This window comes from Pipistrellus kuhlii, unplaced genomic scaffold (genome assembly GCF_014108245.1).
Source record: "Pipistrellus kuhlii isolate mPipKuh1 unplaced genomic scaffold, mPipKuh1.p scaffold_m20_p_1, whole genome shotgun sequence".
In the NCBI taxonomy this organism is placed as follows: domain Eukaryota; kingdom Metazoa; phylum Chordata; class Mammalia; order Chiroptera; family Vespertilionidae; genus Pipistrellus; species Pipistrellus kuhlii.
Window position 1 is genome coordinate 30,331,114 of NW_023425404.1, and position 144,179 is coordinate 30,475,292.

Below are 144,179 nucleotides of genomic sequence, written 5' to 3' on the forward strand. Positions count from 1 at the left end.
TCGTGACTATAAAGGAGGTGCATATTCAAGTAGTCCAGTTCATAGAGACTATTTTCTGGCCATTGTAGATGAAGGCAGAATCTCAACTGAAGAGTGATTTGCACAAATGAGCAAATCTGGTACTTTTGGTTGTCTTGATTATAGCTCAGTGTTGAAAAATCGGAAAGAAGTTAAGAAATGCCACATGAATTCTTCATGCTGATTGAGGAATGTTAATCAACACGCTGCTTTCTTCATCAAGAACGCCTTGTTTTGAAAAAAGCCACCTGAATGGAAGGGTGTGCCAAGGGACACGTTCTTTCACAGCCTCTTATCTCCTCACAGGGCCGCCACAGCTATCCCACAGACAGGTATTCCGAGTGGCACCAAGCTAGACACGGCTTCAAAGAGAGGCTGGAATCCGTCAGCGATAGGGCTTTGTGTGGGGAAATTAGAATATTATGTAATGCTTCCTGTAATAATAATTTATCATATAAAAGCCCATTACAGTGTTTGAACATGATATGCAAAATTTATGGTACACTTCGGAATCTAAGTACTGCTTTAAGGAATATATAAATAATTCCAGTTCCTATTGTTTCAGAAAACGGAAGTTTCTCCACATAGAATTTAAAACAAAACTGTCTAAGATCCCCCTCAAAATAAAAGGTCTGATTTGGCATTTCTGCCAATAGAACATTTTTGTAAAAATCTTTATTATAACAATATGATTTGTAATTTTGTTAAAATAAAGACAAATTTTATGAAATAAAGAAATATCGTATAATTTGTGTATTTTTATTTTATTATTCTTTCAAACATCGCTAGCTCATTAACAGAACACTCATACATACCTAGTAATGATTAATGCTGTCATTTGTTTCTTTTTTCTTTTCAGAGCAAGGAAGGGAGAGAAAGAGAAGGATAGAAACATCAATGATGAGAGAGAATAATTGATCGACTGCTTCCTGTATGCTCCCTTCTGGGGATAGAGCTCCCAGTCTCAGCATGTGCCGTGAATGGGAGTCAAACCTTGATCTCGTGGTTCATAGGTCGATGCTCAACCACTGAGCTGGGCAAATGCTGTCATCTTTGATGTTTTAGTAATTTTCAGCCATATAAACACCCTTTTCAGCCTTAGCCAGTTTGGCTCAGTGGATAGAGCATCGGCCTGTGGCCTGAAGGGTCCCAGGTATGATTATGGTCGGGGGCACATGCCCAGGTTGCAGGCTCGATCCCCACTAGGGGGCGTGCAGGAGGCAGCTAATCATGAATCTCTCTCATCAATGTTTCTATCTCTCTCTCAGTTTCACTTTCTCTCTGAAATCAGTAAAAAAATATTTAAAACAAACTCCACTTTCCAGTCATATGAAAAACACCGTTTTCCAGTTTTGCTATTATTTAGGTATTATTTGTCAAGGTAAAAGGAGAAAATATTTTCGTTTAAGGGCATGTGAGCCTGAGTAATAACTATGAAATATTTAGATACATAGCAGGGGGTCATTTGTATCCTTCAGGCCCCAGGAGTGTGCCGGCCCAAGGCCTCTGCCACCTGTGACTGAGATGCAGACGCTGCTCTTGCCTCCTGTTCCCAGGCCTGAGACACGATGGGGATCCTGGGTTGGAAACGAGAGGACCCACCTTACTTGCCTTATTTTCCCTTATCATCCACAAATCAAAGGTGATACTGTCTGCCTCACGCGCTGTTTAAAAGTCACGTGAAATAATACACGTGGAAGTGCTCCATGACATGGAGAGAGAACTGTCCCAATGGAAACTATCCCGCCCATAGCCCAAGACCCTGGTTTCAAGCCTTACCTCCCTCCAAAGGAACAATGGCTTGCCCCAGCTGTCGGCTCAGTGGCAGGTCTAGGCCATCGTGTGTGTGTGTGTGTGTGTGTGTGTGTGTGTGTGTGTGTGTTTGTGTGTGTGTATCTATATTTTTAAAAATTGACTTGAGAGAGAGGAAGAGAGAGAGAGAGAGAAACATCTATTGGCTGCTTCTCACTCATGCCCAACCGGATATAAAACTCACAACCTGGATATATGCCCCTGACTGGGAATCAAACCCTTTTGGTGCATAGACTGAAGCTCCAACCAACTGAGCCACACCGGCCAGCACTAGACCATCATATTTTATACCACGTGATTCCTCCACTCCACAGTTGACCCTCGGGGGTCAAGTGACATATGACATAAGATAAAAGTAGAAAAAGACCAACTGGAAGGGGGAACAACATTTTCATCCTCCCACTGATTCCCTCTCCTTCCCAGGACACCCTGATCCCGGCACCGGGGAATGCTGCTGAACTTCTCTCTTCTCCACTTGCCATCACCCTTTCCCTCCATCTCATAAACGTGGCCCCGGTGTTCTTGTGGTGCAAGCTAAGAAATAGTTACAAACTCCGAAGTCTTTTATCCAATGCATAAAAAATTTAGATGGCTCCATTGGCTACTTTCTAGAATTCATGAAAGAATCAAATGTTCTTGCCAACATTCAGAATGAAATGTGACCCCAGACAATGGACTTGGTCGCGGTAAAGGTTACAAGAGGAAAGCTGCCCTGACAGAAGCTATCATCGGTGAAATCTGACATCGACAAAAATCTGAGCGATGAACCACATTCCTGATATAAAATGTGAGTGAAAAAAGACTTGGTCCCAATGAAAATAGTTTCAGTCAACTCAAAATGAAAAAGCGAAAACATTGGAAATAGCTTAAGTGAGCTTTATAGAAAATTGATCAAGGGATTAAATTGACTTAATGGAGTCCATTCCGGAAAACCTTTTCCCAAGAAAAATTCATCAAAGTCAACGAATTTCTTAGTTACGTGTTTGTATTCAAATGTCTCCAGTGGATTCTCTGTGGGATTTTCATTAAGACACAAGGGCAGTGGCTGTGGTGGGCATTGCACCTGAGAGTCGCCATGTAGAGGGATAGGGGGGGCATGATGGGCAGTGCCTTTGGGAGTGGGCCCTTTTTTATATATAAAAATATATTATTAAATCTAATGTGACTGCATTGGTATAAAGATGACTATAATAGTCTAGGTTATTATTTTACATTTGTTATTATATCGTTCTGATTTTATTTTATTTAAAAATATATTTTTTATTGACTTCAGAGAGGAAGGGAGAGGGAGAGAGAGCTAGAAACATCAGTGATGTCTGTGAATCACTGATCGGCTGCTCCCTGCATCCCGGGCGTGTGCCCTCACCGGGAATTGAACCTCGACCTCCTGGTTCATAGATTGACGCTCAACCACTGAGCCACGTGGTCTGGGCTTGTTCTTCTGATTTCAAAAGAAATTAGATTAAGACAGCTTTGAGGGCCTTTGGCTAACAGGTAAGCTGGCCCTGGTAGGAACCCAGGCCCAGGGTAAGCAGGACTGCTTGATAGAGCTGGGGGTGGGGGAGGCGGCGCAGAGAGAGGTGGCTTTATCTCCGTCTTCTTAATGGCCGGTGCCAGAGTGGAGGGGCCCAGCCCCGCCGTTCTGCAGCCACTCAGCTTTCCCCAAGGCCTGGGTTTCCATCACTCTTCACAGTGAATGTTCCCCCTTGCCAGCAGCCCTGGGTGTGCTGTGCCTGCAGCCTACAGAGCCCAGCGGAACACAGAATCCCAGCGCTCCCTCCCCACACTCAGGAAGCCCCTCTCAGCAGACTCACCTCGTGTCTGGGCGTGTGGCCGAGCGGTCTGTGTGGAGGGCCACCGTGCATGGTCGCCCTCGGACTCAGCTGTGTGCCATGGGGGCTGAGATGGGATCCTTCTCTTCAGGACCACCCCCTAGGCATCCCGCCTCATCAACAGGCTGGAGTGAGGTCCTACTGTGTGCCAGACCCTGTGTCACAGGCGCTGGGTGGGAGCTTGGCATTCCCCAGGACATCGCCCTGCCCACAAGGAGCCCATTCAGGGCGCTGGCGCAGGGTCTCTCGGTCTCGGCACTCCTGGCATTCGGCCACACCGTTCTCTGTCGTGGGCTGCCCTGGGCACTGGAGGGTGTCTAGCCACCTCTCTCGCCTCTCTTCCCCCAAATGGTGACCATCGGCAATAGCTGCAGGCGTTACCCTGTGTCCCCCAGGGGGCAAAATTCTCCTGGAGGGAGCCCCTGGCTTAGGGAGGGGGTGTTGACAGGGCTCACTGCAGGCTGGTGAGTTTATATTTTTAAATATAAAGCAACACAGTGATTTTTTTCATTTGGGTTTCTTGGACCTTCTCCAGATCTTGGTATAAAATTCAGGGCACCAGGAAGCTCCACCACCGTGGGCAGGAACCAGGAGGCCTGAAACGTATGTAAGATTCTCTGAGCATTTTCCTGGTGCAGGAGTCCCCAGCTGTCCCTCCAAGGTCTCCCCCTCTTTCCTGAAAGAGACCCCGCTGGAGAGGGAGGGGGTCAGGTCGCTGAGAAATTCTGTGCCATCAGCAAAGGAGGGACCCGGGGCTGCGTTCTGCTCACCTTTTCCTCTCAGTCTATTTTAATCCCGTTGGTAATTAGAAATATTAATGCAGTGTGAGATCTGCTTATAGCACAGGCCGGCTCCGGGGCGTCGCCAGGCCGGGCGCATTGATTTAAGGCGGCTGGGCAGAGGGAGCGGCTTTGTGAACCAGAGAGAAAGCCTTCAGTTAATGACTTCCTCCGCCACTAAGAGGCCGCTGTGAAGGACGGAGCCTGGGAGGGAGATAGCGCTGCCGCTTGCAGGCCGCCTCGGCCAGGACCACACTGAGCAGGGGGGAGGGTTTGGGGGGTAGGGGCCCCCAGGTCTCTCCACCCTGGCCCCAAGGCCCCTCCTTTTCTGTCTTCCAGCAAACCACTCTCACAAGGGGCCTGGTGATTCTGTTTACACCCAGGTGTAGCTGTTGGAAACAGTTTACTCTCATCATCTTTTTTTTTTTTTTTTTTTTTTAACAGATTTTATTTTTCTGACACCATTTCTTTTAATTTTATTATTATTTTTTTAAATCTTCCCCTGAGGATCCTTTTTCACTGATTTTTAGAGAGAGTGGGAGACAGAGGGAAAGGCAGAGAGAAATATCAATGTGAGAGTCACACGTGGATTGGTTGCCTCCTGCATGCGCCCTAACCAGGGCTCAGGCCGGAGAGGAGCCTGCATCCAAGGTACATGCCCTTGACTGGAATCCATCGAACCTGCAGGCAGATGCTCGATCCACTGAGCCAAAGGGCTGGAGCTGCGTCTTGCTTGAGGTAAGGGTGGAGAACCACCTTGGGGTGGGCCTGTGAGGTGGGCTTGGGGAGCCGGGTGGGGAGAGAGCCAGCTCCGGGCCCAGTTCCCTTTTCTTCATCTGAGCTTTGGGATTGTTCTCGGAGACCCAAGCACAGCCCTCTCTGTTTTTTTCCGGAAGGTTCTGGCGTGGGCACCGACTCTCCTTGAAATGACAGCAGCTGGCTGGATCTTCCCGACTTCTCCTGGTTTTCTGTGAGCCCAGCCTCTTTGAAACTTTTGACTGGAGGACCTGTGGGCAGAGCTTTGGATTCCTGAGGGGATTGGCAGGGTGCCCACTGTGTGTGTGAGCGCACCCACGCACGTGTATTCACACGCGGTCTGGGCTCACCCTGTCCCTGACCCTTCAGAGAACTGGGTGCTGCGAACTCTGGGGAACTGGCTTATTTGTGTGTGGGGAGCGGGGGCAGGAACGGGGGGCAGGGAGAAGAGGGGGAGTGGAGAAAATGAGAAGCCTTAACGAGGTCCCTGTCTGCTGGGTTCAGCTCCCTCCGGGGTGAGGCCCTGGTCTGACGCGGAGCCACAGGCCTCCGTTCAGAGAGGAGGAGAGCGGGCCGAGCACCTTAGGGAGCCAGAGAAGGGCGGGCACACAGAACCACTCAGGCCCACAGGGGCCTGCGGAGACTGAGCCGGAGGCAGGGAGGCAGCGCCCCTTTCCCTCTTCCTTCCACCCGGCGATCCCAGCCTTACCCCGTCTGTTCCTGGAGTTTTGCTCTGTTTCCCAACAGGAAGGAACAGCAGACACGAGCGATTTCTCCGCCTTGGCTGCACCTTACAACCAGCTGCACCTCCCCTCACACCAGGACAGAGAATCACCGAGGGCGGGCCCAGCATCCATGCGGCGACCCCCAGGCGATGCCGATGTGCGGCAAGTGTGCGGATCAGTGAACGAGGAAGCGCTGCTTAGAGGCCAGGAGCACACCAGGACCTGGGGGCTGGGATAGCGCCGACCCTGACTCCGTAGGTTTGGGAAAGAGCCCGGGTTCTTCATTTCCAGGAAGCTCGGGGCTGAGGCCCAGGCGGAGGGTGTAAGCACTGCCAGCGCTGTGGGGAGAGCCAGCTCCAGGCCCCGCTTTCTTTGCAAGCTCTCAGTAATCAATTAATGAAACCCCCACCCAACCACCCTCCATCGAGCTCACTCTATGGGCGGGGCTCTGTGCTGGTGCCGGAATGAGGCAGAGACCAGAGCCAAGCTCTTACTCTCAAGGAGGCTGCAGTCTGGGGGTGGAGGGGAGCGGGGGTGAGGGGAGGTGGGGGGAGAGCAGGGCTGTGCCCAGGGAGCAAGCCCGCTTCTGTCCGGAGAAAGGCTGAGCAAACATGGAAAGCGAGGCACCGCGATCTCAGCTCCCCGGAGCTGCCATGGCCGGGGGTCAGGGCCTCCCCGAGCTGACAGTGGAGCCGATGGCCCAGTGAGGAGAAGCCAGCCTCGTGAAGTCAGCAGACAGGGTCCGGGCTGGGGTGGAGGGAACGGCAGACAGAGTCCCAAGGCCGTGAGCGACTAGGAGAGGCTAAGGCCGAGGCCAGCCCAGGGTGAGGCAGGGCCAGCTGGCTGGAGAGGAGCTCGGATTCTGTTTCTGAGCCATGGGAAGCCGTTGGAGAGTCTGAAGCATCTGATTTTTATTCTAAAACAGTGTCTCTGCTGGCTAGTGGGCACAGGGTCACTGAGAGGCAGAAGTGAAATCCCGTTGGTGAATGAAGAGGTGACACACTCTACATTCTCTTTTCTCCTCATATCTTCAAACACCCTTGGAAAAGGCTCCGCTCTCGGGCCTGGGCAGGGCCCAGCCTTTAGAAGACCCTCGGTGAGACCATCCAGCCTTCCTTCCCATCTCAGCCCTCTGCCACCCGTGCTGGGAGCCGCCCTGGATTCCTTGCTATTCCTCCCCCGGCACAGCCAGCCCATTAGCTCTGCCATCTGCCCTCACTCTGACCACATCTCACACCTCACCTCAGTCCTGGCCACTGCCCCTCTCACCGGGCTCCTGCCATGACCACCCCACTTCCCCTCCTGCCCCTGCACCCCCAAGCCCACACAGCTGGAGCCGCTGAGGTGTGACTGGCTGGCTCCACCTGGCACAGCTGGTGGACAGTGGGCGGGTCCCTCCGACATCACAGGGCCCCTCTACGGCCGCAGGAAATGAGGCCGAAGAGCCGCCAGCGGAGTAAGACTCAGCTTGGGATTTCCTTGGGAACAAAATAAAACTACCGTCCTGAACGTTTATGAAGTAATGGGCATCTTAAGATAGAGTATTCCTCCCCTTTCCTTCCTTCCTTCCTTCCTTCCTTCCTTCCTTCCTTCCTTCCTTCCTTCCTTCCTTCCTTCCTTTCTTTTTTCTTTTTAAACATTTTATTGATTTTTTTACAGAGAGGAATTGAGAGAGATAGAGAGTTAGAAACATCAATGAGAGGGAAACATCGATCAGCTGCCTCCTGCACACCCCCTACTGGGGATGTGCCCGCAACTAAGGTACATGACCCTGACTGGAATCGAACCTGGGACCTTTCAGTCTGCAGACCAACGCTCTACCACTGAGCCACACGGGTTTCAGCTCCATGCATTTTCTTTAGATAAAATCCCAGCTTTAATCATGGTGACAGGGCAACATGTAGGCAGGCCTTTGTGGCTTTTCCGGTCACTCTCTGCACTGTCAGGCGAGCTTCGATGGGATGGATGGAGCTGCACTGGTAACCAGAGAGAAACAGAAACCAAGGGAGACGTGCTCCCAGCCCCTCTTTTCGTGCTAAGCTCGGGGCGAAGGAGACAAGGCCGGCTCGGGTCCCTCTCTGGGGCTTCTTTCCACACGGCCACACAGGATGTGAAGGCCACACTTCAAGTCCAGAGAGCAGGGCCTCAGTTCAGCAAGGCCACCAGCACCCGGACCCTGCGATCACCACACACTCACGCCTCTGCTCCTCCCTGGACAGGAGGTGCCCTCTCCGCTGGCCCCCTAAGACCACGCTGAGGACAAACTGGAATAATGAAAGGACTCTAGACTCTCATGCATTCAAACTCTAATCTGGAATTGGTTAATATTTCAACCATGTTTTGTTTCCACTGCCAAAAATAAAAACATGTGCCTCCTGACCCGTTACTTTGCAGACTTTTGGAGGGTAGGGGCAGTCTTCTCAGCATTGTAGCCCCTCAGAGGGCAGAGTGCCTGGTAGTTAACTGTTTGCTATGACTCCTTCCAGATGTTTTCTGTGCATTGACATAGGGGTGTGTGTGTGTGTGTGTGTGTGTGTGTGTGTGTGTGTGTGTGTATACATTTGCATGTGCATAAGCACACGCAACTTTTATTTTATCCTGCAAATGTATAGTTTTTGTAAGTCTTTTGGGAAGACAGTCAACAGCTGGACGGTGCAGGAGGGGCTGTGATGCAGCATGGTCAGGGATGCTAAAGCGATGGGGCACATGCCAAGGAGACCTGATGATGGAAGAACCTCCTGTCTGTTTTGGGGCTCTTCTTTTTCTTTAAAAAAATATTTTTATTCATTTCAGAGAGGAAGGGAGGGGGGCGAGAGATAGAAACATCAATGATAAGAGAGAATAATTGATTGGCTACCTCTTGCACGCCTCCCACTGGGCATCGAGCCCACAACCTGGGCATGTGCTCTGACCATGAATCGAACCATCACCACTTGGTTCATAGGCTCTTGGCTCTCCTAATGGTTCAGGGGAGCAGGTACCCATTGAGCAGGTCTGATGTGGCGCTCACGGATGAAATGGGCTCATTTCCTCACCTGGCAGGTGTGGAGAGCGCTGGGGTTAAGATCTGCCTCCCTGGTTGAGACCACTGTGTGGGACCCCCCGGTGGAGTCAGGAGACGGTGGATCATGGCGATGGTTTGGGATGAGGGTCAAGAACATGGGATCTAGGGTCAGATGTACCTGATTTCCAGACCTTGCCTTGTCAAATAGCTGAATGACCACTGGCATGTTGTTTAACTTCCCCAAGTTTGTACGTCCATCAGTAAAGTTCACATCACATTTCCAAAGTCAGAAAGAATTCAAGGGGAGTCCTTTTGCAAGAGCTTGCCTGTGGGCACTCGCCATGTTAGCTGTGAGTAATAACACTGGTGCGTGGTCTTTGATTTTGGAAAGGGAAGGCTACCCAAAGCCTCCCAGAGGAAGCGCACTCCAGGCTGTGACTGGAGCAAGAAAGGGGTCTTCTCACCTTTTCTGATAAGTACAATACTTAGTGAAAAGAATTGCATGACCTGGAGCAAGCTACTTAAACGGTATTTCCTTTTCTACCTCCAGAGTCTGGATTCGAGTCTTGTGAGTTGTAAATGAGATTTAGTTCGGGGAGCACCTACGAAGTCGACTGTTCCCTCTCCTTATTACTAAACAGAAGCCCCATCCAGAACCATAGTTTGCTCTCCCCAGACACTAAGAATTCTGAATATCTATTCAAGCTCATAGGAAGCTGCTGGGTGATATCTTGTGGTGGCTATCTCCAGATGAGTGCCTCCCTGGGTTACCTGCAGGAGTTGAGAAGATACACTCGTCTTGATTACCTTGCCACACCATTGATGGGACTTGAGAATTAGTTTGGGGCTTCATGCGCCATATTCAATTGAACTGCACAGATTTGATTTCACTGGTATTGAAAAGGAAAGAGAGTAACAGGCATCAACATAAAATCATGCACTTTTGCCGAGACTCCCCACACATCTCACCCCAGGTTCACTTCCTTCTCTAGTCTCCAGGATTAACACCCTTTACTAGGTTTTCTAAACTGAAAGGGACAGCATTCTCATCCCGGTGATTTCACCAGGTGCTGAGGAGCATGGCGTGCAGTCCAGGTGGTAACCTGAGCTGCAGTGAGCTTGGGGTTGCTTAATAATATCTAATCTACACTACGTTTACCGTTGTTCATGGGCTGCTCTATTTCTGATCCTCCACGAGGCCTTTTCCTGCCCCTTTCGCTGTCACTTTGCTACCGCTCCTCAATGGTTTGCTTTGCAGTCCTGTCGTTTCACAAAATCCTTCTATTCCTGGAAAAGGATGAGCAGAATTACACGGCGTTGCTGCTGCTTACCATTCAGGAAGGGCAGGGTGCGCGCGCACACACACACACACACGTTACCAATCATGCTTTCCAGATGGCAAATGTATCTCATTTCATCAGAACGTGAGCAGCAAACATTCAATTTCACCACCAATGCAACGTCTAAATTCACATCCACTTTCAATTTGACACCCTTAATGAGTTGGCATGATGAATATCAATATTTTATCCCTTTATTATTAACTGTCTGTAAGTTACAATAATGCAGGCTTGAGACTTTAAAAATTGTCATCAAACAAATCTCACAACTTGCTATTTTTATATGCTTTGTATCTCTCTGTATTTTTAACACCTCAAGAATGGACTCACGGAAATGACACATGGTAGGAAGAATAAAAATCTAGAGGGTGTTGGTGCTTCTATATATAATTTTAACACCACCGCTTCAGCTTAGAGGTTACCTTTTGTTAGTTTATAAAGAAAAGTTTAAGATCCATGAGTTCTCTCCTACTGGACTGTGTGATGAGGCAAGGGAGACCCACGGAGTGGAGAAAGTTCCTGATGCTGCAATGGCAGAGCCAGGGAGCCCTGGCTCCTGAGTCCCAAGTCTCTGCCTACCGAATGGTCCCCAAGGATCTTGGCCTTTTGGCCTTACCTGGTTATCAACAAATTGAATGGCAACCATGCCTAGTTGTTTCTGTGCACTTGAGAGTAAAGATGGTTTATGGGCTGAATTGTATCCCCCCAAATCCATGTTGAACCCAATTCCTAAGATCTCAGACTGTGACTATATTTAGAGACAGGATCTTTATGAGGTAATTAAGGTAAAATGAGGCCCTACTTCAGTATGACTGATGTCCCTCTAAGAAGAGGTTAGGACAAAGACAACATAGAGAGGACACAGGAAGGTGACCATCTGCAACCCAAGGAAAGAGGCCTTGAAGAAACCAAACCTGCTGACACCTTGATTTTGGACTTTCAGCCTCCGGAATGGTGAGAAAATAAATTTCCGTGGCTCATGCCGCCCAGTCTGTGGTATGTTGTTATGGCAGCCCTAGCAAATACAGTGTGTCCAGACTGGAGGAATATACAGAACTTACATTATATTTTTCTCTATAATGGAGACAGTTACTAGTTAGGGTTCATTAGTTATAAACAACAGAAATCAAATCCAGCCAACTTAGCACACAGAGGAATGTGTCCTAAAGAGAGTGTATCTCACGGAACCAGAGGAAATGCGGCTGGCCTCTGAAATGCACTGGACCCAGGGCTTAGAGCACTGCCAAGATTCTCTTCTTTTTCACTGTGTATCTTCGTCAGTTATCCATTCCCACTCTGGGTTCCTGGGGAAGACTCACCCCTGTCTAACAGTCATGCCCAGAAGAGGCAGGGTCACATAGCACACAGTGGCCTACACACAGAATACGAAGAAGGCATTCTCAGGAAAGGAGAGCTCAACAGACTGGAGTACGTCCTCCAAGGCATGGAGGGTCTGTCCCCAAGGGCGATGGGGAGACAGATATGTGTTCAGTGTGCCACAGAAGGATGGCTAATACACTCCCAGTTTAGCTACAAATAGCAAAATCAAAGCAAGAACAGCTGGAGACCTCAAACAGACCAAGAACTACTTGCCCCCTTATGACTGTTTCCCAACTGAGGATGACAGAGAAGGAAGAGAGGCCAAGGATGTGGATTGGAAGCCTGTCAAAATCTGTGCGCCCACCAGCTGGAAAAAGCTGATTGGTGATCAATTGGAATTCCATTATATAAATGCAGTCTTCATAACAAAAAAACTAATGTGCACTGAATCATAACATGAAGCCACACTAGTCTATGATTTTGTATGTATTTGGGAGCCTGGATTACTTATTACTCTCTGAGAAGGGAGGGATTAAATAATGCTTATTGTTCTGGAGGAGACACAACTACAGAAAACTGAGGAAAGGCCAACTTTCCCATACATCTAATTCAGAGAGAAAGTTATCAGCTGACTTGGCTTGGGAAAGCATCCTCACAGCTAGCATGGCACCCTGGTTTTGATCATGTCACCTGACCCCCTTCTTCCACCTGATACCTGGGCCTGATGGCCCTGCTTAGGCTCTATCCCCTCATAACGCCTTTTTTGACTGACAACACAGTTCAGCTTTTTTTTTTTTTTCTTCCCCTTCAAACTAATTTGTGGACATTGTGTACTCCCTATAGACTAACCCTCCTGGTTAAGGGCCATGTGATATTCTCCTCCCCATATTGTCTTAAAGGGTCTGATACACATTATAATGAGCATTTGTTGCCTGACAGAGAATGATGGTTAGAAATCTGCTTGCTGGGATAAAATAATCTTAGAGTAATTAGAGATGAAAGAGAAATATCCAGGTACATTCCTTTTAGGATAAAAACTTTATTTTACAATTTTATAAAGCAGCTTTACATTCAGCACAATCCATTTACTTTGTATAGAAACAAAATACCTTTCCATCTGCAAAAAATCAAGTTTTGCTGTATATAAAACTAACATGTGCACATTGTGCTTAAACTGCAAAGTCTGTACAGCTTTACAAAGGACTACCCTTCAGAAGGGCATCCAGTAAACACTTTATTGCATATTTAACACATGGTATATAACCCACATGTACAATGGAGAAAAAACAAGAAAACAATTACAAGGAGGATGCGAATAGCAGCTTTCAGTGGAAGTTTGTACACCGACAAAGAAGAGGACTGCCACATCTCGAGAGTTGTGCTTGTGTGTCATTTTTTGTATTTGCTCACATACACTGGATGGTTTTTGGATGAAGCCCGAATGTACAGTAACTGCTAAAGGGTCAAACTTGACCTTTATCGGAAACTTTTGGCTGGTTTCAAAACTGAAGCGGCAATAGATTTAACTTAACATCTAAGCCAACTCAGGATAAGTGTAAACTAATACCCAAAATCTTGAAACAAAGACAAATTTAAAGAAACAAAATAAAACATCTTCCCCATTCTCTCTAAGCACAGAGCAAGCAAAGTAAACATTTTACATGATTAAAAACCCTAGCAAACGCCATAGGTGTTTAGGAACAAAAGTGCAATGGATGTTCTTGGGCAGTGTTCCTCCATGTATGCCCCCACATCACCTGCACCAGAATCGCCTGAATGCTTGTTAAAAATGCAGGTTACCATGGTTCACAGGCAGATTTACTGAATATCTGGAATCTGTATTTCAGTGGGTTCCCAGGTGGTTCTGAGACATTGTGAAGTTTGAGAACCAATAGTTTGTACTGATGTTACCGCTATCGGTTCAACTCACTCTCTTAGAAAATTCTGGGATCACAAGAAAAATCAAGTTGCTGTTGCAATGTGGAAGGCAGTGTGAAACCAACAGCAATGAAATAGCAATGCCATTTCTAGGTCAAAATGCCTTTCCTTTTTCAGTGGAAAAGGACAGACACATTGTTAAGGCACTGATATTTGTCACAGAAGCAGTACCGTACTGTTTTTGTTGATTCCCTTAGTCTGAAGTACCAGTAGGCAAACACAAGGCAGTCTGGGCTGTTCTAATATAATAACAAATACAATGAAGTTTTAAAAAGGGTTCCCAGATTGGAGAATGTTTATTTTTGAGCACTGAAATTAAAAATGAAGGCATCCAGATGTTCTTGTTGAGACATCTAATATAGAAGAACTACAAAGGTCAAAAGCTATGGGGAAACCTAATAACCCACAGCTGTTTTGCTGTGGGTAAAACAGAGTTGTGATGTGCATTTAAAATAGGTCACAGATAAACTGCACTGTTTGTGGTGACCCCTGAAAGTGTGGGGTCTCATATTCTCATATTCCCAACCTAAGTTATAGTACTGATTTAGTGTACTGCCAGACATTAAAACAAAAGATAGAAAAATCAACCTCCTTTGGTTCTGACCTAATGCTTGAAGCCCTATAGCAGACACTGCCCAGGGTATGTGGGCTAAGAAACCTATAGGCATATAAGGGTATAGTGAGATATAAAAGCCAAATAAAGTCCGATTATATGTACAATAAATGCAGTAACATCACTTCTATCCAACAGCTAAAATAATTTAAAATTACAACTGCCAAGGAAAAACAATGATGTGCAGAGTCAATGGTTTCAAAAGTTAATGACCAAGAATGATCTAAGTAGGAAAAAAACCTTCTGTGATTCTTGTATATAATATCTGATCTAGCATTTTTCCTTAAGGGGGGAAAAAATCCTAAAGGTGTAATGGTGGTGGACTCAGCAGAATTACTAGTTCCTTTCCAAATTTAGGTTTGTTTATAATAAAATTTCCCCAATAATGACCCTTAAATGTCCCCCCAAAAAAACAAACAAACAAAAAATAAACTCTTGCATGTAGTCTGAATTGAAATAGAAAATTCTAGATAACAACAAAAGAAACCAATCACAATGGAGATAGGGGAGGGATAGACTTGATTATCAAACTTTTACTGATTGTAGATCAAGTTTCATAAAACATATTTTTTAAATTTCTTGTGCAGTCAACACGTTTCATTTTAGTTGTGCTTACATTACATAACTGTGAAGCCTGAACACGACTGTGTTTTAATTTACACATCAAGAAAACAAGAAATTCAAAATATTCTCCATATATAACAAATTGAACAAAAGCAACAAATGCTCAGTTGTCCCCAAGAAGTTAATCTATAGAAAAAAACACACACATCATTTTAAAAAGTTGCACACAGTCCACTATTCAGGCTACAGGTAAATATTCACTGTATTACAGCACATTATTGTTTTTTTGTTTTTTTAAAAAAAATCTGCTTACAACATAAACATAAATAATCACATTTTAAAAGCACCCCATACTAAGTTTTCAGGTAAGAGATAGCCAGTTGGCGAGTAATAGCTACTTACCAGTCATTTTCCCAAACCAAGAGGGCGTGGGCTACGTGTGGAACTGTACAGAGTGATAAGCAAGGCAGGGTTAGACATCTCCGCTCAGCCCTCTGACTAAACACTTTCCTGCTCTGAATGCCACCTACCTATGATTTTACACACCCATCCCATGGAATGCCGTCACCTCAGGAGACTGGTTCTGAGGATCATGTGTCACTTTGATGTCATCCACAGAAACCTGGTCTCCGACCTTTCCCCGCCTGCCTCTGCGCTGCTGGCAGGGCACAGCAGAGACTGAAATGGGCTTTTGGTTGTGAGCTCTAGTTGTGCTTTGCCCTGCTGCCTTTCAGGTAGCTTTTCCACCTCTTGAGGAATTCTTTGAAGATGGGGGACTCATCGATGGTGCTGAGAAGCTGCAGCTGATTGATGTGGGTGGTGTGATAGTCCCAGCGAGCCAGGTTGGGGGCGATGCCAAGCATGAAGTGCCGGAGGTCGTAGATGGTTCCTGAGCCGGTGTCGTACAAGGGGAGCATGGCTTTCAGGGATTCCATGCCACGCTCGTACAGGGACCTCGCTTCTTTCCCGAGTTTTTCTCCTGCAGTTTCTTTTAAGTCATACAGCCCAATTAAAGAATACATAAAGCCATTTAAGACAAAAGAGCTAGGTGTGGTTGGATACTCTTCATACCAGTCATGTTTATTCATAAACACAGCTTTAACTCCATGCTGCTCTGATAGAAACTTATAAGGGGCTGTTGCCCTTAAAGCTGAATTGAGGAATATATGGTCTTTTGTTAATAGGTAGGCCCTGACTAATGTAGAAATGGCTTGCCCTTGGGCCATGGCAGAGTACCACCCTGGCTCTAAAGACTTGAACCCTTCCCCTAACTTCCGGGTTACCATGATTGGCCAGCCACCTTTCTCGTCTTGGTTCCTTACCAGCCAGTCACTGGCAGCGAAGAATGCAGCCATGTGGGCTGTGGTAGAGATAGTAATGTTATCAAGGAATCCTTTCCCTTTTGCAATTAACCTAACCACCTTCTTGGGCATTATTTTGGTTGGCTTGACAGCTTTTGTGTTGGAGAGACCCACTCCTTTCCTGAGGTCAGTGACCAGGTCCCTGGTAACCGTGCTCCATGAAGTCCTGGGCCCAATGCCGTAGTAGATGTCTCTTTCTTTAAAAGCAATCAGCTGGGTGTTGGAGACATAATGCACAGTGAAGAGCTGGTTCTTTTCTGTAGTCTCTAGAACCACGGACACACTTCCATTTGTTAAGAACTTGAGGTCAAATGAAATAATAAAATCTTTTGTGTTCCCCAATTGCAAAGATACACCATCACTGGTTTCTGTAGGAAATAAAATATACCAACAAAGACTGATTAGAATACAACCTCTTTGTATTTAAAAGTTAATTGTAATTCAACCACTGACCATACAAAATTAATGCTTCAATATTTTGTGTCAGATCATCATTATTATTGTTACTGTTATTTTTACTGAATTATCCACAAATGATAGAATTAGTGAGTCCATGATGGCTATGAGCACCTGGCTAAAGCTCTTATCTTTTGGGCTGTGTGGTTAACAATAGATGGTTACATAACATAAGAGCAATGGCTAAGATATTTTTGATCAAACTGCCTTTCAAACACCAGCTGATCAATAATTAGTGACTATTGATTTACTCGTTCCGAAAAAGAAAAAAACAGTCAAAAGCTAGCTGAACCCAGGTTGTCTAGTCTGGCTCTCAATTACTGATATCTCATTTGATATTAAAAATGATAGGTTGTTTTCAGATATTTGCTGGAATTGTGAATAAAATTTCTGATAATTAAGGAATAATAGGCTGATTTGTCAACAAAAAGTGAGGGATACTGAGGGAGATAGAAGGAGAAGCACAGGTTTTGGAGTTAAAACAAACAAACAAAAACCAGCCTTTTATAAACTCTTATTCTATCACTTACTAGCTTTGAGATATTCAATACATACACCTCTTAAGAGTCTCAAGTTTCTTAACATGTTAAATAGAGATAATATTACTCTGCAAAGTAATTGTGCGGATTTAAAAAAGATAGTGGTGTGGCCCGCTGGGTGCTGCTAAGTGATTGAGCGTCAACCAATGTGCCTGGAAGTCACAGTTCGATTCTAGGTCAAGACACATGCCTGGATTGTGGGTTTGATCCCGTGTGGGGTATGCAGGAGGCAGTCATTTGATGATTCTCTCTCATTGCTATTGTTTGTTTCTCTCTCACCCTCTCTCTGAAATTAACATATATGTATATATATGTATATGTATGTATATATATTTTAAAAAAGATATTGGCTTGGACTATAATAAAAAGACAGTGATTATTATTATTATTATTCTGAAGCCACTGGCTTCAGAAACTGATAAATTGTAAAATTATTTAATTTGGCATATTATCAAAGAGGAAATTTCTCCTGCATATTTAGTGCAATGATGGCTGACTTCCAGAAAGATGACTTTCTGTGTACTGCTGGGCTAGATCTACCAAGCAAAGAAACTGAGCACATTAAATCAGTCTGTAGCAGCAGCAAAAACAAGAAAAACAACAACAGAAAATATCATACAAATTTTATAATATTAAAGATAAATGTAAATATCTTGATCTTTATAGGGCTTAAATATTCAAAACACATTCACAGGTATTATCTCTTTTGATCCTTACAATAATCTACTGAGGCTGTCATTACCATCTCCTGAGCAGGAATTACCATTTTAGAGATAAAGAGATAAAGGCTTTGCAAGGTTAAAAGGTTTGCCTAAAACCAAATGCTAAGTAGTGGAGTAGGAACTAAAAACCAGGATTCTTAGACCCAAGTTTAAAGACTGTGAGAAAGAAATGATATTGGAAGTGGCATTCTCATGAGAATAATCAGTGAGTTATTTCTCTTAAATATAGCCACAGAATCAGATCTGCTTTGAGGAGTCCTTGAGGAAATCTTTCACTGGGAACAAAAATTAGAAATGTGAGCTGATGACAGTGCATAATGTATGCCCTTTGAGTAGTTTGGTGAGTATTAGCATGTTGAGTTGATTGTTAACTCTCCCAACAGTGGACTTTACCAATGTACATATAATTTATCCAAGGCTCTTAATTACTTCATTTGATAGACAATTATGGAAACTGAATTAAGAATGGGGACAACTTGATAGACTTCGAGTGATTTAAAAAAAAAGTGATTTCAAAAGTATACTTCTAATACAGTAAAAATCAATTTAACCTGGAAAATGTCAACATGCAATCTCTCTCTTAACTAGCATTTTTCTGCATCATAGTAAAATGGACTCTGATGCTCAGTATATCCCTGGACCACTACAGGATTCTGTTGACTTATGAATCACTCAAGATTAAATTATATTTAGCAAAGCAGACTATCTTGAGTGCTACTTATTTTTTTCATTCTTAGGGTAATGTCTCATTAATCAGACAAGAGTATTAACTATGACATCCATTTTCACCAAAGTGGGTAACAATGGCCCATTTATAGAAGTCCAAATGGGAGGAAGCTAACGAAGTACCCATTTTTCCTCCCATAATCATATTCTGATTTTTACTTTATATATAAAATTCCAGTGAAATTATATGGTATAGTCAATCACCTTATGACTCAATATAACAAATTAGTTCAAAGAACTCAGTAATGAATAATGTTATGGGATGGATGTAACCTTTAAAAAAAAAAAACACTATTAACTTTCCTAAAACCTAACACCACCACATAACTTTCCTAAAATCTACAACCACCACATAGAGAAGTCACAATCTCCAATTTAAATCAATCTACCAACAATCATAATCTTTACAACAATTTTATGAGATAATTTTTAATTCCATTTCACGGATGTACTGAGAAGGATCTGAATGATAGAAAATGGAACTGACTATGGTGTGGCAACTATAGCGCTTTAAATCTAATAGAAAATTTTCCTAATTGCTTGAAATCCACAATCTCTCCTCTTTGAGCAGTTATTCCAAGGAGTCTCTACAAGTGTCTATTGTTAGTTTGTGTTTACATGTACATTAGGCAACAAAGAATAACAAACATTTAAGAGTAGTCTTTAAATCAATATTTTCACCTAGCACACAAACTGTTAGGACTCATTCATTTAATCAACAGTTTTACTATGTGGAGTGAGAAGAGGCCCTACTCACAATCTCCAGGACCACTGAGAGATAAGGGTCAGGGAGAAGAAGAGAAGCTCACAAGAAGCCTGAGAAAGAATGCTACACAGAGAGGGAAAGTGATACCATGGAAATGAAATAAAGAGAGTGCTTTGGGAAAGAAAAACTAATTTAACTTAATAGAGCAGGACAGGTATAATGTTTTTAGTTCGTTCCATCTTAAAATCTGGAAGAGGAACAAAATATTATCCAGCATGTAAGACAAGAAAGAAATATGCTACAAATGCATGTTATAATTCTTTCTGCTAGATGATTTTGTCCCCCTTCAGGGCAAAAAAATTCAAGGCCAAAACATAAAAAATAAAAGGCCAACAGTATCCAGGCGCTGGTCCTAGAGCCTCATCTCACTTAGACTTATGCTTTTATGCACAAGTCCCAATTTCTTCTCTGAATTTATCTCCCACGAGGTCTATATCCTCTAAAAAGCCTCATCTCCTATACTACTGCCTTAATAAACAGATTCACCTCCGGGATTTCTTTCTCCTGCTCTGAGCAACAACCCCCATGTAGCTCCACTCACTCTCCCTTCCCTCCAACATTTATATTGAGTGCATCATCAGGCACATCAAGGATATCAAAACAAGCTCTCCATCACCAGCTAGCACACTTCCACCAACAGGGAGTTCCAACTGTGAGTAGCTTCTGTCCTACTTGCAGAGGAATATCACTGAGTTCTCTTCTCCACATGCTTAAAACCACCTTAGGAAGTAGTTTTATCCCCAGCTACTGGCTGAAGAAAGAAGGACTAAAGTGAAGGTTCCTCATTTCGCATGGGGGGACCTATCTTTGTATTATCCAGGGCATCCAAAAGTGGGCCATGAAATCTATAGCTCTAAATGGGTTAGAGTTCAAAAGACTGTTCTAGAAACCAACCAGCACTTAAAGAGATCAAGAAGAGGGCTGCTGTTTGCCACCCTAATCTAGACAACATTTTGCAATTAGAGCAAAAATAAGCCCCTTTGGTGCACCCAAACCAAATATCCTTTTGCTTTGTCCAAGCATTTCCTGCTGCAACAAATTACTTCTTAGGTACCACAAGCTAAATATCCTTAAACATTTCCACCTACTCTCTCATCCAGCAAGCCTGCTGTTTTACAATAAGCAAAGATGTTCTATGTCCTGGAATATCACAGAATACCACAGGAGAAAAGAAGTCCTAGTCACAGAATAAAAATGAAAGGTCACTCATTATTTGTACTGCATTAAGCACTCATAAATCCATTACTTAAGGCCATCCAGAATGAGTAGATTTGTATTGTGGCTTTCAAGGTCTGTGAATTACACAGTCATCAATAAAGGACAAGGAGAGAATACAGAAGAGGGCTTATAACCTTTTCTCTTTCTATTTACTGACTGCAAGGTTGGTGGGAAGGAGGAATGAGTTCTATTTTTGACAACATTTCCCCATAGAGAAGAAAAGCCTGAGGTGCTAACTAAAATTATTTCATTGTCTTTTTAAGTAATGGACTCATTAATTATCATTGATATTGATTAGTGGAGGAAAATGCATTACATTCTAATTAATGAGACTGTCTTAGTAAAAGGGAAAATGTTGCATAAAGTTAATTTGATTTTATAAATGATTTTATTAATAAAATGGTTTTATATGAAATTTGAGACAATTTAGTACATTAACAAAATTCAATATGGGAAGCAGGCCTCGTTGGTAATGCTGTCTTATCTTGAAAAAACTTAATAGCTACTGGTAAAAATATGCAAAGGAAAGATGGTTCTTTCTATAAGGGAAAACTTCTACCTTAATGCAAAATAGTTTAAAAATTAAAGAATATTGTACTGAAATACTGAAATATACAAAAAAATCTTCATCTTGTGGGACAGGAGATGCATACCATGCAGTAACCTGGATCTTAATATTCAATCTAGGGCTTGGCTCTTCACCCTGAAAATATGCCTTTTATAACCTTGAGTTTTTTAGGGATTTTACTTTAGTGACACCATTTGTTTCTTTATATGTATAACATGAAGGGTTGGTTAATGTGTGGCTTTTTCAAAACAATTTAAAGAGTACCAGATGCGCCAAAACCGGTTTGGCTCAGTGGATAGAGTGTTGGCCTGCGGACTGAAAGGCCCCAGGTTCAATTCCGGTCAAAGGCATGTACCTTGGTTGCGGGCACATCCTTGGTATGGGGTGTGCAAGAGGCAGCTGATCAATGATTCTCTCTCATCGATGTTTCTAACTCTCTATCCCTCTCTCTTCCTCTCTGTAAAAATCAATTTTATATATATATATATGTATATATATATATGTATGTATATATATTTATATGTATATATATATAAAATAAAAAAAATAAAGAGTATCAAATGCTATAAATCAACATGAAATTAGCAGTCACACAATACATCTCTTACCTGGAGCAATGAACTGTTTAACATTGGTGAATCTAGACTTATCAGCCACACTAGCCATAAAACAGCCCTTTGGTACAGTCCAGTCATTGGGCTTGTTGGCTTTGTCTCTATCTTCTGCTGTTTCATATACTTCTATATGAGGAGGTTTCTCAGTTAGATTCTTGCTATAATGACTTAACCCATACTGTGCAATCTGGATCGGGTAGAAATAGCCTTGAGGTCCCCATTGTGTAGATAAAGGTACACCTATAAAGTAGAGAAACAAAATATCCATGTCCATACATTTATAAGTTTGTTTGAACACTACTCTTCATTGTTTTACTTCTGGGGATATACAGTTATCAGCAAAATTTGAGCTTCCTCATATAGTTTTCATATTTAGTAAAAAATAGTACCCAAATTAACCAGATAGGAAAAACAAAATTAAGCATTCATTTACTCGCATTTATTATTTGTTGACAGGCAGCAATGTAATGTTTAGATTATCTTTTAAACTGACTTTTTATGAGTGGAACTTCTGCTCATAGCTATAGATGCTATGTTTTATAATCCTGCTTCAAACATTCAAGTTTTGTGCAATTTAAGTACATGTAGATAATGTTATCATAGTTTTATTCTAGAGTGTCACTCTTGAAATTTTCTTAAACATTTATACTTAACAATCAAGTTTATTACATACTCATCTCTCCTCCAATATCAAGATGTGGTCTCATAAGTATATAATCTGATGGTTAAAGCATTTGCGTAAGAACCTAGTTAAGATTAGGCAACTTAAAAGTATAAACAAGCTTGCGAAGCTTTTTCATGTCAACAGGTAATTCTTGAAACAAGGAGTATTTTTAAAAATGAATTAAAGTTGTATGTTTAAACAGATTCTCGAAGTAAGTTATTAATAGATTATTCTCTTATAAAGTTCTAAGGAACAGTTATACATGCTTGGTGTCTATACTTTATTTTAGTAATTCCCTACATGGGAAATACAATCACACCACATTGCACAGACTCTTGTATTGTTGCATTATGGGGTATGTGTTGAGACATAAAGTCCTTATCTGTATGTAGTTTTAGTCCCAGCAGAAACTGGAAACCTATGAAACTATATGTGCTCTGATATAGTTTCAACACAGTTTAAGAAACTATGGGCCTCAGAGGTAAAGAAACCTAAACTACAAGTAAGCTTTTTAACTTCTGAATTCCTTCTCCAAGGGGAGATATTTTTTTCTAAAATTCAAACAGAATTATTTTCATTTCATTAAAGGAAAGCTTATACACAGTCTCATTAAAGATGGTTGATAACTATAATATACGACTGGCATGAGAACTGATAAACTGATCAATGGAATAGTAGGCCAGAAACATACTCTGGTACTCAAAATACTTTAGTATAATGATAAAGCTAACACCATGAAACGGTGGAGAAAGAGGAGATTATTTAATAGATGTTAAGAAAAAAGTCTAAAGATAGACCTTACCCTTTTACCATTTACCAAAGCATTAACCAATTTAGCTGAATTAAAAAAGTTAAATGTAAAAAAACAAAAACCATAAAACTATTAGAGAAAATACAGAGGAACAGTTGATTATGGTATGGCAAATGACTTTCTAAGCATAAAAGGAAAAGATTAAAAAAAAATTCCTAAGCTTCGTATATAGAACTGAAAACTTCTATAGTTAATCATAAGTAAATGAAAAGTCAAATTCAATTTTGCCTTCTGATCAATCATAGGTTTGAAAAAATTAGATACTAATATAATCATAAGAAACCCCCACTGCTCCAAATTTGAAAGACAATATATAATAGACCATAGGAGTTCAGAATAAGTTCAGAGAAAATGGTATCTATGGATTGTCTAGGTCTGAGGACTTTAAACCTCCACCCAGAGGATGATGCCTGGCTAATCTGGTAACAAGACTGTATTTGGGACATTGATGGCTCCACTGAATGGTCTGTTTCTTCACAATCTCCTCTTGTAGGAAAATAAATGTATATTTTAACACAAAATTTCTGAAGATCCCGTGCCTTGGCCTTACTGGTGAGAATTTTTTATTCGGAGGCAGATTAATGGAATAATCCTATTTGATCAGGTATGATCTTATTATAGCTCGTAAGTCACACCATCTAGGAAGTTGCCCTGGGTTGAGAATAAATTGTTCTTCTCTGCTAAGTCAGCGATGAAAGGTCTCTTGATGGTAAATTATGTATGTACTTGCTTTATAATTAATACCTAGAGTATCTTATTCCCCAACACAATCAGGATAGAAAAGTGTGGTGGAGCAGAGATACCAACCTTCCACCCCACTTATGCACTTGACTCTGTCTCGGACTTCCACATTGTAGCCTTCAAAGGACATAAACACACCATCAGGGTGATAAGGAGCTCTTTGTGCATAGACTTTGGAATAGCTATGCGAGAATTCAAACCGATCATAGCCATCATACTGAACTACCTTTCCATAGACATCAAAATATTTCTCTATCCAACTGAATGGAAGAAAGACTTCATTCCCCTCTCGTCTCCCTTTAATTGTGTGGTCATCATTTATGAGACAGTCAATTTCTTCGTATTTGAGTCCTAACACCTTGCTCCCCACATTGCTATTGAAGCCCCCGGCGACAGGGGGTGCTTTCTGCTGTTCCTGGAGAAATGCCTCCTCGGACTGCTTGGCCAGATGGTTCACATAGTTGTTACTCTCAGATGCTGCTGCTTTTTTTTCTAATCCATCCCCTCTGAAGCTACTACTCAGGTGCCGTGGAAACTGGATCGCTTTGTCGCTGGAACACTTATTCCACAAAAGTACTGTGACCAAAGTGAAGAGTGCGCAGATGATGATCAAAGTCTTATAGTTGACCCGAGCTGCCAAGCAACGCATATTCAGACCATACCTATGGAATCAAGAAGAAAAATTCATGCAAAGATGTATTACTGCTGCTATTTCACAAGATAAGGCTTTTTTTTTAATGTTGAATTACCACATTAAGGAAATTTTATTAATTGCATGTAATCTAATCAGATTTACAAATATGAACTCAACGTTTTTGGCATGACAAAGTAAAGGCAAGAGGTGTTTTCCCCTTTTAAAATGCTCACTTGGCACAAGCCTCTAAAGCAGAGATTCTCAAACTTTCTGTTCGTAGCACCATTTGTATCACAGTAATTTCTTTCACAAAGCCTATAGGCCCAAAGAAATATCTAATAGTTCCATTTATTAAGTAGTTGGGCCCAAACAACTTAACACATATTTTTGTCTTAACATCTTAGTAGCTATTTAAAACACATAACAGGTCTTATAAAGTAAACTCCAACATCCATGTGGCCAAATCCAACAGCGAATTTTTAGTGCTCATCCTACTTGACCCTTTCCCAGTATAAAACAGTCAATGATTCCTTGGCTTCTAGGGTATCATTCTGTCTTGGTTCTCCTTATACCCCAGTGGCTGCTCCTCCTCAGTCATCTTCAATCATCCCTTCTCATCTCCCTGAAACTGAAATGTTGGGAGTGACAGAGGGTCCCAGTCCTCAGACCTCTTCTTTCTACTCACTTCTAAGAGATCTCACCCAGTTCCATAGCTTTAAATACAATTCATATATTCCCAAAATTCTCTCTCCAGTCCAGTCCTTTCTTCAGAACTGCAGACATATATATCTAAGTTTCAACCTAACAACTGATATCTTTACTTGGAGGTCAAAAAGACTTCTGAAATATAACTTAACTCCTAATCTTTTCCCTCAATCTGTTATCATTTCTTACTGTTCAGATCAGAAATCTTGACTCCTTTGTTGCTCACCCCATATCCAATCAGGCAGGAAATACTATTGGCTCTACCTTCAAATTATGCCCAGAATCTGACCTCTTTCTGTTACTACTATTACCACCAAATCAGAGCCACTGTAATGAGGACATACAGCAATGATGTCCAACCTGGTCTCTGTACTTCTATCCTTGCTTTACTATTTTACCCCCAAGTCTATTTTCAACACAGCAGTCAGAACGATGCTTTTGAATATAAGCCAGATCATGTCATTCCAGTCATGCTGGGAGAAGAATTTGATGCTGTTGTCCCTGCTGACCATATGGTGTACCAGCTAGTTGTGATTACATGTAAGTGGTCCCAGGTTGCCTGTTGCTGAGGCCATTGAGAAACACGAAAAATTATGAGTTATTTATGTGCAGTATATAGAATATTTCAACCTGCTGAGTAAAGGGAGTAGTCTCATTGCTGTTTACTATGGTAGCTCTGCCATTTATTTTGTGGTATAAATCCAGAACTACTTATTTTATTGTTAGCAAGCCTCCTTCCCTTTTTTCTCTCAATAAACTCATTTGGCACCAATGAGATTTAAAAAACAACAACAAACCCAAATGAAAATGTTTAATGAAAAATTACACAATGAATTTCTGTTTTACAAGAAGATTGATGATGAATGTGCAATCCACTTATTTCTCTTAATTCCAAGAGAAGTTAACTTTGAGCCCTTGCCTGTCTGAAAACAACTTTATTCTGCTCTCACCTTTCATGAACAGTTTGGCAGGATATAGAATCCCTGGTTGCAGAGCATTTACTTCCAAATGTTCTAAGCAATATTTTACTGTCTTAAACCATTAAAGGTTACTGATGAGAAGTTTGATTTCAGACTGATACTTGTCACTTTTTACATGATTCTTCTCTGGACCTTTTATCCTAGGAATTGTGCAGGTCGTGTGTCACAGTATTATGTCTGCATCACTATTTCAGTACTTAGTGTGTCCTTTCAATCTGAAAACTGGAGTCTTCTTATTCTTGTTTAGCCAAAGAATCTTCTTGTAGCGCTGAGTATATTAGTTTCTCTTTTATAAAGTTCTCTCTGGTTATCCCTATTTTCTCTAGTGGCATTTTTCTGATTATTTTAGTCTCTCTTTCATGCCATTAGTTTTCCTCACATGCCTGGTGATCTCTGGTTACTCACTCATATATTTAGGCCTAAATGACTCATTAGCCAACATAGATTTTTCTCTGTTACTGTCAAGACAGTCTGTTTTTTTTTCTCTAAATGGCTCTCCTATGGGGGCCTCTGTGTGGGCTAGGTATACAGTGTTCCTTTAGGATGTGTAGGTGGGGAGCCAGCAGGCCCTCTAAATGCCAGAATAAAGATGGCTTTTTCCTTTGTTCTGGGGACATAACTTGTATGCAGAAGCCTTAGTACAATTTCTCTAAAAAAATCTGTCTGATGTTTTGCATGGGTTCATGCCAGCTATCTGTAGTCCAAGTGCAGGGGGTGAGAGAGGTATGGGAGGTATGAGAGAGGTATGGGAGGTGAGGGATATACTTGTGCCTTCTTTTTTTTAATTTTTATATTTTATTGATTTTTTTTTTTTTTTACAGAGAGGAAGAGAGAGGGATAGAGAGCCAGAAACATCAATGAGAGAATCATCGATCAGCTGCCTCTTGCACACCCCTCACTGGGGATGTGCCCACAACCAAGGTACATGCGGAATCGAACCTAGGACCTTTCAGTCCACAGGCCGACACTCCATCTACTGGGCCAAACCGGTTTCGGCTACTTGTGCCTTCTTATACTCAAAAAGAGATCCCGAAATCTGTTCAATTATTACTCTTGGGGAGTCTTCCTATTTATTGTTATTGGCCTCTTCACTTCTTATTTTCTATACATTTTATTTCATCAGTGCATCAGGAGGCAAAGGTATGGGTTTAATCTTGAAAAGCATACAGATTTTAAGAGCTAGAATACAATAACATTTTATCATCTGCATTATTAGTATGAGAAAATGTACTGAATGATAAAAAACAAACAAACAAACAAACAAAAACACACAAAAAAGAAAACACACTGTGTGGCATAAGCAAATCTTCAGAAGTCATATTTATACATTGAGAATTTCCTTATATTGTAGTACAGATAACGTGATAATAAATGGTGTTTATTTCAGGAAAAGGTTCTTTATTAAAAACACCTGCCAAAATTTGAATCATTTGTCAGCTATACCTGAAATATAGACCAATTAAAATAGAAATATAATTTTTTTTTTGTCGCATCTTTGAGAAGTGCCCATTTTCCACAACTCCGGTGAGAGTAACACTGCTTTTGAGAAGTAGGCTACCATTATGATGAGGCACAAGAGAGAAAGTAAAGAAAAATCAAAGTTAAAAACTTTCAATAACTTTTATGCCCAGATTTTATCCGATGCCATTCCTCAATCAAAGCAATCAGGGCTTCTTAGAGAAATGGATGATTCCAGGTCTGGGGCCTTGCCATAACAGAAAACTTTTCAAATATTAATGGAATCATAATCCAGAAATCAAAAAAAGTAGAAGAGGTCAAATAAAAGAAGATTGGAAATATATTGATAATCATGGAAGCTGAAAGATACCTTGGAGGTTAACTGTATTTTTCTCTATACTTTTATGTTTAAACATTTCCATGATTTAGAAAACTAGAATAACAGCAAAAAGACACAGGGCAGGAATCAGCCCGAAAGGTCCCTGTCCCCACTAGTAGAGGTATGAGAATTAAGACGACCAAACCAATAGCCTCATATGTTAAAAAATCCTATTGAAAAATTGTGGCTAATGAAGTAGAAAAAAATTTAAATAAAAAAATTATGGGTTCCCTCATTAAATTACTAATTTAAGTAAATATTAGAGTAAGGTATATGTTTGATAGGGACATAGATTCATACTGTGCAAAGTAACACCAAATGTATTGTTTTCTAGTCATAAAAGAAAGATGAAATGCTACAGTGAAGGATTGAATGGTCATTACCCTAATTCAGTGGTCAAATTCAGTCTCATCGAGATAGTTTCTTTTCTTTTCTTTTTTAATTGAATTTATTGCAGTGACATTGGTTAATAAAAGTATACATGTTTCAGGTATACAATTCTACAATACATCTGTATATTGTATTGTGTGTTCAACACCTCAAGTTGAGTCTCCTTCCATCACCTTTTATTCCCCTACCACTACTTCCTCTTCCCTCCACCCCGCTTTCCTCTGGCAATCACCATACTGTCCGTGTCCATGAATCTCCCTTTTTTTCTTTGCTTAGTACCTCACCTATCTCACTTCTCCTGAAAGCTGTCAGTCTGTTCTCTGCAGATACAGTGTCGCTTGACAAGTTAAAATAAAAAGTATCACCCAACCAAAAATGTTTAACTTAAAAATCTCAGGCCTCAAGATTTTACTTTTAGTTAATAGGAAATACAAGGTATACAATTTAAGTATGGGAGCAACCAGATACATTTAGGAGGTAAAACATCCTGCAGGAGAGCTAGCCCTGTCTCCTCAATAAGTTTAGAGGTATAGAAAAAAAAAAGGGGGGGGGGTGTGAGGGGAGAGGCTAGATTTAATTTAAAAAGAGAGAGAAAGAGAGAGAGAGAGAGAGAGAGAGAGAGAGAGAGAGAGAGAGAGAGAGAGAGAGAGAGAGAGATATGTAAGGCATATAGCAACCAGAAGTGAAAATTTTGTCCTACACCAGGAAATTTGACTATGGCCTTGATAAGAAGGAAAGAAGGAAGGACATATGGAGAGATACTGTTAAATAAAGAGAAGGTTATAAAACAGCAATATAGTATGATCTCATTTTATTAAAAAAAAAGCATATTTTCTAATTTTCATTATAATATTTATTGTTTTTAATTGTATAAATTGAAAATTTAAAAAGTCAAAGAAATATTGTTAAAATATTGAAAGAAAGAAGTGTAAATTTTAAGTTAAAAATGTGTATAAGTATTTAGCTTTCAAAATAGGCACTGACATTTTTGGAGAAGGGGGAGAGATTGATGAGATAGAAGAAGGATGGAGAGAAAGAAAACCCTGATATTGGCATGCAGTATTAACTACCAAGTCAGGCTTATCTAAAGGTAAATGTGAACATTTTATTATAATGTTGCTCAAATTGTAGAAAACTGACCATAGAAATTTTCAAATCTCAAAAAGTAGCCAGCATTGACATTTTGCTAAGTATAAATGATAGTAACTTCAAGAGCTAAAACCAGAGTTTTCTGCTGAGTGTATTAATAATAAGCTTTCTACTTAACTTTAAAGCCTTTGCCACATCTATGAACTAGATTAACCTTTCAAGTTAGAAGAGAAGTTTAAAAAAACTCGTAAGTAAAAAACTTTGAAACCTCATCTATTGCTGACCCTAAAGATTTATTTTATTAGAAACATAATGCAATAAAATTTGATTTTAGTAACTGTGGAGATCTAAAACAGAAAATAACATTCGATAAGATCATAAAGAAACTGGAAAAAACTTTAGATAAAAGTTTTTAGATAAAAATTAGGGAAAATAAAATATAACTTAGTTTTTCTTTGCGAGAACAAATTGTTCTCTTCTAAAATGATCTGAAATTCAAAGAACTCTTCTGTGATAATTTACTTTTCAAATTCATTTTCTTAACAGAATATTTCAAATAACCACTAAAGTAATTCAATAAACAGTAAAACTGTGAATATCATCGTGAATTTTTAAAATATGAAGGTCATATTTCAGTTAAGAACAACTTTATGATAAATTTGTACAAGATTTCATTGAAAGAAATCATTGGCTTTTTCTTTCCTCTAAATAATGTAGACCAAAGCTTGCTTGCTCATTCTTTAATTATTTATATATCTAACAATTTACATTTGTTATAATTCTTTGTTGTCAAGTAAATAAAAGGAATAGGAGTTGCTCAATAGATAAACTGACTATGTATATAGAAAATAATGTTATAAGACAAAAACTATAAAAAAAAAGTTACATAAATTTGGTATGAAACATAAAGGAGGAAGCCCGTAACTGTCAGTTAACTTTTCAAAATGTTGAGGAAAGCTTCAAGGTGGACTGAGTGTAAGATTGACAGAAAAGTATTTGCACCTGCTATTCCTTCTGCCTGGTACTATTTCCCCAAATATCCAGTGGCTTGCTCCCTTATTCTTCAAGTCCCTGCTTAAGGTCAATATGTCAAAGAGACCATTTCTGACCACCCTACCTAAAATAGCAGTTCTCACCCCTCATTCTCCAGGTCCTCACTCAGCTTTATTTTCCTTCTTAGCATTTATCACCACTTGATACTATATTTATATACTTAGATTATTAGCCATCTCCAATCCACTAGAATCTGACTCCCACAAGGACTGGGATTTTGTTTCTCTTGGATCCCCAGCAGCTAGAAATGTGCCTGGTTCACAGGAGGCTTTCAATATAGATTTGGTGAATGAACAAACAACGTTAAGTATGCAATTTAAAAAATAACAGACATTTAAAACAGACAACTTTGTTTTCTTTCCCATATTTGGGTATTCTGAAATCATAATCCAAATAAAAATGAACATAATGGATACAATATAATATGGATTGTGACGCTGTATATTGGCCAACTCTTTAAAACAGATTTACAATTTAATTACTGCTCTTAGTAATGTTCCATCTGTTTACTGCTTGATAGACCAAGATTTAAATTACACAAATGATTAAGCCTTCTGTGATAGCTCTAACTCAAAGGAGAACTGCCTAATATTTCTGGTGGTTAGGCCTCTTCCAATAATGTAAACAAACAGTATTCTCTGGCAATTACAATAAAGGTCAAACTGAGAAGGTAATTCCGCTAGTCCCCATTTTTTAAATATATTTTATTGATTCTTACACAGAGAGGAATTGAGAGAGTTAGAAACGTCGATGAGAGAGATACATCGACCAGCTGCCTCTTGCACACACCCCACTGGGGATGCGCCAGCAACCAAGGTACGTGCCCTTGACCAGAATCGAACCCGGGACCTTTCAGTCCGCAGGCCGACGCTCTATCCACTGAGCCAAACCGGTTTCGGCTAGTCCCCATTTTTTAGAATAACGAAAGTTAAAGTAATTTTTGATACAAATGGCCTAAAATGCATCAAATAAGATTATATTTCTAGGTAGACATCCCAAAGAAATTGAGTAGGGAGTATAAGGTATACCATATTATTTACATTTCAGAAATGAAGAGGCCAAGGTATAATAGCCCACAATAGCTTCACTATAGAAGAGGACAGGAACAAAGTCAAAATAAATGATAATTTAAACCTGATTAAAAATGGTATTTCTCCTATTTTACAGATGATAAAACTGAGGCTATGTGATGCTAAGTAATTTACCCTAGGTCACAAGATTACTTGATAGTTCACTTGAGATTTGAATTCAAGTTTGTTTGATTCCAAACCTTGTGTCATAAGGTATCTTTGAGCAGATATATATTGCATTTCTGACGATGAATACTACCTTCCCTAAGGAGATATTCTAATTTATAACCGGTTACCAATTGTGAATTGAACTCAAACATTTACAGGTGTTATTCCAGACAAAGTTGAATTCTGACCTTGAATTAACAGTTTGTAAAATATGATTTTAGGAAAAGTTATCTAGTATTCTAAAAATTTATTAGTATTTTTGAGTTGTCTTTAAATTCAACAGTGTAATTATGTGTCATATTAATATAAGAAAACAGTAGAAATGACTCATAATTATGAATATTTAAGTATATACAGTCCAATAAAGCTACCAGGTCTCTAGGTAGATTAGAATAATTAAGCCCTTGAAAATAGGATCCCGCTGGCCCCACAAATCCAGCAATAATTTACAAATGCATAACAAAGCTTCATTTCTGCTGATAATTATCATGATGCTCTGGGGTGGCTTGTTAAAACAAAACCTTTCTCTAGAGACAGAAATGGAGCTCTACAGTTTCATCAGTCCATGTTAATTTGAGGCTTTGAAAATAATGTGTCAGTGTTCTAAAAATCCCAAGATGGCAGTATATGGCAGAGTAACTAGCATTAGTATAAAAAGTGAGGCTTTAAAAAGTATAAATCTTAAGGTAAAAATATTTTTATTTCATGATTATCTTTTAATTAGCCAGGGCCCCAAAACAACAACCCCTCCTCCCCCCAAACACACACAAAACTACAACCCAGGTTAAATGCTTTAACCTTTTTTTCTACTTAGTGTATTTTCTGGCAAAAGTCCTATATAATAATCCTATATAATAATCCTATATAATAAAGAGGCAATATGCAAATTGACCACCACACCCTCATACAACATGGCCACCCCCATGTGGTCACAAGATGGCCACCATAAGATGGCAGGCAGGGGAGGTTAATTGTGGGCAATCAGGCCAGCAGGGGAGGGCAGTTGGGGTGGGACTAGGCTGGCAAGAGAGGATAGTTGGGGCAACCGGGCTGGCAGGGGAGGGCAGTTAGGGGTGACCAGGTCAGCAGGGGAAGGCAATTGGGAGAGACCAGGCCTGCAGGGGAGGGCAGTTGGGGGCAACTGGGCTGGCAGGGGATTAGATAGGGGGTGATCAAACTGGCAGGCACAAGTGGTTAGGGGCAATTAGGCAGGCAGGCAAGTGGTTGGGAGCCAGCAGTCCAGGATTGTGAGAGGGATGTCTGATTGCCAGTTTAGGCTGATCCCACGCAGGCAATTGGACATCCCCCCAGGGGTCCCAGAATGGAAAGGGTGAAGGCTGGGCTGAGGGACACCCCCCCTCCCCTCTGCCCCCCTCCCCCTGCACAAATTTAATGTACGGGGCCTCTAGTGTATAATATTGGATATAGTTTGCCTATAATTATCCTCAGAATGAAAATTATCTGTGGCATCAAAGCTCAAGTTTATCTGTTCAGTTATTCAAAACTAATCTGCTTTGGAACAACTTAACCCAATACTTTAGCTTTCTATGCTATTCTCATATCCATTGCCACAAAAGGAAAAAACAAACAAAACAAAAATGAAAAACTTCAAACTACAGAAATAAAGAAGACCCATCTAATAGAGAATGTTAATTGTATAGAAGTTGGGGAAGGTACACTTGTGGTATTGTGTTGTATTTGCAAGGAGAGCTGAGACCACATGTTGTCTTCTATTATTCCAGAGTGTGGAAGCTCACTTTCTTTTTTCTCCCCAATTAAAAAGAAAATTGTGGTAAAATACACATAATATAAAATATATCATCTTAACCACTTTAAGTGTACAATTAAGTGGTATTAAATACATTCATAATATTATGTTACTATCTATAGGGTCTAGTAATAATTAATGTCGTTTTTAAACATTCGTTTAAAATCTTGCTTGGCGTTGACTTGTATTGACATAACCTTCAAACACGTGGTATCTACATAACGTGTGAAGTGCAATTAACAAGTTTTGCTTGAAAAAGTTTGTGTTTGGTTTGGTTTCTGTTGCAAAACTAGGGCTAAGAAGATGGTGGATGAAGAGCATATTCGGCACTGCATGCTTTACGAGTTCCAATTAGGAAGAAAAGCAAGTGAGGCTGCAAAAAACATCTGTAGTGCTCTTGGTCAAGATGCAGTTAGCGCCAGAAAATGCCAGCGTTGGTTTGAGAAATTTCGCGAGGGAAATTTTTCGTTAGATGACAAGAGTGGTCGAGGCCGTGTGTCCAATTTTGATCAAGAAGCTCTTCAAGCTCTTTTGGTGCAAAATCCTCAAATTACCCAACAAGAGCTTGCGACAACTTTAAATTGTTCACAGAAAACAATTTCCAATCAATTGCGTGCACTTGGCAAAGTCCAAAAGTTTGGAAAATGGGTTCCTCATGAGTTGACCGACAACAACCGTAATCAAAGAGTCACAATTTGCAGTTCGCTCCTCTCTCGTCAAAACCGTTTGCCGTTTTTAGAGCAAATTGTTACCAGAGATGAAAAATGGGTGCTGTATGTTAATTTGAAAAGGCGGCCTCAATGGTTGGACAAAAATGAGGCTCCGCAGCCCACGCCAAAACCTGACTTGCATGCGAAAAAAGTGATGTTGTGTGTTTGGTGGAATTTTAAAGGAATTCTTCATTATGAACTTTTACCATCTAACCAAACCATTACAAGTGCAGTGTATAGTGCCCAATTGGAAAGGTTAGCCCAAGCTTTAAGAGAAAAAGAACCCGCGCTGATTAATCGGAAGGGCGTAATTCTTCACCACAATAACGCACGACCGCATACTGCAAGAATCACTGCTGAAAAACTGCGCCAGTTGGAATGGGAAGTTCTCCCTCAACCTGCATATTCTCCTGATATTGCCCCTTCCGATTACCATTTGTTTCGTTCTTTGCAAAACTTTCTTCTTGGAAAAAAATTTAATAATGAAGAATGCCTCAAAAATGCATTGACCGAATTTTTTGCATCAAAATCACAAGAATTTTACAACAGAGGGATTAAAATGCTTCCTGAGCGTTGGGCACAAGTAGTAGAAAACAACGGCAACTATATTGTTGATTAAATTTTGTTGTATTGTTTAAATAAATTCGATTTAAAAAAGTATTAGAAAACGACAGTAATTATTACTAGAACTAATATCTCCATAATTCTCTTCATCTTATATATAAAACTGAAACTCATTAAACATTAAACAACAACTCTCACCTTACCAGCCTATGATAACAACCAGTCTACTTTCTGTGTTTATGCTTTTGACTACTGGGGCCTTCTCACCTGAGCTGTCTCACTGCCGTGGTGTTCCAACCGTGCTATACCACTATTGAGCTGTCTTACAGCTGAGCTATATCACAATTGAACTATTTGCACTGCATAAAGTCTCTCCCCCTTCAATGCACTTCAAATTGGGGGCTTGTGTTGCTGTTGAATTGGCAATAACGTCTTTCAGTTGACAAAACTCAGAAGTAGGTAGTCTGAAGCTAATAAATACCTCCATCATTAAGGATCTAGGCACTTTCTTTTGACATCACACTATGGCCCAAGAAAAGTACTGAAGCCTCGTCACCACGTTTGTGTTGTGGCCCAAAACGAAAAGGAAAGACAGAAGGACATAAGAGCATATGATATCTCAGTAGAATGTCTTATTCATTGTAGGTAATCCTTAAATATTAAATTGAGTGTGCTTATTCAGGCATACAGAAGGCATGTATCTATCTATTCACAGTGTTTATAGTCATGTACAGTTTCAAACTAATCTGTTGGCTTGTATTACCTAATATGGCAACCTAGTTTTCCCTAGTCCACAGTTTTGCTGAAAATCATCCCCACCCTGCTACCCTAATCTGCCCTCAAACTTGCATGAGACATATTTAGGTTTTTTAAAAACCACTTTTGAGTAATAAAGTGTTTGTTTTTAAAGGGGTAGGAGGAAAAGTTACAGGGAAAGAACAAATTTAATGGGTAGTTTTACCCTATGCCAGGTGCTGTACATACTTTAGTTACTGAAATCAAGCCCTAAGAAGAAGCTCTTATTATCACCAGCATACAGTAGGGGAGTAAACTGAGTAGTTTTAATTCTGCTGGGAAAAAAATTATTAGCAAGCACACAGTGGGATTTAAACCTAGATTTACCTGGCTTCAAAGTGAAAGTTCTTTACATCTAACCACAATAGCATATTATCTGGCTCCAAGTCACCAATTTACTTTCTCACCAACTAGATCAGAGCACAATGCTTTTTGCAGACATCTTAAACTACTAGTATTATGCAGCAACTTCTGAAATGAAAATGTTTCTGAAAACAGCTTCTAAATGTATTCAGCTTACTTCTCTCTCACATTTAAAGCAATAATATAAAGAACTAGGACAGAGAGCAAAGAGCAGCTTTGTATCCAGAAAAGCAAAGCAATTATAGTGTAGCTAAAATGTTCTTTGAAGTATTTGTATAGTACTTAACTAAAAAAAGTATCTGCTTCTTCTAAGCAATGTGTCAAACTAAGCATATGCTATGTAAATAAATCAGTTCAAAAAGAGACCCATGCTTTTCCAGCTGTGTAAGATTTCTCCCCTCATTAGGCAAGCCGGGGAAAGAAAACCTAATGATGTGTTTACTTGGCATGGCTCGTGGACAGGGGAATTTACAATACAAATTGGTCGAACTAGCCTAAGAAGTTCTACAAAATAGCTGCTGATAATGTTCTATCAAGTTTGGTGCAATCCTGCAAAACAGGAATGACAGAAGGAGAAAGATTCATCAAGTCGGTTGCTTATAGTAATTTTAAACAATCATAAGGCATACAGAGATAGTCTTGGCCATACAGAAGCTGTATGTGAAGAAATCAGTGCCCACACTGATTCTAAATGTGAGAAGTGACTGGGCTAATTTTTAGCACAGAAGTAGTAGAATGCAGTTCTGAGCTACTTCACAAAGCAATACAGAAAGTATCACATTGGTGAAAAAGAACAAAAACGGAGAGAATGTGTTAACAAGAATTATGTGAGAACAATCTGTCAGGTTGTTAGATTACCGTATTTTCCGGCATATAAGACGACCTTTGGAAACGAAAAAAAGTCAACCGAAAATTGGGGGTCATTCATTAAAAATTTAATTAAAAAAAGAACTGGTGTTGCCTCAGAAGTGGGGGGTAGTCTTATACAGCGAATATAGGCCTAAACCTATGTTTTAACTGTAAAATTAGGGGGTCGTCTTATACACCAGAAAATACGGTATACTGTGAATTCTATTTGCTAGTAGACTTATTGTTTTTCTAATGTTTATGATAAAAGAAAACATCTAATATACCAGCTTTCTGACACTATATAATCTTTGCAATTAAAAAAAAGATAAGGTTAGCACCCACATTTTAGATTTCTCTTAATAGCAGTTAACAGAATAGCAGGGCAGGAAAACAGAGGGACCTTTGCTAAAAGGGAAGGAGAGAAAGACTATCACATGTACTTCTCATATCTACAAATTGTGTATTATCTCCTTTCCCAGATAGGGAAATGATATGGAGTCATCTGTTCACTCAACCACCTACTTACTAGCTTTGCTATCCCTGCTAGTAATTGCACTTCTGTGAATCAGTTTCTTCATCAGGGAAATAGAACTAGTACTACCTACCTCATAGGTACCTCATAGGTACCTCACAGGGTAGTCTTGAGAACTAAATGAAATAATGTACATATCTAAAAATCGTGGGGCCTGGTCAGGTGGCTCAGTTGGTTATAGCATGGTCCCATACACCAAAAAATTGCAGGTTCAATTCCTGGTCAAGGCACAACCTTAGGTTGTGGGTTCAATCCCCTGATCAATGTTTCTCTCTCACATGGATTTTTTTCTCTCTCTCTCAAAAAAAAAAAAAAAAAAAAAAAATTCTGAGGTGCGGATTAAAAAGAATGTGGAACTGTTAGTTTTATTTTGCTCCTTGCAAAGGATTACTAGTTTGTTCAAAGTAAAAATCTGTCTAAAGTCTAATCAGAGAGAGAGAGCTGGAAACAAACCAGATTAAAGGACTAGAACTCAATTTTTGAACTATTAGTTTAGTGTTTATCATTATGCTACATTTTCATTGCATTTCATTTCATATAATTTATGTTTCTACTTTTACAGCATGCGAAATCCAAAAGTATGTTCTAAATGTCATATAGCACCTCCAAATTTTGAAAACAGACAACATGTTTTTCATCCCCAGTTTCTAAGAGGACTCAGAGACCTCAGTGAGAAGTCTCCTTTTAGATTATCCTAGACTAAGAGATCTCTTAGGATCTCACTCAAGAGAATGCCATACTAACCCAGAAATTCTATAATTAAATAGGTTATAAACATAAATGTTTATAGCAGTTTATTTATAATAATACCAACCAGGAAAAACTCCGAATGTCTATCAACTGGTAAACTGTGGTTCATTCATACAATGAAATACAACTCTGCAATAAACTGATACCTGATATCTTTAACAACATAGATGAATCCTAAAATAACGTTTACTTAACATATAATTCCATTTATGTGACATTCTGGAAAAAGCAAAACTATAGGTGTAAAAGTAAGATCAGTAGTGGCAGGAAGGAATTGACTATAAAGGGGCCTGAGGGACTTTGTGGGGGTCAGGAGGTGGGTTAGTAATGGAAATGTTCCAGATTTTGACTGTTGTGGTGCAGGTTACACGAATGTATATATATGTCAAAACTCACCTAACTATAAACTTTAAAAGAAGTGAATTTTGTTGTTATTAATCCTCACACAAGGATATTTTTTCCATGGATTTTTTTTTTCTTTTTTGAGAAAGAATGGAAGGGAGGGGGAGAGACAGAGAAACATTGATGTGAGATATATATCAACTACCGTGTTTCCCCGAAAATAAAACATCCTCCGAAAATAAGATCTACTTACAGGTTTCCTTCTGAGTGAAATAAGGCCCCCCTTCCCCCCCAGGCTCTGTCTCAGAATGAAAATTAATTTACCGTAAACTGGTCGCTAGGGCCACCCCGACTGGCGTCTAGCAACCAATGACGTTACGTGGAGTCCTGACGTCACTGCTGTGTGGAGGCAGAGGGGAGGTCAGAGTGAGCGGTGAGCGTGGGGCGGGAGAGAGGAGGAGACTTTCACAGATGTGTGTAGAAGAACAGGAGGATTAAAGCAGACGGGGACGTGGCAAAGGTGGTGAGTGCTGGTCTGTCTCTGGTGACACTACCTGATGCTCGCAGCCGCCCTCATGACTGAAGGTTCTCAGTCAGTGGCAGACCCTGCTCCAGCCCAGATCCAGGCCCCAGCAAGCCCAGTGACAGTCCCTAGGCAGGCCCCAGGGGGTAAATGTCTGATAAAGGGGTAGGGGGATGTCTGGTGTAGGTGTTCAGTAGCACAGGGGGAGGTGGAGGGGGATCACCTAAAATGACACAGGAGGATCAAAGGGGGTTACTAAAATGGTAATCCCCCCTCTGATTTTCCTTGCCATTTTGATTCTCCCCTCTGATCTCCCCTGTGTCATTTTAAGTGATCCCCCTCCCCCCACCTTGATACATGAGAGATTTGGTCCACTGATTCTGAAAGAAATGGAGTCACAAGAAATTCACCAGGAAATTCAAGAATTGGATTGTTATGATGATGTTCCAGAAGATGATGACATGATTGTCATTGAATAAATGAGTAAATTCTTGATACTGTAGGATCCACAGTTTGTCTGGTTTGTGCTGACAACTACTGTACTACCATACTGTATACAGTAATAAATTTCCTTTATTTTCATTTAACAATAAAGTGTACTGTATTCTTCTTCATGGAAAAATAAGACATCCCCTGAAAAGAATTCCTAGCGCATCTTTGGGAGCAAAAATTAATATACGACACTGTCTTATTTTCGGGGAAACAGGGTAGTTACCTCCCACACGACTGGGGCCAGGGACAGAGCCTGTAACCAAGGCACACGCCCTTGACCAGAACCAAATCCAAGACCCTTCAGTCCACAGGCCAATGCTGTAATCACTGAGCCAAACCAGCCAGGCTAAAAGAAGTGCATTTTATTGAGTGTAAATTATACCTCAATAAACCTGATTATTAAAACAATGTGTAAAATAAGTCAGAAAAGATGCGTTTCTATAGGATTTCTTTTTGAGTAATAAAGGCTATGAAAATATAAAGAAATTATTATAATAAATTAGATAAAAAGGAGATAGTATATTTTGGAAAAAACCTGAGCTCTTGAGTTTGATAGACCTAAATTTGAATATTGGTAAGCTGGACAATCTTGGACAAGTTAGGTAACCTTTCCAAATCTTGATTTCTCATCTGCAAAGCTGAGATAAGACCTTCTACTTTATAAAGTAGTTGTAAGATTAAATGAACACTTACTTTGGTTCCCACCATACAGTAGGCAAACAAAGGAAAATGTCTATGGATAAAGTGGTGTCTTTTTTAAAATCAATAAAGGAATAATCACCTACTTAGATCAGTTAATTCAATCAACTTATTTATTTTTTGCTATGCATCTATTATATGTTATGTTAGCACTTTCCAAACAGGCAACCTGAGGGAAGTACTCCCCCTGCCCCCGAAAAGAACACCTTTCTCTAAGCTTCTGTGATTTTTATGTTGTAAGAGTTGATAAGAACAGCAATCAAGAAACAAATACAATCTGCCTTTCCATGGAATGACATATTGGTATGGAATATAAATTTTATCAGCAATAACTGTGAATTAAATATGATTTAAGCTAAGATTTCCCAGATGTACAATTTTCTAAGCAATTAGGAAGGTTATCAAACTGAATTAACTTCAGCACTGTAGGAACTTTCATTTCATTCCCACTTAAGGCTTTACTGCATGCTGTGCAAAGGGTATACAGACAGTCCTCAAGTTACGTCGGACTCAACGTACATCGTTTTGTGGTTACGTTGCTATCTCCCATTTACTTATTAAAAAAAAAGTTTTGTCATTTCAACATATGTACATATGTGCTTTAAGTTTTTATTATTTATTTACCACAAGTAAAGGTCAGGAATTATTATCTTTCTTTTAAATTTTTTTACTGTTTCACTTCATTACTGCTGTGTATGTGCTCCATGTGAGTGATGTAAGTGCTTATGAAGGTGGTTCAGATTTTCGGCGAAATAGCATTACGTCACACAATAGGAACGGATCTCCGACGTAACCTGAGGACCTACTGTAAAGACTTTGTTGGTTTTTAAATTTGAGACAACTGGAAATTACAACACAAATTCCATTACTTAAATAAGGTGCCTGAAGTAGAGATGAAATTTATCCAAAAACAGTATTTCTATATATTTTCTAAGGGTTGAAAATAAGTTTTCATGAACGTTTACATAAATAGTTTCAGATCTTGGTCCTGGGATTATTTACAAAGGTGAGATCTGAATTACAAAAATTTGGCAGAGAAAATTATACTTCTGTTTCACTTCCCAAATTGAAACTATCTTCTCCCTAAATGTATCTGTGTATATCATGTATATCTCATGTATCGAATATACATATATACTTTCTTTCTGCAATAAGACTCACCATATAGCTCACACACTTTATATTCTAAGTGTGTTTCTTGTAGGCATTACATAACTAAATCTTAAAAAAAAAAACCTGCTCCTACAAAATAGAATTTAAAAGTATTATCCATATTTTATAAGCTTTAGGCTTCTTTTTTTAAAAAAATAAATTTTTATTGCTTTTAGAGAGGAAGGGAGAGAGAGATAGAAATATCAATGATGAGAGATCATTGATTGGCTGCCTCCTGCACGCCCTCTACTGGGGATCAAGCCTGCAACCTGGGCATGTGCCCTAGAATGGAATCAAACCAGGGACCCTTCAATCCACAGGCTGATGCTCTGTCCACTGAACCAAATGGGCCAAGGCAACTTTAGGCTTCTAACTGGCAAATACTGTTTAGAAAATAAGAAATTAAGATGATACAACAAACCTTCCCTTCTTCATTAAGCGAACTACAAGGCAGCTAGGACCTCCATGAAATCCAATAGGAATCTAGGCTATTAACTGAGGTTCAGTTAGGCCCTATGTTGTTAGGAATAAAACTCCATCTCTAGGAAACAGTGAATTTAAAAAGGAGCTTAACGTTATGCATTGAATTTGAAGACATAACACCACTGTTTTCTACCCCCTTTCTATTATTCCATGGGATAGGGAAGGGGGAAGATGTTCAAGTATGTTATTGATGTCTATTTCTTGACTGAAGATTAAATTCTTCTAGTAGTTTCTTGGTGTAAATTTACATAGCCTGAATGCAGAAATGAAACAAGGGGATTTTATTCATAAGCTAAAAACTAGCATAAAGTCAATAAAATTTTTCTTTCTTTCTTACTCTCTACTTTAGTCACAAGAAGTGACTAAGCAAGTCATAGGGAAGTTGGCGGTTTTAAGACTTTTTGAGGTCAAATGGAATCTTTTTACATGTTTTTTAATATACTTTAGACCTGATACTCTTGGAAGTTATAGAGCATCCTAATGTTAAATATTCCCAATCAGAACATATAATATTTTTCTTTAAAGGAACTCCTTAAGATGACTCATCAAATTCTAAGCCTTTTCAGGAAAATGAGAAATTACTCAAAAATGCCCAAATATATGAGGATCCAAGATGGCTGCACAGCTTCCATTGCCCTAGGAACTGTATCGGTAAGATGCTATATACTATGGCAAATGTCAGCTATTTTTCTGCCTGTGGCTTCTTCAAAGATTTTTATGGCTTCCTATGTTACGTTTAAATCCTTTATCCATTTTGAATTTATTATTGTGTATAGTGTAAGTTGGTGGTCTAATTTCATATTTTTTGCATATAACTGTCCAGTTTTCCTAACACCTTTTATTAAAGAAACTGCCGCCGAAACCGGTTTGGCTCAGTGGTAGAGCGTCGGTCTGCAGACAGAAACGACCCGGGTTTGATTCCGGTCAAGGGTATGTACCTTGGTTGCGGGCACATCCCCGGTGGAGGGTGTGCGGGAGGCAGCTGGTCGATGTTTCTCTCTCATCGACGTTCCTAGCTCTCTATCTCTCTCCCTTCCTCTCTGTAAAAAAATCAACAAAATATATTTAAAAAAGAAAAAAAGAAAAAAAAGAAAAAGAAACTGCCTTATCTAAAAAAAAAAAAAAAAAAAAAAAAAAGGCTCCAAATAGAGATATTCTATCATCGTTAGTAATGTCAGATGTTATTTCTTTACATTAGTCCTCATTTGTACATTCTCTGCTTCATTCCCTGTGGTCTGCTCCTCCCCATAAAGCACATCCTTCACTGAAACAAAAACACTCTCAATTAACCTGATGATTTTAGACTCATCTAAACCTTGCAACTCTCCAAGGATGAACTTTTTATACACCCTTGTTGTTGCATTTATATCAGAAAATAAACACCTTGAAAAGAGAAACCATTTGTAAAATGGATCATTTTCCCCTCCTCTCAAAGTGCCTAGGGCAATGCAGTTTTGTTTTCTTTCCATATAATGGTCTAATTATCCTGGGAATACATCTCAACAAATTCTGATGAAAATAATTCTCACCTCAAATTGTACTTTGCTATCCTAAACACTGAGTTACATTTCCCCTATAACCCATTTTGGACTTCTAACTTCCAGAACTGTAAGATAATAAATTCGTGTAAGCCACTAAGTGTGGTAATCTGTCACAACAGCAATGGGAAACTAATACCTCGTAATTAGTAAGCACTGATATTTACTATTTTTACCGACAACTGACTGTAGATATTTATGGAGAATCTGCACCTTTAACGCTATTTCTATAATCAGGCTTGGCAGGCATAATCTTCTGGCTAATGAGAGAACCAATTTTAATTTCAAGGGGAAAAATTAAAACTAAGTTATAGTTTCTAACTATAGTTGTGTATTTGTCTATTTCTCCTTTCAGTTCTACTAGTTTTCCTTCATTTAAAGTTGTTATTAGATGTCTAGACATTTTGGAGTATCTCTTATATCTTGCTCTAAAATATACATTTCTGATATTAATATAGGAACTCCAGCTTTCTTTTGATTAGTGTTTACATTGCATAACATTTCTCATCTGTTACTTTAAAAAAATATTTTTAAATTGATTTTTTTAGAGAGGAAGGGAAAGGGAGAGAGAAACATCGATGTGAGAACAAAACATTGACTGGCTGCCTCCCGCATGCCCGCTCCTGGGCACCTGGATCCGGAACGGAACCAGCAGCCTTTGATGCACAGGATGATGCCCGACGAACTGAGCGGCACAGGCCAGGGCTCTCGTTTATTTAATTCCAACCCGTATCTTTATATTCACAATGTGCTTCTTGTAGACAGTCTTTAATTAAATCTTTTAAAAAAAAATCCACAAAAAAAAATCTGATCATACAATTTCTTTTTTTATAAATATATTTTATTGATTTTTCAGAGAGGAAGGGAGAGAGATAGAGAGTTAGAAATATCGATGAGAGAGAAACATGAATCAGCTGCCTCCTGCACATCCCCCACCGAAGATGTGCCCGCAACCAATGTACATGCCCTTGACTGGAATCGAACCCGGGACCCTTCATTCCGCAGGCCTATGCTCTATCCATTAAGCCAAACTGGTTTCGGCCATACAATTTCTTTTAACAAACGGGTGTTTAGATCACTTACATTTAACGAGCTTATTAATATGGTTGGATTAATGATCTATCTTGTTATTTGTCTATTTATATCATCTTTTCTCCCCCCCCCCATCTTTAGGTATTTTTTTAATGATTCCATTGTATCTCTACCACTGACTTATGAACTATACCTTTTATTATTTTACTTCTACTTATCCTCTAGACACCACAATCTATTTTTATTCCTGTTGTAGGCAGTTCTTTTCAAGGGAAAAATATCTTAAGTGAAGGAAAAATGGCATTTATATTTACCCACATATTTACAATTTCCAGGGCTCTTTATTATCTTTATAGTTGCAAATTTCTATCTGATACCATTTTCCCTCTGCCTGAAGAATCACTTTTAACATTTCTTGTAATACAAGCCTGTTGGTGACAAATTCTCTTAGCTTTTTATCCAAGAAAGTCTCTATTTTGCCTTCACGTTGCAAATATATTTTTTGTCAGGTACAGAGTTCAAAGCTGTTTTTTCCATTTTTTCTTCTAGTACTTTAAGAATGTCACTTCACTGTTTTCTGACATGAATAGTTTTTGACAAAAGGTCTACATTAATTTTTATATATCTGTTCATCTGTTATTTAAGGTGATAGTTTTTCCCTCTGCCTGCTTTTAAGACAATTTTTAAGATTTTGTCATTTCATTTCAACAATTTGATTATTTTGCCTGGTTCCTTTGCTTGGAGATTTGTGAACTTCTGTATCCTATGGGTTTATAGTTTTCATCAAACTTGGTAAACATTTGCTTACAATTCTTTAATATATATACTTTGTCTCCCATCTCCTTCTGAAACTTATTTTACTTGTGTTAAACTGCGTGATATTGTCCCATGTCTCACTGATGTGTATTTTTTCTCTTGGAGCTTCATTTTAGATACCCTGTTTCCCCGAAAATAAGACAGTGTCTTATATTAATTTTTGCTCTCAAAGATGCCCTTGGTCTTATTTTCAGGGGATGTCTTATTTTTCCATGAAGAAGAATATGGTATACATTTGTTAAATGAAAAGAAAGGAAATTTATTACCTGGATACGGTACGGTAGTTGTCAATACAAACCAGACAAACTGTGAATCCTACAGTATCAAGAATTTACTCATTTATTCAATGACAATCATGTCATCATCTTCTGGAACATCATCATAACAATCCAATTCCTGAATTTCCTGGTGAATTTCTTGTGACTCCATTTCTTTCAGAATCAGTGGACCAAATCTCTCATGTTTAGCCTGGGGGGGGGGGGGGGGGCTTATTTTCAGGAAGATGCCTTATATTTCACTCAGAAGGAAACCTGTAAGTAGGTCTTATTTTCAGAGGATGTCTTATTTTCGGGGAAACACGGTAGTTGCTTTTGCTGTCTTCAGATTTTATCTAATCTCTTTCACCTTCAATGTTGAATTTGTTCACCTCATTTGCTGTATTTTCTTATTTGTTGTTGCTAATCCTCACCTGAGGATATTTTTTCCATTGATTTTTTGGAGAGTGAAAAGGAGTGAGGGAGGACTATCGATGTGAGACACACACTCATTGGTTGCCCCCAAGACACGCTTCAACCAGGGGCCAAGGATTGAACCTGAAACACAGGTTTGTGCCCTTAGTAGGGAATCAAGCCTGTGATCCTTAGGTGCAGTGGCTGATGCTGTAACCACTGAGCCCACTGGCCAGGCAGTATTTTCCATTTCAGATATTGTAGTTTTCATTTCTTGAAGTTCTATTTGACTCTCCCTTTTTAAAAATAACTTCCATTTCTCTCCTTCACATGCTCATGTTTTTCTCTACCTTCCTGAACATATGGAGTATATTTATAATTGCTGCCTTAATGTCTTTGTCTGCTAATTCAATCTTCCTTCCTTTCTTCCTCTTGGTTAATTTTTGTCTTGATGATGGGTCATATTTTCCTGCTTCTTTGCATGTCTAGTAATTTTTCAGAGGATGCAAAAGCATTTAAAAATTTTGCATTCTTGGGTACTGGATTTCTACCCCCCCCAGATTTGTTATAAGTATATATTCATCTGTTGTGCTTAATCTTCACTATACAAATATGTTGCATATTTTTAAAAAGTAGAAAATGCTATTAAGATATATGAGTCAAGCTGAAACTGGTTTGGCTCAGTGGTAGAGCGTCGGTCTGCGGACTGAAAGGTCCCAGGTTCGATTGCGGTCAAGGGCATGTTCATTGGTTGCGGGCACATCCCCGGTAGGGGGTGTGCAAGAGGCAGCTGTTCGATGTTTCTCTCTCATCGACATTTCTAGCTCTCTATATCTCCCTTCCTCCTCTCCGTGAAATATCAATAAAATATATTTTTAAAAAAAAGATATATGAGTCAATAAATAAATTTGTACAATTTGTTTACCCTCAACAAATTTTAAGTGTACAGTCAGGTACTATTAACTACAAGCACACCAGATCTCTAGAACTTTTTCGTCTTGCATACCTGAAACTTTATACCCATTGAACAGCAACTTTTTTTTCTTTTTGTTTTTGAACAGCAACTTTCCATTTCTTCCTCCCTCTAGCACCTAGCAACCACTATTCTTTCTACTTCTCAGTTTATTTTAGAAAACTCATGTAAGTGGAATCATGCAGTATTTGTTCCTTTTGTGAGTAACTTATTTCACTTGGCATAAGGTCCTCAAAGTTCAACTATGCTGTTGCATGAGTTTTTCTTTTTCATTATGTGTATATACCAAATTTTCTTTTTTCATTCATCCGTTGATGGACATTTATATTGCTTCCACACTTTGGCAACTGTGAACAATGCTTCAATGAATAGAGAAGTGCAAATATCTCTTCAAGATCACGATTTTAATTATTCTGAACAAATACCTAGATGTGGGACTGCTGGGTCATATGGTATAGATTTTTTAAAGTTTTTTTTTTTAGTTTTGTTTTAGGTGTAGATAAGTTACTTGGCAATAATTTGATAATTTCAAGTTTTACTTTTAAACTTTGTTAGGTGGGACCAGAGTAGCTTTTAGTCTAGTGCAGTGGCTTTAAACCGGTGTGCTGTGGCTCATTGCTGTGCCACAAGAATTTTAAAAACATGTAATACCACCACTGCTGCTGCGCTTGCCAGCCGTGAGCACTGCTTCTGACTGAGCGGCACCCTCCCTGTGGGAGCGCTCTGACCACCAGGGACAGCTCCTGTGTTGAGCATTTGTCGCCTGGTGGTCAGTGCACATCATAGTGACTGGTCGTTCCTCCATATGGTCAATTTGCATATTAGCCTTTTATTATGTAGGATAGGATAGGTACATGATTTGTTAAAAAGTCACTTTGGAGCAAAAAGGGTAGGTAATTACTATTATTATTTTTTGTAAATCAAACAAAATTATACCTAACTTTTGGTCAAATGAGTAAAACATATTTTTTGGTGTGCTGCTAAGTTTTAGTAATTAGTGTATGTGTGCCATGAGATGAAAAAGAATGAAAACTGCCTGTTTAGAGCAATATCCTTCTTAAGACTTTACCCAGTGCTTGTCTATTAGGAGTTCTTTCCATTCTGGTTGGTGAGGCCACCTGACCCTCTGTGATCTCTGAGGACTTTTCTTCCTACCCCTTCTAGTGGTTCTTTTCCTGGTGTTGTGTGGTTACTGCATGTGATACTGAGGCAAGGACTTGAAGGGGACTCTACACAGGTCTTTGGAGCTCTCCTTTTGTGCAGCCCTCTCCTTTCCCACATTTTGCCTTTAAAATTTTAGCTTCCTTCTCATCTGTGAACTCCAGACTCAATCCTGTGAGACTCCTGAGCTGTTTGTTTACATTCCCTCTCCTGGCACTGTGGTTTGGAAACAGTGTGAGCTCACCTCATTTGTTTCTCTTCTCTCAGAGATCATTATCCTAGATTGACTTAAAAAAATAATAATTATATTGATCTCAGAGAGGAAGAGAGAGGGAGAGAGAAATATCAATGATAATAGAGGATCATTGATTGGCTGCCTCCTGCACACCCCCTACTGGGGATCAAGTCTGCAACCAAGGCATGTGCCTGTGACTGGAAATTGAACCCAGGACCTTTCAGTCTGCAGGCCGATGCTCTATCCACTAAGCCAAACTGGCTAGGGCCTAGATTGACTTTTATTCAGTGTCTGAAAAACCACAATTAGGAAAAGAGAAGTTGAGAAGTCAATTCTTACTATTAATAAGTTCCAATTATTATGCCATTGTTTTGCTGCAACTTATAAAGCCTTACTTTAAATAAGTAACTGACTTTTATTAAGTCAGTTACTTATTTGTAACTGACTTACTAGGGGCAAGGGTTAATTACTAACCTATCTTAGAAAATGTTATTCTTATATTGAGCACATTGTAAATCAAGCATGACTGAGGATACTGCTGTGTGGAAATGTAAATTTTTCTTTGTATTTTTTTGTCCTATAAACTGGACAAGTAAATTTTTGGCTAACTCTCCAAATATCCTTTTAATTTTCTTAATTAAAAAAATTTAAATAAACATTTTATCACTGTATAATATACATAGTACACACCCTGATTAATTTTTATAAAATGGATATACCTGTGGAAACAAAACCCAGATCAATAGTATAGGAACACAGGGTTGGTTTAACATTCAGAATTCAAATTAACAGAAAGAGAGAGAAAAATCACACTGTCTCAATAGATTTTATCAAATAGAAGCTTTTGATAAAATTTACTCCTCCTAATTTTATTAAATGTGTATAGCAAACTATCAGACAGAACTTAAGCAGCATGCATGATCCATTCATGTGGTTTGCCTGTCAAAAATCTTCCCCTAAAGAATCAACTTCCCTGACTTCAAACACAATAAATCAGTTTTGCCTGTTTTTAGACATCGTATAACTGGAATCATACAATGGGTACTCTTTTGTGGCTGGCTTTTTCAATGAGCATTATGTTCCTGAGATTCATCTATTATATATGGTTGCATACTGCAATAGTTCATTTATTCTCATTGCTTATGGTATTACATTGCATACAAATACACCACTATTTTTTATTTTTTTTTGTATTTAAGGCCTCTTGCACCCCTCCCTCTGCCCCCCGGGGATGTGCCCATAACCAAGGTACATGCCCTTGACCAGAATCAAACCCGGGACCTTTCAGTCGCAGGATGACGCTCTATCCACTGAGCAAAACCGGTTTTGGCAGTATAACTATACTTTTTATGTTAGGTTTAGTATTGACACTATTTCTGGCATAAGAATCATAGGGCTGAGAATAATCTTAAAAATCGAATCTACTTTATTTACAAACAAAAATTAAAATCTAGAGAAATATAATGACTTATATAAAGTCACACAACTAGTATTGACTGCACTAACATTAGAACTCAACGCTAATAATTTCTAAGGCTATGCTTTCCATTTCAACTTACTGCCTTTATTAATCTACCCGCAACACCAAAATAAATAAATAAATAAGAAAATAAACAGTCAGGTAAAAGCTTTGAAATACTGAATTCTGGACTTTTTCCCTTACCAAATGCTAATGCTTAGCTCTTTTTAAACAAAAGTCTATGGTTTGCCAGGCTAGTGTGGTTCAGTGGTTGAGCATCAAACCACGAATCAAGGTTTTCTGAATGGATTTGTGATCAGGGCACATGCAAGGGGTGTGCAGGAGGCAGCCAACCGATGATTCTCTCTCATCATTGATGTTTCTATCTCTTCTCTCCTCCCTTCCTCTCTAAAATCAATAAAAACACACACAAAAAAGTCTATGGTTTGAATATACTGAAACAATTTCCCATGCATTTATTTATTTATCAGTTATTCCTCACCTGAGGATATTTTTTCCATTGATTTTTAGAGAAAGTAGAAAGGAAAGAGAGACACATCCCTTGGCTGCCGCCTGCATGTGTCTGACCAGCAACCCAGGTACTTTCCCTTGAACAGGAATCGAATGTGATACCCTTTGGTGCATGGGCCAATGCTCTATCTAACCATTAAGAAAAGCTGGCCAGGGCCAAGTGTACCATATTTAAAATACCTTTTATATTTCGTCATTTGAGAATTTTAATATGCTAGATATAAATACTAAATAATTAACAATTGGCCTATAGATAAATTAAGTGTACAATAAGCACTAATGTGACGAAAATGTTAAGAAAAACTCTTACAACCAACAATTCTACATGTAGTCATTAATTGTGACAATATAACATTACTACAGAATAAAATACCATTAAGATAAAGAAGGTTTAATCACTGTGCAAATGGAATTTATTGATCTACCATAAAATGAGTTTATTGACAAAACAGTTTAAAGCGTTATTTACAGTTATACAAGAGTTTGTTTTGCAAATGTTATACCAAGTATCATTTCTAGAGTTTAATTAGGCTATTAAAAAGTTACTGCAAATATTTTAATTTTTTAGATATTTTTACTGCTAACAGCAAGGCAGATTTGTATTATTTCTAAAAATAGATGATTTTTATTTTCAAGAAAGCTAATACTTATTAATATCATTAGAGAATCCTTCCTGAAATATCAATTGGAGACTCATAATTAGCATTAATGAATAGTACTATGCTGGCTGTTCCCGGATATAAAATATATTTTTTCAAAAGTGATGCCCCTTACAGGTGAAGAAAGCACTACATAAGGTTGAAGATAATCTCAGTCTTATGTAATTATTATTTTCTCTCACAGGGCTTAAAAGTTTAGAGGTTTTCTAATAATTTTCACTACTTTTTTAATCCTAGGAGAAGCAGTAGAATATAACAGATAAAAGTGTGGACTTTTAGGTAAGAGAACAGGTTCAAATCCTGACTTGGCCAATACTAGTTGTGTTATCTTGGTTAAATTATCTTTACTCATAAAATGTAAGTAATCGTGTATATCATGTAGGCTAATTGTGAGCATTAAGTTAAATAACATGCAAAACAAAGTACTCGACTTGGAGTTAACCAAAAACAGTTGCTCAAAAGGAGTTACATTTCATCCTTCCTTAATTCTTAATTTCAGAAATGCTTGTTTCAACTATGTCAGGTAAAACTGATACTGTCAACTGTCATACAAACACAACTACTTGTAGCTGCCACTTTGTTAGTCTCAGGCTCTAAAGAATACTCAATGAAGATACAAACTTTATCTTCCGAGTCTTCTATAAATAAGGAAGTAGGCAACCATCAAGACCTTAACATACAAAACCCCACACTTTACTTTTTATCCCTACTATTCAGTAAAAGGGAAAACAAAATAAAATATACAAATATATACTTCTTCCTGCCCTTTCACAATGCTAGGAAAACACTGTCTTATTTATATTTATCTACAAAAAGAGTCTGAGAAGGTAGGGCACTATTAAGTTATGTTATGTACAGTGACCAGAGCAGTCACTATAGAAAGGTTTGCACCTTTCAGTTTAAAACTTGCTGGCTTAAATTCAAAGAATGTCATCATCATAACTACAGCAAATCTGGATTCAGCTGCTACAAATATCAGGGACATAATTACACTTATCAAATACGATGTTTAAAGAGATATGCTCATGCTGAAGCACACAAGAAAGTCATCTTTCTATTTGTAATTATTTTTAATGCTAACATTTTTAGAATCTGGATATGTAAATAAAATACTGTTTTGGCGTTTTCCTACTGAAATAGTACATAATGCTAGAATCTGTATCAGGCGTATCAATCATAATTACCCAAGTGATGTAACAGGAATTGCTATCCTTTAAGGCAGTGTTTTTCAACCTTTTTTGGGCAAAGGCACACTTGTTTCATGAAAAAAATCACGAGGCACACCACCATTAGAAAATGTTAAAAAATTTAACTCTGTGCCTATATTGACTATATATAAAGTAATTCTCTTGAATAGGAATCAAATAAACACAAAGAAAGTATTTTATAATTACTTTATTATGAAATATTAAGTAAACAAAATAGTGAAAAATTATAAAATTCTTGTCTTGTCTGCACCTACGGCACACCGGGCAACGTGTGCCGCGAACAGCGGTTGAAAAACGCTGCTTTAAGGCATATCATATTTTTCCAATTTAAGCATATATTTTATGTAATATATTAAGTTCTCAAAAGGACTTTATATAGCAAACAGAAAAATCAATTTAAATAATATGGTATCCATGCACATATTCTTTTTTTTTTTTTTAATATATACAATATTTTATTGATTTTTCAGAGAGGAAAGGAGAGGGATAGAGAGTCAGAAACATCAATGAGAGAGAAACATTCATCAGCTGTCTCCTGCACACTGGGGATGTGCCTGCAACCAAGGCACATGCCCCTGACAGGAATCAAACCTGGGACCCCTCAGTCCACAGGCCGACACTCCATCCACTGAGCCAAACCGGTTTCAGCATGCACATATTCAAATAGATTTAACACAAGTCTTTACCAAACAGAAATTCTATCTAACAAAGAGGAAATATGCTAATTGACTGTTGCACCCTCACAAAGATGGTAATGCCCACAGCCAATGAGAGAATATGCTAATTGACTGTCACACCCTCAAAGATGGCGGCGCCCAGTCCCCTCAGCCCTGCAGGAGCAGCAGGTGCGTGACATAGCCAGGGCCACCCCCAGGAAGGTCCGGCTGCTCTGCGCACCTGCCTCTGGAGTCCCCAGCCACCCAGGGCTGGCCCAAGGTGCAGGCAAGTCTCAGATGGCGGCTGCCCAGCCATTCAGGGCTGGCAAGCCTCAGATGGCGGTAGCCGCCCAGAGGCTCAGGTAACCAGGACAGGCCGAATCTTGCACTTCTGGCAGTGGCAGCAGCAAAGGTGTGACGAGGGCATCACCTTCCCCTGATTGCTGGGTTGCCTCCCAACCCTGAGAGCTCCTGGACTGTGAGAGGGGGCAGGCCGGGCTGAGAGACTCCCCTCCAATGCACGAATTTTCATTCACCAGGCCTCTAGTAGTAAATATAAAGCTCAAATAGGGTAAAAATCGTTCATTATAACTTTGTTTTTATTCCATTCTGATAAAAGTTAATATGTTAAGAATTCCATTAGTTATTAAATTATAGTTTTTTTTACAGTAGTTTTTGAAGTTCAAGAAAGTAGGTAATGAGTATTCCACACATTTTAATTAATTCAACTCAATAAAGCAATATATTAAAGTTTTTAACCTGTTAGTCCATTTATGCATGTATGTATTATATGTATGTATGTATGTATATATGTATGTATTCTATTCTATTTTATTTACTTATTTATTTATTATTTTAGAGAGAGTGGAAGAGAGAGGGATAAAAACATCAATGAGAGAATCATCATCGACTGGCTGCCTCCTGTACACCTCTACTGGGAATTGGCCTGATTGGGAATTAAACTGGTGATCTTAGTTCCTGGGTTGACACTGACCCACACCAGTGGGGCTCTGTCAGTCAATTTAAATGTTTATGTAAAGAGGCCAAGTTTAAAACCATTAATTTGTAATATGTGTCACTAAAATTAACTGATTAATCTTAAGGACATTCCAAAGGTTGCATGTGTTGACAGATACCTGAGAAAGTATCTGGTTTTCTTTTTTCATTTGATAGCTAAAGGAGAAAGGATCTTACTTAAGACCCTAAAATTTCTTTTCCTGAAGTGACATTTGTCAATCCAAAGCCAACCGTTAACACAAAAAGAATTTATTTCATTTTACTTTCTCTTGAATGCCTTTTCAGTCTAAGATGTAACTTATGAATAAATTCTTATAGAGAAATCCTGTTTTGGACAGCCATGAAATTATCATTCAAACACTCAGCTATATATATTAAAAAAACAACAACTATACATTCATTCTAATGCAATAAGAATAGAAAACCAAAACCCATATATGGAAATGTGTATTTTTATTATAAAATATAGCCAGACATTCAGAGATGATGTCAACTAGTTCAATCAAAAATATATTGGGGGGGGGACCTCTATCCACATGGTTTATCACATAAGGAGAAAATTAAGAGATATAAAAGGGACCAGTTGCCCCTTCATAAACAGATGGATAGCATATCCATACCATTAGTCATTGGGAAAATTAAAACAAGATACCACTACACATATAGCAGAACAGTTATAAAACAAAACAAATTGACACGTACTGAAGGCCATGCAGAGCAACAGAACTCTCATACACTGGTGGTAGGAATGCAAAATTGTATAGGCACTAGGAAACCAGTTTGGCAGTTTCTTCTAAATTAAATATACAGTTACACTAAGATACATAATCCCATTCCCAGGTATTTACCCAAATGAAATAAAAGCAAAACATACACACAAGCATAAACACCTTTATATAAATGTTTGTAATAGGTTATTCATAACTGCCCAAAGTTGGAAACAATCCAGATGTTCCTCAACAGATAAAGGGATACACAAACTGTGGTAATACAATGGAATGCTAATCAGCAATAAAAAAAGACAAACTAATGATTTATGCAACAGATGGATGAATTAAATGCATTTTATCAAGTAAAAGAGGCCAGTGATTCCATTTATATGGAATTATGGAAAAGGCTAACTAAATGACATGGAGAATACATCAGTGGTTGGAAGCATTTGGGGTAGGAAGAGGGGCTGACCACAAAGGGAACTTAGAGGATGAGGAACTGTTGTTGATAAATACATGACTATGCATTTCTCAAAACCAGTAATACAACTGTGCAACACAAAGACTGATTTTACAGGATACAAATTAAACCAAACCAAGCCATGAGGAAACCAATGATGGAATCCAAACTATGATATATGAATCTAACTGTATTACAAATGAATGACACAGCAGACTGAAGGAGATATGGGGGGTAGGGGGGAAGACATGACTTAAGTAACTTTGGAAAAGAGCATTTTGGCTGGATACTGTGAGAGTAAAGAAAAAAAAAGAACTGTACATAAACACTGTATTGTGTTTGGTAAATTTGTTTCTCACAGGAGTATGGGTACCAATTCTAAAACTACTATATATTTAGCAAATATGTAAATGTAGTTACAAATAGCAAAAGAGGAATGCAAAAAAATCCCTATTTAAGGAGAAACAGTACTATTTGTGTAACCTCAAAATATCCCCCTCACCAAATATTTATTAAGAGAAAACAGTAACTTTACTGTGGAGAAATCTGGCAGACATCACCAAAATCAAGTGATCAAGGTTAATAACATCACCAGAAATGAGTCATATTGACATCATGTAACCCCTGATATCATGCACTGAGAAGGACACATCACCCCTCTGGCATTTTTTCAAAAAGTCTGTAAGTTCAATCTAACTATGAGAAAACATCAGAGAAAACCAAATTGAATGACAATCTACAAAATACCTAATCAGCAGTCTTTGAAAATGTGAAGGTAATGAAATATAAGATGTAGAACTGTCAGATTAGAGGCGATGAAGAAAATAGGACAATAAATATAATGTGGGATCCTGGAAAAAGGACATTAGTGGAAAAATTGGTGAAATCTAATAAAGTCTGTACTTTAGTAGTCATTGTTAATCCTTAAGTTCTGATTACTGTACCAAGGTTATATAAGATGTTAACATTAGGGGAAGCTGAGTGAAGAATACACAAAAGCTCTGTACTATCTAGAACTTAATTGTATATCTAAAATTACTGCAAAATAAATATTTTTAAAAGGGAGCTTTAAAAAATAGCCTTTATTCCTCTTGTTCAAATAAACTTTCTTGATAGCATATTCTACGGGGAAAAAAATTTTGTTTTTATTCTAAAAACATTATTTTGGTAGAAAATGAAATAAATATGTATAAGGAGAAGCTTTAAAAAATACATTACCTCAAGTTTTTTTTTTTTTTAATATATTTTATTGATTTTATTTAGAGAAGAAGCAAGAGGGAGAGAGATAGAGCCCACATGGGGCTCACAAGCCATGGTTTGCCGCTCTGTTGACTAATGAGTTTGCCGACCACTGGGCTAGACTAAATGTTACCATGTAGTTGGAAGCTGTGAGGAGTAGGCAATTGTGGCATATTGTGTGCAAAGAGGTAAAGGGTAGTATATGACAGTGATCGGCAAACTCATTAGTCAACAGAGCGGCAAACCGACCACTGACCTAGACCAAGGGTCAGCAGAATTTTCTTAATGATCCAGATTTTAGATTTGCAGGTCACAGTGACACTGTTCCAATTAATAAACTCTGCCACTGTAGTGCTAAGTCAGCCATAGGCAACATATAATTAATGGGTGGGTTATATTCCAAAAAACCTTTATTTACAAAACAGGTGACTGGCCTGTAGGCCATCGCTTACAAACAACTGCACTAGACAGATCTGATTACCAATATACAACACCTCCAGTAAACATTATAATCATATATGCCCCTCATATCTGGAAATTGCTACATGGAACATTAGCTATTCAAATCATAAAAGAACCATGAAAATATTTTCTTATGTCAGAATCTCTGATAGATTGAAAAATATTAATAAAGCACACATTAAAATATAAGTTTGAGCCTGGCCGGTGTAGCTAAGTGGTTGAGTATCAACCCAGAAACCAAGAGATCACCATTTCAATTTCTGAACAGAGCACATGCTCAGGTTGCAGACTTGATTCCCAGTAGTGGGGGTGCGAGAGGCAGTCTGTCAATGAAGTTTCTCTCTGAACAATGTTTCCATTAGTCTATCCCTCCCCTTCCTATAAAATTCAATGAAAACATATTTAAAATATACATATATACTGAAAATGTACAGTAAGGGTGTGATTAAATCTTATTAAACAATCTTACCTTAATTAAATGAAAGAATCTAAACTCTAGTACATGTCTGGCTTCAAACTCAAAATATTTTTTGATCAAAACTTCAGTTTCTTGTGAAATTCCTGGAGAAACAAAATTGAAAACTTTTGTTAACCAATGTTGGATAAAATGGGGTAATCATATTCCAACCTGTCTCTCTGAGTGAATGTAGCTACAAGATGGATATTGGGGATTCTGAAAAGGAAACAGTAGCAAGCAGATTGGGTAAAAAGACCACAACTTGAACTATCAATGAAAGAGCATTTTGTTCCCCACTGGTTTCTTCCAACCTGAACTTAATACAGCTCCACCCAGAAATATGCATTAGCATAGAGAAAGCTTCAGAAGTCTTCTGGTGCTCGGTCTGGGAAGGGGAAGGGACTTCCTCACACAAAAAATATATGGGCATCCCTCTCCCTTTTTTCTCCATTCTCTCAAGCTTAGCCTTGGCGACAGCTTTGACAATATAAGCCAAAGGGACCCTAAGACTCTGATGGAGGGGAACACCTTCCTCTCTGACCCGAGTAGCTGTGGGCCCAAAAGGATGTGATGAATCTCTATTGCTTTTTTTCTCTCCCTCTGTCCTCCTGCCACTTGGCCCTAGATAAGGGCACAGTTGTAGATAATGCACATTGAAGAGAGATAAATAAAGCCCTATCTTTCTGATCAGAGAATGGAAAAGGGGGAGTTGCATCAAATCAGAAAGCACTGGGAGATTCCAAAGAAGGAGGAGCTTGGGAAAGTAACATTTCAAAATTGTTTATGAACCTCTAGGCTTACCCTCAAGTAGCACATGTGTGGATTTGACCAAATAACATAGACTTTGAGATTTGAACTATGAGACAAACCACTACCAAGTTCCAGATTGGCCAATGGATGGTGCACATGTGGGACAGTGCAAACAGCATGGCAAAGTCCTTGAAAATTGAACTGATGTTGTAACCACTACCCACAAGAACTTACAGCCTGAACTTAACTGGGCTGATAGCATACTAAACAAATACATCAACATTATGCATGGGATTTAAACAAGACCTAAAGTTTCATAACATGAGTCAAAATGCCCAGGATATAATCCAAAATTACCTGATATAACAAGAACCAGGAAAATCTCAACTTGCATGGGAAAAGATGTCCACACCAAGAAAGAACAGATACTGAAATTATCTGAGGAAGATATAAAGAAATACAAAAGCAACTATTTAGAATATTTTATCAAGTAAGAGCAAACATGTGGAAAAATAAAAAGGCTCAGAAAAAATTAGAAGATATAAAGAACCAAATGCAAATATTAGAATTAGAAAAATATCAATAACCAAAATTGAAAGCTCACTAGATGAGCTCAATAGTAGAACGAAAACTACAAAAAAAAGAGAAAAAAAAAGGAAAAAAAAAAAAGGTCAGTGAACTTAATATAGATGAATAGAAATTATCTAAGGTGGCTCTAACCAGTTTGGCTCAGTGGATAGAGCATTGGCCTGCAGACTGAAGGGTCTCAGGTTCGATTCTGATCAAGGGCATGTATGTACCATGGTTGTGGGCACATCCCCAGTAGGAAGTGTGCAGGAGGCAGCTGATTGATGTTTCTCTCTCATCGATGTTTCTAATTCTCTACCACTCTCCCTTCCTCTCTGTAAAAAATCAATAAAATTTATTTTTAAAAAATTATCTAAGGTGAACATTAGAGAAAAAAAGACTGGGGGGAAAAAAGAGTGCCTTAAATTCAACATTTGTAATACTAGAATCCCAGTGAGAGAACAAAGCATTCAGTGTAATAAAAATATCTTAAGAAAATATTTTCCAGCCCTAGCCAGTTTGGCTCAGTGGATAGAGTGTTGGCCTGCAGACTGAATGGTCCCAGGTTCGATTTCGGTCATGGGTATGTACCTTGGTTGCGGACACATCCCCAGTAGGAGGTGTGCAGGAGGCAGCTGATCGATGTTTCTCTCTCATCAATGTTTCTAACTCTCTATCCCTCTCCCTTCCTCTCTGTAAAAAATCAATAAAATATATTTTTTTAAAAAGAAAATATTTTCCAAATGTGTTGAAGGACATAAAGTAATCTGTAAGATTTAAGACACTCAGCAAACCCTCAACCAGAATAAATATAAAGGAATCCATGACCAGACATATACTAATTAAACTTTAGAAAACTGAAGACAAAAAATACATTGAAATGAAGATAAAGATGAAATAAAGACATTCTTTTCTTCATCTAGATGAAGAAAAACAAGGGAATATGTTGACATCAGAACTGCTTTAAAAGAACAGCTAAAAGAAGTTCTTCCAACAGATGGTAAATGATACCACAAGGAAACTTTTAATACACTTGAATAAAGGGTGAGTAGCATAATTATTAATTATCTGAGTAAACATAGTATACTACTAGTATTCTTTTCTTCTTGAGGCCTTTAAATAAATTTGATAGTTGAAAGCAAAATGTATAATGTCTGATGGGGCTTCCAACACATCTCTTTATATATAAAAGCCTAAGCGACGGTCCAACCAGCAGTTATTATGCACAATGACCACCAGGGGGCCAGGTGCTCCGATCGCTGGCTATGACATGCACTGACCTCCAGGGGGCAGACACACTCAATGCAGAAGCTGCCAAACTGTGGTGATTTGGCACCTGTGGTTCTTGGGTGACACACCCAGAACCAGAGAGAAGGAAGCCTGATTCCGGGATGTGTCACCCGAGAACTGCCCTCTCACAATTTGGGGGATGTCAGAGAGCCGGTTTTCAGCCCATTCCCTATAGGCCAGGCTGAAGGAGCCCACCGGTGCATGAATCTGTGCATTGAGCCTCTAGTATGCTATAATATGAATGTAATACAACATAAAATGTAATTACCTATTGGGGGAGGGAGTAAAGGAACTTGTATGGCACTGTAATTCCTACAGCAACCACTATAAAAATACCCCACAGAGATATAGTTTAAAACACAATCAATAGCTCTGGCCAGATCCAAAAGACTACATATTGTATTACTGCGTTCACTATGACACACCAAAAATGGCAAAACTATAGGAAAAGAAAACAAATTGTCAGGGATGGGAGGTTTTGGGAAATGGCTGACTACAAAGCAGATGCATAGGTACAGTACTGTGATTTATAAGAAATATATATTTGGTCATTCAGATGACCAAATATAGTTTTCATATACAGTTGGTCTTCACCTACAACTCTCCAAACCCTTGGAATTTCTCAAGTGATAAGAGCAATGAGAGCATTCTTTGTTGAAATATTTGGTCTCATGTCCTCAGTTCCTATAAATAATTCGGAGCCATGAAGGTACAACGGGTGTCCTATTATTCATAACAAGCCCCTTTCCACCACACTGGGCTTATGTTAATGGGGTGACATATGTAAAGCACCTAAGGGGGCTGGTTGCCAAGAGAATCAACGATGTAATTAGAAGACTTTCAGTCTCCTAATCCCACCCCTGACATGCAGGTAGGAAAGAGAGGCTGGAGGTGCATTAATCACCAATGGCAAGAGCCAATGATGTAATCAATCCTGCTTACACAATGAAGCCTCCATAAAAATCTAATATGAATGGTTTCAAAGAGCTTCCAGGTTGGTTAGTGAACCTGTGAAAATTTGGGGAGTGGTGGGCTTGGAGAGGGCATGAAAGCTCCACACCCTTTCCCTATACCTGGCCCTACCCATCTCTTCAATCTAGATGTTTATATCCTTTTGTAAACCAGTAATCTAGTTAAGTGATGTGCTTCTCTGAGTTCTGTGAGCTACTCTAGCAAATTAATAAAACCCAAGGAGCAGGGGTGGTCACTGAAATAGCCAATCTACAGCTGGTGGTTCAGAAGCACAGCTGACAATCTGGACTTAGGATTTGCCTCTGAGGTAGGGGCGGCAGGGGAGAGCAGCCTTATGGGACTGAGCTTGTAACCTAAGGAATCTGATGCTATCTCTAGATAGATAGTGTCAGAGTGGAGCTGAATTGTAGAATACCCAGCTGATGTCCAAGAATTGTTGGTGTGGGGACCACTTGCCATACACACATTGTAACTGGGTTCAGAACCTTTCAACAGGAGAATTTTAGAGTGATAAAATTGTCTGTGATGACACGTGTACCAATGTGTGTATGGTACAGGGGTAATCGACAATGATTCTGTGTATTTGTCAAAAACCCATATAGAATCACACATTACAAATATCCTTTTGTAAACTAGTAAAGAATGAACTTTAATGTATGTACATTTTAAAAAATCAACTAATTGGGGGGAATTTCAAGATAGAATACAGTATATGACAAATGAATCTGAATGTATTATAAATGAATAGTATTAACTCACTGAAGGGAACAGGGGGAAATTGAGCTGAACCAAGTAAATCTGAGAAATAATGTTTTGAATGGAAACATCCCATTGGGGATGCGCCCGCAACCAAGGTACATGCCCTTGACCGGAATCAAACCCAGGACCTTTCAGTCCGCAGGCCGATGCTCTATCCACTGAGCCAAACCTATCTCGGCTGGCAATTTCTTATACAGTTAAATTATATACTTACCATCTGATTCTTCAGTCCTACTACTATGTATTTACCCAAAAGAAATGAAAACTCACATTCACACAAAAGCCTATACATGAATGTTTATAACTTCTCTATTCAAATTAGCTAAAAGCTTGAACAACTCAAAGTCCTTCAATGAATGAATGGATGGATAAACACACTCTGGTACATCCATACAATTAAATCTTACCCAGCATTAAAAGTAATCTTAAGGCATTATGCTAATAGTTTCATATAGTATAATTCCATTTAATGATCATTTTTGAAAAAACTAAAACTAAAATGACAGAGTAGTTGTCAAGAGTTATTGATGGGCTGGAGAAGGTACAACTACAAGGTGACAGGGATAGCATGAAGTTTTATGAATTAACTGAACTGTCTGGATAATGACTTTGTTGATGGTTACATGAATCTACAGACGTGTTAAAATTCATCAATTGTACATAGAAAAAGTCAATTTTACTGCATGTTCACATGAAAAAAAATTATGATAATTAAACAAATAAATTTAGCTCATTAAGGTTTTTCTAGGATATTTAGTTTGGATTTTATAGTCTTTAACAATTCTCTTTGTTTATTCTGGCTACTTTTAAGACTGAGCAGTGACATATAACAGCGCTCAGTCCTGACATGTAGAATCACTGTGGGATCAATAACCTAAATGTCAGTTCTTCTAGGTAGTGCATCACCTGCAGAGGAATCTAATCTGCAAACAATCACAACCCTACCTAACTGAAGAGTAAATCCTGATGACTCAATGGCATCATAAAAGAACTTCCATTAAAGTTGTCTCTTTTTTTATATATAATACTGATTTATAGTCAGAGAATTTCAGAAAGAAAAAATGCTTTGTTATTAATTCTACTTCAAATGCATAAGAGCAGACTAAAAATAAAAAAAGTAAAACAATCATTTGTTTCCACCTTTATTATCAGGGAAAAATTAGTTGTCTTATTTGAATAACTACGACAAGGTGAAACAAAAATGTAAATCAGATAACAATATTTCAGAATTAATTCTATTATTCTGCAGAGTTTATTTATCCTACTAATACACTAGTACTATAAGCTTCCATTATATACTATACGTATACATGGCACAAAACATTCAAATCCATATACTATAAGAATTAACTTAAATTAAAAAAACTATAAGTACAAATCTGCTACCTGTCCATATTTAACCATATTCAATCTATTCTATTTCTAAGTTTATTTTAGGTGTTATTTCTAAAAATTATACTCAGAAAATACTTGTATTTAAATGAAACTCAATGATCACTTGTTTTTTAAGGATACAATTGTTCACAGCTGTGTTAGTAAATTTAGCAACAATTTCACATTGCTACACTTTAAAAGAATCAGGTGTTGCCAGGACCGGTTTGGCTCAATGGATAAGAGCATCGGCTTGGGGACTGAAAGGTCCGGGTTCGATTCCGGTCAAGGGCATGTACCTTGGTTGCGGGCAGATCCCCAGTATGGGGTGTGCAAGAGGCAGCTGATTGATGACTCTCATCGATGTTTCTAACTCTCTATCTCTCTCCCTTCCTCTCTGTACAAAATCAATAAAATATATTTAAAAAAAAAAAAAAGAATCAGGTGTTGTTGTTGTTTTTTTAAAAAGGCCAATCTATAATTGCACTAATTTCAAATGAGAAGCAAAAAATTTCTGTAAGAAAAAAAATTTTTTTTTGCCTTAGACCTTTTGTTTTCCTAATACTATATTCAATTAGAAGTGAAATAGCTGCTTCAAGAAGTTAGGATCATTTTTCCCAGAAACACATTTGGAAAAATATATGGTTTATCCTTTCTAACTCAAGCCATTTGTATGTAATTGCTCTAACCTTTCACTAAGGCCATTTTAGTTTCAACATCTGTTAAAACTTGCTTATTCCTCTATGTAATCTTAGTAGATGCTCAATTTACCAAACAAAGACTGCTTTAATACTTCAAATCTGCCTTCTAAAGATGCAATGCACCTGTCAAAATTTTTCAATAAGACAGTAAATTTCTTCTTTCTGTGCACAGCATATATTTTAGTACTCCTTTATTTTAATGTCCATAATCACGAAGGGTATTCTCCCTCTCTTTTCAAAAGAATCAAAGAGAACATCAGTCATTTTTATCATTGCGCCATTCACTGATATACTTCCAGCTTCCTTCAAATTTCTATTCAGTAAGAATTTCTGCATATGACCTACATCCAATAGGATGACGCTAGTTTCTTAGGCACTGAAATAACAAAAAAGCTTACAGAAATCAACACTATCTAGTAACATTTTTAAAATTATAGTTCATTTTTTCACCTTTATAAAATAAAAGTAGCTATCACCTTTTTTCACCCAACTTAGTATTATCCAAACTTAATATGACAATAGCTATCTCTCCATAAGCAAATCAAGTGAATTTTCTATCCACTATCCCAAAAGTTATTTTTTTTTCAGAAATGAAATATTTGTATAAATATATTTAGGCTATTTGGACACATAAAGAGTCATACTTACTGATAAGAAATTATCCACAAATAATGTAAATAATGTTAAAGAATTATAAAAGAATTTTGGATGGAGAACTTAGTATGTATTAAGGTGTGTTGTTTACATTTTGTAGCCCAAACTTTTGTTACAAGCATATTTAGTCACTCACTAGTAGTTCTAATTTTTAAAAAATTCTGTAATGGTCAAGTTTGAAATTAATACCTGGGTATATTATCTATAAGTCTCACACTTATTCCATACTTACTCCAATCCATCATTAATTAAAATTCCCCATTGCTGCTTTGGGAAATTATGTAATACAGAATTATAACCTTGACCATCTCCAAAAAAATTAAAAATAACTGCCTTTAAAAGTTTTTGAACAATTGATAAGAATCTTGTGGGTTTTCCATAAAGAGTGCACTGACACTTAGCACATAGTGGGAGTGCATTAAGGAATTGTATAAGAGAAAGACAGAAGCTATAATATAATAGTAAATAACAGATAGTAAATCTCTTTCATTATTTTAAAAGTCTATCCATTCACAGAAAAAAACATTGAGGAGTTGGTGTTAATATGCTTCTGGGTTGGCAATTCTTCACTATCTATTGATGAAAACTGGTTTGAAGCAATTACTGATTATTTTTTATTTGGGTAAATACTTTCTGGCTATTGAATACAGGGGTGGTGGTGGTGGGAGGGAGCAAAAGTTTACAAAATTATACGACAAGCTTTTGTAAAACTGTCTTTAGCATTTTAGAGTTCTTATTAAGAAAAATAAAATGGAGTACATAATCATTTTTAATGCCTTTTAAAAAATTCTTCAGCAGAATCTTAGACTGTCATCTGAATCTGGATTACTAAACTCAAAAATTCCTCACTGCTTTTGGAGTAGAACATAACAGAAAAGCGAGTTAATTCATGTCCTAACAACACAAGAAAAACAAAGTAAGCCTTGTTAACAATATCTGTTGAGCATCTAGTATGTAAAACACTATTGTAGTGGTATTATCGGAGAAATGCATAGATTGCCTTTCTCCTTTGCTAGTGGGAGTGGGGTTCTAGGGGTATCACAGAAATAAACATTTTCAGAGGCCCTCACAGGAGGATGAGAAGATGTAGTTGAAAACTTTTATTTTCATGGAATTATATCCCTGAAAGCTAGAAGCAGAGACAGTGTCCAAAATTTCCATTCCATGTTGGAATTGGATTCCGTACAGCATTAGGCTAGCTGTAGTCCATTAGTCCACTGTGTGGGGTCAACCTGCCTGTGGGCCATGTGGGAAAATGCAGGAGTATGGGAGCCACGTAAGCCAGGAGTCAACCAAGAGCTAGGAGCCAAGAGCACAAGAGAGAGCAAGAGCACTAACTCCTTTATTTAGGGGATTAACTATTTCAAATCCTCTTATGCTTGCTGTGGCCATGCCTACTCTGGCCAATAACCTGTTCTCAGGTGTGACTGACAGGTAGTACCTCCCCTATTTCACCCAGACATTATTGAGCATGTGTCTATTATTCTCCCCCTCTCCAGCTCCCTCCTTCCCCCAGGATCTGCAGGGAATAGACTGGTGGCCCCCTGAGGAGTGTTAAACTGCTGTTTCCTGGCAAAGCTGCACAAATGACATACTTATACCATTTGGCCTTTGCTGCTTTCTAGTTATTTATAACTAGGTTAAATTATAACAGTATCAGTGGTGGGGTGAGGAAAGGGCCAAAACAAAAAACACTATAGTAGTACTTGCTTTCAAATAACTCACATAAATATAAAACACACAAAGAATCTGTTATAAAGCATGACTATATGGTATCTGATTTGTTTGTTTTTTATAAGTAAACTGCTATACATATGAGGGGCCATGCTTTATCTTGTTTACCACAGTATCTCAGTGCCTATTGTAATATCCAGTACATAGTAAGTAATCAAAAATTATTTGTTGGATAAATTAAGACTTTAAACATTTATGTCAACACTGACACCTGGCTTCATTGACTCCAGGAACCCACCCCCCTTTGACAGAATAAAGGCTCTCCAAAGATATCCTGCCCTTCCCCCCTAACCTCCAGCCTAGCTTTTTTCCTACATGACAAAAGGGACTTTCAGTTATAATTAAGGTTAAAGACACAGAGATGAGGAGATTATCCTGGATTATTCAAGTGGTCCCAAATTAATCACATGAGTCCTTTAATGTGGAAGAGAAAAACAGAAGATGGATCAGAGAGATGAGACAGGAGATATTGCAAGTCTTAAAGGGACTTGACCTGTTGTTGCTGGCTTTTTAAAATGTTGGAAGGAAGGCCACAGTAAAAAAAAATGAGGGTAGTCTCCGGGAGCTGGAAAGAGCCTTCATCTAATAACTAACAAGGCAACTGTGATTTAAGCCCTACAATTTCAAGAAGAATCCAGCCCTACTGCCTCCAGAAAGAAACACCACTATGCCGAAATATTTATTTTAGCCCTGTGGAACCCCTGAGTTGTCTTACTAACTTGCAGGATATCCTATCTAATAAGAGGGAATATGCAAATTGACCATCACACCATCACAAAGATGGTAGTGCCCACAGCAGAGGCGGGGTTTCCGTAACACAAGATTGGCTGCACACACAGTGGAGGTCCCGTAAGGAGCCTTAAGGAGCAATCAGCAGGGACCTGAGGCTGTGAGGCACTGGGTCAGGGCAGGGAACCTGAGGCTATGTCCCCCTCCCCCCTGGTGGGGCTGTGCTTCCCTGCCAATGGGGCTTCATGGGGGTGGAGCCGGCTGGGTCTGGGTCTTGCGTGGTTTTGAGATGATGTGGGTGGGTGGGACTTGACTCTGGGTACTGTGGCATGCCCCAGAATGACAGGAGGAAGGTTTTCATACACATTTTACTAATTTCCTTTCATCTCTGATACTTCTATTATATTATAGAGAAAGGGCAAATAGCAATATTAAAATATTTCCTCTAATTAGTCCCCCTTTAATGTGCATGAATTTCATGCACTGGGCCACTACTAACATAATAAATTTTTGTTTTTTAAACCACTAAATTTATAGTAATGACAGCAATAGAAAACTAATACATCCCCTTTAACCTCTAATCCAGCAACCCAAATATATAGCCTCTCATCATCATTCTGCCACTGCTTCAATAAAAGATCTAAAATTCTTAAATTCTTCAATCTGATCATAATCTCCTATTCTTTCTTTTTTATTAATCTTCATCTGAGGATATTTCTTCCATTGCTCTTCACAGAGAGTAGAAGGGAGAATGGGAGGGTAGAGAAAGAAAGAGGGAGAGATACACTGACGTGATAATTGGGGAGTGGAACAAACATGCAATCTAGGTATGTGCCTTCTAGAATCAAACATGTGACCTTCTGGTGCTCAGGCTGGCGCTCTAACCACCGTGATGCTGGCCAGGGCACAATCTCCTATTCTTAACTCTTCTTCACTCTTCTCACACCTGCCATTAAGAAGGAAAGATTTTGTTTAAAAGGATGGATGTCTTGAAAAAGAATTAGTATTTTCTAATTACAATGTTTGGTCAGCATTTTGTCAAACACAAGAGTACATGACAGCTCTGTAGAATAGTCATAACAAACTGCAAATTTCACATTCTTTGCAACACACAGTACCAAGGACATACACACAAGGACATACACAGAATGTGTATGTCCAGCGTGTCATACACATCCTAATTAACTTACTTTCAAAGGAAAGGCCTTTTGTTTTTACATTTGGTACCATTTCTTTGCCTCTTTATATTTATACACTTGCTCTAAAATATTAAAACAACCTCATAAACAGTCTGCTTAACAGTAATTAGAATTTTATCTAGTTAAAACAACAGCAGAGCATGCCACAACACAGATGGTAGAAGACTTTCTCCTTGTCTGATCAGTGTCAAAGAACTGTTCTCCTACTTCGTGAATATGAAGAATCTTGTTGCAGGTTATCTCATTTACAAAATATATACTTATGAGTGGAAGGGCAGCTTTATTAAAAAAGCCTTTGTTCAGCAGCACTCTTGGCTATTTTTCAATGTAAAGATTTTTCTTACTGCCCAGAAAAAAAACCTAGCCAAATATATGATTAAGAAATCAGAATGGATGGAAGTCCGTATTATTGATTTCACCCTGGTTCCAAATCCTTAAGCATAATAATACCTTTATGGAGCAGGTTCCCAAACTTGAAGCTTTTAAAAATCCAATGCTCAAGTCCCACCCCATACCAATTAAATCAGAATGTCTGGGTATAGGATAGGAATCAGTATTTTAAAAAACCCCTAAGTGGTTCCGGGTTATTATTAGCAACGAGGCATGGGACAGTGCACTGAATAAAATCAAATCTAGATCGGGCACTGGCTCTACCACCAGCAAGCCTGAGTATGTCACAGGGAGCCATTTCCTCATCTGTAAAAATTTAAGGTTGGATAAGTCATTTCTAGTATCTATAATAACATGTTACAAGTCTAGGATGAAATTCCTTAGTTCTCTTCTAAAAATTAAACTGCCTCAACATTTTGTGAACGAAAGGAACCACATGCTAACCTGACAAACTCAGGGAAGGCCTGCATAGCAGTCTTGCAAACTCAGACCTAAAGTAACCACAAAGGATGGTCTGAAATTAAACTTTAACTAAAAGCAATTATGGTGGGTAGTTACATCCTAGGCTGATATCTTCACTGACAAGGCCAACTTTACCTTAACTGAACCTGTGATTTCTGCATCTATAATAACATACCCTTTGAAATGTCTGGGTAACTTGTAACTTCCCTTTTTTCTGGACCCCTTGGGACACAACCTAATGTGCTAGGCGCCAGGACAGATACCACAAATTCCTTCATTATCATGTTAATTGTTCTTGCACGCACCTAAGAATGTGTCTATCATTTTACTTTTTATCCAACTCCTGGGGTTTCCCTGCTTTGCTTTCTCCCGCCTCTCTAGTCTATCACCAATGGACTTTGTGTAACCCACCTATGCCCTTTTCCTTTGATTATAATATATAAATACAGATGCAACCCGCCATTCTCCAGAGCATTATCTCAATTCGATGAAGTTCTCCTTCCCGGCATATGTAGACAGTTTGGCTCAAATAAACTCACAAAAATTCTTTACAGGTTTCAATATTTTTTTTGCGGGTTTTTTTTTTTTTTTTTATGTTAACAATTTAAACTATGTAAAAAATTTTAAAAGAGAATCCATGATTCAATACTTATTCCAGCCAATTAAAAGCTGTTTTTATTTAGAGAAAGATCATCTTATTGTAGAAATTTAGCTATACTTCAATTGCACAGATTTTGATATATTTTATATCTAGCATCCAGATCATAAACTGATATGTGTGTTGGGAAGCTATTAGACTATTTCTTGAATTTCCATTAAATTATATACTGCATGTATTCTGATATTCTTAAATATCAATAGCATTTCTGGTTTCATTTAGGTCCTAAAGATATAAAATGATTTTGACTTTTTACCAATATTAACTGATTTCATTAAAGCGTATCATTAAGAAGAGGGACATGGTTAAAAGAATCCTAAATAGCAAGTTATTGTTTGACAGTCTTAAACTGAATTTGGCCAGCCCTCTTACAAAGACACGCTACCAGTTAGAAGGGTCATGGGAAAGAGTTAATTCACTCAGCAAGTTGTTATTTTATAGTACCAGGGCTTGGGGACTGGGTGGCAGACTGCTAAGATGTATTGCCAATGATCTCTGCCTCCTGGTATTCACATGCTTGTGTGATGTCCTGTTCCTCTGAGTGAGGACTGGGCCTAGTGACTTCCTTCTAAAAAACTGAATATAGCAAAAGTGATGGGATGCCACTTCTTTGATTAGGTTATAGAAGATTGTAATGTCCTTGCTGGCACTTTTTCTTGCCCTCTCACTTACTTGCTTTGATCTTGATTGCCTACTTTGAGGGAGATGCTTTATGAAGAGGTCCATGTGGCAAGCAACCAAGGGAATTTGGTTGCTTGGAATTTCTGGCAAATTCCAAAAGAAAATGAATCCTGCCAACTGAGCTAAGAAGTGGATCTTTCCACAGCAAGCCTTTAGATCAGTGGTTCTCAACCTTTCTAATGCCGTCACCCTTTAATACAGTTCCTTAGGAAGGTTGAGAACTACTGCTTTAAATGGATGGGCTGCATACCCAGTCAATGCATTGATTGTAGAGCCTTGTAAGAGACCTATCTAAGCTGTTCCTGAATTCCTGACCTATTGTGAGATAATAAAAACTTTGAGCTTCTAAGTTTTGAGGTAATTTACTATGTAGCAATAGATAACTACAGGAACCAAAAGTTGAATAATGAATAGCATCAAGGTATCAACAATCTAGTAATAGCTGAGAGACATGTAAATAGTAGGTAGTATATTAATATTTACGTGTTTTTAAAATATATTTTTAGTATTTTTAGAGAGAGAGGAAGGGAGAGGGAGTGGGAGAGAGAGATAAAAACATCAATGATAAGAGAAAACCATTGATTGGCTGCCTCCTGCATGGCCCCCACCAGGGATTGAGCCCAAAACCCAGACATGTTCCCTGACTGGGAATTGAAACACGACCTGCTGGTTCATGGGTTGACACTCAACTACTAAGCTACCTTGCTGGGCTAATCTTTGCTTAATAAATGACTGAACCAACCAAGAGGATTTTTTCACTGATCCATTCTAACATAATGGAGTAATCTAAAAAATGTCAAAGGTACCAAAGTTTACCTCCGTATTTTAATCATTGTGATTTATGTTCTGACATATTTAACTCCTTAATTATACTCATACTAAAGGCCCGGTACACAAATTTGTGCATGGGTGGGTCCCTCGGCTTGGCCAGCAATCGGGGGCTGATCAGGTCTATGGAGGTTGGCTGTGGGAGTGCACTGACCACCAAGGGGCAGCCCCTGCATTGAGCATCTGCCCCTTTTGGTCAGTGTGCGCCATAGTAACTAGTTGACCAGCTGTCTGGTTGTTTAGGCTTTTATATAGAGAGATTGAACTTACATTAAATTAGTTCGCACTCCACTCAATGCATAATTAGGAGGGGAAGAGCAGTTCAGAATCATTCTAGACAACAAGAAACCAGATTGATTTAAAAAAATAAGTTTTCATAATCCAAAATGGAAGAAAATCCACATGCAACATTTCATAAAATATAAATGTTAAGAATTTTCAAAACCTAAGAGTAGAGACAAAAAGATGATTAAAAATTTCAATCATATTTTACTAATATAAAAGCACAAAATACTTCAAGGAGATTTTATAAATTTGTAAAGGTAATTAATTTATAAACTTTGCCTAAGATAATACCATGTGTTTTTCATCCATTTTACAACCTACATATACTTCATTTCCTTTTTTTTTTACACTATCAGTGATAAAATAAATTACTTAGATGAAACAATATTTAAACAGTTTCTCAAAGATAAGAATACAACTTGATTGAGTTGAGAAGATTTTAGAAATGTTATCTTTACATTTGTATTTGTAGCCGAAACTGGTTTGGTTCAGTGGATAGAGCGTCGGCCTGCAGACTGAAAGGTCTCAGGTTTGATTCCAGTCAAGGGCATGTACGTTGGTTGTGGGCACATCCCCGGTGGAGGGTATGCAGGAGGCAGCTGATCGATATTTCTCTCCCATCGATGTTTCTAGCTTTCTATCCCTCTCCATTTCTCTCTGTAAAAAAATCAATAAAATATATATTTAAAAAAAATACATTTGTATTTTTATAGTGTTTTACACATTTTCCACTATTACATCTTTATCTATTATGATCTTTATATTGACATACACAATAAAAAGACAGATCTAATCACATCCTTTTCCACCTCCAACATACTTACATATACTTTACAGATGGAAATAATTGAGTAACAAAGAGATTAATGACTTGTTCAAAGTAAACAAGCTATAAATGGTTCAACTTGGACTACAGTAGTTCTTTCAAATCAAAGTCCACTATTTTCTATCATGACATAGTACCTCGTTCAGTGATTAAAGAAAGGTACAACTCCATAAGTGTACAAAGACTTGACTGTAAAGACATCTTCCTTCAGGACTGGGGTTTTCACATTCCAATCTATTTATTTATAAAAGTGTTCTCAGATGTTACAAATGTGCTAATATTCTTACAGAAAACAAAAGGGGAAAAGCCCAAGAAGTCAATAAAAATCAACTAAAGAAAACTTAGTATCCAAAGCAGTAGTAACAGGAGATTAATGGTTATCCTCTGTACACAAGATCAATGTTTTAGGACCTTTGAACTATTAAACAAATACCACTGCAGCTAGAGAAGATATATGAAAGGCTATTCCAGGTAAAATCACATATTACCGTTAGACCTCATACTAGATCCTTATCTGAATAACCCTGGAAATCTGGACTGAAAATAATAAGAATGAATTCTTTTTGATCTAGTAGAAATCTAGAAATCTAGATTCATTTCTAAACCTATGTCAGGCTTATTGGTACTCTGAAACTACAAATATGGCTGCAAGCCCAGCAGGCAATAGCATACTTAGAATTAACAGAATCTAGCCTAGATAGAGAGGGCCATTCATTTCTAGGGCCAAGTCAGACTAACCTAAAATAGGTAAGGCTTCAGTACACATGGTTTGGCTCTGTGGGACAGTATCTGTTACTTCAGATACTCTTTTCTTTCTTCCATTTCAGCCAATACTGAGGGACTGGCATGTTACATCATACTTCATTACAGTTCCTCCAAGAAAATAAGTGGTTGGAGAGAAGTTAAAACAATTTAACTATGAAGAATCCCTCCACTAAAAAAAGACAGGAAAAGACTAAAAAAGCAAAGAACTGATAAAGACAAATACAAAACAAAAGCAAGATGACAGACATAAGCCCAATTACAGCAGTAATCACATTAAATGTAAATAGTCTGAACTCCTGATTAAAAGGAAACTGTCAGATTAGATAAAATGTGTTATACAAGAAACCCACTTTAAATATATAAACAAAAAATTTAAAATGAAAAGATGGTAAAGGTCTATCAGGTTAACACTAATCAAGAGAGAGCTGGAAAAGTATATTTTATAGCAAAGACTATTGTGAAAGATAAATAGGGTCATTTCATAATGATAAAGGAACCAATTCAAGAGGATATAAGAATCCTAAACTAGCAGCTTCAAAATACATAAAGCAAAACAGAAAGAACTGCAAGGAAGAACAGAAAAATCCATGATCATCAGATATTTCAACACTACTCTCCCCAAAATTGATAGAACAAGACAGAAAATTAATAATACAGCAGATTGAACAATACTACCAACCAGTTTGAATTAACTGACATTTATAGAGAACATTGCATTCCACTCAATAATACACATTCTTTTCAAGTACATGTGGAACCATTACCCAAGACAGACTACATTCTGAGCCATAAAACCAACTCAATAAATTTTAAAGATTTAAAATCAGACAAAGTATATTCTCTAATCACAATGGAATTAAATTAAAATCAGAACATCTAAAAAAAATTCCCCCAAATCTGGAAACCAAAAGACACACTTGTGGGAGGGTGGGGGCAAGGGGAGAGAGATCAACCAAAGGACTTGTGTGCATGCATATAAGCCTAACCAGTGGTCATGGACAATAGGGGGGTGGGGGTGGGGGTGGGAATACATGGGGAGGGGTTTGGGATGGAATGGGGGGGGGGGGTGAGGACAATTATGGATACCATAATCAATAAAGAAATTTAAAAAAACAATGGAAGCAAATGAACAACAACAGAAGACACACTTGTAAATCTTAGAAAAGATCCAAAATCAATGACTTTAAGAAATTAGAAATGGAAGAGAAAATTAAGTTATGCAGTAAGAAAATATTCTCTCCTTTTCTGTAAGTACATTGAAAAAGGAGATAGAGGAAGATATAAACAAATAGAAGAATATATTGTGCTCATGGAATGGTAAAATCAACATTATTAAAATGTCCTTATTACTCAAAGCAATCTACCGATTCAATGCAATCCCTATTATTTACCAGCAGCATATTCACAGATCTAGGGTTAATATCCAAATTTACATGGAACCAAAAAAGACCCTGAATAGCTGCAGCAATCTTGAGAAAGTAGAACAAAGTTGGAGGGATCACAATACAAGATATTAAGTTATACTACAAAGCCACTGTAATCAAAACAGCCTGATACTGGCAAAGAACAGGAATATAGGTCAAATGGAACAGAATAGAGAACCCAGAAATTGACCCAAGTCTTTACACTCAAATTATATTTAACAAAGGAAGCAAGAACATACAATGGAGTCAGGACAGTCTCTTCGATAAATGGTGCTGGTTATATTGGACAGATGTATACAAAAAAAAAAAAAAAAAAAAAAGGGAGACCAGACCACCAACATACACCATGCACAATAAACTCAAAATGAATAAAATAATCAAATGTGAGTTGTGAAACCATAAAATCCTAGAAGAAACCATAGACAGCAAAATCTCAGACATCTTTCTTAGCAATATGTTTACGGATACTTCTCCTAGGGCCAGGAATCAAGGGAGAAAATAAACAAATAGGATTACATCAAAATAAAAAGCCTCTGCACAGCAAAAGAAACCATCAACAAGATGAAAAGGGAGCCAACTCTATGGGACAACATATTTAGCAGCGATACGTCTGATAAAGGGTTAATATCCAAAATATATAAGGAACTCATCTAACTTAACAAGAGGAAGACAAACAAATTAAAAAATGGGCAAAGGACCTAAATAGACACTTCTCCATACAGAAGGCCAAGAGACAATGAAAAAGTGCTTGAAGTCACTAATCATCTGACAGATGCAAATTAAAATGACAATGAGGTATCTATCACCTTACACCTGTCAGAATCGTTACCATAAAAAAATCAACAAATGACAAGTGTGCTGGAGAAGATGTGGTGAAAAGGGAAACCTACACTGTTGGTGGGAATGCACACTGGTGCAGCCATTATGAAAAACAGTATGGAGTTCCCTCAAAAAATTAAATATGGAACTGCCATTTGACCCAGTGATCCCATTTCTATGAATATATCCTACAAGGCCCAGAACATCAATCAGAAAAAAATATATGCACCCCTATGTTCATAGCAGCACAATTTACAATAGCTAAGATCTGGAGACAGCCAAACGAGTGGATAAAAAAAGCTGTGGTACATTTACACCATAGAATACTATGCAGCAGTAAAAAAGAAGGCAGCATGAAGAGACTTGAAGAGTATTATGCTAATTAAATAAGCCAGCCAGAGAAAAACAAGTATCACATAATCTCACTCATATGTAGAATCCAATGAACAAAATAGATCCAGAAACACAGAAGCATAGAATAGACTGGAATCTCAGAGGGAAGGAAGGCAGAGGTAAGTGGGTGGAAAGAGATCAACTAAAGAACTTGTATGTATATATGCATAACCCACGGGCCCAGACAATGGAGTGGTGAAGGCCTGGGGCAGGGGGCAGGGGACTGGGGAAGGGGACAGGGGTGGGCTAGAAGGTATCAATGGGGGAAATAAGGGGAGATATGTAATACTTTCAACAATAAAGGTTTAATTTAAAAAAATAAAGAAAAATAGATAACCAGAACAATTCTATATCTGTTAAAGGTATCAGAACTATAGTAAAAAATCTTTCCATAAAAAGAACTCTAGGACCAATGACTTCGCTGGTGAATTCTAGAAATATTTAAGAAACAAATAATGCCAATTACCAAAAACATCTAGAAAACTGAGTAGGATGGAACACTTTTCAATTCATTACACAAGGCCAAAGCTTACATAAATGTGGATGCAAAAATTCTTAACATTTCTGTAAATCAAATCCAACAATGAATAAAAAGTATAATATATCATGACTAAGTGGTATTTTTAGAGAAAAGCAAATATGTAGTGTGCATATTCTTATTCTTAAGCTGTCTACTCCTGTTAACGCTCTTCTTCATTTGAAAAAAAGAAAAAAAGAAATCTTCCTCAAAGAGGACTGTAATTACGTGAAAGCAGGTATTAAAAATGTAATGACAGTAGCAGCAAGAGAGGGAGAGACAGTGGGATTTCTCCATTAGACTAATTTTGAATTACATAATCTCCAAATTTAAATGTTTTCTTTTGTAAAATGGGGGCACTAATAGTCTTCTATCAGATTGGAGGAAGACTAAGATGACATAAATGTTAGATACTTGGTATGCTTGTTCATAGTAACAGAGTCAACATGTTAATTCTCCTTTCCCTTCAATGCCTATATACAGTATCCTATATAATAAAATCAGTATAATATATATTACTGCAAATTGTCCCCTCAACTGGGAAGTCATTCAGAAGTTTGACCAGGGGGCAGGGCTGGCCAGGGGATGGGAGGGAGACCCCGGCTGGCAGCCAGCAGTTGCTAGGTACACTACCAATGCACGAATTTCATGCACTGGGCCTCTAGTCTCCAATCCCACAGAAAAAGACAGACTGTGAGATCAATCTTCTCATTTAGAAAAGGGTAATGCCCCAAATCCAACATGATGGATAACAGCAACTAGCTCAAAACTAAAGGTAATGATAATCAACTCAAAAAGCATATATGCTTTGTTTCACCAATAGTAATGACACAAACACTACTGTATACTCTATAGTTTATTAATATAGTCAGACTGAACATCTACATTAACTGTAGACATGATGAATATATTAAATAGTATTTTAAAAAATCAAAAATTTTAGTGTCATCTTAGTTTCATTAAGCTCCAAATATAAAGTTTTACTTTTCAGAGTTCTCAGCAATGAAATGTGATATCCCATTTGGTAATAACACCCAAACTCCACCCACAATCCTGTGTGAAACCTCAAGATTCTTAAAAGAATAATGTTCCTAGAAAGAAAAAGAACACAATGCATATGAGAAAAAAGCAATAACTGAAATAAATAAATATTATTATATAATATGTGTATATATTATATAATATTATTATATAATATCCTGCAAACCATATAAAGTGTTATAAATTTACAATTTACTCCATTCTTACCTTCAAAAACAGCTTTAATCATAAAACCACAGCAAAAATTAGAAGTAAAAAAATTCTGGGGAATATTTGAAAGGTAGCTTCTACATTACATTAACTAGAATCAAGCTTTCAAATAGGTGTTTTATAAAATGTCGTTCTTTGAGTCATGAAGCATCTAACTTTAAAAAAACTGAACACATCTTTATTTTCTACTGATATAACTTGAGTACTTAGAATCTAAGGTCAATTATTTATTTTTTAGAACTAGTATCTCCCATGTTATTTAGGTTTCCTCCTTTTAACTGCCTACTCTTTAATTAGTGTAATATTAGGGCAATTTAAAATTGTGTGCTACTTTATATGTTTCACACTTCTTTCACACAATTTTATTGAATTCCCATAAACACAATTTGGTGAGAAGATAGGTAGTATTATCTCAGCCTATAGAAAAGACTGTTACAGTCAGAGATGAAGTGATTTGCCCATGATCACACATAACTGGGAGACAGTGAAGCTAGAATTAATTAGAACCTTACTCATAACCCAGTTCACTTTCTACTTTACCACAAGGCTTCAGGCAACTTGAAGAGAGAAATAAGATACAAATCAAATCACTATGTAAATGGTAGCTAAGTCAATTATCTAGTTGTGAAAGCGGTTAAAAATTATTGGTTATAAGGAAATACTAGTACAAATTCAAATTTGCAACTATTCCAATCTTTTCACTACTCCAACATTCTGTTTTAAGAAAAGAATGTTTAATAACTGCTATATTGCTTTACATGACAAAAAAAAACCAAAAACCTCTGAACTGGCAATTAAACCAAAATAATGACTAAGCATATTTTTACCCATTATGAAAGTATAACAAAACAAAACAAAAATAGAGAAAAAAACTCAAAGCAATAGAACACAACCAATATCCTGCTCCAAAGTCCATTCCACAACTGTAAGTGGCAGCAACTTGGAGAACTGACTTGGGCTCAAGGGTGAGACTATCACTGCCAGAAATTGATTCAGAAACGAGGAATCATGCCAATGAGATATGAAAAGGTTTTCTGGTAGCTTCTGGTTCAGTTTGTCCTTTCGGTGAAGAGGAAGCCAGACTTTTTCTTCCTGGCAACCATCATACAACTACAAGGAAAATTCTGCCTTGGTATAAAGCCAGCATTATGGATAATGAAATGAAACAATGCAAATAATCTGAATCCTTGCTGTCTTCATTAAAGTGCTGACCAACTTATCCGGAAGCCTTGGTGCCCCTAACTTCCACTTATATTAAACTAATAAATTTCCTTATTGTGTAAGGCTGTTTGAATTGGGCTTTCTGATACTTATAGATGGAAGGGGCCTAACTGAAACAGGCATAGAGATAATACATCTAGCTAATGGACTACTAAAGGTGCCCTAGAACCAAAATAAGCTCTTGGATTTTTGAGATTTTCAGAACACTATTATTCTTTCAGTGGGTAATTTAGATACAGTAATACAAAATAGATAAAACAAATTATAGAACAAACTTTAAAAAAGAAATGGAACAAATATATTCTTAATTTTGATAATTAGTGTTTTTCAGAATTGGATATTCCTGAAAGACATGGAAAGAGGTAGAGTTCATGAGGGAGGATAGATGTCTTTCTGCACTGCAAGACTTGTACACTGCCCTGGTGGTGTGGCTCATTTGGTAGAGCATCGTCCTGTGTACCTAAAGGTCATCAGTTCGATTCCCAGTCAGTGCACATATCCAGGTTGTGGGTTTGATGCCCCGGGGTACAGAAAGCTCTGAACTGGGCAATTAAACCAATAAAACATGACTAAGGCAGCTGATTGATGTTTCTTATATTGATGTTCTCTCTCTCTCTCTCTCTCTCTCTCTCTCTCTCTCTCTCTCTCTCTCTCTCTCTCTCTCTCTCTCTCTCTCTCTCTTCCCCTTACCCCTCTTCCACTCTCTGTAAAATCAATTAAAAACATATCTTTAAAAAAAGGCTTGTACACTGAAAGTGAAAAAAAGCTGAAAGAAATTCAAGACGATCTAACTAAACAAATGGAAAGGCATCCCCTGTCCATGAGTGGGAAGATTTAAAATGTTAAAATGGCAATATCCCTCAAAGCGATCTACTGACTCAATGTAATCCCTATCGAAATCTCAACAGCTAGTTCTGCAGAAATGAAAAAGGTGATCCTAAAATCTACATGGAATTGCAAGGGATTCTAAATAACCCTAAAAATCTTGAGGAAAAAAGGGGGTTGGAGGACTCACACTTCTCTTTCAAAATGTACTAAAAACTACAGTAATCATGCAGTACTAGCATAACGATAGACATATATAGATACCAATGGAAAAGAACTTAGAGTCCAGAAATAAACCCATTCATCTATGATGAACTGATTTTGACAAAGATGCCAATAGGAAAAAAATAATCTTTTCAACAAATGATGCCAGGATAACTGGATATACACATAAAAAAGAATTTGAGCCGAACCGGTTTGGCTCAGTGGATAGAGCATTGGCCTGCAGACTGGAAGGTCACAGGTTCGATTCCAGTCAAGGGCATGCACCTTGGTTGAGGGCACATCCCTGGTAGGGGTTGTGCAAGAGGCAGCTGATCAATGATTCTTTCTCATCGATGTCTCTAACTCTCTATCCTTCTCTCTTTCTCTCTGTAAAAAAAAATCAATAAAACATATTTTTAAAAAAAAATTTGAACCCCTATTTCACACTATATGAAAAAGTTAATTCAAAACAGAGCAAATACCTAAATATATCACCTAAAACCATAAAACTCCAAGAAGAAAACATAGAGTTAAATGTGCAAGATCTTGGATTGGGAATGGTTTCTTATATATGACACCAAAAGTATGAGCTACAAAAGAAAAACAAAACAAAACAAAACAAAAACCAAAAAACAGATCAATTGGACTTTACCGCAATTAAATTTTGTGCATCAAAAGATACTATGTAGAAAGCAAAAAGAAAACCTACGAAATAGAAAAAAATATTTGCAAATCATGTCTGACAAGAATTAGATCCACTATATATAAATAACTCTAATAATTCAACAAAAAGACAACCTATTAAAAATTGGACAAAAGACTTGTATATCTCTTTAAAGATACACAAATGGACAATAAGCACATGAAAAGATGCTCTGCATCACTAGTCATTAGGTAAATTCAAATAAAAAGCATGATGAAATGCCACTTTATACCCACTAGGACAGCTATAATTTTAAAAAATTAACATCAAAGATGTAGAGAATGTGGAACCATCATATATTGCTGGTGGGAATGTAAAATGTTATAGCTGCTATGGAAAACAGTAAAGGGGTGCGCAAAAGTAGGTTTACCATTGTAATACAAATAAATAATACAATAATTAATAAATAATACAAAAAAATAAACTGTTTCACATACAACTGCAAACCTACTTTTGCTTAGTCATATAATTTCTATATTTCTCAACAGTTTTGTTTCTCAGTAGATAGTACATTTTACACTAATGTTCACAGTAGCAGAATTCACTATAGCAAAAAAGCAGACCATCCAAAATGTTCATCAATGAATGAATAAATGGATCAACAAAATATGTTATGTCTATACAAGTATTACTCAGCCATAAGGAGGAATGATGTAGTGCTACAGGCTACACCATGGATGAACTTTGAGAACAATATGCTAAGTAAAAGAAGCCACTAAAGGGTATATATTGCTTGATTCCATTATATGAAATAATCAGAATTGGCAAATCTTCAGAGACAGAAAGATTAATGGTTGCTGGGGGCTGGGGGTAGAGGAGGAATGGGGAATGTTTGTTTAATGGATACAAGATTTTTTTGGGGAGTGATGAAATGTATCTGAAACTAGGTATTGGTGACAGTTATACATTATTAATGTAGTAAATGTTCTGCTGTAGTTTAATTTTGCATAATAATATTTTACTACTAATACTTGATATTATATGAAACTATAAGGTATTGAGAACAAGTGATATACCTAACAAAGTTTTGCTATGGGGAATTATAATCAATGAATTTAAAAAAAAAAAAAAAAAAAAAAAGGTCAGAGCTGGAAAAGTCCCTAGAGAATTGCTTGATCAAACTCTGTTCAGCACATACTTTAATGCCTCAATGACAGAACGTCCACTTTAGTTTCATTTCAATAGTTAAAAAACATCATTATGTGCCAGTATTTCCCTTCCTTTTTCATCCACTGTTCCTACTTCTATTCTCTGAGAATGCAAAAGATATGTTTAATTCCTCTTCCACATGCCATTCCTTCCTGTTTTTCACAGAATTATAGATTTAAGACAGGAAAATCTGAAAGATCATTCAGTTACCCAATTTTAAAAGCATTACCAATATCCCACTAAGCGTCCTTTTTTTCCAGGCTGGAAATCTTAAATGTTTCAATTATTTTATAAGAATCTCTTTCAAGACATGGCTTCATACTGATTACTCTCCTCTGAATACACTGTTTATCAATGCCCTCCTTAAAATGTGACAAACAGAACTGAGAACACTTAGCTAAACACAGTGTACAAAGCATTTTGACAACATGCCTCAAAATAATGTTTTTAGTGGGTGTTAACCTTTGAGGCAGTTATATTAAATCACTGACTCACCAACTTCAGACAAATAAGAAGATACATCCAGGCTTCATCTGCTTAAAGTTTAAGCCTTAAACCAACAAACAAACAAACAAATAAACACCTACTGCTGTTAAGTCTCCAAATCTCTAACTCTGCATCTGTGTAGATTTTTTAAAAATTCAGTTACAGAGCTTCGTTTGTTCCTATCCAATACATACACATCAAATATAAAAATATTGTAACTAGCCGAAACTGGTTTGGCTTAGTGCAGTGTTTTTCAACCGCTGTTCCGCGGCACACGTTGCCTGGTGTGCCGTAGGTGCAGACAAGACAAGAATTTTATAATTTTTCACTATTTTGTTTACTTAATATTTCATAATAAAGTAATTATAAAATACTTTCTTTGTGTTTATTTGATTCCTATTCAAGAGAATTACTTTATATATAGTCAATATAGGCACAGAGTTAAATTTTTTAACATTTTCTAATGGTGGTGTGCCTCGTGATTTTTTTCATGAAACAAGTGTGCCTTTGCCCAAAAAAGGTTGAAAAACACTGGCTTAGTGGATAGAGCATTGGCCTGCGGACTGAAAGGTCCCCGGGTTCAATTCCTGTCAAGGGCATGTACCTTGGTTGTGGGGACATCCCCAGTAAGGGCTGTGCAAGAGGCAGCTGATTGATGATTCTCTCATCGATGTTTCTAACTCTCTAGCCCTTTCTCTTCCTCTCTGTAAAATATCAATAAAATATATTAAAAAATATATTGTAACGAATACTTTCATAAATATAATCTTGCATTCTAATTATTAAAAAATAGGGGTGGGGGGTACGGAGAGGATCCTGATTCTGTCACACAACAAACATACTAGCACTCCCCCTCACAATTTTAAGAGTAACTGATAAACATCTTAAATACAACATGGGAGATGTGAGCAACTTGAAGTATACCACTAAGAATTAACTGTAGTTTATTTATTTTTAAATATATATATTTTATTGATTTTTTTACAGAGAGGAAGAGAGAGAGATAGAGAGTTAGAAACATCAACGAGAGAGAATCATCGATCAGCTGCCTCTTGCACACCCCCACTGGGGATGTGCCCACAACCAAGGTACATGCCCTTGACTGGAATCGAACCTGGGACCCTTCAGTCCGCAGGCCGATGTTAATATCCACTGAGCCAAACCAGTTTTAGCTGTAGTTTATTTTTAACATCAGACCATGAACAAGCAAATCCATCTACCTATGTAATTATTTGGACGACATTTCTCTTGTCTACAAAGATATTTAAAAGGCTGTCAAAGGTATTATTGTATAATCGCAGGGGTCCCTTTCCTTATTTATAAAACAGGACTAAATGAGGCAATCTATGTAAAGCATTTAATCAGCGACTAGTACAAAATTAAAAATCAAATAAATGTAGCTATAATTCTAGATAGACTATGGCTAGAGTATTGGCTGAGGAGCTGACCAGTTTACCTGCCTTGTAAGAAGAAAAGTGAGGCTAGTATGGTGTGACTTGCTCTCTGTAAATCCATGCTGGCTCTCTGTGATCACTGTCTCACTTTTTAAAGTACCAATAATACATGTGTTCAATAATCTGATAATCTGTTCTGAGAGAGACTAAGATTGCCAATTTATTATCTGCAACCTTTACTTGCTTTCCAATATTGTACATATTTCAGAAGCTAAAACACTCTTTTATACATAGCAGATGTTCAAAAACAAGATTTGTTGAATTCTTTTTAAAAATTGAGATGATTTTCTAAGTTTTGATAAATGTATTGGAATTATATATTATAAGAAGTTAACATCAGGGAAAGCTGGGTGAAAGGTATATGGGAATTCTCTGCACTATCTTTGCAATTCTCCAGTAAGTATATAACTATTTCAAAATTAAATTTTTTTAAAAATCCAAGTTTTTCCCCACCTCTGATAAATTATTTCTTAAAACTCCTCAAATATTACCAATCACTAAGTACATATTTTTGGCAGCCTTTATAGCCTTATAATTAATCTGGAATAGGTGACACAAATTCCAGCAAATAGGAGCTCTTAAATACCATTACTTATCCTGGGCCACATAGAGAGTCAGTATTTGGTAAACTAAATTTTATTTTTAGTCATCCAAAATTTAGTATTTTTGGAAACAAAGGACCTAAAGAAATATATCCCCCAAAACAAATATCTTTGCCATAAAGCATTAATACTCTATAGAATCCAATTAAAACCTTTGACTCCTATTGCTTCAACTACTTATTTAGCAATGACATTTAAGTGAAGCTCAAAGTTCTTAGATGAGACAAATTACTATACTATTAGTATGAAAATCTTTATAAAATATATTTTTAAAATTTTTATGTCATGGCTGATTGGTTTTTGAATTAAGTAAATAAGAATTTAAGAAAATAATGAATTTTATTTGCAATTATTCAAGCTCAAACTTTTACTGTTAAGCAACAAAGTAATTAAAATTCTGCTAAAACTGTAACCATCGAGATATCATAAAATATCTAAGAATAAAGTATCTTTGCCCTAAATGTTCTCTTAAATACCTCAAAATAGCTTTTGTACTTTAAAGAGTTTCTATCAGGTACAAACTATCTAACTTTCAAAATCTTGGCTTTCCATTTTGGATCAGTACTAGAAAATAAACAGAAGCGCTATTGTCAAAGAACTGATCCAATAATAAAAAGAGCTAAGACCACTTGTCTTATAGAAAATTAGTGCCAAATACTGCCAGACCCTGCTTTTCTTCCTTCTGGGCCAATAGCCAGATACTAATCATTTTTAGACTCTTTCTAAATCTTACTATACACTTTAGTACACAATATATATTTGAACTAGACAGTATTTTAATAATGTTTACCATAATTTATCTAGTGTTTCTTCTCTCTCTCTCTCTCTCTCTCTCTCTCTCTCTCTCTCTCTCTCTCTCTCTATTTTACAACACACACAGGATCTACAATACCTCTGGAACTATGCAGAAGGAACTGATAACAGTGATTGCCTCTGGGGCAACTGTTTGGGTTTTTATAATAACTACTATTCAAAAAGTTAAATTATCTATTAAAAGGGAAACCTACAACAATAAATGATTAATTCTAGTTAAAATATTTGACCTTAAAAAATAATGTATGAGGCATTCATTATCTTTTTTTTTTTTTAATCCTCTCCTGAGGATATTTTTTCCATTAATTTTCAGAGAGAGAGAGAAACACTGACATTGATTGGTTGCCTCTCACAGGTATCCTGATGGGAGCAGGGATCAAACCTGCAACCTTGACTGGAAATCTAACCCAGGACCCTTCAGTACTTGGGTCAATGCTCTAACCACTGAGTAAACCAGTCAGGTAAGGCATTCGTTATCTTTTAAAAATAGTTTTTAAATATTTTACTCAGACATCTCTCATAGCAATATGTTTACAAACACATCTTCTATGGCACAGGAAACTAAGGAGAAAATAAAAATGGGACCACATCAAAATAAAAGCCTCCACATTGTAAAAGAAACCATCAACAAAACAAAAGGGAGCCCATTGTATGGGAGAATATATTTGGCAATGATACATCTGATAAAGGAAGACAGACAATCCGATTCAAAAATGGGTAAAGGACCTAAACAGACACTTCTCCATACAGATGGCCAAGAGACATATGAAAAAAATGCTCAAAGTCACTGATCACCAGAGAAATGTAAATTAAAATGTCAATTATGTATCACCTCACACCTGTCAGAATGGCTATCATCAACAAATGATAAGTGTGCTGGAGAGGATGTGGAAAAAAGGAAACCCTACATTGTTGGTGGGAATGCAGACTGGTGCAGCACAGCCACTGTGGAAAAGAGTATGAAGTTTTCTCAAAAAATTAAATATGGAACTCCCATTTGCCAGTGATCCCATTTCTAGGCATATATCTTAAGAAACCCAAAACAGCAATCAGAAAGAATATATATTCATAGCAGCACAATTTACAATAGTTAAGATCTGGAAACAGCTCAAGTGCCCATCAGTTGATGAGTGGGTAACAAAATTGTAGTACATTTACACCATGGAATACTATGCAGCAATAAAAAAGAAGAATCTCTTACCCTTTGAGACAGCATGGAGGGACCTGGAAAGTATTATGCTAAGTGAAATAAGCCAGTCAGAGGAAGACAAGTATCACATGATCTCACTCATATGTGGAATCTAATGAACAAAATAAACTGATTAACAAAACAGATCCAGAGATATAGAAGCATGGAACAGACTGTTGAATCTGAGGGAAGGCTAGGGTGGGTGGGAAGATATCAAGCAAAGAACCTGTGTGCATATATGCATAACCCATGGACACAGACAACACGGTGGTGAAGGCCAGGGATGAAGGTTGGGTGTGGGCTAGAAGGGGTCAATGGGAGAAAAAGGAGACATATGTAATACTTTCAACAATATATATTTAGAAAGCTAAAAAATATACTTTATATTTAATTGTTTTAAAAATAATTTACAGTGCTCAACTAATAAAAATTAAAAAAGGGAAATTTCAGAGGATCATATGATAAAATATAGACAAAATTTAAATCCTATCAAATAGGATTAATACTGCTATGAGTTAAATTATTATACTTATTAGGATAAATAATATCCCTGGAAGAAGGAACTGATTAAACTAACATATAACATCCAAATTCATAAATATAACCAAACTTTTCTTTTAAATGGACTGAGTTTGCTAGTGGGAGAAGCAATACTTATTAATGAATGGTTAAATTATAATTTCTCACACATTAACTAATCCGTAGTTTCAAATGTAGATGGAGTTTACCCTTAAAGATTATTTCCACCACTAGTTGCCCACTAGGAAATCACATATCTCACCAAGTCACTATTACGCTTAGCATCCTTCAGTGGGTTACCACTGCCTGAATTGCAAAGTGTTTACAAGAGTCTTCATGCCTTGCTTTTACTCCCTCCGCCTTCATTCTCACTTGCTTCCTATGCTCTAGCCCAGTGGTGTGCAAACCAGCAACTGTGAACATTTTAGAATTATAAATTCATGAGCCCCACTCCTACCAGGAGATTCATATGCATGTTATAGTTTGAAATCCACCCTTCTAGCCTTCCTGAATTGCCTGCAGATCCCCATATCTGCTCTGCTCGCTCTGCAAATGTAGTTCCCTACCTATAGTGTGCTACTACTCGCTTCCTCTGGGTATCTCATCCACCTTATTTCCTATTCATCTTTCAAGGCTTATGCTTAGGAGTCACTTCAAAGGGGAACTGAAAACTTTTCCAGAATGAGAAAAATGTTTATCAGGATTTTTCCTGTTATTGTAGGGGCTCTTATTTGCATTCTTCACCAACTAAAACCATTTCTAAAATGATAAGGCCATCAAAGAAAGCCTTTGCTTGACATATCCCCAAACATAAAGTATTAACACATAAAAGAAATAAAAAAACAAATTCATTGATTTCAAACTACAAAATAATAGAAAAAAAGAATGTATGATAAAACCAAACTGTGAAAAAAAATTGACTTGAAAAAATATAGAAAAATAGCCAATAAGGTCTAAAATTCACATTTTGAAATTAATTTTATTTTTCTCTTTTATGCACATATTTTCCCCATCTTCTGGAGAAGGGAGAACAAGTAATAAAGAATATGGGTATGCTTTTTAAAGGTAGGGAAGAGAAATATATAGGGATTGTTCTCTATTATTTTTACTAAGTTTGAGATAATCTCACAGTACCTGATTAGTTAATAATTTATCTTCAGCCTAGTTGGTTGGAGTGTTGTCCCATACACTAAAAGGCAGCAGGGCAAATATCCAGGCTGTACCCTGATTACTTGGTTGGGGCACATATGGGAGGCAACTGATTGATATTTCTCTCTCACATAAAAGTTTCTCTCTCCTTCCCTCTTCCTCTCTATTAAAATAATAATAATAATAATAATAATAATAATAATGATAATAATAATAATCTTTAACAGTTAATGACCATCTAGCATGTGCTAAGAAACACATGGGATTAAGAATTATGTGCCCTTGTAGGTTAATTCTTAGTTATTTAGCCAAGAAATGAAACCTTATGCCCATCAAAAGACAAGTGCAAAGTTATTCATAGCAGTTTTTAAAAAAATATATTTTATTGATTTTTTACAGAGAGGAAGGGAGAGTGATAGAAGATAGAAACGTCAATGAGAGAGAAACATCAACCAGCTGCCTCCTGCACACTCCCCATCCGGGATGTGCCCGCAACCAATGTACATGCCATGCCCTTGACCGGAATCGAATCTGGGACCCTTCAGTCCGCAGACCGATGCTCTACCACTGAGCCAAACCAGCTTCGGCATAGCAGTTTTGTTTTGTTTTGTTTATAGCAGCTTTGTTTCTAAGAGCTAAAACTGGAAATGCCCCAAATATCTGTCAAGAGTAGAAGAGAAATATATATATTCATAAAATGAAATACTATACAATGAAAAATAATAAACTACTGCTAACTCTAAAAACATGGATGAATCTCACAGAGGAAACCAGATATAAAAGAATGATTTGATTCCCTTTACAGGAAGTTCAGGAATAAGCAAAACTAATCTATTGTAATGGAGGTCAAAATAGTGGTTACCTTGGGAAGTATTGACTAGGAGAAAGCATGAGAAAGACTTCTAAGATCCTAGAAGTATTCTATATTGTGATCTGGTTGGTGATTACACGTTTAGTTTACACATGTAGAAATTCATGGAATTGTTTATGATTTCTGTAATTTACTGCATATAATTTTTTAAAGTTCGAAGGAGGAGGAGGGGGAGGAGGAGGAGAAGAAGAAGAAGTTGTTCCTTCTCTTTCATACCAAGAGGGAGGGAGGGAGGGAAGGAGGGAGGAAGGAAGGAGAGGTTAGATCTTTACATTTTTGCTTTAAAGTTCAATTATCTTACTCATTCAACAAAAATTTGACTAACTACTCTGAAACAGTTATTGTTCTGGGTACTAGGTATAAAGCATTGAATAAAATGCATAAAAATCCCTGCCCTCAAAAAAGACAATAAAAATATAGAGTGTGTTGAAACAAAGCAGGGAAGAGAAATACAAAGAGTATTTGTGAAAGGGATATTGTAATTTTAAAAAGGGTAGACAGTAAAGGTCTCATAGAAGGAGTGATCTTTTATTGAAGATGTGAAGGAAGGCCCTGACCGGTTTGGCTCAGTGGATAGAGCGTCGGCCTATGAACTCAAGGGTCCCAGGCTTGATTCTGATCAAGGGCATGTACCTTGGTTGGGGGCACATTCCCAGTAGGGGGATGTACAGGAGGCAGCTGATCGATGTTTCTAACTCTATCCCTCTCCCTTCCTCTCTGTAAAAAAAAAAAAAAAAAAAAATCAATAAAATATAATAATAATAATAATAAAGATGTGAAGGAAGTAGGGAAGGAGACACATGGATATCTGGAAAAACAAGTTTTAGGTCTTCTGAAATAGTTAAGGAGGCCACTGAAGGGAAGTGAGCAAGGATAAGATTAATAAAAAAGCAAGAGGTTCTTTTCCTTCTTTCATACCACTCCAACTCTTTATTTAAAGAATAACTTAAGATAAACCTTTTTTACACGGAAACTTCTATAACCACTAGCCACTCTATATTTATCTAATCTTCTCTGCTCCTACAACTGTATCACTCATGGCATCTTTATATACTACCTTGCAATTAAATACATGCTGCCTCCCACTCCCAAATAAACCATACCTTTCAGAACAATGACTAAATGTTATGCTTTTCTGTATCCCTAGTATTTGACCCAGTACTTAAATAGTTACTGGTAAGGCCAATGCTAATAGTAACTTCATCAGGCATAAGATTAGTAAACTGTGGATAGATTTTTTTTTAATAAAAAGAGGAAGGAAAGAGACCAAGACTGGGGAACTATGTGAGTAAAGGTTCTAAGGTGTTTCCGTGTGTCATGATCCAAAGTCGGGATTACCTCAGCCATGTCCTTAAGACTCTGAGATCCTAGACATCACTTTTCTAAAGGCCAGTCTAGGCTTTTTTCCCGCTTGGGGTGGGGGTGGGGGACCTGGCATCTGATATTCCTTTCAAATAACGGTTTTATAATACCATGTTCACAACTAACTTAAAGAAACTCTTAACCAACCAGCTGTGTGATCCTGAGCAAGGCATTCAACTTCTCTTGCTTATGTCACACTCCTTCATAAGCTAAATGAAGGAGTTGGATTAAATGGTCTCTAAAATACGATCAACCTCAAATTCTCCTTAGCTTTAAAAAAAAAAATCTGAATGGATAAGCCTTATAACCTACTTTTCAATTTATACAATGAGTCAAGTATCTATTAATAACTTAAAATATATTGAGTAAACAGTCATATTCAGAAAGTAATGTAGTATTTTGAAAAATCATAGAATCTGGAATAAGACAGACCTGGATCTAGTCATAACCTGCTTTTTAGCAGATAATGACCCTGAGTAAGTTATTAAATCTACAGGATTTGTTTTGAAAATTAACAGCAATGGCCGAAACTGGTTTGGCTCAGTGGTAGAGCGTCGGCCTGCAGACTGAAGGGTCCCAGATTCGATTCCGGTCAAGGGCATGTACATTGGTTGTGGGCACTTCCCGGTAGGGGCTGTGCAAGAAGCAGCTGGTCAATGTTTCTCTCTCATTGACGTTTCTAGCTCTCTATCTCTCTCCCTTCCTCTCTGTAAGAAAAATCAATAAAATATATATATTTTAAAATTAACAGCAATGTATGTAAAACATAGAATGAATATAAAAACCACACATATTGGCAACAATCATTTCCAATAAAAGAAAACAGCCTAGGTAAAATATCTGCCAAATCACTGATATCCAAGATCTGAAATACTCAAATTAGTTCATAATTCTCTTAGCAATTTTAGATATAAGGATATCTCAAAATTCATTAAGACTTTTCTTCAAGTTTAACAGAGTAACCCTTAACTCCTATAGTTGCAGTGATCTCATATCTTACCAGTAAATTTATAAAAATACAGATCGAATGTCAATTTGCGGTCAGTGAGGCAAGAAAATAAGATAATTTAGAAAGCCCCAAGTTTTAGAAAAATAGAACACTGAGATTTTAGCTTAACTCATTTTCAGATAGTACAAAGACACTAGAGGCCCAGTGCATGAATTTGTGCACCAGTGGGGTCCCTTGGCCTGGCCTGCGAGATTGGGCTGGCTCCCCCAAGGGGGTCCCAGATTACAAGGGGACCCAACCAGTGCACAATTGGGTCCAAGAAGGAATGCTGGAGGTTGGCTAGCCAGGGAGGGACCATGGGAGGACTCCAGGGCATGTCCTTCAATCTTGCTCAGTCCCGATCAGCAGAACCCCAGCAGCAAGCTAACCTACTGGTCAGAGAGGCTGCCCCCTGGTGGTCAGTGCATGTCATAGCGACTGGTTGACCAGTTAACTGTCTGCTCCCTGGTGGTCAGTGCACATTATAGTGAGCAGTTGAGCCAGGACCGGTTTTCTCAATGGATAGAGTGTCGGCTTGGGGACTGAAGGGTCCCGGGTTCGATTCCAGTCAGGGGCATGCACCTTGGTTGCGGGCATACCCCCAGTGGGGGGTGTGCAGGAGGCAGCTGATCGGTGACTCTCTCTCATCGATGTTTCTAGCTCTCTGTCTCTCTCCCTTCCTCTCTGTACAAAATCAATAAAATAAATGTTAAAAAATATATATATATAGTGAGCAGTTGAGTGGCCTTAGCATATCATTAGCATATTACACTTTAATTGGTTGAACAGCTGACCAGATGACCCGACACTTAGCATATTAGGCTTGTATTATATAGGATTAATATTGGCATTGAGAGTTCAAACATGTAATGAGAACCAACAATGTAAAATACTAAGCAATAGAGATTGAAAAAGTAATAAGACAAATAAATATAAACTTCCCTTTGAGCCCAGGAGGAGACAGACATAAATAATTACAGCAAACTAGGTAACATGAGAGAATGAATAAAACATAGAGAGTGAATAACCTAAGGGGGGAGGGGGGGAGAGAAGGAAGGCAAAGGACACTGAAGGCTTAAAAAGCCAATAGAGCTTAATTGTATCTTGAAAAATCAGTAGTCTTTGTCTACAAGACAGGAAAAGGAAAAGTATTCTAAGCAACAGGGAGAATATATGAAGACTCTAAATCAGCTCTAAATCAGGAAACAGTATGGTTCTTTCAGTGAACTGATTTTATTAATACAGTTAACACTTGAAGTTTATGGTGGAGAATGGCAAGAGATGAGTCAGATGATGAAGGGCCTTGTAACAATAATTTTGACTAAACACTATAAGTAAGGAAGTATAAGTTTTAAGAAAGAAGCACTGGACAAATTTGCATTTTTAGAAAAATCACCTTGGCATTAGTGTAAAGTATGGATTAAAGGGCGTCAACCACTAGAGACCTCATTCTACAATCAGAGTTAAATAAGGACATTAGATCATCAAATAGATATTCTATAGAATCAGGGATCAGAAATAAAACCAATAACACTTTAACAAATAAAGCTAAATTATCAAAAGGAAATTGTTTACCCTCGTAATGCATACCCTGGAATTAAGCATTCCTCACAAATCTTAAAAAGGAAGAGGCTTCTAAAATTAGGTATGACTTGTAAAAATTACATGAAACTAGTTGAATCCTGAGTACTAGCTACTCTTATGGCATCTATCTCTTTTTGTGCATATTATACTGCAGATCTGTAACATAAAAATCAATGCAATAAAATCCTTGGAATTTATATAGATTATTTACAGAGATTTCTCTTGCTTTAATTTTATATATACAGAGAGACTAAGGAATTACCTGTGGTCATATGGTGCACACGGAAGCTGGGAATCCATGTCTTATTATTTCCTTTCTAGAAACTGATTTAGTATATCATATTTACGACTCTAGAATGCTGAATGATGATCTAAAAGACACTCTGCTATTGTAATTTTCAGCAGTGTAATAATGAACTATAGAACTATCTTTACGTTTCAAATGCCTCAGAAGAAGAATGTATCTATTAGATTTGCATGTTTCACAAAATAAGAACACTTCCTCCTCTGCCATTAAAACACACCCTATTCTTCTGCAGAGTCTAAAAACTTCCTTTGTCAAGCTTAGGACACAATTAAATTTGAAAAAAAGAAAGGCCTAAGATTAACTTATCTTTATATAATTAAATTTGCAACATCTTTAACATGTTTTAACATTTTACTTACGTTTCAGTCTTTTCCTTATTTTGCCATGCTCCCCACCCCTATAATTTTTAGATCCTTAAAATATATATTTTTCCTTCACTAATACAAACAAATAGATGTGGCAACACTGACAAAAGTCTGATAAATTCTGTACTTTTCACAAATTTGCGCAGTGACCAAAATTTTTAATTTATATTTCTCTAATTTATACTTAATGTCTGCTCATTGAAATAGATAAAATAATATAAAAACATAAAGTTAATAAGCTGTTTTATGGCTTTTCAATTTTCTCTTGAAAACAATCCTCCAAACTACATGTGTCAAACACAAGGCCCGCGGGCCAAATCCGTCCCGCCAGGCCTTGCAATGTGGCCCGCACCGCGCTGTCATCACTGCACTCCGCTGCGTTTCCATCACAATGACAGTTTATGACTGTTCAGTAAACCATTCGGCCCACGATTTAGGCTGGATTTTAGATTTTGGCCCCTTCTCTGATTGAGTTCGACACCCCTACTCCAAACAATGGTAAATCTGATGTGTGTTCTTACAGACTTTTTTATGCTTACATAACAACAGGTGCTAATCCTGTCAATACTATATATTTAATACTCAAACTCTTCTGATCATAATGTAATCTTTCTTTAATAATTCAGAAGGTAGATCATTATCTTGCTTGGTTTCTAGTTATCACAACAGAATGATATATTATCATTCAGGGGTTATTTAAAAAGTGAGCTAAATCCCAAGTATGCTTTTATTTCTTCCTTGTCAGCATCTCAATTATTTTATGTATGTATTTAGTAGTTGTCCTTCACTCGCTCCATGTAGATTACATGAGAGCTGGAATCTTCTACCTCCAGTGCTTGACACCTAGCAGCTAATCAAATACTTGTTGACTGATTATTATGTTTACTTAGAAATTAGAAAAGCTGCTTAAGTTATTGAAATATGCTTAATTTGTCATTTGTCTTTCAAAAGTGAGGAGAAAAAAAGTTTGCTTATGTTTTGGGAGGGGGTTGTTGTTTGTTTGAGGAGAGTTTGGCTATAATTCCAAATAACTGCTCAACTGGTCAGTTTTGATAGCTATAAAAGTCAATCAGGCATTTTGGTTTTAATTACCATATAACAGCAACAATGAAGAACAAGGTAAGCTGTAAGCTCTCCAAAGACTTAAATATTTGCTATGCAGGATTCCACTGTTTTTTAAAATGATTGCAATATTCAAGGATTAAGTACATTTTCCCTAACCTATCTGGTTCTAAAACCAAAAGAAAAAGACAAAATTCTTTGCTTTGGCATCCTTAAATGTGTCTGTTTACCTAAAATTACACAATTGCTATGACCTCCACTGCCTGCCACATCAGACTTCATTTACAGGCCTCTAGGATAAAGTAGCTAACTAACCTGAATACTTGTCAGGCAAACTCACAGACACTGACCCATTGATTTTTATTTATTTTTAGCCACATTTCACATATATACAGGTCGTTTTATTTGAATTGCATCTAAGTCCGGGCTAGTTACCAAGAACTCTATATAAGTTTCATGACTTGATTGTACCTTTACAATAAAACTGTTGAGCAAGATTCTCTAACAGAGCTCCCTATTAGTCACCCGTGCTGGTCTCAAAGGACACTGTTGCTGAGTTTTAGCTTTGCAACTTCAAATTCCAGTATGCTGCTTGGAGGCTACTCTTGCAGTTATCCTTATCCACACATGCTTCTAGTTTATAGAGAAGCCTGAACACACTTTCCCAGCACCACTTGACTTTACCTAACAATCAGCCAAGACTTGAGTACAGATCTAAGACAGTATCGGCAAAGCAGATCACCTAAGGAAAGGGAAGCCAAAACCAAAATTACACACTCTTCCCCATCCTCGGCGGCTTCTAAACGCTCAACCCGAGGGCACTCGCCTCCTAAACAGCGTGCAGGCTACACCCCCGCCTAAGGGACCGCCGCCACTCTGGATCCCAGAGCAGCCAGGCCAGCCAGCACGCCCCCACAGGGACCCTGGGGCAGAGAAAAGAAAAGCGCAGAACGAACCCACTCTTTCTCCAACTCGTCAGCAGAACGGATCAACCATCCAACTAAGCACTGCGTGCATCCTCATCTCGAAAGAAAGACCTGTTGTCCCAGGATGCTCACCGACCAGACGGGCCACCGGGCCGGCTCAGGATGCTCCTCAGAGCCCCGTCTCGCTGCGAGCCGCCCCGGCGCCTGCGGAGCCGCGCCCTCCATTCAAGATCGCCCGGGAACCCGCTCACTCGCCCCGTCCCTTCCACACCCTCCCCATAAAGACCGGACACCGTGCCAAGTTACCGCCCCCCTCCGGGCAAAGCAAAAAACCCCAATGAAGACGCTGGTCTCACCGCCGTACACCCTTCCGCCCCAGCAGCACACCCAGGCGCCCGGCCGGCCCCAGCGGGGCGCAGACACCTCGCCCTCCAGCCCGGAGACACCCCCCCACCCCCCCGATTCACAGACCCCTTTCCCCGGAACCCTAACAAACTGCTTCTTCATCCCAGAAATGCGAAACAGACACCCAATCCCGCTCCAAAGACCTCCCCCAGACCTCCGAGATCTGCCCCTCCGGAGACCTAGCACCTTGCTAAAGGGAATCGTCTGCACTCCAAGAGCCTAAGACCCCGGTAAAGGGACCCCTTGTCCCGGAACCCCGCTACACCACCACCTCAAGGAACCCCAGGACCCTGATAACTCTCCCACGACCCCGAAGACCCAGCACCCTCTCCGCTGCCGCCACCCCCAAAGCCACCGGAGCCCTAGGACCCTAATCACCGCCCCCTCACCCCGGGGAGCTCCGGCCACCCCGCCCCGGGGCGCCCGCACCCGATCCTGCCACACCGCCTTCTGCGCTCCCGAACCCGCCAAGCTCTGCGCCCGTCAGGCAGCGCCGCGCTGCCCCGGGAGCCGCCCCCGGAGCCGCCCCCGTCGGGAGCCCGACTGCCCCGGAGGCTCCGCGGATCCCCGCTCCCCGAACGCTCCTCGGCGGAGACGCGCTCCGGGCTCGCTTACCTGGGCGGCGTCGGAGGGCGAGCGGACCGGGGAGCCCTGAGGAAGAGGAGGCGGCGGCGGCAGAGAAGGGGCGGGCGGCCCAGGCCTGCGGCTGCCGCAGCTCCAACCCCTCCGCGAGGAAGCGCTTGTGTGAGGAGAGCACTCCCGCTCGGCGCGCAGCCGGGAGCCCGAGCCACAGCCGTGCCCGCCGCTCTTCCCGCGAGATCCCAGCCGCGGCGGGCGAGGGGCGGGAGCGGCGGCTCGAGTGACAGCGCCCACAGCCTGTCGGCGGCGGCGTGGGAGGCGGGACTCAGAGGCGGTGACTGCCAATTGTAAAACAGGAAAGGTGATTTGCCACGCCCACCGCTTCTCCGCCGCCGCCGCCCCTCCCCTCAGTAAACTGGGAGCAAAGGTAGCGGTGACCTTACGTGGTCCGAGGCGGTGGGCGAGCGCGGGGCAGTAACCATTTGGCTTGCATCTGCACCAGCTCAGCCCTCGTGGATGTCCCTGGTTTAGGGAAGAAGCCGGGCTTCACACCTGAGTGGGCAGAGGCGCTGTTCCCCTTGGTTACAGCGCTGCCTGAATGAAGTTCGCTTCTTCCTAGTTGAAGACGCGCCTCTTTGGTTACCTGGTTCTGAACTCCTTTTCCCCCCATCTCGGCTTCTCCTCCCTCTCCACCTCAAACACGGTGCCGTTGTTGAGATGCCCCTGTTTTCCAAAATCCAACTCAGGATATCTGGTCTGACAAAGGACTCTCTCTTCTGATTCATGCATTTATTTTTACGTAAAGCCTTCTAGGAAAATAAAAAGTAAATCTTACCTGACTTACCAATATAGCAAATTATAAGAAAAGTCTAGACCCCAGTGCATGGCACACGCAGGACACTGAATAAATGTGAAAGGAATGAATGAAAAATGTGATGTTTAAATATATGAAATCTGGCCTTTCCTCTACAATGGCAGCCACTCCCTAAATCCAATCTCTTCATTGTTATGCCTGTCCTGTAGCCTTCATACATTGTCCCCTCCTCATTGCCTTATATATAGAGGCAAGAAGCGTCCTTTCTCCTCGTTAAGGTTAAACCCAGCACCTGTGCACTGGAGCTCAGCGGTTCCCAGATTTGTTTAATCAACTATCTTTTCTTTCCTTATCAGTTTCCCCTCTCTAATCAAGCTCTTTTCTGCCACAAACATTCTCCATCTTTTGAACAGAATAGAGCCACCTACCTCTTCCACCCTCTCAAGCTATTCTATCTCCTTTCGCCTTTCTTTTCAGAATCACACTTCTTGAGAAACATCAAAGTATATTTGCTATCTCTTACTTTCTCATCTCTGTTTTCCCCCATTACAATGTTGCTTTTGCCCACACAATCTGCTCTTCTCTCAATGGCCACAAAAGACCTCTTTTCTAACGGGGAAATTGTCTTTTTGGGGGAAATATTTCCAATGACCTCTCTGCAGCCTTTGGTATCTGAATCTCCTGATTCTCTCAGTATTCTTCTGACTTTTTTTTTTAATCTTCTTTCCTGGTTTGAAAACTGTTGTGTATTGATGTCTCCTTATCATATAGCCATATGTTGCTCATAATAAGAAATATGACTACATGTGATTGCACACTTTGAGTGCCAGTAAGTGGCTCAGACAAAAGCTGTTAGAGGAGTGCAGAGGGAGGAGGCACAACTATGAGTTGGGTCTTAAAGCATTTGCCTATCCAAATGCAGGGCAAAAACGGAGGCCTTTCAGAGAAAAATAGTGTGAACCTGAGCACAGAGAAAACCATGTGGGCAGAGCCTGCCTATGAGTACATCAGTTTGGTGGATGGAAAATTCCTGCAGAAGAGCAATGAGAGGTAAGATTAGAGAGGAGCCAATAGAAAAAGCCTTTAAAAACAACAACAACAACAACAACAACGAGGCAAGCTGTATTTAACTTGCTTCTGTATTAAATGGGGAACCAGAACCAACCTATCATTTGTAGGACCCACAAAACAGCAGCAACATGTCTCACATATAAAATGTCTACTGGTAAACAAGTAAAATATATAAAACAAGCCAACAACATGTGAAATTAAAAAACTGGAAGTCCAAGTTTGCATTTAGAATTCTGGGACCTCTCAGAGTTCCCTGCTGGAACAGGGAGAGCTGGTCCCCACAAAGAGCAGTGTCTCTCCCCCACCCCCCACCCCCCTCCCTACCCCCCCGCTTCCCCGCCCAAACAGCCAGTTCAGCCCCACACTTCAAGGTACTCCCAGCTCCCTGGACACTCCAGCCCACATGTCCAAACTCTGTTCCCACCTTTCCCTCTATAAAACAGACATTTTTGGGGCATTCCATGGGTCCAGGAGTAATATTTCAGGATCTAGGGGAGAAGTCCATATGAGCCCTGGATACAGGCTCAGGGCCATTTGGGCAGGGAATTCTGGCTGCTGGGTATGTAGAACAAGGCCTGAAGGATCAGTCAACTCCGGGACAGCACATCTCCCCGTGCATCATATCCCCCCCCCCCCCCCCCCCCAGCCTGGTCTTCTGCTCAGCAGGTGGTAGTGCAGCAGGAAGGGCCAAAGCAGAGCCCCTTAAAGGCAGGCCTCTCCCACCTACATCCTCAGGTGGCAGCAGGAAAACCAGTGACTTTCTCTGGTGTGGTGAGGGCATGCACACTTGATCTGTATTCTGAAGAATAAATCAATCTCTGCTTTCTATGTTTTCCACCTCCTCTGCTGTTGCACTGGTGTCTTAATATCAGGAATGTACTGGGGGGGGGGGGGAAACTATTCTTCACTTTATTTTGTCTTTATATGGCATCTTCTTTTGCCTAGTTTCATAAATTACAGCATTCTATGATTCCCTTATTAGACACCAGAAATCTGGGTGTCTCTAAAATGTGAGGAAAAAGGAAAGCTATGAAGTACTCTTAGCCTGGACTAAAGCTTGGAACACGTACATTTGACTTCTAAACCAAAACGCTTTGGCAGCAGAAGCTCTTGAAGAGGCCCTGTGTGAAGGGTGCACAGGCAGGATGCAGACTGAAAAGACAGCAAGCCACCACAGACGGGGGCACCCCTCTCGCCATCTGTCTCTATGGCACGATGCTTCACTCTGTGGCCTGACAGTCACGCTCTGTTCCCTAAACCTCTCCATCTGATACCAAGTGCTCCTTTCCTCATGTCCTACGATGAGAGCCAGAACCACCATAGTTTCTGTTCTCCAAATCCAAGCCTAGGATCCCGCCCACAGAGGCTGCACTTCTCTCCACGGTGCCGCGGATAATTTCAGCAGGAGGCTTTGGCACTTGCTTGATCCCAAGAGTTGATTCCACTCAGAGCCTCGCTCTCACCATCTGTGTCTGGTCTTTGCCAACCAACAGTGGAACAGAACAGCTAACTCCTTACCAGATCTTACCATCTGCTGGCTGTTATCTGACTTATTAGTCCAGGCAAAAACAACCAAATGCAAACCCATCTATCCTTGCTCAGCAACCATCCCCACTGCTCTCCCATTCTGCACACATGCCTTGGGAAAAGCTACCTCCTGGCCACTGCATTTTCACAAAGGACACACAAAAAAACAGTATTGTTGGAAAAACTTAAAGAAGAAATATGTCTCTCTCAGACCCAAACTCTACTCCATCCTTTTATCATTTTGGGGGCTTTAAAAAATATATATTTTTGCTGACTTCAGAGAGAGGAAGAGAGAGGGAGTGAGACATAGAAACATCAATGATGAGAATCATCCATGGGCTGCCTCCTGCACTCCCCCTACTGGGGGATCAAGCCTGAAAGCCAAGCATGTGCCCTGACTGGGAATTGAACCCTGACCTCCTGGTTCATGGGTTGACCCTCAACCACTGAGCCATACTGGCTGGTCTCTACCCATCTTTTTAGAGTTTTGATGGAGTGCCTCTTTGGTTAGATTAGATTCTAGTGGTCGGCAAACTCATTAGTCAGCAGAGCCACATAACAACAGTACAACGATTGACATTTCTTTTGAGAGCCAAATTTTTTAAACTTAAATTTCTTCTAACGCCACTTCTTCAAAATAGACTCACCCAGGCTGTCGTATTTTGTGGAAGAGCCACACTCAAGGGGCCAAAGAGCCGCATGTGGCTCTCAAGCTGCAGTTTGCTGACCAGGGTCCTAAAAGGCTGAAATATTTTATGACTTAGCTCAAGATTGAGGGAACATTATTCATCTGTCCATTTGCTGACCACAAACCTCTGACTTGGTGTTTTGCAAGTACCTTTAACAAAGGTGAGAAATCAAGAGAGTTGCAGTTGTTTAAAGTGTGTCCACAAATTCTTTGCTATTCTTCCCTTCAATAGGTAGAGCTTTATTCTCCTCTCCCTGAATATGGCCTACACTAGGAACTCATTTTAAATAAAGAGAATATGCCAAAAGTGACAGTGTATGATTCCAGAGACTTGCTTTGTAAGAGGCATAACAGCTTCTTCCTTGGTCTCTCTCTTTGATCACTCACTCTGGACTGGAGGAAAGCCCACTGCTGTTCTAGGAACATTCAAGCAGAGGTCCACATGGCAAGGATTTGGGCCTCCAGCCGACTGCTGTGTGAGTGAGCCATCTTGGAAACCCCAGTTCAGCTCCAATGAAGCCTTCAGCTACCTGCAGCTCCAGGCCAACATTTTAATATAACATCATGAAAGGCTCTTAGCCAACTCCACCCACCTAAACCTCTCCTTTATTCACCCAGAAACTGTGTGAGATAACACGTGTCTACTGTTTTAAGCCACTTCATTTTGAAATCATTTGTTATGCAGCCTTAGCTAGCTATTACAAGAGCCTTGAGAATAGTTCAGTCCACTGCTACTCCCAGAAAAAAATCTAAAAACTTACATCCTACTAATCATCAGACACTGGCATGACCTAAAGAGCAAAGAACAATCAATGATTTATTGCTATAACTTGCTACATCTAAAAGCCAAGTGGGGCTACACCAAAAGAAAGCAGAAAAAACATTTCTTGGTGGGAACAAAGATTCCAGTGCTCTAGGACTATTAAGAGCATCATAGGCCCTAACTGGTTTGATTCAGTGGATAGAGTGTTGGCATGCCGACTGAAAGGTCTCAGGTTCGATTCCGGTCAAGGGTATATACCTTGGTTGTGGGCACATCCCCAGTACGGGGTGTGCGGGAGGCAGCTGATTGATGTTTCTCTCTCATCGGTGTTTCTAACTCTCTATCCCTCTCCCTTCCTCTTAGTAAAAAAAAGAAAAAAAGAAGAAAAAACAATAAAATGCATTTTTTTAATAGCATTTGGAGATAACAATAATGGGGGAGCCATTTGGAGGCAGTTAATAATAAGCCTTGAGCAGTACAGAAACTTTTCACTCTCAAAAATTAGAGTGCTTTACAAACATATTATTGTAGCCCAATCTTATGGGCAAGCATATGTTTCCATGAAAACAGAGGGGAAATAAACCTCAAATATCCTCTTATTCATCCATATTAACTAAGAATAAAAGGTTGAAAATTCCATCTCTGGGGGCCCTGTCAAAATTAAATTGACATCCTGACAATATTAAGTGCCCATGTGAGAGCACAGTGTGTTTGACAGTAAGAAGATTGAAATTCTTTTTTAATATAAAACTGCATTTCTGAAGTCTTAACATTGTGAATTAAGATTCAGTGGGAGAGCAATTTCCCTATTAAATAAAAAATGAGGAAAAGCCACATAAAAAGGAGACCAGTTAGCCAAGTCACATACATTGCCTGTCTAAATTCATTTAACATATGTAAGTGTGATATAGACGGGCCTTACATACTGAGTCAAATAATTTACAAGGTGACCAGGAGATAACTTACAGCTAAGAAGATATATTTGAGATTCATTTGCATCTACATGATTTAAATGACCATTACACAGATGTGGTGATCTTTCATTTCCTTTAACAGTGAGGGCAAAAAATTAAATCTTTGAACCATAAGAACCCAGAAAAACTGAATTCTACACCCTTCTCTCAACCCTTCACCATCAAATTGGAAAAACAAAAGCACCAACAAATATTTATTGGGTGGCACTAAGTGCATAGCCACAGTTCCTGCCATTAAAAAAGAAACCACAGCCATCCCCTGACCAGGTGGCTCAGTTAGTTGGAGCATCATCTCTTCATCTCTTCATCTGATCAGGGCACAGAGCTAAGTTTTGGGTTTGATCCCCGGTTGGGGCATGTGCAGGATGTTTCTCTCTCACATTGATGTTTCTCTCTCTCTCTCCCTTCCTCTTTCTCTAAAATTAAAAAACAAAACAAACAAACAAACAAAAACATATCCTTGAGTGAGGATTTCTAAAAAATCCATATGGACTAGATGAAAATTAGAAATATATAGTGCCTTGCATGTAGTAAGTTCTCAAAGGCTAGCAGATATGTTGATAACAAGGCATCTTGGGCATTGCTCCTGATTAACTAGCCAACAGCAAGGACCTTACCCCTCGTTCCTTCTAGCAGAACCTTGCTTTAGTTCAGCAATGTCCTCACTCCAGGAATGAACCATGTTGGAGCTAATCCAACCTCCAGTATTCCATTCTCCTTTGTCAAGTACAGTAAGTCCTCAATCAATGTGGATAGGTTCTTGGAAACTGACTTTAAGCAAAAAAACAATTTTATCATAGGCTAATTGATATCCTAAGGCTAATATGCAAATTGACCGAATGGCAGAATGACCGGTTGCTATTATGCACACTGACCACCAGGGGCAGATGCTCAATGCAGGAGCTACCCCTTGGTGGTCAGTGCACTCCCACAGGGGGAGCATGGCTCAGCCAGAAGCTGGGCCCACAAAAACATCACCAAACTTCTAATATTAAATGTTGAACCAAATGTGAGCTATATGTATTGATATATTTAACTAAAATTTGGAAGACAAGTAAGAGAATTATTTTCCAAACCATTTATTTCGGTTCAAGGTCAAAGGTGGCAGAACTTCTCCTGGCAGCTCAGGGTGCAAGGTGGGCACCCACTCTGGACAGGATGCCCTTCCATCAGAGGGCCACTCACACCCACCCTCACTCACTGAGACTGGCACAATGTAGACAGGCCAGTTTACTTCTTGGGCACATCTTTGGGTTGTGGAAGGAAATTGAAGTCTCCAGACAAAATCCATGCAGACATGGGGAGAACATGCAAACTCCATACAGACAGTGGCCCAAACCAGGATTTTTTTTCTTCTTCTCATCAGTGTTATAACGAAATGTTGTTGAAAGAAACATTTTTCGAGGACACGTAGCACATAGTACAAGTTCAACAACTTTATGTAGGAAAAAAATGGAAGAAGGTGAGAAAGAAATCCTATAATTTTATCATGGCCTGGCATCTATTTCAGGCAGACAAACTGACTCTTTCCTCCCTGAGCCTGCACGAAGGTTATTGGGAAGACTGGAGACAAAGAAAGGGGAGAAGAGAACACAACTCATTCTCCAGAAGTCCTCAGGGTACTCAGAGCATGACATGGGCCCAGCTGGTTCCAGGATTCACAAGGTAAGACAATGGCCGGGGTGGAGGCCCGGGAGACTAGTTGGCAGATAATCATGGCAGATACCACATTTCTGTGCTTGCAGGGTAGAGGCCCAGATCTGGATCGTGGTGACCCTCCATCTCTGAGGCCTCACTTACAAAAGCTACTGCCCTTCCTCTGACATTTATTTTTAGTAACAACTGGAACAAACTGTTCATTAGCAACTCCCAGAGGTTTTGTTTAAATAGCCATATGAAATCATTATTACTGACCAAACATGACCCATAAACTTTTGTACACATGTCAGGGCAAAAAAATCTGAGAAAAATTGCTTTTGAGTAGCTAAGTATGGCTCTTTCTTTCTTTTTAACATATTTTATTGATTTTTACAGAGAGGAAGGGAGAGGGATAGAGAGTTAGAAACATCGATGAGAGAGAGACATCAATCAGCTGCCTCCTGCACACACGTCCTCCTGGAGATGTGCCTGTAACCAAGGTACATGACCTCGACAAGAATCAAAGCTGAGACCCTTCAGTTCACAGGCCAATGCTCTATCTACTGAGCCGAACCAATTAGGGCTCTTTATTTATTTATTTTTTTATTGTCTAAAGTTTTACATATGTCTCTCCTCCCCCTTTATTGACACCCCCCTCCCCTCAGATATTCCTACCTCGGGCAAGCCCCCACCGCCTCAGTGTTTGTGTCCATTGGTTATGCTAATATGCATGCATATAAGTCCTTTGGTTGCTCTCTATCCCCCTCCACCCACCTTCTCTGCCATTTGTCTCTGGATCTATTTTTATTCATCAAATTATGTTGATCATTATATCCCACCTATGAGTGAGATCCTGTGATATTTATCTTTCTCTTATTTTGCTTAGCATAATGCTCTCCAGTTCCATCTATACTGTTACAAATGGTAAACGTTCCTTTTTTTTTTAATTTTTTTTTTTATAGCGGTGTAGTATTCCATTGTGTAGATGTACCACAGTTTTTTCATCCACTCACCTGCTGATGGGCACCTAGGTTGTTCCAAATCTTAGCTATTGTAAATTGTGCTGCTATGAACATAGGGGGTGCATATATCCTTTATGATTGGTGTTTCTGGTGTCTTGGAATATAGTCCTAGAAGTGGGATTACTGGGTCAAATGGGAGTTCCATTTTTAACTTTTTGAGGAAATTCTATATTGTCTTGCACAATGGCTGCACCAGTCTGCATTCCCACCAGCAGTGCACGAGGGTTCCTTTTTCTCCACATCTTTACCAGCACTTGTTGTTTGTTGATTTGTTGACGATAGCCATTCTGGCAGGTGTGAGATGGTACCTCATTGTTGTTTTGGGCTTTTTTCCCTTTCTTTCTAAGAACTGCAAAAGTTAGGCCGAATCCGGTTTGGCTCAGTGGTAGAGCGTCGGTCTGCATACTGAAAGAATTGCAAAATATAGCCTTCTGCCCTGATTTGCTCAGTGGTTAGAGCATTGGCCGGCGGACCCAAGGGTTGTGAGTTCAATTCCCAGTCAAGGGCATGTACCTCGGTTACAAGATCCCCAGCCCCGGTTGGGGTGCATGCAGGAGACAACCAATCAGTGTGTCTCTCTTAAATGTTTCTCTCTCTCTCTCTCTCTCTCTCTCTCTCTCTCTCTCTCTCTCTCTCTCTCTCTCTCTTTCTCTCTCACACCCCCTCTTTCCTCCTACCCCTCCTCTCTAGAAATCAGTGGAAAAAATATCCTCCAGTGAGGATTTAAAAAACAAGATAAGTGTCCCATTTTCCTTGTGCACATTTCCCCATATTCTTATAAATCTCTGCTGTCAGAATAAACACTTCTGGAAAGCTTAGTAAACTCATGGTGTTTAGTGGTAACTTGACCTTTTACAGACTTCAAATTAAACAACAAAGAAATAATAAGTTGCCTTAATTAAAGCATTATTTTCATTAAAGATTATTAGCTGGATAAGAAAAGGACTCTCTAAAAACCAGCATGTACTCTCTGACTGTACAACCCCAGCATTTTGAAAACAGAGTGATTGAAGGATCCAGAATTGAATTTGATGATTAGATACCTCTGCAAAATATGAACCATGTTAACAACCATTCTTTCTCCCTAGTGTGTTCTAAAGATTGTTTCCATGGCAATCTACATTGTTTTGTCTAAATTATTCTTTATGCCATCTTCCCCTCCATCTAGATATTTGTGAGACACCTATCACTTGAGTATCTCTTTTCTGAACAAGTTCCCAGGAGGGAACAGAGAATACTTCTTAAAAGAAATGAAGGGCTGACACTTGTCAAAAAGAGCCCAATTTGTAAGATTATGTAGGGCCTGAGGTTCTCTGCAGAGTGCCTGGGATCCATCTTCTGCGCAGGTGGCGGAAAGGCAAAAGCCACTTCTAAGATGTCTTCTCAGGAGTCCAGTCCTTTCTCGGCTCTGGACAGAATGATAAACTGAGGCAGGAGAGATGGGCTGCATTGGGTATAGATCACACTTAGAAAACTGATGTTCCCTAGTGTAGCAGAAACAATGCTATTTTCTCCTGACACGCAGGAAGACTGCATTTTCTAGGTGCAACCAGGTACTAGTTCTAGTCCGTGATGAGGGCAGAAGCCAGATCCTGAATCTCCATGTGGTAGACTGTCCAACCCTTGAATTGTGTGGGTGAGAAATTAACCTGTTATCTGTTAGGCTACTAAGATTTGGGGTCACAACAGTTGGTCTAATTGATGAGAATAGGACAGGTTTCTGGACCCAGCAACACATGGAGCAGGAAGTCTATGGAGTGTGACTAAGAGCAGAGACCAGAGATAAGATGGACAGGTAAGGGGTCAGAGTCTAGATCAGGGTCTTCCAGGTGGTGTTAGCAGCTGTGGCTTGTCATTAACGGTGCATGACAAGACGGAGTATTGAGATCCGAGGACTGAACCTCCCCTCCCGTTGGACTCCAGCTCCTGAGGGCGCAGTTTGCACAGTGATGGCAGGACGGGACCCTCGCTCCAAAAGGAATGAAATGGAGCATTTAGAAAGGAATCAGACACGGCAGGGCTTGGAGTGAAAAGATAAGATACAAACTTGGTGAGCAGGATTTCGGGACTAGTCAGAGACATGGACACCAGAGAACAAGGCCTGGGGACATTTTAGGGAAACAAAAGCAGTATTGCTGACTCAATGTCAATCTCAATCTCCTGGTGTAATAATACTCAGAGAAGGATCTTTTTTTAAAAAAATGTTATTTATTTTTATAATATATTTTATTGATTTTTACAGAGAGGAAGGGAGAGAGATAGAGAGAAACATCAATGAGTGAGAAACATCGATCAGCTGCCTCCTGCACACCCCATACTATGGATGTGCCCACAACCAAGGTACATGCCCTTGACCAGAATCAAACCTGGGACCCTTCAGTCCGCAGTGCGACTCTCTATCCACTGAGCCAAACCGGTTAGGGCTCAGAGAAGGATCTTGTAGATGGAACTTATAGGATACAAGTAGCATTGGCAATCACAGTCAGAGGACAGCAGAACACGGTTAAAAAGCAGTCACATTGTGGAATGTTAAGAAACCAGAGCTCAGGAGGAGAGATGAGAGTCAGAATAACATCTATGGGGTCAGAAGATGAGAAATGGCAGGAAGAAGAGGTTAAAAGAGTAATCTGAGACAAAGCATCACCTGGCTGGAGTGGCTCAATGGTTGAGCATAAACATATGAACCAGGAGGCCATGGTTCGATTCCTGGTCAGGGGCACATGCTGGGGTTGCCAGCCTGATCTCCAGGTGGGGATGTGCAGTGGATAGAGCATGCAGAAATCAGCTGATCAATGATTCTTCCTCATCATTGATGTTTCCCTCTCCCTCTTTCTATTTCTCTCTCTCTCTCTCTCTCTCTCTCTCTCTCTCTCTCTCTCTCTCTCTCTGTCTCTCTCTCTCTCCCTTTCCTTTATCTATGACATTAATATATCTCTCTATATAAAAGGCTAATATGCAAAGTGTCCCCTTGGGAGTTTGACTGGGGGACTGGGAGTTCAATTGCTTGCTATAACATGCACTGCAACCAGGGGGTGGTATGGAACATGGCGGGTGCAGCACTGAGGGAGCAAGGGAAGGAGGAGATGGAGAGGTGGGGAGGCAGGGAATCTGATTGACCCTGATTGCACACCAGGCTTAGGGACCCTACCTGTGTATGAATTTTGTGCACTGAGCCTCTGGTATAGATATAAATGCAACAAGAATGGAACTTAATGTTCAGTCAGTTGCCTTCTAATACTAGGTCAGGTTGACTTCAAGGGTGGCAACAAGTGGGAGATGAGAAGGGATACTGATGAGCTAGGAGGTCAGGTAGTAGTACCTGATACCAGTCAATAAGGAAAGGAAACCAATTACCCCAAGGAAATATCCTCACTCCTCCCTTGCAGCATTGTGGGTGAACTGTGCCTATGTGTTGGTGAGGTCTGGCTTTCCCTGCACATCACTATAACCCATGTGTTCTTACAAAGAGAATCAGCACTTGTCTTATTCAGGGTATATTTTATTGTAGAGAGGCAGAAAGCAGGGTATCAGAAGTGGGGGTAAAGTGGGACTATGAGGAAAGTAAAGCTCACAGAAAGGGAGCTAAGGATGCTACTGATACTTCCTCACAACGTGATCTCAACTTAGTGTTCCAGCCTTCTTCCACCTTTCACACCTGCCTCCAATGCTAACCAGATATTCCCCTTTCTCAAGACACATCATGTCCTTCTATGTCTCTGTGCCTCCCGTGTTTCCCCATGCTTGGACTAGAAGCCAGCCTTTTAACTTAATTTTAATGGAATTTATATACATTTTCTTTTCTTTATATATTGGGATATAATTGACTTGCAGCAGTTTCAGGTGTTCAACATAATAATTGAATATTTATGTATGTTGCAATGGCATTCCAATTTTCTCAGAATAAATGAAACAAAATGTTCCAAGCACTAGAAGATATTGGTCTCCTGGACTGGTCATGCACCACAATGGTGAGAATTCATATTTGAAGGAGTGTTTTAATCAAATTAATGGCCAGTCAATTTAGAAAGATAAAACCCAGAGCCAAAAGCAGCATGGTAAAGTAGAAGGAACCCAAATTTGAAGAAAGTGGTTTACATCCCAGCTCTGCCCTCAGTAGTTATGTCTTAATTCTTTGTCTTTCTCTTCGTCTTTCAAATAAACAGGGTTTGGCAGACTGTATTTGCCAATTGTGGCCACACACTATCTCCCTCCCACATGTTCTTCTACATGGTGATGATGATTCTTGTCCCATGTTGTCCTCTTCCTTGGGACACTGGGCCTGCCTCAGTGAATAGAGTATAGAAGAAGAAACAGTCTGTGACTTTTGAATCTAGATTATTAAAAAAAAAAAAAAAAAAAAAAAAAAAAAAAAAAAAAAAAAAGCCATGTAATTCTGCCTTGTTCTTGGAACAACAGCTATTTGAACTCAGTTGCAATTGTGTGAGGAAGCCCAAACTAGCCCTTAGGACAAGACCACCAAAAAAGGCCATGTGTAGATGTTCTAGTCAATAGACACATGAATGAAGATACATCCAGATGTGTCTAGCCATTGGCCATTGAGTCATCCTCAGCCTTCGAGTCTTCCCAGCTGAGGTCCCAGAATCATGGGTCAGAGAGGGCATTTCCTGCTATGCTTATCTGAAATTCTGACCCAAGAAGTCCATGAATATAATAAAATGGTTGTCTCCAAGGGACCCCTGCTACATAAGACCACTCAACAAAGACTAGGAGTCATGGCAGGTCTACCTAATACATTTCTTATAGCAATGTTTTTTCCTTGGGCAAGGGAAACAAAAGAACAAAATAAGTAAATGGGACTACATCAAACTAAAAAAGTTCTTGCATAGCAAAGGAAACCATCAACAAAATGAAAATACAACCCACTGAATGGGAGAACATATTCACCAATGATACATCTAATATGGGGTTGATATCCAAGACTTATAAAGAGCTTAAAAAAATTAACACCAAAAAACCCAAATGATCCAATTAAAAAATGGGCAAAAGACCTGAATAGATACTTATCCAAAGAGAAAAATAGAAATATGTAAAGATACTCAGTGCCACTAATCATCAGAGAAATGGAAATTAAAACCACAATGAGCTATAACCTCACACTTGTTAGAATGGCTATCATCAATAAATCAACAAACAACAAGTCTTAGAGAGGATATGGTAGGTGCAGTCACTATGGAAAGCAGTGGAGTTACCTTAAAAAGTTAAAAATGGAACTGCCTTATGACCCAGTGATTCTACTTCTGGGACTACACACTAATTCAAAAGAATATATGCACCCCTATGTTCATTGAGCATTATTTACAATAGCCAAGATTTGGAAGCAGCCCAAGTGTCCATCAGTAGATGAGTGGATGAAAAAGCTATGGTACATTCATATAATGGAATACTACTCGGCCATAAAAAAGAAGGAACTCTTACTCTTTGTGACAGCATGGATGAAACTGGAAAGCATTATGCTAAGTGAACTAAGCCAGTCAGAGAAAGACAAGTATCATATGCTTTCACTCATATGTGAAATCTAATGAGCAAAATAAATTAACAAACAAAATAAAAACAGACTCATAGATAGAGAACAAACTAACAGCTGTCAAAGGGGAGTGGGGATTGTGGGGCTGGGTGAAAAGGGTGAATGTATTAAGTAAAAAAAAAAAAATCTATCTATATAAAAGCCTGATATTCAAATTGTCCCCATGGGAGTTTGACCGGGAGACCAATTACTCACTATGATGTGCACTGACCACCATGGGGCAGTGTGAAACGAAAGAAGGCCCCAGCCCGCAGCCAGCACCCAGGGAAGGAAGGCCCCAGCCAGTAGCCAGAAGGCCCTGATTGGCCCTGATCGCCTGCTAGGACTAGAGACCTTACCTGTGCACAGATTTTGTGCACTGGGCTTCTAGTAGTTCATAAACATAGACAATAGTATGGTGATTAGGAGAGGGAAGGAGGTGGGAGGAGGGAGATAAAAGAGGGTATAGGAGGGCCCTAGCTGGTTTGGCTCAGTGGATAGAGCATCAACCTATGGATTAAAGGATCCCAGGCTCGATTCTGGTCAAGGGCACAGGCCTGGATTGCCGGCTTGATCCCCAGTGAGGAGTGTGCAGGAGGCAACCAATCAATGATTCTCTCTCATTACTGATGTTTATATCTCTCTCTCTTCTTCCTCTCTAATATATTTTATATATATATATATATATATATATATATATATATATATATAATATATATTTAATTTTTTTTAAAGAGGGTATAGTGGGGATAAATGGTGATGAAAAGAGACCTGACTGGGGGTGGTGAACACACAATACAATATACAGATAACATATTATAGAATGGTACACCTGAAATCTATGTAGTTTTTTATTAACCAATATCACGCCAATAAATTCAATAAAATAAAATAAATCTCCCTGCCCTTGTAAGTTCTGAGGGCACTGCTGTAGAACCATGAGACCTTGAGGAACCCAATTTTAAAACCATTGTTCTCATCCAACCCATTCATTCCAAGGGTGAGAAAATATAGGCCCAGAGTGACTTGTCCAAAATCACACAGCTGGCTATGTGCTTGCTCCAATTTGTCATGCTGCCTGCAAAAAGAGAACTGTTTAAGGTAAGGCCATCCTTGTCTGAGAGCCAGAAAGTTGCAAGCAGGGACAAGCAAGATCATTGTGCGATATTTCTTTTCAAGTCTCACACAGACATTTTGAGCTGTTGCCCAAGCATGCCAAAGACAAGCCTGTTTCATTTCCCTCATTCCCTCCCCTGCACCTCTCCCACTCAGTCCTGGTAGCATAGATCATTTCGTTGGGTAAAACAGAAAGACGGAGCCGAGTGTTCCATCCACATGGCACTCTGGAGGCTGTCAGCTCAGTGATGAATGGAGAGCTGAGCTAATGTGATGCAGCCGTCCGCCTGGCTTGGGTGAAGCTCTGATCACCCGTCATTGGCATTCACAGAGTTCCTAATTGTCACTCTGTGATGGGGTGCTGCACTGTGGTTAAGTGCGTGGGGACCTGTCTCAGTCATTAACCTTTATGTTGCTCCTATAGCAGTGAGGGCAAAGGCAGGCCTGGGATTCTGATCAAGTCATATTTAATGCACTGCCTCTCTTACTCAGCGAATATCCCAACTATTTCAATGAAAGGGGGTGGGATTAAACCCCCAAACCAAACCAAGCAGGAAGGGTAAAGGTGAAGACTATTGACCCGAGTGCAGTAATGGCTTTCCATCCGATGCGACGCATTCCTATACCTGGAAAGGTCCTGTGGGTATTGATGGAGGACCCTTGACATCCTGAAAGCCACAGATTCATAAATCACTGAGTTTAAAAAAGGTTTTGGTGCCTGTCCCCTGAAATAAGGGTGTCTTCCCTTTAGGGTTTATGACTCTGGGGAAGGGGGTTTATCTAAATGGCTGCAGTGGACATTAAGGGGAAGCTTCAGTGTTCCCCATCCAGGGAGATCCACAGAGAGGACTTTACATGGGAGCCCAAAAATATCAGGTTTGAATGACTTTCAGAAAAATCTATGAATGCAGTCATTACCGAGCAACCGTGTGGTTGTAATATTAGTATCTGTATACTTGAGGATGTAATAATGAATTACCTTTAAAGACAAAGCAAGGCATTTATTATAGTGTTTCAAGGCAGAGTGTGGGGATTTTACATTTTAAAAAGATTTAAAATAAGCATTTTTATTACTACAAAAGTGCATGCTCACTGAATAAAACTTGGCATATGTAGAAAAGTCTAGAGAGAAAATCAAAGTACTTATATTCCCACTCTTCAATAATAATCACTGTTTGGTAAGGTATGTACACATATAATACCTTAATAAGAAAAATGAGAAAAAAAATAATCACTGTAATATTCCAGTTCTTTTCTTTTAGTCTGTTTTTCTGTGTATGTGTTTACACACACACACACACACACCATTTCATATGTACATATATAATTAAAAATGAAAACCTTTTGTACGACAGTTTTGCATTCTGCTTCTTTACTTGACATTCTGTGATATCATTTCACATTCTTCAAAGGATGTCTTGTATTATAGAAGCAACATATTATAACATTTAGTCATATACATGTACCATAATGTATTCAACAATTTCCTTATTATTAGACATCTAGTTGTTTCCAGTTTTCACACTGTCTCTGAAACTTTCTTTAGGTAAAATCCTAGAAGTGAGATTCCTGGATGAAATGACACATGTTTATAAGGTGCTTGACACAAATTGGCTTTAGAGTTTCTCAGTGACTTTACTTTCTCTTTTCTTTTGCAATGGGCATGGGACCCCAGCTTGACTTGGTACCCCTGGTTCAAAAACAATCATTGGGTGTGTCATTCTCTTCTTCTACTCCACAGCCCCACAATTTGGCTGTTTGCCCTTGTGTTGCCTGATCCCATACCTTACCCATGCATATGCTACCTTAACCCCTCTCCCCCTGCACTGTCCCTTTTTCTTCCCTTCCACAAATCCCACCCATCTTTGGGGTCCAGTTAAATCTCTTCTCCCCATCAGAGCCTTCCCAGATGACTCTATCCACACGCTACTCTCCAGAACTGCTTCATAATTTATTGTCTTCACACCACTCCTCTCACAATTAATCACCACTTACCAGCTAGATGACCTTCAGTAATCTCAGAAGCTTGTTGTGAGAATTTAATGAGATCAAGCCTATAAAATAAATACCTATCACAGAGTGGGGCTCACACTGCAACTGAGCAATAAACGGAAGCTGTTATTATTATTATGGCCAGTTTGCCTTGTGACATTCCTTCTGTTTGATGTTACATATGCCTTCTCCCGCTGCTATTAAACTGCGTGTGACCTGGATTCTGAATTCCCTCAGGGCAGCTGCTCTGTGGCAATAAGAGAAGCGTCCTCTCAGAATGGTGAATACTGCTGCTTGTGACCAAGGAGTGGGGTCACCCAAGGCTCTCTCCTTTGTTTTCCCCAACTAGTTTTACTTCTTAGCTATCCTTGGGACCCGAAGCTCTGAACCTTTCTGCCGCTTGAATGACTGTCTAGGCTGCTGAAGCACATAGCAACATTCAATGGGATGCAGGGTTCCTTGAGAGTTTTTTAAAAATATGTTTTTATTAATTTGAGAGAGAGAGAGAAAAAGAGAGAGAGAGAGAGCAAGAGAGAGAGAGAGAGAGAGAGAGAGAGAGAGAGAGAGAGAGAGAGAGAGAGAGAGAAACATTTATGGGAGAGACACATCTATTGGCTGCCTCCTGCACGCCCCCTACTGGGGATCGAGCCCACAACTCAGGCCTGTGCCCCAGCCTTGGTGCAACTAAGCCATATAGGCTGGGCTCTTTGCCCAGTTTTGTATTTAATTTGATTCAAGAGAAGAAGTATGACCACCTATGTGCATCAGAGTTTCTGGGTTGGGAGCTTAGGGTCACCTGTCCCTTGTAGGCATTCTCTGGGTATGGGAAGATTCCTTAGTACTGAACTTGGGTTGGCGGCTAGGAGCGCTAGCTCTTCTGTTTATGAAGTTTTATGTCTTAGACAAGTCACTACCCTGTCTGTTTTTCAGATTATTCATCTATAAAATGAGACGGTTGGACTAGATAATATCCAAAGTACCTTCCAACTAACTTTTATGATTCTATGAAACTGAAGCTCAGAGAGGGTAAGAAACTTTTCCTAAATTATGGAGAACTAGGATTAGAATAAAAATATGACCCAAATTCCAGAGCTTTGTCAATCACTCTAGTCCATTTTGTCAACCAGAAGCATTCATCTAATGCCTTCCATATGCTCAACACCACATTGAGGCCCAGTTCTCACAAAGTTTCCAGTCTTGCTGAGAATACAGACAGAAACAGAAAATTACAAACCTGTTAAGTTGCTCCCCAATATCTATTCAATCCTCTCACTCACACAATGTGTAGAACTCCCAATTTTAATGGGGCATGTAGTCACGCAGAATAATGTTCAATCTCTTGACCTTTGTTACTGCTAAACATGGCCATATGATTGAGTTCAGGACAGTGAAATGTGATTAGAATGTTTTTTTTAAAAAATATATTTTTTTTTTATTGATTTTTTACAGAGAGAAAGGGAGAGAGATGGAGAGCTAGAAACGTTGATGAGAGAGAAACATCGACCAGTTGCCTCTTGCACAACCCCTACCGGGGATGTGCCCGCAACCAAGGTACATGCCCTTGACCGGAATCGAACCCAGGACCTTTCAGTCCGCAGACCGACGCTCTACACTGAGCCAAACCGGTTTCGGCTAGAATGTTTTCTGTATAACTCTTGGGCCACTGCTGTCTCTCACCTCATTTCCCCTTTTCCCAGTGGATGCAATGTGAACATGGTGATGAGCCATTTTGGACCACGAGAACAAAGGCACTCTCCTAGAGTTGAGCAACAAGACCCAGTTGGACCCAGACTGGGTCCCTGGTGCTCTGGATCCCCCACTGCACTGATTATTCTTGCACTGTTAGGGAAGAGATGTATCTCTAGGTGGTAAATTAGGGAAAAAATGTTATGTTGGGTCTCTGTTATGTGCTACTTGAAGACCAAAGATATTCATGGCATACAGGGCGGGTGGGATGGGACAGGTGAAGGGCGGACATTCTTGGAAGGCAGACATTCTTGGAAGCTTTGGTGATTGAGATCCTTATAGTTGAAGTGTGAGCTGGGTTGAAACAATGATGGGTGGAAGTGGAGAAAAGCCAAATTAAATGAAGTCCATGGCAAAGAGCAAAGTCACAGAAAAGATCATTTGGAAAGTGAGTAAAGAGAAGGTTTGTGCAAATCGATGGTTTCCAAACCAACTCATCTTCATATCACTTGGGAGGCTCAAAAACTGATTGTTGGATCCTGGCATCAAGTATTATGGTGGCAGAGAATCAGGAATGGGAACCAAGAATCTGTATTTAAGGGTGCCAGATGATTCTGATGATAGAAAACACCGTGTCTGCAATAAGAAGCAGCTAGAAGGGGACCAGATCGTGGAGGGAGGGCTTTAAAAACCATGCTAAGAACCTTCTGCTCCCCAAGGCTGAACTTCTTAGATTGTGCTTTTAAAACTCATTGTCATTGACACCTGCAGAAGAGAAAAGTCCAGGCTCCTCACCCTGCCTTTGCTGGTGTGTATATATCCACACTTTTTCCTCCAGTTTTGGCTAAAGTAGAGCAGTTATTGTATAAGATTTCTGTCTTGCTAGGGAAGTGTGGGTGAAGTAGGAGAGAAGACAGTTCACTTGAGGAAAGGAGGCCAGAGATCTGAGCAGTCAGGATATTAGAAGCTCCATCTACATTTACCTTTAAATCTCTAAGAATTCAGAAAACTAACTTTCGAGAGAGTGACAGGGGGCCAGGAGTAAAAACTTCTTTGAGAAACAAGGGAAATTCACTGGTATAATAATCTAGTATCATGGGAGTTAAAGCTGAGAGTTTCAGTAAGGAAAGAAGGAGAATGGCATTTTCTTCATGCATTTTAAAAAATCCTCTACTGGGGATATTTTTTCTATTTTTTTTTTTAGGGAGAGTGGAAGCGGGGGGTTTGGGGGAGAGAAATATTGATGTGAGAGAGACACATCGATTGGTTGTCTCCCTGACATGTTCCATATAAGGCTGGGAATGGAACCTGTAACCCAGATACATGCTCTTGACCAGGAATCAAAACCTGTAACTCTTTGGTGCACGGGACATGCTCTGTCACTGAACCATACCAGCCAGGGTAATTCATGCTTTTTATTTTATTTTTATTTTTATAAAACTGCTTGGTCATAATGTTTAGTTGTTTTATGAGTATTATTGGCTTTCACAGTTGTTGGATTTAGCTAGTTAATATTAATTTAAGATTTCTGTGTTTATTATCACAAATGGTATTTATTTCTGAAACTGCTGTTAATCTGCTTTTGATATCAAGTGACCATAATTGGAGTTAGGGATTTCCTTCTTTTTTTTCTTTGCCACACTTTTTAAATAAGAAGTATTGTAGCCCAGCCAGTGTGGCTTAGTGGTTGAGTGTTGACCTAAGAACCAGGAGGTCATGGTTCGATTCCCAATCAAGGCATATGCCCAGGTTGTGAGCTCAGTCTCCAGTAGGGGATGGTTAGGAGGCAGTCAATCAATGATTCTCTCTTACCATTGATGTTTCTGTGTCTCACTCCCTCTCCCTTCCTCTCTGAAATTAATAAAAAACAAAACATAAAAAAGTATTGTATATCCAAAAACAAAATCTAAACAAACACTAATTGTCCAGTAAGAATAATTCCAAGAGAAAGCCCCTGTGGTATCCTTGAAATAAGCCAGAACTAGGCTCTCATTCTGGCTCTACCCCTTGCCAACTGTGTAACTTGGAGCATAAAACCTCAATTTCTTTACCAGAAAAAATAGAGAAAAAAAGCATTGCTCTGGAGATGAAAGGGGGGAATGTATGTACAAATATCTAGCTCAGCTTAAACACCCAATAATGTCACAGAAATGTTAGCTGCCCTCCAGGCACTGCATTCCTGCTCTGCCTATTGTGTAGGAGATGGAATAATGAGGGTGGAGGGGGAGGTGGTGACCTAGAGATGAAGATTGTAGACCTGCCTCTGACATCCATTCATTTTAGACCTTGGGACCCTGGCACTCTGCTAGAAGTGGACTGTGCCACCATGTGTCACTAGCCTCTGGATAAATAATTCAACCTTGTTATTATTTAGCACTCTGTGGTCACTGCTGGAGACTGGCCACAGTCAGGCCAGGCCTCCGAGGCACCAAAGGGCTCTCATGGACTCCCCTGCAAGCCCAGCCTTCAGCCTTGATTTCCATTAGTGCAGGATGGAGGAGAAAGGGCACATTCTGGAAGTTCCCAGGGTGCTGCACTGTGACTTAGAGAAAATAAAAGGGCTTAATTACTTTGGGCTAAAGTACACAGGCATCTGACATTTTGAAAAATGATTTTATGACATTTCTTTGATAGGTCTGGACCAAAGGCAGCTGTTTCTACTTTAGGGAGGTGACAGAAAGGAGAAGAAAAGCAAGCAAATGAGGAATCTCAGTATTTTAATCATTCTCCCTTATATTTACAGAGTGCTTTATACTTTGCAAAGCAGCTTTACACTCATCTCTAAATTACTTGATATTTGCAATCACTCAACAAAAGAGGGCAGGGGGTGAGAAAATTGGGCCATTTACTAACTGAATGCACCCCGGCAGATTAACTTTTCTGACCTCAGTTTTCTGTTCTTTGAAATGGGGAAGTTTCCTGCTATGAAGACTTGTGGTGACAATTAAAATGAAATGCAAATGATAAACAAAGACCCTGGCATAGCTAATAACTCAGAACACATGGTCACTAGCTGAGAATTTCCATATTGTCCCATTATATATATGGGAAAACTGAGGCGATAGAAATAATGTGAGTGCATAAAGTGAAAGGAACCAGTATCTAGGTGATGCCTGGCCCAAGAATTTTTCTCATATAGTCTCTCAGTAAAGGCTAAGTCACAAAATAAAACAAATTCATGATTCCCCCTAAATTTCATTCTGGGAGTAGGATCTGAAATGGATTTGTGGGGCTCCTTAGAAACAGGATGAGAGGCAAATGGGAGAAGAGAAACCCACTGTGGAAGGCAATAGCCAAGCAGATGGATGTGGGGAGAAGGAAGCTCATGGTGAGTCTGGCTTCTGCTAGTGTGTCTTGTCTGCCAAGCTTTCAGTGGAACAACTGGCAGAGCACGCAGAACAAAAACCATCCAGAGCTAGAAGAAGTTCCAGCTAAGCTGGGAGGACCAAATCAAGGCAGGAAATGAACTTGACAGATTGAATGAAGTGAATAAGATGAAATCCAAAAGAACTAAATCCAAGGTCATGCATTGGGTTCCAATACCCTATAGTGCAAAATACTGAATAAGATAAACTAACTTGAAAGCAGAAAATGCTTTCTACTTCCCTTCTGAAATGTCAGCCAATCAAAAGGCAGCTTGATGTAGGCTTTCTCATTATATCTCACAACAACTCAGAAAATCTAAAACTCAGAAAAGCTAAGAGTACCAGATCAGGAATTGGAAATCCCTACTGTCTCACTCTATATAAGTTGTGAATCACTCGACTTCTCTCGGCCTCAGTTTTCTTTCTTGGAATATTAGTGAGTTGGTCTCTTCCTTGGTACTACCTATGGAGATGGCAGCCATCTCCTATTCAGCACCAATGCTGCCCTCAGACACCTAGCAAAACCCAAGATTGTCAAGTAGAAGACCAAGAAGTTCATCTGGCACCAATAAGACCCATAAGCCAAAATTAAGTGGAATTGGAGGAAACCCAGAGGCACGGACAACAGAGGGTACAGAAGATTCAATGGCCAGATCTTGATGCCCAACATTGGTTATTAGAATAAAAAAACCCCGCAATACACATGCTGCCCAGTAGCGCTCAGAAGTTCCTGGTCCACAGTGTCAAGGAGCTAGAAGTTCAATAAATCTCACTGTGCTGAGATTGCTCACAACGTCTCCCCAAAGAACCGCAAAGACATTGTAGAAAGAGCAGCTCAGGTGCCTATCAGAGTCACCCATCTCAAGGCCTGGATGCACAGTGAAGAAAATGAATAGATGAATTGTGTACACTTTGTATTTGTGTTAATAAAACCATAGGATTCTGCCTTGTGGCAAGAAAAAAGGAAGGAAGGAAGGAAGGAAGGAAGGAAGGAAGGAAGGAAGGAAGGAAGGAAGGAAGGAAGGAAGGAAGGAAGGAAGGAAGGTGGTAGATTGAACTACTAGATAATTCTTTGGTTTATTTTAACCTTAACATATCTCATTTTAGCCAAGTCAAGAAGACTTGATAATTTTAGTTGACTGTAAGTTAAGTAAGGGCAAATAGTAATGGATACAGATTTAGGGTATACAAATAGGACTACAGTGGTCATTTAAGACAAGGTAATAGTCCAGCTGACCTCAATTTCTGGGAAGACCTCTTGGGGATAGGGCATATTTTGAGGAGTTTATAGGAAACTAGAGTCTGTCCAGAGAAAGCTCTTCCGTACTGTGACAGATCGTATTTGAATTTGGAAATGCCGAGAAACTGGAAATATTTACTCTCAAGAAGAAAATCCTGAAAAGAAACATAATAGCTATAATTCCAATATCTGACAGGCTACAGCTCAAAAGATGAATCAGGATTATCCTGAGCTCTAATTTCTGGCAGACAAAGTGTGTTAACTTAAGCCAAACATATGAATCTGCCTCAGTGGAGCCAGGAGCCCCATTATGCAGAGCAGAGAGGCTATTGCCAGCACCCAGGGACCAGCTTGGGGAAGGCATAAGCTGAAACCTGATGCATTCCAAGATCTCTCTACTAGTAATTCTGAGATCTGAGGGTTCAAATCAAGGAAGGAGCAGAAGGGACTGAAGATAGATCAGAGGATCATGGTAAAGGGAGGTGAAGAGGTGAGAGGGCCTGGCTGCAGGCAGTAACGTTAGACCAGTGGTCGGCAAACTCATTAGCCAACAGAGCCAAATATCAACAGTACAATGATTGAAATTTCTTTTTAAAAAATATATATATTTTATTGATTTTTTACAGAGAGGAAGGGAGAGGGATAGTTAGAAACATCGATGAGAGAGAAACATCAATCAGCTGCCTCTTGCACACCTCTTACCGGGGATGTGCCCGCAACCAAGGTACATGCCCTTGACCGGAATCGAACCCGGGACCCCTCAGTCCGCAGGCTCACCCTCTATCCACTGAGCCAAACCGGTTGAGGCTGAAATGTCTTCTGAGAGCCACATTTTTTAAACAAACTTCTTCTAACGCCACTTCTTCAAAATGGATTCGCCCAGGCCGCGGTATTCTGTGGAAGAGCCATCGTTCTTCCACACTCAAGGGGCCAAAGAGCTGCATGTGGCTCGCGAACTGCAGTTTGTTGACGATGGTGTTAGATCAGTTAGCAAGTGCGCAAGAGGTTACATGGCCAGAGGACTGTCTCCCACAACCTGAATGAGGGCAACTGATCAGGGGCAGAGGGATAGGTCAGCAGAGATCAGTGGCTTCCAGTTTCTGTTGGTTTTGCCAGATTGTTGGACCCCAGAGAGCGAGGATCTTGTTTAGATCTTTCTGCTTCCCCATCAGTTAGCTCCTGGCACCACTTCAGACACACCACTGGTGCTCAATAAACATCTTGTTAAGTGCTTGCACGAATGGACAAAGGAACAGCTGGGGTTCAATAAACAGTTCTTGACTCAATTAATTAATAAATTAATGGAAAATTGACTCACACTTTCATTCTGATTTCAGGAGGGTGAGCCTATGAGGAAGGAAGCTCACAGCGGAGACAGAGATGGAGGTGATAAAAACTAAGGAAGCAAGAAACATGTTGCTGGGAGGAAAAGAGAGAAATGAGAAGGAAAAACAAAATGCAAATGAAGATCAGTGACAGAGGACTCCATCAGTACTGGCTTCCAGGAATGACACTCCGTCTATCCAATTCATCCATCCATGAATTCATTCCATTATTCATTTTTTTTCATTCCTTTGGCCAGCCTTTTTCAAGGGCCTACTGTCATGCCAGCTTGTTCTAGGGACTGCATAAGACACCATGAGGCATAAAATCCAGCTATTGCTTCTAATGCCTATACCATAGGCTCATTAAAAAAACTCAAAATAGACATATATAGACATAGATATAAATATAGATATAGATATAGATATAGATAGATATAATATATAGATATAGAATGCATGAGGGTTCAGTATCATACACCAACCCTATAGTTTCCTAGGCCACCAGGGGCTGAATTGGAGGGAAGCTCTAAGAACACTATTTTTTTAAAACTCCTCTGGCTGCCTTTTAGTCATTCTGTGGCACCTCAAATTCTCCCCTTATAATTTTGAGAGTTTCCAGTGGGTGATACACTATCTATTGAGCCCTCAGGGTACCTGACAGCAGCCTTCTCACCGGCTCTGCCTTGCTGAGCTCAGGTTTTCATCCATTGTCTGTGGCATGTGCAGTAGCCACAAAGGGTGCCTGCCAAAGCCTGATGCACCGGGCATCCCCAAGGACCCTGCTGCTGCTGGTGTTCTCCAGGACTTGTACTGAAGCCGCTCATGTCCAACATCTGCCCATGCCCAGGACTTGTGCTCAAGTCGCTCATGTCCAACATCTGCCCACACCCCATACCTGGCATAGGTATCCAGAGAGACACTCTCCCTCTTCCCACTGAGGCAGAAGTTGCTGGTCCTAAAGCAGCAGGTATCTTACACCATTGGTAACTACCACCATCATTGTGAAGATAATCTTTTATATATATTTTTTGTAACTCTTCCATCAGTAAGGGTTCCGAGATCAATCCTATGGGGCTGGGCAAGGTCATTCTGAGCCACAGAATCCACTCTTACTCCCACACCATGGGCCATTGCCCTTAATTCTAACTCTGTGACTCCTCCTCTCTTGGAATAAATTCTTTCCCAGGGGATCCCTTGGCTCCTCATGCAAATAGACCACAACCACACCGTGTGCTTGCCTCCCCACAGTCCACCAAACTGGAATGGCCCCACTCTCAAGAGACCAAATGAGTTGTAGAGAAAGTTGTCTAGGTCCTAAATGGTGTGCAGCCTGGAACACTGGGTTGAAGATTCTCGGGGCCTCATGTAAGCTTAGCAGGATAGATCATGGTACAATGATCAATTATGGGTTAATTCACGTGCAGTGGAAGCATAGGGACACCCCATCTACACCCTCCCTGACCCAGGTCACTGTTTGCTTAGAACACATGTGTCAAACACAAGGCCCGCGGGCCAAATCCGTCCCGCTAGGCCTTGCAATGTGGCCCGCACCACGCTGTCATCACTCCACTCCGCTGCGTTTCCATCACAATGACAGTTTATGACTGTTCAGTAAACCATTCGGCCCGCGATTTAGGCTGGATTTTAGATTTTGGCCCCTTCTCTGATTGAGTTCGACACCCCTAGCTTAGAAGAAGAATAACTGGGTAGGAATGGACCTAAGATTTGCTTATACAAAATCTTAATAATGGCTCTCTCATTATATCTCACAACAACAGATGAAACCTAAACTCAGAAAAACTAAGTGATTTACTTAAAAACAGACAGCTACTAAGTGGCAGAGTCAGGACCCACACCTAGGCTTATCAGACTCCAGAAGCCAATCTTGACCCATCATCCTATGTCAGCGTTTTTCAACCGCTGTTCTGTGGCACACTAGTGTGCCGCGAGATGTTGCCTGGTGTGCCGTAGGTGCAGACAAGACAAGAATTTTATAATTTTTCACTATTTTGTTTACTTAATATTTCATAATAAAGTAATTATAAAATACTTTCTTTGTGTTTATTTGATTCCTATTCAAGAGAATTACTTTATATATAGTCAATATAGGCACAGAGTTAAATTTTTTAACATTTTCTAATGGTGGTGTGCCTCGTGATTTTTTTCATGAAACAAGTGTGCCTTTGCCCAAAAAAGGTTGAAAAACACTGTCCTAGTGCGTAGGCTGAAATGGGATAGAGCACAGGATCACTGTGGGAGGTGATAAGGACATGGGTCTTATCCTAGATAGAGCTTTATTCAAGCACCACACATAAGCAGGCATTTCAGTAACTTACCCTGGCCATGATGGCTGATAGTGATAAAGACTGTGGGGATGTTGCCGGGGTCCCCTTCCTCATAAAGGGTTGGACTTCACAGCAGTGGAGAAAGGGTTGGTTGCCGCAAAGGTATTTTTATATGTGATAGATTTCAGACTGGCTCCTGATCATTTCAAAATGCACATATTCATCAGCATTAGCCAAGCCCCACAGGAGACTCGGCCAGGAGATTCACCCAGATGCTTTTCTTAAATGCAGACTCTGTCTTTGTTCTCCTTGCTGACACCAGCCACAGAGGGCTGGTCACCTTTGCTTCCGGCTGCCCCTGATCGTCAAGGGCTGGATAGTGTGCTTACAGCTTTCCCGTGGCATTTTCCAGTTTAATAAAATATGGCACACATATGCTTCAGTTCCACTTTCATGTACATCCCATTGTAAGCGCTTCAATTAAGGAGTCTTAAGTTTCCAGGGGAGGCAGTAGAGTTCACTCCTGTGTCTGCCCAACTCCATGGCACACTCCCCTTCCCTTGTTCCACAGTCCTCTAAGCGCAGGTAGTGAGTTCCAACCAGGCTGGCTACTTTCTTGGATCAGCAATGGATGTACTGAGCCCTGAGCTGATGAACTGAGCCCTGAGCCCGGTGCTGGTCCCTGTGGAGAGGACAAGAAAAGGCAGCATTCGCAGGCCTGGTGTATTGGGCCTGTTCTGCTCGTGTCATCTGGGATTTGTGCTGGGACCACTTATGTCCAAGGCCTGCTTATGCCCCACCTAGGTTCTCTGCTGCCCTCTAAGAGATGAGACCACCCAGGCACAACCACATCCTGTAGCATTTTCAGGGGAAAGAGAAAGGAGGTGGGAGTGGGGGTGGGAGAGAAATTGAAAAGTCAGAGGTAAATGTAGACCTGCATTTTCAGGGAAGACTTCATGAAAGGTGTCAGGGGAGGGGGTACTTTGGTCAGTCCCACAGCAGTAAGTTACCATGGTAAGTCCCTGAAGTGGACTCTGCCCTACTGTCCACAACTTCTGATACCTGCGAGCAGGGCAGAGGGCCAGCGAGCTGCTTTGGATCCTGACCTAATGAATCCTCATGCAATGAAATGGAAGTGCCAACTCAAAAATCAAAAGTGATGAGCAGTATGAAACCAAGGCTCAGTGCTTTTTGTCTGTAAAGGCCATTTGGCCGCCTGGCTGGTCTGCAGGCTGGATGCTGCCAGCATGGAAAGGCCACGGCTGGCCCGAGTGAGTTGAGGGTGGCAGATGACAGCCACCCAGGGCCTGGGGACAGGAGCATCTCTGCTCACCATCTGCCACGCTCCTTCCCCTCCTCAGTCAGATGGGGAAGAGCCTTGCCTTTTGGCTAGGAACCACAGGGTGCCACTTCCTCCCCAGCTTCACACCAAGAAGCAGGAAAGCAATGACAGATGCTCACTGAAGGCTCTGGGGGTGGGTTGAGGCAGGAGGGCAGAGCTTGGATGAAAGCCACGGAGTCTGTGCCTGCGAGGAGAGGGGCAGCTGGGGCAGGAGCGGAGCAGCCAGCCTGGACCCAGGAAGCCAATGGAAAGAGGCCCTGGGCAGTACAGGAATCCTAGAGCCTTAGCAGAAAGGAGCTTTAGTAATGCTGTACTTCAATCCCAACTCCCATTTTTACAGGTGAGGGGACCAAGACCAAACAACACATGATTATAAGCAGCAAAGTGGGATCTGCAAGCTATGTGCTCTGATCCTCAGCCCAGGCCTCGTTCCACCAGCAAATGCCTGTCTTCCATAGAAGGCTTTTGTCCACGGGTCATGTGTCAGTCAGTCAGTAAAAATGGGTGGAATAGGAGTCCTTGTGTCAGGGGTTGTTTTGAAAGGTAAGTGAATATTATAACTGCGGAATAAGCTTTCCCAGAAGTGGGTTTCATCACTCGGGCCATCCTGTTGCTCTTCTTTGTTGGTTCAGACTGACTAATTGATTTTTTTCATGGATGAAAGAGTGCTCTGACTGGTCATTGATCGACTCGGCATAAAGACCTCTGCCTTTGTAACCGCCAAGAGAAGAGGGATGCTATGTGGCTGACTTTACATACCCATCCTCCACCTATATCCTTCCCTTCCTATAGCCTCCATCTTATTTCGTATGTATAACACCTCGTCCTGCAGACAAGCTCAGAAACAAACAAACAAAACAGGCCCCTTCCAAAACAGGCCTCTGTCCCCAAGAACAGGGAGAGTGGGGGCAGGTGGCCCGGAAGGCCATCTCAGGGGCCTGCCCTCTGTGCCCTTAATCTCGAGAGAGAGCTTCTGCACCTCAATGCCACAGGCCCCAACCTGAAAGCATTGTCTTCCACACGTACAGGCTCCCTTTCTCAAATATATTGATAGCGACAGGATCACATGGTGACTAAGAATTCAGGGTGTGGGAGCCAGGATACTGGGTTCACATTTCAGCTCTACCACTTACTTGTAGGTGACATTGGGCTGGTTACTTAGTATCTCTATATCTCAGTTTCCCCGACTGTAAAATGGGGAAAAGATGACACCTGCCTTAGAGGACTGCTGGGAGAATTCACCAGTTAATACACTATGTATGTCTCTTAAGCACCATCAGACAGGTGTGAGCTACCAGTATTAGCATTCCGTGCCCACAGGCACCACCCGTACTTTTCCTAAGATCACAATTTTGGGCAGGCATGGCTCCCGTCAGGCTGGGCCAGGACTCTGTGCCCCACACATGCTTTATGCTTCCAACTTGGCCTTCGCTTATGCCAGGGTCTCCACCTTCCTCTCCACCCACTTCCCTCCGGCCCCGGTTGACCTCTGCTGAGAATGGGCACAGCAACTCCACCTTTCTCAGGGCCACCTTCTGGTTTTTGTAATGAGGAAGAGCTTGCTTTTCAAAATATTCCCCCTCCCTGCCCCAACCCTGGAATTTAACTGTCTACTATTGAGTCAGCTCTCCTAATAGGGTCAGTCAATGCAGATAGTCAGGCCCTCTTCCTCTTTCCTTCCCCTAATGTTTAAAGTCACTAGTCAGCTTTTAAGAACCACTCACCATTTAAAGTGAATGACAAGCCTGGCTGGTGTGGCTCAGTGGCTCAGCATCAACTCAGGAACCAAGAGGTGGTCAGTTCGATTCCCAGTTAGGACACATGCCCGGGTTGTGAGCTTGATCCCCAGGTGGGGTGTGTATAGGAGGCAGCTGATCAATATTTCTATAATATATTTCTATCCCTCTCCCTTTCCTTCTTTCTATTAATAAAAATCAATAAAAACATTTTTTCTTTCTTAAAAAAAAAGTGAATAACAACATTTTCTCCCTAGCAAAGGCCCAAAGCGCGGGCCAAGCATCTCATTTTGGGCATTTCCCAGGATGCATTGAGAATTGTTTAATAAAGACAGGCTTATTGGTCAGTTGCTCAGCTGGGTGACTGACAGCCCTTCCAATGAGCAGGGCACAAGGCCCTGGGCCAGCTCACAGGCGCTAGGCCTACCGCACCCAGAGAACATGAATCTCAACTTCTTTGAGACTTCCACCCTAGTTTCTTGGATCTGCCTTCAGTTTTCCCTCTCCTTGGGCACACTTAAACCCAAACTGGCTCCTGCAAGGAACCCGCCGGGGTCCTGCGTCCTCAGGGCCGGGAAACCAGCTCTCACGAGTGCTGGTACAGCCTTGATGGATTCTGCTTGGCAGGGGCACAGTGGCCCCGTTCCCCAATCGATACTGCTCAGTGGAGGCCTTTTCAGAGCAGCCGAAGGGAAATAGAAAGCGCTGTTTGCTTAGTAAATGGATCTTTGCTGGATGGGGACTATATTTCCTTCTTCTTCTCTTAGTTACCTGTCAGTTACTCTAGCTTCTCTTTCCTCCCCCTGCCTCCCTTTTCTTCTCTCTCAACACAGTAAAGGTATTGTATGTTCTGCAGTAACAAGATAAATGTTGGAAGATGTAGAAAATAAGTGAATACATGGATGGATGGATGGATGGATGGATGGATGGATGAGTGGGTCACAGCAAACAGTGGTGCTTGAGCTGGTCTGGTTTCCTAAGGTCACTAGGACAGGGACAAATTGAAGGTTGACCACACTTTCCTGACAAAGCCCTTTTCTTTAAATTGGAAGCCTGTCTCCCCGTTCACACTTGGGGCTTGGGTTTGACGGGCATTGTATCCTTCCCAGTGATTTCTTTGTAACCTAGCTGTGTGGTCACCAGGGAGCAGGTCAGTTTTGCCGCTTTGTAGCCTGACATCCAAACAAAATGGGTTCATCTCTTTTAACCTCATTGGATCTGAAATCAGCTCACAAAGGAGTGAGACATAAATCTACATGGAGATCTAAGAATATTTAAAAAATAACATACAGCCAGAACTGGTTTGGCTCAGTGGATAGAGCGTCGGCCTGCGGACTGAAAGGTCCCGGGTTTGATTCTGGTCAAGGGCATGTACATTGGTTGCGGGCACATCCCCAGTGGGGGGGTGTACAAGAGGCAGCTAATTGGTCATTCTCTCTCATCAATGTTTCTAGCTCTCTATCCCTCTCTCTTCCTCTCTGTGAAAAATCAATAAAATATATATTTTTTAAAATAAAATTTAAAAAAATAAAATAAAAAACAACATACAAACAAGGCAGCCTTGTCAATGTCTCCGCTCTCACTGGAGGAAATGAGGGGTGGTGTGAAAGCATGAATAAGGATGATTTTTAGCTGGGCTTTGACTGAGAAAAACAAACTCGAGAGGCCCCATGCTGTGAAGTCTGATTATAAAAATCACCATCTCTCTGGTGTCCCAGCAACTAATGTGCTGGGTGTGGCAGGTGCATTATCATGCTTCGCCACAGCCAAGGGTAATACTGACATATGTAACAACCAGGAAGGCTCGGACACCAATCTGTCAGAACTGAGTCTGGCCACAGTTCTGGAACCAGGCCTGCAACCTCCTGAGGGTCCGACAGAGATGGATGTGGGATTCTAACAGAGGGGATTCCACAGGGGGTGGCTAGCATGTTTGGAGGTGAGGGAAATCCCGGGGCTTGGGGCAGTGGCTTTTCACCTACTGCTATGGATGCACTTGAGCATTCTAACAACTGGAACGCTTCTACTGACGAGTCCTAGCTGAGTAATAGCCTTGCCAGGTAGGTGCTGATCTCCCCATTTTATAAATCAGGGTGCCAGAGGTTTGAGAGTGGGGCAGATTTCCTGAGGGAGGGCCCGTGGCTAGGACATGAACCAGTTTGTTGGGAAGAAAAGGAGGTCAGAGCTGCTGGGAAGATGTGGGAGTGTCTGAGCCACCGCTTTGGAGGGAGCAAAGGATTTCAGCTAGGAAATCTCCCCTGACAAGCTTCATCCGAGGAGCTTAGAGAAAAGCAGCCACTCATCAGATAGCTTACAAGGGGGATCTCAGAGCAGCTTCTGGCTCCCCAGGGAGCCCTGAGTCTCTGTTAAATACGATGAGAACTCATCAGCCCAGCCCAGCCATGAGGCCTCCCTTCCAGGGAGGGACCGGCCACATCGCAGTCGCCCAGCTTGGCAGCCACGTGCAAGGAGCAGAGCGGAATGGAATGTCCAGCTACGGCTGGCTGGGCGGAGAGCCATGGAGCAGAGCAATTCGGCGTGGTGGCAGGGAGGGCCTGGCAATCAGTCAGCACGGCCGACCACGAGTATTTATGAAACGGCTTGGCATGGGGAGCATTACCGGTGGAAGAGGTCAGCCGGGAGTCCTCTCACCGGGTTTCAAACCATGCCTGCAGCCAGCGAGGAGCAGGGGAGGCCAGCCACAGCGCCTCTTTCCTTTGGTTTATACAATGAAGGTGCTGATTCCAATGGCACGAAATGGTTCCACTGCTAAGATTTCTTTTTTTAAGTTGGTAAACCACTGATCTCCCTCACCCACCACATTTTACAGATGAGGAAACTGAGGCACAGAGCTGGAGTGCCTGGCTGCCGGTGGGGGTGTTCAAAACTCTGTCCACTTGGCCTCCCATCTCCTTACAATGTGCCCAGCACTCTGCTAGGAAGAGGAGTGAGGAAGAAAAGGGAAAGAGTGCTTGTCCTCACAGATGTGGGCAAACTTCATGGGGGAGGAAGTATCTAAATACCCAGGCTGCCATCCCCGGATGAACTAAGTCTTGAGAGCTCAGGGAGGGAGTGGTCAGATACTCTGTGATGTTGGTGATGAGGGGCTGCCTTGATCGGGGCCCTGGAGAATGAGTGGGACTTGGAGGAGCAAAGGAGCAGGGGGGACACTGATGGTGGGGCCTGGGGGCACTCTATGAGAAAAGGGTTTGGTGGGGGCTAGGGGAGTGGAAAGACTCAGACTCAAGGATACCTGGAACATCAGCATTGCCTCTATGCCAGTAAGTTACTGTCTCAGAGCACAGTTGTTCTTCAGCCACATAGCAGAGTTAGGTCTGAACAGCGGCTCCCAAACTCTACTGGCATTCACAGTCATTTGGAAACTTTTTAATAACACAGGGGCCTGGGTTCTGCCAGTTCTGAGGTAGGTGGGTCAGGTACTCTAAAGTTCTGCAACTTTATGGTGCTTCTACTGGCATGAAGATATGTCCTCACAAAATGCAGGAAGTAAGCCATCCTTCATTTCCCACCGAGAGCAGGTGACTGCCCAGAGCCTCGAGGAGCAAGAGTTGCATTGTTACAGAATTTACCAGGTGACAGAAAAAATACGCAGGAGTAACAGAGGCACCGGAAAAACCCATTTACTTCCAGACATTTCACATGTGCCGGTACAGGACTCAGGAGAGACTGTTTCTCTCAAATCCTAAGTCAACCAACATGGAGGAAGCTTTCCCTTTAGATTCCTTTGGTTTCTTTGTCTCCCAAATATGGATTATACTTCCGGACCTTTCACGGGCTTTGCAAAAAGTCCCATGTGCTGGGGCCTTGAGACCACAACTAAAGGCCTGGCCTGGCACCAGCACTGATAACTCCATCTGGGGGATGGTTTATGGCCTCTCTAAAATGGGAGTAGTATTTTGAGTTAACAGTTCTTGCAGGACCAGATAATTAAAGGGGCAGTGACTAGACTGTAGGCTAACAAGAATGTGCATTAGGTTACTGGCACAGATTCAGATTGCTAGCCCCTTAAAATTGTCTCATTTTCCCCATCAGCATCTTCCAAGGAAGGAACTGGGTTTTGTCTTCCAATCCCTCCATGGTCTGCAAATCCACAAGCATATGTCCTTAAAGGATGCTGCTGCTTTTGCTCCTGGTGTTTACCCAAAGCAGGGTAACTACTGTTGGATGCTGTCCATGCCTGGGGCTTCTCTTTGATTCCAACTATTCCTTCTCACAGAAAAAAAACCCACAGCCTCTCCACTTTATCCCATCTTCATGATGTACATACCCTTAAGAGCTGGCTGGTACTTTAGGTTCAGCACCAGGACATATATGGTTTCAAATTGAAAAGTTATTTTTATTGGGTATTTAATCTAAGCTCATTGGAAGAAAATTAGAAATTTTTTATTAGAAAAAAAAAGAAAGGAGAGAACTCACCCCAAATTTCATTTTAATGATATCTACTATTAAGATTCTGAGATATAGTTTTCCAAACTTTTTCTGTCTAAATAAAATTCTACCACCTTCCTCCCTCCATCCCTCCCTCCCTCCCTTTCTTCCTCCTTTCCTCTCTCTCTCTCTCTCTCTCTCATCTCACCCAAGGATATTTTTCCCATTGGTCTTTAGGAAGAGTGAAAAGGAGAGGGAGAGACAGAGAAACATCAATGTGAGAAAGACTCATGGATTGGTTGCCTCCTGCATGCATCTGGACCAGGGCCAGGGATCAAACCTGCAACCAAGGCATGCGCCTTGACTAGAGTTGAACCCAGAACCCTGCAGTCTGTGGGCAGATGCTCTATCCACTGAGGCAAACCAGCTAGGGCCTACCATATTTCTTTATTAAATTCACTTTCCCACATATCTCATCTCATATTTCTTCTATTCTGAGAGAATTGAAGCCATAGACATCAACTCTCTTCTCACCACTAGGCCTATGAACTCAGTTCTTGAACATTTCCCATCTCAAACATTTTGGTTCTCGACCAAGTTGTTCACAGTAAAAATGTCTTGGTTGTCTACCAAAACTTCAGTTTTTGACCTGACAACCCTTTCATGCTGATACCTCAGCATGACAAAAAGCATCTCTCAGGCAACAAACAAAGAAGAGAATGATTTTGTTGCTGGGGAAATTGAGGATTAGTGCAATTTTAAAACATTCAGAGCACTAATGTTGCTAAGGGTGTGAAAGTGCTCACAAAGCAGCCATCACAGGCAATTGAATATGCAGAAAACTGTTGTTGATTGGATAAAGGAATAGCAATTAGCTGGTGATAGCCTTTCCAAGGCAGTGATATATGAAAATTTGTTTAAGGCTAATAGGAAGTGGTTCCATAAATTTAAGAAAAGAAGTGTTTATTTATAAATTAAACAGTACATTAGACATGTACTTTCTATAAGCAAGGTTAAAACAGAATTATTTGGGGGTTTGAAACATATTAATTTAATTTACATAACTTCTAATGGGAAAACAATGATTCGGTTTTTTTAACAAATTGGTTTTCAAACAGTTTGAGAAACGAGGTTCCACTGTATTTGTACACACACTCTCGCCTGCTGTTGCAATAGAAGTGGACTTGCTCATGTCAAAAACCAACCCTTCCTTCTGCCGGGGCTCCTCCCAATTACTCCACTCTGGCTGTTACCCCAGCTCTCTTTCCCTCTAAAGGTCTCTTTCTCTGCATCATTCCCAAACTTGCTCTAATATTGCCTCTCCTTAAAATTCTGTGCCATGACCACTGTCTTGTTTTCCTATGGCCACTGTAACAAAGTCCCACACACCGGGTGGCTTAAGAGAACAGCAATGTATTGTCTCATAGTTCTGGAGACTAGAAATGCAAAATCAAGGTGCTGGCAGGGCCATGCACCCTCCAAACCTATAGGGAAGAATGCCTTCTTGACTCTTCCTACCTTCTGGTGGTAGCTGTCAGTCTTTCGTGTTTCTCGGCTTGCACCTGCCTCTCTCCAATTTCTATCTCTGTCCTCACGTGGTGTTCTCCCTGTGTCTCCAAGTCTCTTCTCCTGTGTTGTAAGGACACCAATTATTTTGGATTAAGGGTCCACCCCACTCCAGTATGACCTCATCTCAATTTACATATTTTAAAAAATATATATTTTATTGATTTTTTACAGCGAGGAAGGGAGAGAGATAAAGAGCTAGTAACTTCGACTCGAACCTGGGACCTTGAACCTGGGACCTTTCAGTTCGCAGACCGACGTTCTACCACTGAGCCAAATCGGTTTCGGCTCAATTTACATCTTAATTACATCTACAAAGACTCTACTTTTAAATAAGGTCTCAGTCACAGGTACCAGGGATTAGGGCTTCAACATATCTTCTGGGATGGGGAGGGAGGGCACAAAACACTCACAAACCACCACTTCCCTCTGTATCTGCGCCATCTGTTTCCCTTGCCATAGAGATGGCTTGCATCTCACTATCTCTGCCTCTGCACCCTCCAGTCTCACTCTTCATCCCTCCATAATCCCACTTGTCCCACTGTACCACGGGATTACTGGTGTAGTCATCCAAGCCACCCACCATCACTAGACTGACTACTCCTACTAACTCCTAGCTGGTCTCTGACTTCACTTTTGCCCCTGAATGCATTCTCTTCCCTGATCCAGAGGGATCTTTTAAAAACACAAATCAGTGCACATCATTGCTTAAAATCCACCAAAGGCTTTCTATCACACTTAGAATAAAATCTAAACTCCTTCATGGCCTGCAAGGTTCTTCTTCACCTGACCTGCCTACCTCCCTGACAGCATCTCCCTTCTGCTCCCCTCTGCTCACAGATCACTGCTTATGGCTACCTTTCTGCCTTCTTTACTGTCTCTCACTACCCCTCCCCTAGAATATGATCTCCAAGAGAGCAGGCACCTTGGCTCTCTGATGTGAGTACCCGCAGGGTGGTGCCACTGTGATCTGACGCTTAGCAGGCCCTCACAAACTATTTATTGAAGAGTAGAGGCACTGTGGTAGACAGCCTCCAGGGTGATCCCTAATGACCTCTGCCCTCTAGAATTCACGCTGCTGTGCAGTCCTCTACCACACTGAATAGGGCTGATTTGCATAATCAATATAATATTGCATAAGTGACAAAGTGTGACTTCTGAGGTAGACCATGAAAGACATTGTGATCTTTGTCTTGTTCTCTAAGATCACTCTCTCAGGGGGAATCCCGCTGCCAGGTCATGAGGATACTCAAGCTGTCCTATGGCGAGGTCCATGTGGCAAGAAAGAGGCCTCCTGCCAACAGCCATGTAAATGAGATATTTTAGAGGCAATCTTCTAGCCTCTTAAAGACTTCAGGTCACAGCTTGAGTATAACCTTATGAGTGACTGTGAGCCAAAAGCTACTTCCGAATTCCTGACTCACAAAAACTGTGAAGTAATAAATGTTTGTTGTTCTAAGGCACGCATTTTTTAGGGTAATTTACTCTGCAGTAATAGAGAATTATTGTACTATACTTATACTATATATGTATGTTTTCTTTAAAAGGTAGAATCATAATATACACACTGTTCAGAAACAGCTTTTTCATTTAAGCAGTGTATCATGAACATCTTCCATGTCAATAAATCCATAAATCATTTGTAATGGATGTTCTGATTTTCATTTTCAGAGCTAATTAACAACTCAGTTAACTACTCTTCTAAGTCTCAAATTTTTCACTGTAATTTTTTCAAAATTACAATGGCCATTTTTGTGAGCAATTCTATATGATATTCATGATTTTCTTAGGACAAATTCTTGGAAGTGGAATCGCTGAGGCAAAGGATGTATTGGGGGTTACATATTTTTAAATGTGTCTCCAGGAAGCCAGTAGGGTTTGAGAGCACCTGTTCAGTAGGCAAAGTCTTCAAAAAAATTTTACTATTTTGCCCATCTGATAATCTCTTTAAGTGACCTTTGATTATATGAACACACATTTCTTGGATTCTTAATTACAGCAATTTTGAAAGTGTGTGAGCCGGAAGCCCTGGTGGGAAGGTCTCAGGGGTGGAGAGGGCTCTGCCAGCCCATTCTTCTGCCCAGCACCCCAGTCGTACCCCAAACAGCCTTGGAAATGCCTGGACTCCCCCCTCCCCACCCCCCTAAGTTAGTCCCTTCTTTTTCTCTCCCCAGGGATAGGCAGAACAGGAGTCAGGGGTTTCCTTCTTGAGGACAGGCTGGGGTCGTGGTTTGCCCCTGCAGATGAAGGTGCTGGCATTGCTGGGCCCCAGTCTGCTGACCCTGTCCTGCACCTCTCTCTCCATAGCTGAGACGCCTGTTCTCAGAGACGGAGGAAAAAGCACTGCCTCAATTTCCCCACTCCCAGTCCATTCTACCAAGGTGCTTGAGGAAAAGACACAAAGTGGTATGTAAGCTAGTAATGCCACTGACAAAACCTGGGTTAGCTTCAGAGTCTGCCATCTAGAGCTGCATTCATCAGAAAGCAAACGGAGGCTGCTGTGCTCAGGGGCGCTCCCTGATCCTCCTGCTTGGGGTCCCTGTAGTTGGGAGATCTCCAGTGGGCACACTTCCCTCCACTTTCTGGTGCATGTGAAGAAAGCAGAGGAAAAGGGGTCAGAGGGGAGGGAAGGAGAGAGGGAAGAAAAAAGGAAAGGAAAATAGAGGGAAGGAAAAGAGTAAAGGAGGGAAAAGGAAGAGCAGTAGGCAGTTGAGTTACACATCTGCCTGATTTGTTTGGCACTCAATGATATGGCCAAAACATTCAACTCAACTCCCAGAGCTGGGGTGAGTAATGTTGATTTTATGGCAATTCTTGGAGAGAAGAAACAGGTCTCACATGCCCCAGAAAGCACACCCTAACCAAACGTTCCCACTTTTCCTCTCCCCAAACTCTCCCACAGCCTATTTTTGAAAAGTCCTTTCAATTTTCAGAGTGCTTCTTATCCTCATCTCAGCCTAAGTACCCCGAGGAGCAGGAGGACCCCCTGGTCTGCAGGTTAGCCACACCTCTCACACCTGGAGTCCCTTTCTTCTTCTCCCTGCTCCCCTGGGTTATTCCAGAAGCTAGCCTAGCACTCCAGCCAGAGTTGTGTGATTCTGGGAATGCTTCTGTTTCCCTGGGCCCCACAAACCCCTCAAAGGCCCAGCTTACTCCTCCAGCCTCTCCCTAACTGACTTTTTCTCGGGAATGGGTGAGATGTTAGGGCGCTGTGGGAACATTCATCTGTCCTCTGGAACATGTGGTCTCTATCTTCCCTCTAGGCTTTGAGAATGTGGCCTTTTATATACTTTGTGCATATTTCCACGCTCTCCTTAGAGCTGGGACTGAGAAGAAGGGTTGAGGAGGAGCCCTCAGTCCTCTCTGACTTGTAGGACACTGGACCACAAGAAAACCACAGCCCTGGATGAGTGCTTTGCTCAAGGTCACAGGGTCTGACGTGGGACCACAGCTCTGCCTCCAGACCCCATTCAGGTCTCTTCTATCCCTGTCCTCAAGGCTGCATTATGATTTATTTCCCTAGGCCCTAAGCACTTTGGCTTGAGAGGCCCCTCCCACCATTAAAAATATTTTTTAAAATTATACTTTATGCCCTAGCTGGCTTGGCTCTGTGGATAGAGCATCGGCCTGTGGACTGAAGGGTCCCAGGTTCCATTCCAGCCAAGGGCACATGCCTGGGTTGTGAGCTTAATCCCCAGTGGGGGGCATGCAGGAGGCAGCCGATCAATGATTCTCTCTCTTCATTGATGTTTCTATCTCTCCTTCTCCCTTTCTCTCTGAAATCATTTTTAAAAATTATACTTTATGATTGTATTGGTATAAAGACAAATAAAATCTCAACTGGATTCATTATTCTATTCATTTTTTTCTTGTGATTTTATTTTATTTTATTTTTTAAAAATATATTTTATTGATTTTTTACAGAGAGGAAGGAAGAGAGAGAGCTAGAAACGTCGATGAGAGAGAAACACCAACCAGCTGCCTCTTGCACACTCCCTACTGGGGATGTGCCCACAACCGATGTACATGCCCTTGACTAGAATTGAACCTGGGACCCTTCAGTACGCAGACCGACGCTCTACCACTGAGCCAAACCAGTTTCGGCATTTTTCTTGTGATTTTAAAAGAAACTACAATAAAAACCTTTTCATGGCCCCTCAGTGTCTCTCCCCCCACCCCAACCCCAGCACAGTGCTGCTGTCCTACCTCCAGTGGGCCCGCCCTGGCGTCTCGCTTCACTCTGCACAGACACTCTGCTGCCGCTTTTCAAAGTGCTTCCACAGATGTGCAGGGAGAGATTATTCTGAAAAAAGAGATCCAGCTGATTAATAATGTAAAACAGCTGTGTGCCTCAGAGTCCTGCTCCCATCCCTAACCTGGGGAAACACACAAAAGCCACAGTGGATTCCCTGAATAGACTGGGGGCTTGGGCCCTCCAGGTCCCACCAGCCCCTTAGTCCTCGCCACCCTGACAGAACCGGCCTCAGGATCTGTGCAGCTCACCACAGCAGAGAACATTCTTCTTTCTCTCTGCTCAGTCCACATCAAGCACTTTTATCACGAAGATCAAAAGGCGATGCATTGTGACTGGTGCAGCCTTTCAGAATGATACTGGGAGACAGGGTTCCATTAGGAGGCTAAGTTACTCTTTCAGTGGGAGCCTTTGAAGATCCCAGGAATGGCATCTGTAATTCTGCTGCAGTAATCACAAGAATCATAGCCGGTCTTCCCGCCTTGGGGGCGGAGGCAACTAAAGCAGAGACAGTAAATGTGGGCAGCCCCCTGCCCAGGTTGGAGGAGACATTTCTGCTCAGCCATGCACTTGGTCTGCAGAGACTGGAGTCAGTCCTGGAGTCCTTCACAAGCCTCGCAGGGCTGTGTGCTGGTGGTGCCTACAGATCTCTCTAAGTTGGCATCATAGCGAAGACCCATCAGCCATCCCTGACCGTGATCTTTTAGGGCCTTCCTCCTGCCTCTCTTTTTTGTAACTTTAAAGAAATATGTTCAAGCCGAAACTGGTTTGGCTCAGTGGTAGAGCATCGGTCTGCAGACTGAAAGGTCCCGGGTTCAATTTCGGTCAAGGGCATGTACCTTGGTTGCGGGCACATCCCCAGTAGGGGGTGTGCAAGAGGCAGCTGGTCGATGTTTCTCTCTCATCGACGTTTCTAGCTCTCTATCTCTTTCCCTTCCTCTCTGTAAGAAAAATCAATAAAATATACTAAAAAAAAAATACTTTAAAAAGAAATATGTTCATGATAAAAGAGATATGTTCATAAGGAATCCAAACAGCACTTCATATTTTAATCCTTGAAATAATTGTAAGTACATATACACTTAAACATATAACCACTGTTCCTACTTTATATAAGGCTTGAAGAGGTTAAATATTTAACCAGAACATAACAACTAGCAAATGGTACAGCCGGGGTTTGAATCCAAACTGACTCACCCAAGCCCAGAACATAGCTTAGTGGAGATGTGAATTCTAGCAGAGATAAACCCTTAAATTAATGATGAAACATTGATTTTGGGATTCCTGGTGATAGGGAGCGAGGGAAATCCAAGTATCATTACCCCTGGATCACATCATGTGAGCCTGCCAGTGAGTCTGAGATCTTACTTTGCTCTCCCATCCAAGGCTCAGGATGTGCATCCAGGCTTTTAAAGGGAGGAAAGTGGCTGCCCTGGGGCACAGATCTGCTTCTCCAGGGGCACATCCTTCTCTCCGGTGCTCTCAGCTGCCTGCCTTTTGGCTTCTTGGGAGACCCTGGCAATGCGTGACAAGAGTCAGATCTCCAGCATGGCCTCTGTGTCAACTGCTGGCTTTCTCTTTTATTTTATTTTTTTCTTAATCCTCACCTGAAAGTTTTCTTTTTTTTTTTCTCATTGATTTTTAGAAAGAGTGGGAGGGAAAGGGAGAGACAGAGAAAAACATCAATGTGAGAGAGAAACATTGATTGGTTGCCTGCATACCCTGACCAGGGCCAGGAATTGAGCCTGCAGCCCTTGACTGGAATCGAACCCAGGAGTCTTCAGGCATCGGGCCGATGCTCTATCCACTGAGCAAAACTGACTAGAGCGGCTGGTTCTCTTCTTAACCCTAAGGATCCAGAAACCCACCACTTCTCTATTTCTACCAAGTCATCTCCCGCAGGAAACCTTTAGACCTGCAACTCAGGCACTTACAGGAGGTTAGAATAAAGCAGGGAAAAGGTAAGCAGAGAATCAGCCCCGCCCAGCATCTGGGAAGGATGGTGGGCGGGTCACTGGGGCTGGAGCCCTGCACCCCAGCACCAGCCCCTGCAAAACAGAGGGAACCAGGAGGAGAGAGTTGTTCTCCTTCTCTGCCTCGGCATCCCACCCACATTCACAATCCCACCTGTGACACCTTCTCCCCACCGGGGCACTGCACCCAGACCGCTTCTCTACGAGAAACCAGGTGGGGCCCTGGGGAGAGGGTATGAGCACTCATTAAGCTCCTATTATGGGCAAGTTCTTCATGTATCTTATTTCATCTTGGGCCCTTTGAATTGTTGGTACAACCTGAAGTTTACAGTAGTATAAACAAAGCTCAAGAGATGAGCTAATTTTCTCAGGGCCACACAGCTAGAAGGCTGAGCTGGGAGTGGGTCCCTGATCTACGTGACTGCTCTAGCCAGACCAGGCCTTCCCTCCCCTCTCCCCGGTGTTAAACACAGATACTCCCTCCTGCAGCCCAGATTCAGGAAGTCTGGGGTGGGGCCTGAGAATTTGCATTTCCAAGGAGCTCCCAGATGGTGCTGACGTTACTGGTGGGGAGACCACACTTGGAGAACCGCTTCAGATGATAAGATTGGGCCCCTAATGGTGGGGTTTCTGCCTTAGAGCAGTAAAATACTTGGAGCTTAAGGGATTTCTCCAGCCACCCTGGATCACACACAGTAGGCAGCTGCCGCCTCGTCCCCAGGCAGGCTGCTTTGGCTCCAGCCTTTGATGTTCTCCAAGGTGGAGCCAGGGAATGGGCTCTGTAACTTGATCTGTGGGGAAGGGCACCTCAGTGCCTGCTCTCTAGCCCTGGCTGTGCTGAGAGCGGGAGCTGCCAAAGCACACAGGGAACTGGGAAAAACCGGACAGTCCTGAGGAGCTGCTCCAGGGGCTGAGCTGAACTGAGCTTTTCATGAGCTGGAGCTGTATTTGCCGTCAGCGTGAGTCTGACCGGGGCTGACAGGCCACAGCAGCTGCAGCCTGGTCACAACAGCTGCCCCTCCTGCCCGGTAATCGGCACAGAGCACCTGCCTCACTGACACACTCAGGGCTCAGGCAGGAGCTTCCTGTTTGCCTAGCCTCCCAGGAACACTCTCCTGAAGAAGGTGGGAAAGCCAGGCCTGCAGGGACTGAGAGAGGAGTTAGGTAAGGAGTCTGAAGGACTAAAAGACTCAAATACCAGCTTCCTGCCCATTGTAGTAGAGCTAATATTTATGGGGCATTTACTACGTGCCAGCCACCAAGCAATGCACAGTGGATGGATTGTATCATTTCCTCCTCACAAGAGCACTATCAGGAATTTACTATTCTCATTTTACCGAAAAGGAAAGTGGGGCTCAGAGAGACTGAGTAAGCAGCACAGCTACTAAAGTAACAGAGCTGGGATCTGAGTCCAAACCAACCTTCTCCAGACCCCGGGCTCTTTGTGATACGGTCTCCCTTCTGAGCGTGGACTTACACTGCTCATCCATCCATCCATCCATCCATCCATTTTACATGCCTTCTCTCACTTAAAACATTTTAGGCACTGGGAGTAAGACTCAGTTTTCACCTTCAAGAAATTTACAGATGTGAAGAAAAACATGTGGTTTGCAGAGTGATCTAGGCAGCTTGGGAGGGGGGCTGCCCAGCTGAGACGGGTTTTCAGAACTGCTGCGGAGCGGGGAGGGGTGGGCAGGGAGCCAGGTCAGGATGGTGGTTGGAAGGGGGCATTTAGACTCAACTTAGTTTCTGATGTGGCTCTGCTTACCAGCTGGGTTTGCTAACTTCTCCCAACCTCAGGCTTCCCATCTCTAAAATGGGAACCATATTTCTTCCGGGGGTTGCAGTGGGATAAATGTGTAGATAAATGTGTGTAGCACTTGGTGCAGCTCCTGGCACATAAATGGTAGCTCACTGAGGGAGAAAGCTAACCCAGAGATACATAGTTTGGCATTTGGATGTGAGGGGAAGGGCACTACTGTTCAGAGATAAGTGAGGCTGTTTTTTTTTTTTTTTTTTTTTTTAAATATATTTTATTGATTTTTGTACAGAGAGGAAGGGAGAGAGATAGAGAGTTAGAAACATCGATGAGAGAGAGTCATCGATCAGTTGCCTCTTGCACACCCCTTACCGGGGATATGCCCGCAACCAAGGTACTATATGCCCTTGACCGGAATCGAACCCGGGTCCCTTCAGTCCCCAAGCCGACGCTCTATCCATTGAGCCAAACCGGTCCCAGCAGTGAGGCTGTTTATTTCTGCCTTCAGACCTGAGAAGAGACAGGTCCAGTCCCCGGCCACCCTCTTTAGGATTCTTGGGGGAAAATCCCAGAATTCATGTAGCTTTTCCAAAGATTCCTCAAGAACTCAGTGTGTCCACATGCTGTGATGCTGGTCCCTGCCTGTCTCACCAAAATCCCATCAGCTGCCCACCACGCCCGGCTGCCTGCTCTTCCCACAGCTGACTCGTCCACCTCATGGCAGCCCTGCACACAGGAAATGACAGACTCGGTGTTCATTTTCAGGGAAGGCATAAGCAAGACCATCTGCAGGAAGCAGGGACCACAGGCAGGCATGGCCCTGCTTTCAAAGAACGTGCTCTTCAGCTGAGAACGCAGAGGAAAATCACGAAGCGTGTTATTAAGGATCAAAAGGGACGTCCCAGACAGTAAGTGCTCGAGCCCTTTGAAGGAAACGGATCTGCGGAGACTGAGGTGTGGCCAGGAAGGCTTAACTGCAGATGTGGGATTTGGGCTGGGCCGTGGGTAAGGAAGAATTTACTAAGAGAGAGAAATGGAAAGAAAAGGTGTGTTTTCCAGATGGCGTGGCTGGCATGAGCAAAGGTGTGTGTGGGGGGGGGGGGGGGAAAGAGGGGGAAAGGGGGGTGAGCCGGGGGCGGGGGGGCCAGACAGGAGAGTGAAGGGCCTGTTTAGAGGCTGGGAGGAGGTCTGTTTAAAGGGAAGCCTGGGTGCAGGCAGGGAGCAGAAATAGGTGAGGTGGGTGAGGCTGTGCCCACCAGGCTGTGGTGCACAGCCAAGGGCAGCCAGGAATGAACAGGCAGGAAGCTTTGGGCTTGATTCTGTGGGTGGTGGATGCGGTGGCAGGGACTTGTGTCTGGGTCCGTTAAAACTTGGCAGAAGTGTGCAGGGAGGGCTGTGAGGTAGAGACAAGGATGTAGCAACCCAACGGGACAAGGAGGGAGTGCAGGTGAGAACCCAGACTGCTTGTGGCCGTCACAGGCACAGACAGCAGGTGCCACCGGAAGAAGACACGAAGGGGTGACTCAGTGCCCGCGGGAGCTGAGGGGGAGGCAAGAATTTGAGGGGACTCCCACTCCCCTGCTAGGGTGACTGGATCATAGGTGTCAGAGAGACATGAACGGAAATAAGGTCTAGGAGGGAAGGGCTGAGTTTTCAGGGGGATAGGCCGGAAATGTGGATTGCAAACCACTGTGTGTGGACTAGGGTAGGGGTGTCGAACTCAATCAGAGAAGGGGCCAAAATCTAAAATCCAGCCTAAATCGCGGGCCGAATGGTTTACTGAACAGTCATAAACTGTCATTGTGATGGAAACGCAGCGGAGTGCAGTGATGACAGCGCGGTGCGGGCCACATTGCAAGGCCTGGCGGGACGGATTTGGCCCGCGGGCCTTGTGTTTGACACATATGGACTAGGGAATGAGGAATCTGTCATGTGAGAAGGTTTCCCCAGGAATCCAGAGGCAGTGCAGCGTATCAGATACTCACTGGGGAGCCTCAGCTCAAATGCACCCCCATCCCCACCTCCTGGACCCCTCTGTTTCCCTACCCCTCAGCAGTAGATGCTCCAGACACAGCCCAGGACTACCCTGGTGGCCTCAGCCCAAATCACCCTTTAATTATGTCATTCTGAAACAGTAGAAGCCAGGTAATAATGATATTGTCACACTGAACAGCAATTAAACAGTAAAATGGTTAATTACATTTATTTAAAGAAAAATACGTACAAAAGGAAGATGTTCGAGGAGTTGGGCAGACTAATTGAAAGCTAATGTCACTAAATTGAATTTCAAATGAATTTTGTAGCCTTAGTTCATTTCCCTAATTTCATTCTCTGCATCCTGTAATTTGTTGACAGTGATTGATTATTTAAGTGAATACTATCTGTGTACCAGGTTCATTTAGTAATAGAAAATGCCACACATGATCATAACGTTAATGAATATTGGTTTACTTAAATTTTCACCGCCTCCGTAATTTGCAGACAGTGTTGAATCTCAGAGCTAGCCCTGAGATTCTGGGGACCAGAGACTGTGGGGATCCAAGGATATTGAATGTGATGAGGGGCTAGACGGGTCCCTGTACCTTTAAGACACCAGGTCACAGTTTCACATCATTTGTGGGTGGGTGATCTATCACCCCTCCCCCCCCCCCCCCCCCCCAGCAAAAAGAAATCAGAACAACACACATATTTCTGGGTTTGGAATGCAGAAATTGCTTTTGCATAGATTACTGGCTATGTGGGTGATGAGCAAAATGAGTTGGGTGTAGGGAGTGAGGTGGAAAGGTGAAGAGAAGGTTTTTTATAGAGCCAGAGGAGTGCTATTTGTGTAGAACTGCAGTAAACACACACACACACACACACACACACACACACACACACAACCACCACCACCACCACATATCCTAGAGCCTGAAATTCTCAAATTTCAATGTTCATCAGAATCACCTAGATGCCAATTTAAAATCGTAGGTAGATCCCTGGGCTCTGCTCTTGAAGAAATCTAGGAAGGAGCCCTGGGACCTGAATGTTAAAATAAGCACCCAGAGTGATGCTATCGATAGTTTGGGTGGCTCTGGATGACACTTTGAGAAACACTGTTCATCCCTAAAAATTCACATAACTTATCTAGAACTCTTTCCCCACTTGTTTCTCATCCACTCCATTCCTCGCTGCTTCCTTTCCCACCCTCAAAACAACTTGATAAAATTACCACTGTTATTATCCCCATGTTATGATTGAAAAAACTGAGTTATAGAAAAGTTAAACATGTAGTGATCACAAGTCCAGATTCCGGCCCTTGCCAGTTTGGCTCAGTGCAAAGACTGTAGGCCTGCGGACTGAAGGGTCCCAAGTTCGATTCTGGTCAAGGGCACATACCTCGGTTGAGGGCTTGATCCCTGGCTCTAGTTGGGGAGTGTGCAAAGACAATCAATCCATGTGTTTCTCTCACATCGATGTTTCTCTCTCTGTCTCTTTCTCTCCCTTCCACTGGCTCTAAAAATCAATGGAAAAATATCCCCAGGTGAGGATTAATAACAACAAAACAACAACAACAACAACAACAACAAACTAGTCCAGGTTCTGATAATAGACCTGGAAAAGAATCTTGCTTTTGATTCTTACTGTGCAAACTTGGGCAAGTAAATTACTTAACCACTCTGACCCTCAGTTTCTTCAAATATAAATGAGGATACTAATCCCTCTCCAACAGAGGATTAAGTGGAATTAAGTAAAGTACTTCGCATAATGCCTAGTGCCCAGCAAGTGTCCATTGAGCTGCTGCTGTTACTCTTAGCCGGCTCTGAACAGGAGCCCAGCCAGAATGAGACCATGAGAAGCAGACAGCATCGACAAAAAGATGGCCAGCTCTGGCTGGAGATGTGAGAAGGACTTGACCCTCATAAACATTTATTAAAAATTTCATTTTAAAAGTTCAGTTATTTTAAAAGGGTGCTATGCTACAGTGATTACTCACCAGTATGGAATATCAAGGGATTAAAAGCAGCCTACACGTCCATTAATTGAGAGCTGGTTAAATCATTTTAAGGTTTATACATACCATGACGTGCTATGCACTGTAAAAAGGAGTGAGGAAGTTTTACCTGCTGATACAAAATACCTTCATGTTTTGATGTTAATTAAAAATCAGAGATAGCCCAGAAACCGGTTTGGCTCAGTGGATAGTGAGTCGGCCTGTGGACTAAAAGGTCCCAGGTTTGATTCCGGC

The 144,179-nt window shown here is 40.5% G+C and overlaps 1 protein-coding gene and 1 pseudogene across 4 annotated transcripts; one reads left to right on the forward strand and one right to left on the reverse strand.

Annotated features, from left to right (window-relative positions):
- Nucleotides 1–12,605: 12,605 nt before the first annotated feature.
- GLCE (glucuronic acid epimerase) lies at nucleotides 12,606–96,145 on the reverse strand. 4 transcript variants are annotated; one of them, XM_036437634.2, is made up of 5 exons: nucleotides 95,941–96,145; nucleotides 57,129–57,220; nucleotides 23,954–24,549; nucleotides 21,666–21,911; nucleotides 12,606–16,430 (listed from the first exon to the last, which is right to left on the reverse strand). In XM_036437634.2, exons 3-5 carry the CDS (start codon nucleotides 24,534–24,536, stop codon nucleotides 15,406–15,408), a joined length of 1,854 nt encoding a protein of 617 aa, XP_036293527.1. In that variant the 5' UTR covers nucleotides 24,537–24,549; nucleotides 57,129–57,220; nucleotides 95,941–96,145; the 3' UTR covers nucleotides 12,606–15,405. The 4 variants fall into 4 exon arrangements, with proteins under 4 accessions (XP_036293527.1, XP_036293534.1, XP_045437029.1 ...); XM_036437641.2 differs by lacking the exon at nucleotides 57,129–57,220; XM_045581073.1 differs by lacking the exons at nucleotides 57,129–57,220; nucleotides 95,941–96,145 and adding an exon at nucleotides 43,365–43,385.
- Nucleotides 96,146–97,634: 1,489 nt separating this feature from the next.
- Nucleotides 97,635–118,980, forward strand: LOC123652460 (annotated as a pseudogene).
- Nucleotides 118,981–144,179: the final 25,199 nt, after the last annotated feature.

Coding starts and splice junctions, on each gene's coding strand:
- GLCE (XM_036437641.2), bottom strand. CDS start 24,536: ATGCGTTGCTTGGCAGCTCGGGTCAACTATAAGACTTTGATCATCATC. Junction 21,912..23,953: donor GTGCATAAGTGGGGTGGAAG/GTTGGTATCTCT, acceptor TCTACTTTATAG/GTGTACCTTTATCTACACAA. Junction 16,431..21,665: donor TAAACAGTTCATTGCTCCAG/GTAAGAGATGTA, acceptor TATTTCCTACAG/AAACCAGTGATGGTGTATCT.